Here is a 123,599-nt window from a genome sequence, read left to right on the forward strand (position 1 = left end):
ATGGAACCTCTCCGTCAAAACCAAAACCTCTCCGTCAAAACCAGCCAACAAAACAGAAAAAACCAAGTTCAATAGTCCAACCACTTCCCTAGTGGCAGCAACAGTTCTGGCGGCCGACCCAGTGGACAGCAAAACAGGCGAAGCCCGCTGTGGGTCAGGCAGTGGTGGAAAAATAGTTCAGGCGGCCTACCTCGGGTCCAGTGGCAGCAACAGAGCACGTCAGGTGGCCTGCCACGGATCCGGTGGTGCTGCATCTCCAGCGGGCGGCCACGGGTCCGGTGGCGGTGTTGCAGCTCCGGCGGGCGGCCACGGGTCCGGTGGCGACGGCGTTGCTGCTCCCGCCTCAGCACAACCCACGATTCCCGACGTGGCGGCCGGGCTGCAGGACGTGGCGGCCGGGCTGCAGGACGTGGCGGCCGGGCTGCAGAACCTCCAGCTCTGGCTCAGCGGATCCCTCCGGACCTCTGAGCTCCTCCGGTGGCAGCGCGGGCTCACCAGGCTCGCTGAGCTCCTCTGCTGGCAACGCCGGTCCCTCCGGCTCGTTGAGGTCCGCCAGCAGCGGTGCGGGCTTCTCAGTGGGTGGCTCGCTGAGCTGCTCCGGCTCACAGTGCTCCTCCGGCATTAGCTCGCTGGGCTCACCCGGCTCACTGTGCTCCTTCGGCATGCCGAGCTCCTCCAGCATTAGCTCGCTGAGCTCCACGGCTGGCGGCGCAGGTCCCTCCTTCAGCGGCGGTGCAGGCTCGCCGAGCTCCGGCAGCGCGAGCTCCTCCCGCTCGCTGAGCTCCGGCTCCGGCAGCGCGAGCTCCTCCCGCTCGCTGAGCTCCGGCAGCGCGAGCTCCTCCCGCTCGCTGAGCTCCGGCTCGGGCAGCGCGAGCTCCTCCCGCTTGCTGAGCTCCGGCTCGGGCAGCGCGAGCTCCTCCCGCTCGCTGAGCTCCTCTGCAGGCTCCTCTGCAGGCGGCGAGGGCTCCTCTCGCTCGCCGAGCCCCTCCGGCTGCATTGCAGCTATGGATGGTCGAGCCGGTGGCGTAGATGGTAATACGGCATCCGCAGGCGGTGGAGATGATGGTAAAGTAGGTGATGTGGACAGTGAAGCCGAAAGAGCTGCGCTCATAGCAGACTGATGGGACGCTGGTGGAGTGGGTCCAGCCGGTGTATCGACCTCCGACCCAATCGGCTGAGGAGAAGTCAGGGAACCTGGCGGTGGTGAGGCGCGCTGGCGGTGTGAACGTCGCTTTCCAAACGATGCCGGGGCCGGCATGTCCGACTGAGGTTCCACCAGCCGACCGGGCAGGACAGCAGCTGCGTGGTGTCGAGCTGTCGGTCCTTCGTCTGCTGACTCAACAGATGCCGCGGGGGTAAGTGGAGATGTGGTGAGGTGCAGAGAGCGTGGGAACCGTTTCCCCCGCAATGGAGGGTCCAACAAGTGAGCTGCAAGCGACGGTGGGGAAGCTACTTGCCTATGAAAAAAGAAACAGGCAGCAAGGGCTCCCAGGGAGGTCGCCACATCCGCCTCACCCGGACAGCCCAAACCAAAAAGCTCAAAGCTGGAACTTGCCCTCAGTACGGTTATAATCGAAATTAATCTCTTAATGTCCAAAAAGCTCACAGAAAAGGTGGTTGAAGACAGGAAAGTATCAAAAAATACGACCTGTATGTGTCTCTTATGTGGATCTGCCGCCTGGATAATGCTCCGACAGTAATTCCAGAGCTGGGCGAGCGATCCCTCCTGTGAGACGGTCCTTGAGTCCGCTGGGCCCATAATGGCGGGATTATTCTGTCACGGGCTGCGACGGCAGACCGTGGAGTTGTAGAGAAAGTAGGGCCCAAACGCGAGACTCAAGTGAAGGACAGTGGATTTATTTATGGCGAGTGGACAGAAACGACAACTATATACAATTCAAGCACTGTGACTCCTGTGGCGATTCCTCCAAGAATCCCACACAGTGCACGTGTCCATAGCAGTGAAAAGGTGACAACTCCAAAAACCCGATTCCACTCTGTGATTTCCCCTCGTGACGACGTTCCTGACTCCCGACTCCTGGTGACACAAAAACACACACAGCTCAGCAGGCAGCCTTTAGTAGCGAAGCCGATCACAACACACTAATCTACGGAGGTACTTAACAGGTTCGACTTAGTATAATCCCGCGCCGACTGGGGCTCCGCCACCTTCTTAAATAAGGCGCCCCTCATGAAGCCATCAGCTGCAGCTGGTGAGGGCTAATGGGCGGCAGTCCCCAGTGCGGGAACACTTCCGGGTCGCAGTCCCCTCAGCGACCCCAAAACATCCGGGAGCACCCAGGGAGAAAGGACAAAAAGGGAGAGAAAACCACCATAACATATGGAAAAACATATACAAGAAATACATGAGCTCTGGGTCATCAGACCCAGACCATGACAAATAGGCGCCGTAGAACCAGACGTACATGGTTGATGTGCTCAGTCTGCGACCTGGAAAAAATCAGAATGTCATCCAGATACACGAAGACAAAATGGTTAATAAAGTCCCTGATCACATCATTAATCAGGGCCTGGAAGACTGCAGGGGCGTTAGTAAGACCGAAAGGCATCACTAAGTATTCGAAGTGCCCCAGGTGGGTGTTGAAAGCCGTCTTCCACTCGTCACCCTTGCGGATGCGAACCAGATGATAGGCATTCCGAAGATCCAGTTTGGTGAACAGGACCGCCCCCTGTAGTAGTTCGAATGCTGAGGCCAGCAGGGGGAGTGGATATTTATTCCTAACAGTGATCTTGTTCAGCCCTCGAAAGTCAATGCAGGGACGCAGGCTCTTATCTTTCTTTTTTACAAAAAAGAATCCTGCTGCTAAAGGCGAAGTAGATGGGCGAATAATACCTGCGGCCAGAGACTCCGTTATGTAGCGTTCCATGGTCTCGCGTTCCGGTTTAGACAGACTGTAGAGCCGACTTGTTGGCAGGGGAGCGCCTGGGAGTAAGTCGATTCCACAGTCATAAGGCCGATGTGGAGGCAAAGACAACGCCTTACTTTTGCTGAATACCTGGCCGAGGTCGTGGTATTTGGCGGGCACCAAGGAAGGTCGGGGGGTGAGGAGCTTTTCGCAGAGGCGGTCCCGGGATTGTCCAGGACAGCGGCAAGTAAACATTGTTCATGACACCGCGTGCTCCAGCCAGTTACACACACTTTGGCCCAGTCGATTTGGGGGCTGTGATGTTGGAGCCAAGGAAATCCCAGTACCAGTGGGGTGTGGGGGGCTTTGAATACCAATAAACTGATTTTCTCAGAGTGATTTCCCAAAATAACGAGTGTAACCTCCTGAGTGCGATGTGTGACGGAGGCTAGATGGCCGCCATTTAAGGCTGAGACCTTCAGGACCTCTGGAAGGGGAAGTAGAGAAATTTTGTTCAGAACCAGAGTCAATGAGTACGCAGCAGGAGTGAGTGAGGGAGTGAAACATTAATTTAGCAGGGCAGCTGAGGTGAGGGAACACTTTTGTTGTGCCGCCCGCCAGTATCCCCACAATTACGGACTCTTTTACTCGGTCTGGGCAGGAGTCAACAAAATGTCCTCTTTTTCCACAAAGAAAGCACTCACCAGTCCGTTGTTGGCGCCCCAGTCTAGAGGAGGAAAGCTTGGCTCTGCCGAGCTGCATGGGTTGCTCTTCATCCCCGTGTTGCTCCTCCTCCTCACTTCTCCACATCAGACTAGGAAGGTCCCTAGATGTACCCGTGCCCCCAGCAGGCCGCCGACCATCCCCGGCTCTTTTGCCGAACTCCCGTATGTGGTCGTCTAAGTTAATACACACATTGATTAGAGCAGACAAAGCTTTAGGCAGTTCCTTGGTTGCTAACTCACGCTTAATATTCTCGTTAAGGCTGTTGAGGAAGGCTCCACGCAGTGCTTTCTCCTCCCAGCCCGACTCCTCCGCCAGGATCCAGAAAAGTCAGCAACACTCCTCCTACCTTGCTTCAGAGAAAACATGCGATGACCTGCGGCATCCAAGCTAGCGCCTTTATCAAATACACAGCGAAACTTGCTGAGAAAGACGTCATATGACACAGAGGGCTGGGTATTTAAAACTGCCTGAGCCCATTGAAGCGCCCGCCCAGTCATAAGTTGCACCAAATAAGCGATTTTAGCAGAATCAGAGGTAAAGGCACAAGGTTGCTGTCTAAACACAAGAGAGCATTGCGTCAAAAAACCCGTTTAGAAGGAGGTTGTTCCTCTGGCACCAGTTCTCCAGATTCCTAATCTCCTTCAGGTAGGCCGTCTCGTTGTTATCAGAGATCAGGCCCACCACGACGGTGTCATCAGCAAACTTGATGATGGTGGTGGAGCTGGTAGTGGCCACATAGTCATATGTGTACAAAGAGTACAGCAGGGGGCTCAGAACACACCCCTGGGGGGCTCGAGTGCTGAGAGTGGTGGAGGCTGAGACATGTCCGCCCATCCTTACTGCCTGTGGTCTGCCAGTTAGGAAGTTGGAGATCCACTGACACATAGATGAGCTGAGTCCCAGATGCTCCAGCTTGGTGGTGAGTGTGGAGGGAATTATGGTATTAAATGCAGAGCTGTAGTCTATGAAGAGCATTTTAACATAATTCCCCCTTCTAGTGTCCAAGTGAGTGAGTGATGTGTGGAGGAGATGAGAGATGGCATCGTCTGTGGAACGATTTGGACGGTAAGTGAACTGTAGTGGGTCCAGTGTGTCTGGTAGTGAAGAAATGATGAAGTCTCTGACCAGGCGTTCAAAGCACTTCATCACTACTGAGGTGAGGGCTACAGGGCGATAGTCATTGAGAGAAGCAGGGTGGGGTTTCTTCGGGACAGGAACAATGATGGACTCTTTGAAGCATGTGGGGATCACCGACTGAGATAAAGAGATGTTGAATATCTCAGTGAACACAGGAGCTAGCTGGTATGCGCAGTCTCTTAGGATACGACCTGGGATGCCGTCTGGTCCTGCTGCTTTCCTGGTGTTCACTCTTTTGAAGGCTCTCCTTACTTCATGCTCGTGCTGGCAGTATCTTCCTGTCTGCAGCCGTTAGCGCCGCTAGCACTAGCATTGTTGGAGTCCTTAGCTGCAGCCTCGAAGCGAGCATAGAAAGTGTTCAGCTCGTCTGCCAGAGTCACGGCCGCGTTCGTCATACCGGTTGTTGGTGCTTTATAGTCCGTTATTGTCCTTAGTCCCTGCCACAGGCTCCTAGAGTCACTCTGTTGGAGTTGTGACTCTAGTTTCCTCCCGTAGCGCTGCTTCGCCTCTTTCACCGCCCTCCGCACGTTATATGACGCAACTTTGTACGGGTCCATGTCCCCCGTCGTGAGTCCCGTGTTGTAGGCAGCGGTGCGGGATCTCAGAGCGTCGCGGATGGTTTTATCCACCCACGGCTTCTGGTTGGGAAACGTTGTGATAGTCTTTGTCTCCACGGTATCATCCGCTAGTTTCCCGATGAATCCCACAACCGCTTCCGTAAACACGTTGACACCATCATCGGAGCTGTTTCTGAACATGCCCCAGTCTGCGTCTGAGGAAGATGGCGGCGTGATCAGATTTGCCAAACGGAGGGCGGGATTGTGCCTTGTAGCCGTCCTTGACCGTAGTGTAGCAGTGGTCCAGTGTCCTTTCACCTCTGGTGGGGCAGGTGATGTGTTGATAAAAGTTCGGCGCTGCGCGTTTGAGGTTGGCGCTATTAAAGTCCCCCGTCACAATAAGCGCAGCGTCCCGGTGTTGTGTCTGGTGCTGTGTGAGTGCCTCATGCAGCTCGCATAAGGCGGTGACCGTGTCCGCTTGTGGTGGAATATAAACGGCACTTACAATGACCGATGTAAATTCCCGAGGTAGATAAAAAGGATGACACATGATGGACAGTAGTTCCAGATTTGGTGTGCAGGAGCGTGTGAGAGGAACAACGTTCGCACTGTTGCACCAGTTGTTGTTCACCATTAAACACACGCCGCCTCCCCTTGACTTCCCCGAGTCCCGTGTCCTGTCCACGCGGTGAACCGAGAAGAACTCGGCCGGCTGGATGCCGTGGTCCGGCACCGCTGGGTTCAGCCATGTCTCGGTGAAGCAGAGGAGATTGCAGTCCCGAATGTCTCTCTGGAACTTTACCCTGGCCCTGAGGTCGTCAAGCTTGTTCTCTAGTGACTGGACGTTGGCGAGCAGGATGCTAGGCAGAGGTGTGCGGTGTGCACGAGCTCTCAGCCTGTTCCTGACGCCGGCTCGCTTCCCTCTAGGCTGCCACCGCTTCCCTTTGTTCTCCCTCAAGATCTCACTCGGCCAGCTCGGATCCGGAGTTAAAAACTTCGAATTGTGAGTACATTGTATACCAATAGAAACAATAGTGTCACTGTCATACCTAATGTACCCAATGGTGATGATTTTGCCGATTTAGAAACGCTGAAAACTAACTTAAAAAACAAAGACAAAGAAAAAGTGGTCGGAGCAGTCGTGACGGCAGCTGACCTCACCGGCGCCATCTTATCATCTCTTATCATACCAGTTCGGAGTAATAATCCCACGTCGACTGTCGCCGCGAGTCCAGGTTAAATACCCCTTTCTAGCCTGGAGGAATGATTACCAACCGCTAGTCAGGTAATCAGCTGCAGGTGGGCCGGCAACAGCAAAGACGACAGTCCCAATGACGACAGTCGCCAGGACACGCCTCTCCATCGTTGTATTTTTACTCAGTTGTATATAGCATTCGTATTCTATTTTTATCTTATTGTATATTTTTATTCTATTTTATTCTACTGTATATAGTATTTTATTTTATTCTATTCTGTACAGCTGTGTACTGTATTTATTCTTATTGTATTCTAATTTTTGCGTCATAACTTTTGCACTGTCCACTTCCTGCTGTGACAAAACAAATTTCCCACGTGTGGGACTAATAAAGGTTATCTTATCTTATCTTATCTTATCTTATCTTATCCCACGGCGCGCACTTCTGTAAACAGCCCCGAGGACCAGGGAGGGAGAAGCAAACACACACACAGAAAACATAAACACAAGCAGGGTCGTCCGGAGAGAGCCGTCCGACCGTGACATGTGAAGCAAAATTACGCAACCTTTATTTAATTTTGTCCATATTGTTTACTGATTTCAATCCTATCTATATAAAATGTTAACGTGGAATATTGTGACATTCTGGCTGAACCATCAATCAATCATATGACAAAAGTAAATAAGTAAAGTTTTATTTATGTTGCACTTTTCAAGACAAGGATCACAAAGTGCTTCATATGAAAGTAACAGAGCATTAAGGAAAAGAGTTCACTAAAATCAAGTCAAAAACATGACATTTCTTTGTTTCTTAAAAGAGACCACTGCATCCACTCATTTCTTTTTTTTTTCTTTTTTTTTTTGCATCCACTCATTTCAAACTCAAAGGGAGAGAGTTCCAGAGTCTGGGTTCACTGTGGTAAAAGCTCTGTCTCATTTAGTTTTCAGCCTTGTATGATGTACAGTAAGCAGACCCTGATCACAAGACCTCAGGGACCTGCTGCAGACGTATGGCTGAAAAAGTTCAATGATGGTGCTCGCGTATCATATGTACAAAAGTGTAAAATGAATTGCAATGAACAAATAAATTATTAAATATGAATAACACGAGAGAGAACTAGAGATTTGACATGAGAATCCTAAATGTATGCAGAGTCAAGGCTTACCCCAAGAGTCCAGACAGAGGATTTAATTGTGATTAAATGATACAAAGAGCTTTCCTTTCACTAGACACAAATCTGTCCAGGAAACAGACAAGGAATTCAGTTTTATCTTCATTAACTTGAACCCCAGATCATTCTTTAAAATAATTTTATTCAAAAACATGTGAGCTGACTGATCCAAATCTCTGATAGAGTTGGATGATTTCCATAGAGAGGCACTTTGCATCAGCAGCACCATGCTCCAGTGCTCTGGGAGAGTTTATAGTCCTGAGAGTTGAACACTGGATGACTGACAGCTGTCCTTCATCACAACAGAAGCCACAGAAATCCTCCTCATCAAAAACATGACTTTGATCTGTGTCCTCATCTGGACTCTCCTCTGCTGCTGCTTCACAGGTAAAGTCCAGAGAATCAAACTCCTCTCCTCTATCAACATCTGTCCCTCTGAAATGAAGCCCACAAAACCATGAAGCTGCTTTATGTTTTTGTCTCTGTGTCCTCAGAGTCCAGAGGACAGATCACAGTGACTCAGCCTGGAGCAGTGAGCTCTGCTGTGGGAGCATCTGTGAGCATCAAGTGTAGGACCAGTCAGAATGTTTATGTAGATAGTAGCTACCACCGTTTAGCCTGGTATCAACAGAGAAACGGTGGGCCTCCTAAACTACTTATTAGTAGTGCTTCTTATAAAAAATCAGAATGTCCAGCTCGTTTTACAGGCAGTGGATCAAACTCTGACTTCATTCTGACCATCAGTGGAGTCCAGGCTGAAGATGCAGCAGTTTATTACTGTCAGAGTTATCATGTTATCAACAGTAAAGATGTGTTCACACAGTGAAAAACCGTCGTACAAAAACCTCCCTCAGTCAGAATGAACAGAAACTGAACTGACTGCTGCAGCTGGAAGATACTGCAGAGACTGATACAGTTCACTGAGGACACACACACACACACACACACACACACACACACACACACACACACACACACACACACACACACACACACACACAAAGCTATAGTGAAACAATATTTCCAACATAATTACTGGATTGTCCCATTAGCAGCAGGTTCTCTAACTATTGCAAACAAGAGCTTAATAACATCTAAAACTAGACGGCGTTGTTTGAAATGTGGAAAGAAACTGTCATTTTAATAAGTCACTAACTTTAGGCTGATATTCATGTCTAAAGTTGCTTTAGTAGTTAAGTGATAAGACTGAGTTTGTGTACCTGGCCAAAAAATAAATATATATTTAGTCTAAGAATGAATACGATTACAGACTTTGTTTTACAGACTCTTCACTTCATGGTGACTTGACTATATTATGACTCTTGTTATTTTACAGGAGTGTTTTGTCAGGCTTGTCAGTGATCATTGCTCATCTGCCTTCACACACATATGACCTTGAGTGAAATCCCCTTCTTAATCCAGAGGGTGATGTCAGCCCACCCTTGGCAACTATAACAGCTTCAACTCTCCTGGGAAGCCTTGCCACCAGGTTTAGGAGCAGGGCCAGCTGTACGCTGGGGCAAGAGGGGGCCACACCCCTTTAAGCCAAGCGTTTAGAAGTTGAGAAAGAAAATAATAGATTGCCCACAAATTGAATATCGACAAGACAAGTTTCAGTCTGGTAGAGACGTGTTTCTTTCTCAATCCCACAAGCACCACTGTGAGCCTGTCTGCTGCACAGAGCCGACTCGAGGACCTGTGTCAGTAAGACCCAACACAAAGCCCCGCCCAGTTTTCATCTCTGCACTCAACAGTTTCCTCGTTTCATACAATGATGTAATCACAGCGATTTTAGTAAAGATTATTTACTTTTGTTACATAATAGAAAGAGGAATTTGCTGATCTTGGCCCACGAGGAATCCATAACAAATAACTTGGATATGGATAAATCTGTAAGAGTTTTTGGAAAGGGAAACAGGAGACTGTTGAATTAAGGAGAAAGGAGAGTTGAGCTGTACAGCTGCAAACAGAGTTGAGTTCCTTACAAAACAAATAAGCTTAAAACAAGAAGAAATCTGTTGAGTTCTACAAATTAATTTGAGAATTGTAGGAAAAGACATGAATTGTTTTTTTTAATAACTTGGCCTACCCTTTTTAGTTTTGGTAATATTGGCAGTAGTGAGAAGTGCTATTGTTGGGTTTGAATATTTTTAGAATAGGCCATCCAACTCAGGTAAATGTCATGTTTTTAGTTGTTAGAATCTGATTAGCAATATTTTATTTTACTTTTTGTTGTTTTAATTTTCCGTTTTTAAGGCACGCAAACCCCCTGATGACGTTAAGGTGGCAATTCCTCAGGGGGGGAAACTAAAAGTGCAATCAATTACATGACAAACACAGTTATCCAGAGCAGAAGACTCATCACTCTAGAGAACACGTCTACACTGCTCTAGAGTCTGAGCTGCAGAGACTGATACAGTTCACTGAGGACACACACACACACACACACACACACACACACACACTATTAGATAAACATGTAGGAGTGTAACACAATCTGAACTTGCAAAGTTGAGAAAATCTAAAGTGCTGTACAATAATAATAACTCACTTTTACATATTTTTCTCAATAGAAGGAAATATCTAAGGAATAACGATCAGTCAGTTATTTGTCAATGATGGAATTTGAATCACTAAATTCTTATCAGTTCGCATCTTTAATGTTGAATCAACTTTTCAGGCAGTTTTTAGGATATCCTGATAATAACGAACTCCAGTAGTCCAGAGTCAGTCAGATGATTTCCATAGAGAGGCACTTTGCATCAGCAGCACCATGCTCCAGTGCTCTGGGAGAGTTTATAGTCCTGAGAGTTGAACACTGGATGACTGACAGCTGTCCTTCATCACAACAGAAGCCACAGAAATCCTCCTCATCAAAAACATGACTTTGATCTGCGTCCTCATCTGGACTCTCCTCTGCTGCTGCTTCACAGGTAAAGTCCAGAGAATCAAACTCCTCTCCTCTATCAACATCTGTCCCTCTGAAATGAAGCCCACAAAACCATGAAGCTGCTTTATGTTTTTGTCTCTGTGTCCTCAGAGTCCAGAGGACAGATCACAGTGACTCAGCCTGGAGCAGTGAGCTCTGCTGTGGGAGGAACTGTGACCATCAAGTGTACGACCAGTCAGGATGTTTATGCTTTGTTCAGCATCCACTATTTACACTGGTACCAACAGAAAGATGGAGGAGTTCCTAAACTGCTCATTTATCGTGCTAGCACTCGACAATCAGGGATTCCAGCTCGTTTTACAGGCAGTGGATCAAACTCTGACTTCACTCTGACCATCAGTGGAGTCCAGGCTGAAGATGCAGCAGTTTATTACTGTCAGAGTTATCACCGCATCAACAGTCAGTATGTGTTCACACAGTGAAAAACAGTCGTACAAAAACCTCCCTCAGTCAGACTGAACAGAAACTGAACTGACTGCTGCAGCTGGAAGATACTGCAGAGACTGATACAGTTCACTGAGGACACACACACACACACACACGCACACACACACACACACACACACACACACACAGCATTAACATTGAGTGTATTGCTGTAAATTAAAAGACCACCAAATACTTTGAACACACAGAAAACATCAGTAGATAAATTAAGTATTTATTAATTAGCTGCTGTAGAAATTTAAATAGTAAACTTTTGAATCCAGCATTCGTTTCCTCTCTCCCATCATTGCTTAGACTCCACTTTGTTAATTGCTTCATCAGAACTTTGAAATCTTTATTTTTTGTCAGACTCTGTGCTCCAATAAATTATGTTCAGTTCTTCAGCATGATTTGTCCTTATCAAAGTGAAATGATTTTATTAGTTTGAATCTATCCATCCATCCATCCATTCGCTTCCGCTTCTCCTTTTCAGGGTCGCGGGGGGCGCTGGAGCCTATCCCAGCTGTCATAGGGCGAAAGGCGGGGTACACCCTGGACAGGTCGCCAGTCTGTCGCAGGGCCAACACACAGGGACAGACAACCATTCACACTCACATTCACTCGCACACCTAGTGGCAATTTGGATTATCCAAGTAACCTATCCCCACAAGCTGCATGTCTTTGGATGGTGGGAGGAAGCCGGAGTACCCGGAGAGAACCCACGCAGACACAGGGAGAACATGCAAACTCCACACAGAAAGACCCCGGCCTGATGGTGGAATTGAACTCAGGACCTTCTTGCTGTGCGGCAACAGTGCTAACCACCGTGCCACCGTGCTTGGACAACACGACAACAGGCAGAGGAAACAAGAGGAACCATAGAGAACTTATAGAGCTGATCTTGGAAAAGCAACATGTTTTTGGCACCACAGTGCATTCAGATCATAATTCAGATTGCATAAACTGCCAGACATGACAGGATTCAACAACATATATTAACCTCAAACTTTTCCAGTCAAGTTTTTACATTTTCTCATTTTATTTTCATTATATTTATAGCTTTCAGGCTCTCGGACGCTAAAAGTTTAAATACACTGATATCCTGGAAAGATGAAATGGATATGGATATCGTGAATAATTAAATTAAGTGCTCACTCAGGTTAAAACACCATCACATGAGACACATCACACTTCTACATCTGGCTGGCTCTGTGTATACTAATGTTTGTTATTCAATGTCCTGTCATGTTTGCTGTATGGCAGGCAGCATGAAGGTTCCTGGATTCAGGATTCTTACACGGAAACAAATTTAAAGAGGCAGCTTTATTTGTTGGGAAATAATGCACAAAATAAACATTTACGAAAAACAAACCAAAACTTGAACATGGAAAATAAGAACTAGACTCTGGGGGACTAGAGACAGAAACACTAGGAAATAAGGAGCATGGAACTAGGAATGATGGACAGAAACATGGAGAAACTTACAGCACATGGGACAACACGACAACAGGCAGAGGAAACACACAAGGGAATGACACACAGGAGGAGAGCACAGATGGAAATAATCACACATAAGGAGACCAAGGGGAAGCAAAACTGAATACTGAACACAGGACAAGGACTATCAGAAGAAAACAGGAAGCATGACGAATATGTAGATGCAGAAAAGACACTGTGACTGGGGGAACAAAAACAGAGACAGACACTAGACACTGAGACATGGAGACATGACTGCCTGTGCAACAGAGGGAACAATAAACATGGAGACAAGAGCTTATACACAGGCTTGAGATGGACACTGAGGGAGGGAGAACTAGGATCACTAAGAACTTAAGAAAAAAAGATAACCAAAACCATGAATAAAAGTAATCAAAGAATATAAATTAACAACACAGACAAAACACTGGGTCACAGATCAAGAAATGTGACATGTCCGCTTCTAAACAGGACTTTTCTTTACATACTTAGCATGCTAAAACAAAAACAGAAGGACAAAGTATTGTTTAAAATACTCATTTAAAATTGATTTATTTCCAGACATCCAGTCTGGATCCTGAAAGAAAAGCGTTTGTATCATCATGATTGAGCTAAAACCTCTGAGTGTAAAGAAACACAGCTTTCTTCTTAATCGTACAGTTTGGTTGTCTGAAATCAAAAATGAAAAAAGTGTAATAAATAAATGCAAAATAAGAAGGCATTTTACTATTTTGGTATTATATCCACATTATCACATGCTGATGATCTGACAATAATGATAATAATGAAACTATACATGCATCCCATCCTATTCCAGCTGTCTTAAGGTCAGAGGCAGGGTACACCCTGGACAAGTCAAATAGTGAAACTAATAAAGACTTTAACAAAAAGAATGAATAATTCAAATAATGTCACGATCTGCAGCAGCAGATTGTGTGGAGCGGAGAGTGAGAGGACCCAAAATCAGACACGTGGAAACAGGATGGAATTTAGCAGAAAGCGAGGCGTTCATTGAGACTGCATGAAAAATACAAAGCAAAGGAAAAACAGGACTAAGACACAAATACCTAAACTGGGCAAAAACCAACACTGTGAATGTCGTGCATGAAGCATGAAACATGAAAGCTGTAACTTCAATAACTCTGATATTCTTTATTATTAACTGGGAGAAAAAGTGCCGACTCAGTCTTTTGTTCCAGGACAGACTGTCTCTGTCAGATGTAAAACCAGCAAGCGTCCTCCTGACAGACCGTGGTCTTTTTCTTGTGTTAAGAGGTTTAGTGAAGTGAGTTTCTCTCATTTTGCTGTGAACACTAGAAGAGATTAACTTCTATATAAGTTGATTAAAGCAGACCTGTAGTCTCTCATCTGCCTGCATTCCTGTGTTTGTTCTGTTAGTCTGTTCTTAACATCATGTCCACTTCAAGCTCAATTCTGTCGTCATTATTTGAGTCCAGTTATTGTCTCGCTGCCTTCTGTGAGTTACTCAGCCTCTGTTTTGTGTGCTTTAAATCTCCTTATCTCCACCTCATCCTGACAATTAGAGATCCTCAGCTAAGTCTCCACCTGCTTCACCTCTGCCACCACCAGCTTCTAGACTCTCCTCTGCTTTGGTGCTTCATCACAGTTTCACTGCCAAATAGTTCATTAATCAAACGTCAGTAAATCTTCATTTGAACTTTATTTAGATAAACTCTGTTTAAACATACAGATGACACCCTGCTCTTTAATTTCAATTATAATAATTTTTCAACATTTTCAGATTAAAATGTAGATCATCAAGCAGCTTTGAGACTAGAAATTATGAAGAGCACACAGATAATCTATGGTTGACATGACCTCAACATCTTATAAAAAAATGTGGGTTTAAAAATATGTTTAAATATTTTCACTGCACATTACACTTGATGTGTCTGTTTACATTTTTCTTTTGGTCTGTTTTACAAATATTACAAAATCTTTATTTTTTAATGTGCATTTATTAAACTCACAGAGTCAAAGAACATGTTTTCTCGGTACATTTTTATTCTTTTAAGAGTTTGAAATATCAGCTTTACAACAGACACAAAAGGATGAAACTAGAGGAGATTGTTGCTCTGATTGTTGTCATTATGAGATGGAAACATGACTGTTTGATGCTTTTTAAAAAATCTGCAAACAAAAAGAAACAGAGAGAAAGAGGAAAAACAGCATGAAAGACTCAGTGATTGACATCAGGGCTGGGAACACTGGTCTCTCCTCAGTATCTCTGAGACCAGAGACTGGGAGCCCTGGGTGGCCTCACAGGTTACAGAGCCCACCTTCCCCCACTGGTCTGCAGTGAGCGTCAGGGTGCTGCTCCAGCTGTAGAGGCCGTCATTCTGCAGCACTCCAGGAGTCCTGCTCTCCTCCCCTCTGATGCTGATGCTGCCACTGCTGTCGCTCGTCTTCCAGGACAGACTCCAGTCTGAGGGGAAGCCCTTGTTGGCCACACACATGAGCGTGGCCTTCCCCTGCTCCAGCTCCTTGTTGGAAGGACCCAGCACCTTCAGGGCGGGGCGGGTATCACCTAGGAAACACCAATCAGCTTAGAGGACAGGAACCACAATTTGAATTTCTCCGTTAAGAAGTTTCTGTCAGGTGTTTTTTCTGCTCCACCAGTCATTCACTCACACATTGTTTCACTTCCCTGCAAGAAACCTCTCATGCATATCAGCACAGAGAGAATCATCACACAGTTTGAGCTGAAATATGTTCAAACTACACTGGAAATAAAAGAAGCAGATGTGGAAACATTTACAGCAGAAGTTTGGCTTTAAAATGATTAGAAGTCTAAATCATGGACGACTGAAGAAATGAGTGGACACAAGCACAGAGCAGCTACTCATTCATACAGATTTGAAATGTTATTGAACAGCTCACATGATTTCAAACTAAATCTGAAACATCTGACACGATAAAAACATCAGAAAGCAAACTTTGACTCATCCAAACAGCAGCTGATGTGGTGGAAATTTACAAACTAATCATAAGATGATGAAGTTTACTCTTGTCTACATATATTTTACTGTGACAGAAATGTAGATTAAACAAGAGAAACTCGCAGAGCTCATCTGAATTAGTCCAGTAAAAAGGACAAACATCAAAAACTCAATTATTTTTAATAAAAAAGTATTTTTCTCTCATCTAAGCAGCCTAACAAATAATTATTAAATAAAATGATACAATATTTAATAATAAACACAGTTTAATTAACTTACTTCCAACATCCAGTCTGGTTCCTCCACCGAACGTGTACCACAGTGATACAAACTCATTGAGGCGCCGTACAAAAACCTCTGACTGTAGAGAGACACGGCTCTCTGACTCTGAAACAAACAAACTCATCAATATGAATTCTTTAAATCATAATTTCATGACATATTATTATTATAATTATGAAATAAAAATGAATGAAACACAATAAAACAATTTTCAAAAATGTAATTTGCATTTATTTTAGAGTTTTTATCCAGTTTTGGTCCTCAGTAACCAAAAGGTTATGGCTGTGATATATTGTGTATTTTAGAGTTTGAAAAAATCTAAAATAGTGCTGTCAGCGTTAATCTTGTTAAAATGATGTTAACGCCATAACCACATTAAGATCAAACCTGCACCATTCTTTTGGTCCACTGCAGTGTAGCAGTCAAAAGAAAAGTGAAGTGGCCACAAATGGCCAGGATAGAGCCCAGAGGGTTAATGCATAAAATGTATAAAAATATTATTGATTACAGGGTAATACATTAATGTTAATAGCAACTGTAAGCTTTTTACTTTGAAGTAAGAAGTATAAACAATGCTGTTACTGCCACGGGACCGAGTGGTCTGTACTGAACTGAACTCAGGCGCAGAAACCCAGAGCAGAGACAGCAGATGGTTTAACAATATTTTATTAGGCCCAAGCGCTCCAAATGTAGCAAGGACAAAAAAACCCTAACCCTGCAATTCTGGCTTGGAGGCAGAATAAACAGAGAGAAAAACAGATAAACACCATATACACATTTAAGTTCAGGTTTTAGCAGAAATAACACGTTACAGTTAGCATGTAAGAGATTTGGGAGAAAATTCTTTACAAAAACATAATTTACCAGACACTTTTATTAGTGACATACGTATCTATTGACATATAACAGACAATTTAGCAAAGGCTAACTAACATCTGGGCAATAAAAAACAGAGCAGAATGTAAGTTTGTCTTTGTGACAAACGCTACAATGTTGATGCAGGTGGAATGAGAGACATAAATAAAGTGCAATATGCAGTAAAGGGAACAATGTGCACTGATGTCAGATAGTGAAAAGTAGTGAAGTGAATTTGTTCAATAACAAGCAAAAATCTAATACGTTTGAAACTGACCACTAAAAGCTAACCAGAGGTGTCAAAAGTACACACATTGCAAGTTTAGATACCTCGGGGGTCTGACCGTTGTTGTACGCTAACAAAGTGCCAACATAATCAGTGTAAGCAAACTAGATGATTCCTAGAATTATATAATTATTAACGGCAAATTTATACATGACAGACTCTGTCCCAACCTTTACGATCCACTTGCAAGGTTTCCACAGACGATGATCCATGCAGGAACGCATTTCCGCCTACTGTAGAGATCACGTGTTTCCGGTTACTGTGGAGGTCACATGCTTCCAGTTACTGTGGAGGTCGCAATATGGCGCTCCCCAGTGGCTGCAGCCCTTCTCTGTGCATGGGGCAGCACGCCACTAACACGTTAACGATCTAACTGCGCCATTGCGTTGACGCCGTGCAGCCAACGCACCAGGCGATCTGCGTTAACTCGCTAAGAGAGATTTGTGGTGTTAATGCAGTTGTGGCTTCAATGTCATTTTAACAAAATTAACGCTAACAGCACTACTCTAAACATTAAAATGTACTTTTAACCTACATTCACTAAACTTCAAACTGCATCAAAAAACTATTTTGTGTGTACTCCCACACACAGGTTAAAAACAATAAGGAGCAGTTATTACACACTACATCACAAAACCTGTTCAGGGCATGAAACTCAAGTCTGTCCAGTGTCACAGGTTGTCCTGTTATTCTACAAAACATATACAAATGTGAAGTTAAAACAGAGATGAATGATTCTGAGCTGTGGTCAGGTTTAACTTTTGCATCCTGTGGTCAGCATTGTACATCATTGTGAATCACTGAAAGTGTGTTTCACTGAGTGAGTTTTCTAAAAATCTAAAGTAAGTTTTACAAATTGAACCTTTCCTCTGAATATTTTTTAAATGTCCTTCACTTTTGAGGCCCTGTTTACATGTGCAGGCGTCTTTTGGAAAACAGACTTTACTATTTATTCTGTCCTGCTTACATGTTAACAGCACTTTAGTCCAAGACAATCCAATACAAAAAGCACATGGCCCAAAAATCAAAAGAATGATAATCAATGAAGTTTCAATGAAGCTCCAGAGGACGACCCAGAGGTCGGCAACAGAATAGCCCATGATCAAATAGTTGTGGGGAGGCCTGTGGTGGCGAACTGCATACAAAGTGGTGACGTCGTTGGTGAGGCCATGGCAGAAAAGCCCCCAGTGGCTTGGCTACACACACTCTGCGCAGGTGCATAGCATTGGCTTGGCAGGCGTCAGGCAAGCTGAATGTCACGGCAGCATGAGAGCCACGAATAGTGGAGCTGCTGGCGACGGATGCGTAACTGAGACGAAGCCGAACCAGCAAGCGCGGGGACTGCTGGCGGGGACGAAGCAGAAACGGCAGGCGTGCAGTCCACTGGCAGCTGCAGCCGCAGTGGGCAGAGTAATCCAGCAACTCCCGGGCTTGGATCGTCTCCTTGGCTCGGACCAGATAGCAGATCAGCGCCGAAGCCGACGGGATCTCCAGCAGTTCGGGATTGCCGTGAAGAATCACCTCCATGGTGTTTACTCCCACAAGCTTTGTCCACACATCCGAGGTGCCAGAGATGTATGCTCACAGGTTCCAGAGACGGTGACACCCTCCTCACGAACAGCATCCACTGGGTCCATCTTGTGTCAGATCGTTCTGTCACGGCAGGGTGTGCCTGTGCTTTTTTGATACAGGACCCAAAAGCAGATGATGACAGAGGAGTTGCAGGTTTCAGCAAAAAACGAGCCTTTATTTGGGTTGAGGGCTGAACCAAAAATGAAAACTATGAAAAAACTATGAGAACTGTGACAACGGTGACAATTGTGGTGAGTATAACAGACGACCTGACAATGACATTGGCAGGGCTCGTGGGATGAGCCGTGTGGAATTTAATGAGGACCCAAGATGCAGGCAGCTGAGATGCAGGGGAGTTTTTATAGAGAAGGTGGAGGTACAAACAGAAACGGCAGAGGAGTGGAGGAAACTAAACAAAACCTAAACTGGAAAAAACTAAGAAAACAAACCTGAAGCGCTAACGAACACGGAGAAGTGGGAGCAGGCAGGCACAGAACAAAACCCTAACAAATGGTAAACCTTAACAAAAGATATAACAGAATAAACAAAGAACATAGAATAATATAAATACACACAAAACACAGAGTCGTCAGACTCAGGACCATGACAGACATACAGAAAACACACCGACTTAAATACATACGGCGGACGAAAGCGAAAGCATTTGCCAAGAATGTTTTCATTAATCAAGTGTATGAAAAAAATACACACAGGTCCTTTTCTGTCACCATGGGTACCTACGCCTCCTCCATTGCCCCTGTTACCTCTGGGCCGAATCTTTGATAAATACAATATTTCCACTTTTATGCGAATGACATTCAAATCTATTTTGAACTAGCTGAGGATGTCATGTTACAGCACGATCAGCGGGGCCTATCGCGCGGTGCCCCGCGCTTCACTCGGACTTTCTGACCACGTCATGATCCACCTAATCCCTGCGTACAGACAGAGGCTGAAGCTCTCCAAACCTGTCGTGAGGACTAAAAAACTGTGGAGCAACGAGGCTGTGGAGGAGCTTCGCACGTGTTTGGAGAGAGAGATACTCCCATACAGCTTATGACAAAATTTGATCCGATGTGATTGATGGCCCTAATCATGACCTTTTGACCTCCCCCCCTCCCCCCCCAGAAGTGTATAATTTAATCCCCTAAGCGTGACGAATTGCATCCGGGTTAGGGAGGGGTGGGAAACCCCCAGCATCCGGAGAAGGGGGGTGAACCCCAGAAGCGCGCCACCTGTCCCTAAGCGTGTCGAATTGCATCCTGAGATGGGAGGGGTGGGAAACCCCCGTCATCCGGAGAAGGGAGGGGAAGCCTCCGGAAGCGCGCCACCTGTTGTTGGGAAAAAAAGTTTTTTAGAGGGAGGGACTGCGGCAGGGGAGGGGAATAAAAAGCAGAGAGGAGGCGTCACAATTTCTAAGTCACAGACACAAGATGGATTCTTTCATTCTGCAGCCCAGCAGCGCTCCTGTGTCCAACGAGATCTGCTCTCCTAAAGAAGGCTTTGAATATGACATATTCAAATACAGCATATTTACTATGGAAGGCATCGATCCGGACCTTATGACCCTACCGGAAATACTCCGGAAGTGTCTAGTCATTTTCAGACCTGATGCCTCATGTTCCATAAACATGAGGGGAGGGGTATGGTTCCTGAAGCACAGCGGTGATGCAGCAGTTGATTCTGTGTTGTATAGAGAGACAGAGCGGCAGTTAGTTTTCCACAAACTCATAGTCTGAACTCTGTTTCAATATTATGACAATTTTCTCTGTTTTTTTTTTTTTTACAATAGCGGATGTAATTTTACTTTCTTAAGCTGCACCGGCGTTTGTAATGGGAATAAAGAGTGACTTCCTGTAGAGAACCGTTTCTTTCAATAGTATTTTATTTTCCTATAATACAGACGCAGTAAAAAAAAAAACCTTTAAGATGATCAACCTAGCTTGTGATGAAAAGAAGAACTTTCTATCCGCTTGTAACCTACAGGCTGCCTACCCCGTATGTGTAAAAATGAATAAATATTCCTTAGTGAATACTACTTTTCCTTTTGAGAATCCCTTTTACAAGGGACTGAAAAACAAACCATAATTGCCGTGACAGGCGATCTTGTTTCACACACACACAGACCGCGGGTCAAGAAGGAATGAGACAGCAGATATCAGTTTTTTCTCAATGCTTATAACCTATAACACGTCCTCCAAAAAATTATTATTATTATTATTAAATCATCTATATGAGGTAGCTTTTGCGCAGCCTGCTCCTTGGTAGAGTTTTTTTCTTCATTACTTTTACAATGGGTTTTCTCGATAGACAGAAAATGAAAATGAGGAGTCAACAGCCGATATTATCATTGCTTGTATCCCTGTAAATAATTTCGTACATCTCCTCATAAAATAAACCTTAGTGGAAAAAGCTCATATTCGAATAAGTTTATTCCCCGCTGTGGGAAAGAGTTTTTTTCTCAGAGTCAACCATGAGGCGAGTTTTGTCAACAGCAAGAACAAGGTCAGACAACTGTTGCCCATAAGGTAAAACAAATATCCGCCTCAAAGTCATATTTTACCGTTGCAGACAGCCCTCACAAGAAGGCATTCAAAAAAGGAAATAGGATACCTCATCTCTCCCGACTGCACACACACACACACACACACACACACACACACACAGAGAGACCCGAAGGATGAGAAAAAACCCCTCTCTAACTGTCAATATTGTCAGGAGAAAGATGCGAAAAACAGATGCACCGCTAGACGGGGATAAAATGAGAGAAGAAACGCGAGGGGAGTCAAAAAGAGCCGATATCTGCTCAGCCCCTACTGTGAAAGTTCTACCAATCGCGAGGAAGAATCCGTGAATATTATGTCAGCATTCCGTTCAAACAACGCCGCCGATCAGAGCGCCAGGGCCATCTCGCCAGAACTGTTCGTACCTCACCCCGGTAAGTTTTTTTTCTTTACGACTTTAAATTATATATCAACAGAGATGTCCATAATTTGATTACTTTCTTTTAGATTTCTACATCAATGATTTCACGCAAGTGGACTACGGTACGATTAAATAAGTATATATCATTTTTTAAATAAGTTTAGATAGACTTGATTTGACGAAATTTACTTGCTTATAGAGGCTATTGATATCGCTGAGAATAGCGGCAAAAATCCGGCCGTTTTCCGTGGCGAATTAGACGCCATACTCCCCGCAGAACCTCCGCTGCCGCCGCGTCGAAAAGAAGAACGAGAAGACGGCGCTATTTTCGTCTCCGCAGACCAGGAGAACTGCGGAGAAAAAAGTTTTAAATCCAAAGGTAAACAATATGTTTCATTATCCGTCATTTTGTTGAATAACAGGATGTGACGGAGTAATTCGAGTGTGCTATACCGCCCCTCCCGACCCGGAGCGGATTTTTAAAAGTTTGTTTTATTTCTCGACAGCGGTGATCGAGAATATACAGACCCCGCCGCCGCAGCGAAAAGAAGAAGAAGAAGAAGACGGCGCTATTTTCATCTCCGCAGACCAGGAGAACTGCAGGAAAATAGATTTTAAATCCGAAGGTAAACAATATGATGCATTATCCGTCATTTTGATGAATAACAGGATGTGACGGAGTAATTCGAGTGTGCTATACCGCCCCTCCCGACTTGGAGTGGTATAAAGTGTGCTAGAAAGTTTTTATTTTTTTATTTATTTTAAATCTTTCTCTTTTTTGTTTTATTTCTCGACAGCCGAGATCGTCAATTTACCTATCCAAGCCCCCGCTACAGACAATAGGGCGGAGGAGGAGCGGGGTAAATAAAAGTTTCTTCATTCTCGAAAAATAGGGAGGAGGAGATTGTTTTCTTAAATCTTTTCTCTCTTCTGTTTTATTTCCCGACAGCCGAGATTGCGGATATACCTATCCAAACCCCCGCTACAGACAATCAGGCGGAGGAGCGGGGTAAATAAATGTTTTTTTCATTCTCAAAAAATAGGAAGGAGGAGATTGTTTTCTTAATTCTTTTCTCTCTTCTGTTTTATTTCCCAACAGAGGCCGATACAGAAAATCAGGCAGAGGAGGAGGAGGAACCGTCCAGAGCTCCTCCTCTCAGGAGACTGAGAGGTAATTGACGGGGGATGAATCGATCCTAATAAACTTCTCCGCTCTATAAAAAATGTAAGTTTTAAAAATACATTCTGTCCGTCTTTTCTTACAGCTCGACGACTACTTCATAAGAAGAGAATCCTTGAAGACCTCGCTTTCATGTACGCCTTAACAGTTCGCACATATGCATCGATATACAGACACAGGGACCTGTAAAGGAATGCAAAGTAAAAGCATACGCATGTAAAAGTCTGTGAATTAAGAAATAAAGAAAATCATGTCGGAAGAACGCAGCATTCCTGACGCTTTGTTGGAAGCCGTGGCAGAATTAAACAGAAACGATGAACATTTAGCCCCACCGATAGAAAACAATATAGCCCCACCACCGATCGATCCCCTACAGCCTTTAGAAAACGCTTTGCAAGCCCTCCTTCAAAACATTGAAAACGAACGGCTTGCCGGTCTACTGAACTTTGACCCCCTGCAACCGTTAGAAAATGCTCTTCATCTCTACGACCAGCAGAGGGAGGCGCAGCAGCAGGTGCAGCATCATCATCATCAGCAGCCCAGGGAGGAGGAGCGGCCTGCGGAGCATCAACAAGGAGGATCTCGGGTACAGAATGATGCGGTGGGGCTAAATGTTCATCGTTTCTGTTTAATTCTGCCACGGCTTCCAACAAAGCGTCAGGAATGCTGCGTTCTTCCGACATGATTTTCTTTATTTCTTAATTCACAGACTTTTACATGCGTATGCTTTTACTTTGCATTCCTTTACAGGTCCCTGTGTCTGTATATCGATGCATATGTGCGAACTGTTAAGGCGTACATGAAAGCGAGGTCTTCAAGGATTCTCTTCTTATGAAGTAGTCGTCGAGCTGTAAGAAAAGACGGACAGAATGTATTTTTAAAACTTACATTTTTTATAGAGCGGAGAAGTTTATTAGGATCGATTCATCCCCCGTCAATTACCTCTCAGTCTCCTGAGAGGAGGAGCTCTGGACGGTTCCTCCTCCTCCTCTGCCTGATTTTCTGTATCGGCCTCTGTTGGGAAATAAAACAGAAGAGAGAAAAGAATTAAGAAAACAATCTCCTCCTTCCTATTTTTTGAGAATGAAAAAAACATTTATTTACCCCGCTCCTCCGCCTGATTGTCTGTAGCGGGGGTTTGGATAGGTATATCCGCAATCTCGGCTGTCGGGAAATAAAACAGAAGAGAGAAAAGATTTAAGAAAACAATCTCCTCCTCCCTATTTTTCGAGAATGAAGAAACTTTTATTTACCCCGCTCCTCCTCCGCCCTATTGTCTGTAGCGGGGGCTTGGATAGGTAAATTGACGATCTCGGCTGTCGAGAAATAAAACAAAAAAGAGAAAGATTTAAAATAAATAAAAAAATAAAAACTTTCTAGCACACTTTATACCACTCCAAGTCGGGAGGGGCGGTATAGCACACTCGAATTACTCCGTCACATCCTGTTATTCATCAAAATGACGGATAATGCATCATATTGTTTACCTTCGGATTTAAAATCTATTTTCCTGCAGTTCTCCTGGTCTGCGGAGATGAAAATAGCGCCGTCTTCTTCTTCTTCTTCTTTTCGCTGCGGCGGCGGGGTCTGTATATTCTCGATCACCGCTGTCGAGAAATAAAACAAACTTTTAAAAATCCGCTCCGGGTCGGGAGGGGCGGTATAGCACACTCGAATTACTCCGTCACATCCTGTTATTCAACAAAATGACGGATAATGAAACATATTGTTTACCTTTGGATTTAAAACTTTTTTCTCCGCAGTTCTCCTGGTCTGCGGAGACGAAAATAGCGCCGTCTTCTCGTTCTTCTTTTCGACGCGGCGGCAGCGGAGGTTCTGCGGGGAGTATGGCGTCTAATTCGCCACGGAAAACGGCCGGATTTTTGCCGCTATTCTCAGCGATATCAATAGCCTCTATAAGCAAGTAAATTTCGTCAAATCAAGTCTATCTAAACTTATTTAAAAAATGATATATACTTATTTAATCGTACCGTAGTCCACTTGCGTGAAATCATTGATGTAGAAATCTAAAAGAAAGTAATCAAATTATGGACATCTCTGTTGATATATAATTTAAAGTCGTAAAGAAAAAAAACTTACCGGGGTGAGGTACGAACAGTTCTGGCGAGATGGCCCTGGCGCTCTGATCGGCGGCGTTGTTTGAACGGAATGCTGACATAATATTCACGGATTCTTCCTCGCGATTGGTAGAACTTTCACAGTAGGGGCTGAGCAGATATCGGCTCTTTTTGACTCCCCTCGCGTTTCTTCTCTCATTTTATCCCCGTCTAGCGGTGCATCTGTTTTTCGCATCTTTCTCCTGACAATATTGACAGTTAGAGAGGGGTTTTTTCTCATCCTTCGGGTCTCTCTGTGTGTGTGTGTGTGTGTGTGTGTGTGTGTGTGTGTGTGTGTGTGTGTGTGTGTGTGTGCAGTCGGGAGAGATGAGGTATCCTATTTCCTTTTTTGAATGCCTTCTTGTGAGGGCTGTCTGCAACGGTAAAATATGACTTTGAGGCGGATATTTGTTTTACCTTATGGGCAACAGTTGTCTGACCTTGTTCTTGCTGTTGACAAAACTCGCCTCATGGTTGACTCTGAGAAAAAAACTCTTTCCCACAGCGGGGAATAAACTTATTCGAATATGAGCTTTTTCCACTAAGGTTTATTTTATGAGGAGATGTACGAAATTATTTACAGGGATACAAGCAATGATAATATCGGCTGTTGACTCCTCATTTTCATTTTCTGTCTATCGAGAAAACCCATTGTAAAAGTAATGAAGAAAAAAACTCTACCAAGGAGCAGGCTGCGCAAAAGCTACCTCATATAGATGATTTAATAATAATAATAATAATTTTTTGGAGGACGTGTTATAGGTTATAAGCATTGAGAAAAAACTGATATCTGCTGTCTCATTCCTTCTTGACCCGCGGTCTGTGTGTGTGTGAAACAAGATCGCCTGTCACGGCAATTATGGTTTGTTTTTCAGTCCCTTGTAAAAGGGATTCTCAAAAGGAAAAGTAGTATTCACTAAGGAATATTTATTCATTTTTACACATACGGGGTAGGCAGCCTGTAGGTTACAATTCAATTCAATTCAATTCAATTTTATTTATATAGCGCCAAATCACAACAAAAGTCGCCTCAAGGCGCTTCATAGATACAGAGAAAAACCCAACAATCATATGACCCCCTATGAGCAAGCACTTACAAGCGGATAGAAAGTTCTTCTTTTCATCACAAGCTAGGTTGATCATCTTAAAGGTTTTTTTTTTTACTGCGTCTGTATTATAGGAAAATAAAATACTATTGAAAGAAACGGTTCTCTACAGGAAGTCACTCTTTATTCCCATTACAAACGCCGGTGCAGCTTAAGAAAGTAAAATTACATCCGCTATTGTAAAAAAAAAAAAAAACAGAGAAAATTGTCATAATATTGAAACAGAGTTCAGACTATGAGTTTGTGGAAAACTAACTGCCGCTCTGTCTCTCTATACAACACAGAATCAACTGCTGCATCACCGCTGTGCTTCAGGAACCATACCCCTCCCCTCATGTTTATGGAACATGAGGCATCAGGTCTGAAAATGACTAGACACTTCCGGAGTATTTCCGGTAGGGTCATAAGGTCCGGATCGATGCCTTCCATAGTAAATATGCTGTATTTGAATATGTCATATTCAAAGCCTTCTTTAGGAGAGCAGATCTCGTTGGACACAGGAGCGCTGCTGGGCTGCAGAATGAAAGAATCCATCTTGTGTCTGTGACTTAGAAATTGTGACGCCTCCTCTCTGCTTTTTATTCCCCTCCCCTGCCGCAGTCCCTCCCTCTAAAAAACTTTTTTTCCCAACAACAGGTGGCGCGCTTCCGGAGGCTTCCCCCCCCTTCTCCGGATGCTGGGGGTTTCCCACCCCTCCCTAACCCGGATGCAATTTGTCACGCTTAGGGGATTAAATTATACACTTCCGGGGGGGGGAGGGGGGGAGGTCAAAAGGTCATGATTAGGGCCATCAATCACATCGGATCAAATTTTGTCATAAGCTGTATGGGAGTATCTCTCTTTGGAGTCTACAGACTGGGACACAATGAAGGCTGCTTCTAACAGCTTGGACGAGTTTACGGACACTGTCACCTCCTATATCCACTTCTGTGAGGACAGCATTGTGCCATCACACACCAGGGTGAGTTATAACAATGACAAACCCTGGTTTACTCCTAAACTCAAAAAGCTGTGGCTGGAAAAGAGAAAGGCGTTCAGAAGCGGAGACAGGGACTGCTACAGAGAGGCCAAGTACAGGTTCACTAAAGAAGTGGACATTGCTAAACATCAGCACTCTGAGAAGATGCAGCAGCAGATCTCAGAGAATGACTCGGCCTCTGTGTGGAAAGGTTTTAGGAATATCACAAACTACAAGCCTAAAACCCCCCACTCCACTGACGACTTGCTCTTGGCCAACACCCTTAACAACTTCTACTGCCGTTTTGACGAGCCATCAGGCAGCCTTCACACCTCCAACGGCCCCAACCATAGAGACACTTTGGACACTAATTCCCCCACCTCTCCCCCCTCCATAGAGCCATCACCACCTTCAAACCGTTCACCTACAACACCCCCCTCCTCACCCCACACAAAAGAGGATTTCACACCACCTCCTCCCACCACAACTCTTCATATTCATGAAGCAGATGTGAGGAAGCAGTTTAGGAGTCTGAATGCTCAGAAAGCTCCCGGCCCAGACAGCGTGTCTCCTGCCACCCTCAGACACTGTGCAAACGAGCTGGCCCCAGTGTTTTCTGGCATTTTCAACTCCTCACTGCAGGCATGTCATGTGCCTGCCTGCTTCAAGTCCTCCACCATAATCCCTGTCCCCAAGAAACCTAGGATCACTGGACTAAATGACTACAGACCCGTGGCTCTGACATCTGTGGTCATGAAGTCCTTTGAGCGCCTAGTTCTCTCCCATCTCAGGACCCTCACGGCCCCCCTCCTGGACCCCCTGCAGTTTGCATATAGAGCCAACAGGTCTGTAGACGACGCCATCAACATGGCCCTACACTTCATCCTGCAGCATCTGGACTCCCCAGGAACCTACGCCAGGATCCTGTTTGTGGACTTCAGCTCTGCCTTCAACACCATCCTTCCAGACCATCTCCGAGACAAGCTTTCCCAGATGAATGTGCCTGATCCCATCTGCCGGTGGATCACTGACTTCCTGACAGACAGGAAGCAGCATGTGAGGCTGGGAAAGAATGTCTCGGACTCCCGGACCATCAGCACCGGCTCCCCTCAGGGCTGTGTTCTTTCTCCTCTGCTCTTCTCCCTGTACACCAACTGCTGCACCTCCACCCACCAGTCTGTCAAGCTAATCAAGTTTGCAGATGACACCACCGCTATTGGACTCATCTCGGACGGGGATGAGTCTGCCTACAGGAGGGAGGTTGAACGTCTGGTGTCCTGGTGCAGCCACAACAACCTGGTGCTGAATGCCCAGAAGACAGTGGAGATTATTGTGGACTTCAGGAAGCACACAGCCCCACTCCCCCCCATCATCCTGACTGACACCCCCATCACCTCTGTGGACTCATTCCGCTTCCTGGGTACCACCATCACCCAGGACCTGAAGTGGGAGCCCACCATCACCTCCGTCATCAAGAAAGCCCAGCAGAGGATGTACTTCCTGAGGCAGCTGAAGAAATTCAACCTGCCAACACGGACGATGATGCAGTTCTACACTGCAATCATCGAGTCCATCCTCACCTCCTCCATCACCGTGTGGTACGCTGGAGCCACTATCAGGGACAAACAGAGACTGCAGCGTGTTGTGCGCTCTGCTGAGAAGGTGATTGGCTGCAGACTCCCATCTTTGCAGGACCTGTACACCTCCAGGACATTGCGGCGTGCAGCTCGGATCTCAGCTGACCCTTCTCACCCTGGACACAGTCTGTTTGACCTGCTCCCCTCAGGCAGGAGGCTCCGGTCCATCCGCACCAGAACCTCTCGCCATAAGAACAGTTTCTTCCCCTCTGCTGTTGGACACATGAACAATAAACGTATGACTGTTCCCACCACTAACACATGACCCTACGCTGTGTCACTGCATCATTCCATGTTTGGCACTGATCACCACCTGCACTCATGTATATATCTTTCTACGTAGCACTCTTAATTCTTACTCTCATGTATATATCTTTCCACGTAGCACTTTTAATTCTTATCCCTACTTTTATTTTTTCCATGTCTATTTAAGTGCTATTTATGACACCATGTTTGCACTGAAGCACCGCAGCAATTTCCTAATGTTGTAAACCTGCTCAACATTTGGCAATAAACCCCATTCTGATTCTGATTCTGATTCTGATGTTGTCATTGCAACATTTCTCCGATTGTATGAATGAAGTTAAAATCTGGCTACTGAGCAATTCCCTCATTCTAAATGATAAGAAGACTGAAATTGTAATCTTTGATACTCCCTTCTCTCGGGCTGAACTAATTGGTATTTTTGGGCCCTTTGCTGACTCCCTTTCTGACACTGTGAGGAACCTGGGTGTTGTCTTGGACAGTTCCTTCAAGTTGGACAAACACGTGTCCTCTGTAGTTAAATCGAGTTTCAATCAACTACGTCTAATCTCTAAGGCCAAGCCCTACTTACCACGTAAGGACCTGGAGAAACTTATCCATGCCTTTGTTACATCAAGATTAGATTACTGTAATTCCCTTTACACTGGTCTCCATTCTGCCCTTGTTCACAAACTACAGCTCGTTCAAAATGCGGCTGCGCGTCTTTTAACTGGAACTGGCAGGTTTGAGTCTATTACTCCAGTTCTTTCCGACCTGCACTGGCTCCCTATTAAACTTTGTATTGATTTTAAAATCTTATTGCTCACTTTTAAAATCATAAATAGCACTGCGCCCAGCTATCTTACGGATCTCCTCAGCTTTTATACCCCTGGGAGAGCGCTTAGATCAGCAGGCCAAATGCTCCTGGTGCGACCTAGATCTCGGCTCAAGACCAGAGGTGACCGCGCATTCGCTGCTGTCACACCCTACCTCTGGAATAACCTCCCTCTAGCTATTCGGGCGTCTGATTCAATTCAATCTTTTAAATCTCGATTAAAAACTTATTTTTTTAGCCTTGCTTTCCCCGCCTCCTAGAACCTGCATTTTTGGTGTACTGTAAGTTATTTTTTTCGCTTTATTAATATTTATAATGTTTTAACCTTCAACCTTTCGGGTTGTGCCTACTACGCCTGGTGTATTATTGGTTAGTTATGTCACCCGCCTGTTAGTATATTTTATTTGTATTTTGTATTTTGTATTTTGTATTTTGTGTTTTGTATTTGTATTTATTATTGCTCTAACTCGTTCTGTGAAGCACTTTGGCATACCTGCGTTTTTTAAAATGTGCTATATAAATAAAATTGTATTGTATTGTATTGTATACAGGAGGTGATATGGGGAAGTGGGAACAAATGGGGAAACAGCTGACTGACATTAACATAATGACGGGACAGGAGAAGTGAACCTAATACAACGAACAAAGAACACAAGACTCAAAATTAAAATAACACAAAAATAAAACAGGGAAAACGGCCAAAAAATACAATAAACAACAAAATAGCACTAAAATACACAAAACACTGGGTCTCAGACCCAGTACCATGACAGCGATACCCTAATCCCATGGGGCATGTGGTCGTCTGCACACCCACTGAGCTTGAACTGGCACCCTGCACAGTCCAGACTGGTCAACACTTAGTATTATATTACAATGTAGGGCTCAGGTTTGCTCTTGAAATATTTTCTTGTCTTCTCCTTCAGCTGAGATGTTTTTTTAAGAGGATTGCAGAAAATGTCCTATTTAAAAACATACCTATGTATGATTGTAACCTAAGACACGAGGTTACAATCATACATTCACTCAAAAATATAATTATACAAAATCTGAAATATCTTTCTAACTAATGATAAAATCAGTTGATTCACCACCAGATCAAGATAAAAAGAATTGAATTTTTCATAAAAGGAGGAAGAATGTTCTTTTTGAAATAATTTACAGTGAACATCATCAACAGCATCATCAGATCGATCCCACTCCCTGTTGCAGTCATTTCCATAGAGAGGCACTTTGCATCAGCAGCACCATGCTCCAGTGCTCTGGGAGAGTTTATAGTCCTGAGAGTTGAACACTGGATGACTGACAGCTGTCCTTCATCACAACAGAAGCCACAGAAATCCTCCTCATCAAAAACATGACTTTGATCTGCGTCCTCATCTGGACTCTCCTCTGCTGCTGCTTCACAGGTAAAGTCCAGAGAATCAAACTCCTCTCCTCTATCAACATCTGTCCCTCTGAAATGAAGCCCACAAAACCATGAAGCTGCTTTATGTTTTTGTCTCTGTGTCCTCAGAGTCTAGAGGACAAATCACAGTGACTCAGCCTGGAGCAGTGAGCTCTGCTGTGGGAGGATCTGTGAACATCAAGTGTAGGACCAGTCAGGATGTTTATAACAACAACTACTTACACTGGTACCAACAGAAAGATGGAGGAGTTCCTAAACTGCTCATTAAGTATGCTAGCACTCGAGTATCAGGGATTCCAGCTCGTTTTACAGGCAGTGGATCAAACTCTGACTTCACTCTGACCATCAGTGGAGTCCAGGCTGAAGATGCAGCAGTTTATTACTGTCAGAGTTATCACTGGCTGAACAGTCAGAATGTGTTCACACAGTGAAAAACAGTCGTACAAAAACCTCCCTCAGTCAGACTGAACAGAAACTGAAGTGACTGCTGCAGCTGGAAGATACTGCAGAGACTGATACAGTTCACTGAGGACACACACACACACACACAGTCTAACACTAATGTTAATGTGGGTTTGACTCAAATCATCAGACTTGTGTCCATCCTGACGAGCTCGCACAGAAGAACATGTGAAACACAAAACAGTTGATACTGTGAGTCAGATCTGTGATGAAGAAACTCTCCTGTAAATATTCAAACTGGGAAGTAGTTATTAAATGAGAATATTTTAGTAAACTGCAGTACTGATATATGTATGTATGTAGATTGCTCAGCTACATTCTTGGTCACAGAAATATTTCACATGATTTGATCTGAAGATTTAAAGTTTAGTTCATCAAGTCTTTAACTTCATCTTTGTGACATAAATTATTCTGACATTTACACTTTTTAACCTGCACTGATGTTCTGAAAGAGACATTTTTAGTGTCTCCTATGTTGAGAAAGAAAGTTTAGTTTTTCTTTGGGTTATTTTATCAATTCTGACTTTGAAGAAAACCAGGACGGGTCTCATCACGGGTCACATGCAGGTTACAATAATCTGTCACCATGTTTTCTACTTCTTCTACACCCAACAGCAAAGATCATCACAAAATCCAACATGATGGAAAATAATGCAGCTGCAAAAGACCTTAAAACTATTTATAACAGGGAGCAGCTGTTGGCTGTGATTCTATTTTTAACTTATTGCTTTTTCTTTTTTTTAGTTGTTTTCATTTTTTTACATTTACACTCTGATGTGATACAGCACATGTGATTCTCTCAGTCAAAGTTACTGAAGCAGAGATTTTCAGTGTATGGAAGCATCACTGCTGAAGCTGAAGGATGATTATCAGACAGAAGAGCAGCTGAATGGAAACACATGAAAACCACTATTTGAAGACCTCAGTTTTTATTTGAAGTATTAAAACCATCAACAGTGCCACAAGCATGAAAACATGAAAACTATCAAAGCAATACAGACACAGAGGGAGCAGACTGAGAGAAGCTGCAGACTAAAGCCAGTATCAGAGTCCCAGTGAGTCAGCTCAGGACTGGGAACACTGGTCTGTCATCAGAGTCTCTGAGAGTGGAGTGTGGGAGCCCTGGGTGGCCTCACAGGTCACAGAGCCCACCTTCTCCCACTGGTCTGCAGGGAGCCTCAGGGTGCTGCTCCAGCTGTAGTGGCCGTCATTCTGCAGCGCCCCGGGGCTCCTGCTCTCCTCTCCACTGCTGCTTCTTCCATCCACCTTCCAGGACAGCCTCCAGTCTGAGGGGAAGCCCTTGTTGGCCACACACATGACTGTAGCCTTCCCCTGCTGCAGCTCCTCACTAGAGGGCACCAGCACGGTCAGGGAGGGGGGGACTCGACCCACTGCAGAGAGAGAGAGAGAGATGTTAGAGAAACTGGGAGTTGAAACTGCTCTTCAGCTGTTTCACTTCTCTATCTGAGATTGGTAACCATAGTAACAGACAGGCTTCACTGCTGAACCATGGCAACAGACGAGTTTCAGTACCAAAGATAAAAATATTAAAGCGTTTCTTTGACTTCTGATGTTCTCGTGTGTGTTATGTTTGAATAATTTATTAGTTTTATAATTAGAAAACAAATAAAATATTAAAATGTGAGAATTTTGTCATAAACAATTTATTATGTAAAAAAGAAAGAAGCATAGACCTGTTTTGCTCTATTTTGGAACAATAAAGATAACTGTACTTACTCACACTTTAAAATTCATAAACTCAGCAAACCTGGGACAGCACACGGTTAATGTGTCGTTAATAATGTTAAATCTTTAAGAACTATTAATTTTAAATGGATGTCACATTATTTGCAGCAAAAGGTTGAAGACAAAACTTTTATGGGAATGTAAAATATATAAACGTTTTCTACTTTTCTTCAAGAAAAAAAAACTTTTAAAAGTTTAATTTCCAGTAAAAATAAATACACAAGACGATTTTAGTCTGAATTCAAAATTTACACTGATATTAAATTTTATATTCATGAGAAACATGAAGTATTTATGTAGAAGGAAATGAAATCCACCTTAATGATACCAGTTTGAGCTTCATAAATGAGTGAAATGTACTTACAGTTAACATCCAGTCTGGTTCCTCCACCAAAAGTCCACCACAGTGATACAAACTCATTGAGGCGCCGTACAAAAACCTCTGACTGTAGAGAGACACGGCTCTCTGACTCTGAAACAAACAAACTCAACAAAATCATTCACTGTTTGTATCATTTTGTCAGCTCGTGTGAAAACTGAAAATATTACAGTGCATCACATTTAAATAATGAATAATTTATTTGGAATGTAAAACTTTTGACTTTGATTTCTTGGGACTTTTTCTGATATCAAAATCTGAGAATAACACAGTGGATCCAATTTACAGAAATGTAAATGTTAATTAAAATACATCAGTGTAAATTAAGACTTTGCTGATTTTCTACATTTTTAGAGACTATATTCATAAATATGGAAAAATCAGATATATTTGTGTTTGATGCTCTGATAAACTGGCTGATCCACTCCATACAAAGATGCATATATATTGACAAAGGACACAAACATACAACGGTACTGAGCCAGCACTGAACAGCAAGACTAAGGCTACGTTCACACTGCAGGCGAAAGTGCATCAAATCCAACTTTTTTGACCCTAAGTGACTCATATCTGATCATGGTATGACAGAAAGCACAAATCCAATATTTTCCAAATCCGACCTAGTTCACTTTCGTATGTGGTACTGAATCCGATACATATCTGACGTTTTAGAAAGCGACTGCTGTGTGAATGGTCATTGGTCACATGGAAGGCAATACAATTGGAAGCTGGAGGATCACTATATAAATATCAGATAAGCTTCATACAAGCTGGTCACTTAACGATAGCTGTTGAAAGCATAAAGTTGTGGTATACTAGCAGTCAGAACTTCCACTGCTTTTCTAGTGCGCCAGCTATCTTAACCACAGTTTCTCATGAATGAACATCATGTTTCCATGTGTAATTTGACATTTTTGGGAAGTTTTTTCCTTTTATCATTATTGTTATCTTTTGCATATGGAAGTTTAGGCTTTGAGGATGATTGGAGATGAACAAAAGGGTGGAGAGGAGAATAGTGAAGTGAGGATGCACATAGTGAAACCTCTTTGAGTGTACAATGGTGTTGATGTGATATACAGAATGTCAGAAAAGAAATGTCTGTTATTGATGTGATTAGCAGAGTAATCCAAAGAGCGGAAATGTGCTGGAAATTTCTTTTATTTTATGAATTTGTCACATGTTTTAGTAATATCACTTTTGGGTCACTTCAAGGTTCACATGTGGGGAAGCATTCAGCTTTTACTCTATTGCACAAAGTCAGGCATCGTGAGAAAGTTGGTGACACCCAGAGGGGGGGAATTCAACAGGTGGTGAAGTCTTTTGTTAATCAGGTCTTTGAGGATGTGGAGAAGAGGCAAGGAGCAGTCTCTATGTGACACTGGAAGAGGAGACAAGATTGTAAACTCTCTCGGACGGGACAAGGGTGTGAACAACAACTGTTTGACTGTATTTAAAGAGGGCTGTGCCATTCATCTTCAGGCTACGTCCACACTAGCCCAGATAGATTTGAAAACGGCGTTTTCATCTGAAAACACTCCGCGTCCGCACTAGGGTTTTCAGTCGTTTTCACAGAGTTGCAAGTCCAAGCATGTGTGAAACGCAGGAAGATTCGACCTGCTTCATTTCTGTCTGTCATGGTCCTGGGCCATGTTGGCCCAGTATTCTTAGTTTTTGTGTGTTTTGTATTTTGTTCCCTATTTATGCCTTGGTTCCTAGGTTATTTAGTTAAGATGTTCCTTATTTGGTTACCTCCTGTGTGCCCCTGTGTATCTGTGAGCCCTCGTCTCTCCTTGTGTTTTATTCCATGTTTTCCCCAGCCCGTTATGTCTGTGTTCTCCCCGTGCTCTCTCTCCTCCTGTCTGAACCTCCGTGTACTTCCTGTTTTACTTTGACAGTCTCTCGTCAGTATGCGTCATGTTGTGTTCACTCCTGCCCTGTCTCGTTATGATTATCTCTGTCAGCTGTGTTCCCCGTGTGTTCCCCGTGTGTTCCCACTTCCCTCGTTAACCCTCTGTGTATTTATGTCTGCGTCTCCCTCAGTTCGGTGTCGCCTTCTCCCTCATGCTGTGTGTGATTCTCCCTGTGTTTCTTGGTGAGCTTTATATTTAGTTTTTCCCAGTTTAGTTTTGTATTACCCGTGAGATGGCGGCGCGCACAGACGCAGCGGCTCACTGCTCCTCACGTTCGGTGTTTTGTTTTTTACTTTCTCTACGTGTATCTGTGTGGATGTGTGTGCTTTTTATCATTATACATCGAGTGGAGTCCACCTACAGTCGTCAGGACCTTTTGAGTTTGGGATTACGCTGTGCAAGGAGCATTACATCGGACTACCACCACTTTCACAGCATTCCGGAGGACATAATAAGAGCTCCAGGGTCTCCGTGGTTGGTTCTTCCCAGCGGCAAGACAAAGAGGAAACGTAAACAAAGGAGGCAAAAGCGTGGCTGCAGGGCGGGTCCACTAGCTCGGCTAAAGAAACAGCCATTTAAGCCACCGCTTCCGAGTATTTTCCTCTCCAACGTCAGGTCCATAACCAACAAAATCGACGAACTGAGATTACAAATTGCAGTCAATAAGTGTGCACGGGACAGCAGCATAATATTACTCACAGAGACTTGGCTGCAGCCATCAATTCCGGACTCGGCTATTGAGCTAGCAGGCCGCACGGTTCACCGTCACGACAGGAACGGCCACTCCGGTAAGATCAAAGGAGGGGGTTTATGCATCTACACCAATGACAGCTGGTGCAAAAACACAAAGACTGTAGACAGCCACTGTTCCCCGGATTTGGAATACTTGACTGTGAAGTGCAGACCCGTCTACATACCTCGCGAGTTTACTGTTGTCATGGTAACGGCCGTGTATGTACCACCCGATGCTAATGCTAACTCTGCCATGGAGGAGCTGCACAAGACAATAAGCAACCAGCAGAACTCCCATCCAAACGCAGTGCACATTATAGCTGGGGACTTCAACCATGCTGATTTAAGGTCAGTATTCCCCAGATTTGAACAGCATATTAAATGTGCAACGAGGGGGAAAAACACATTGGATAAAGCCTACAGCAACATCCAAAAAGGCTACAGAGCAACCCCTCTACCACATCTAGGTTTGTCAGACCACATGTCCATGCTGTTGATCCCTGCATACACTCCCATTAGGAGAAGAGCCCCCCCAGTCACAAAAACTGTGAAAACCTGGCCAGAAGGTGCATCACATCAGCTGCAGGACTGTTTTGAAAACACGGACTGGAGCGTGTTCGAACATCAGGACCTTGAAGAGCACACAACATCAGTGCTCTCATATATTAACTTCTGTGTCAACAGTGTCACTGTGGACAAACGTCTCCGGGTGTATTCCAACCAGAAACCCTGGATGACTAAAGAGGTCCAGGTCCTGCTGAAGCAACGTGACGCCGCTTTTAGATCCGGTGATGGTATGCAGTACAGTGCAGCTAGATCTCAGTTGAAAAGAGGCATCAGAGAGGCCAAGGCAGCGTACAAGAGAAGGATCGAAGACCACTTCACCACCAACAACTCACGACAGGTATGGCAGGGAGTTCAGCACTTAACCAACTACAAACCTGGTAATACCACGTTGACTGAGGGTAACGCGGAGCTTGCAGAGGAGCTGAACCACTTCTTCGCACGCTTTGAGGTGAAGGGACCAGAGGCAGCAGCAGCAAAAACATCGGACAGCAGCAGCCCAAGCCTCATAGTGCAGGAATATGAGGTGAGGCGCACACTGAGGGCAGTGAACCCCAGGAAGGCCACCGGACCAGATGGGGTAACCGCAAAGGTCCTAAAAGAGTGTGCAGACCAGCTGGCTGGGGTCTTCACTATGATCTTCAACACTTCACTGTCCCAGTCCTGCATCCCGCCGTGCCTAAAGTCAGCCACAATTGTCCCACTGCCAAAGCGTACTAACATTAGCAGCCTCAACGACTACCGACCAGTTGCTCTAACACCTGTTATAATGAAGTGCTTTGAGAAACTGGTCCGACGTCACATCATGTCCTGCCTGTCACCCACACTCGACCCGCTCCAGTTTGCATACAGAGCTAACAGATCAACTGAAGATGCCATTGCTACAACGCTCCACACCACCATCTCTCACCTGGAAGTGCAGGGCCGTTACGCCAGGCTGCTCTTTGTTGACTTTAGCTCTGCTTTCAATACGATACTCCCGGACAGACTAATAGATAAACTGCTGGAAATTGGACTTCCTTCCACCACCTGCCGCTGGATCAGAGACTTCCTCTCAGACCGTGTACAGAGAGTTAGAGTGGGGCCTCATCTTTCCTCAGCCCTCAGCCTCAACACCGGCTCTCCACAAGGCTGTGTACTGAGTCCCCTACTGTACACTCTGTACACACATGACTGTGTTAGTTCCCACCCAGACAACACAGTCATCAAGTTTGCAGATGATACCACTGTGGTGGGGCTCATCTCAGGGGGAGATGAGACTGCATACAGAGCTGAAGTTCAGAGGCTGTCAGATTGGTGTGCAGACAACAACCTGGACCTCAATACCACCAAAACAAAAGAACTGGTAGTTGACTTCAGAAGGAGGAAGTCCGAGCTGCAGCCTGTCAGCATCAACGGGGAGTGCGTGGAAAGGGTCTCCAGTTTCAAGTTTCTGGGTGTGCACATAGACACAGACCTCCAATGGAGCTCTAACACCTCTGCGGTCTTAAAGAAGGCCCAACAGCGTCTCCACTTTCTGAGAATCCTCAGAAAAATGGACCTGAAGAAGGAGCTGCTGACCGTCTTCTACCGCTGCTCCATTGAAAGTGTGCTGACATATTGCATCGGTGTGTGGTTCTCCAGCTGCACCACAGCACACAGAAAGGCACTCCAGAGGGTCATCAACATGGCCCAAAAAATCATTGGACATCCTCTTCCCTCCCTGAAGGACCTGTACAGCACTCGCTGTCTCAAGAGGGCACGCAGCATCCTACGGGACTGCACACACCCAGGACACCGGGTGTTTAAGCTGCTGCCGTCTGGCAGGAGGTTCAGGCTGCTGAGGTCCCGAACAAATAGACTCAAGGACAGCTTTTACAACAGGGCAATAGCCCTGATCAATGTAAATAGCTGACCTGACTGGCTACCTCCCTGGACTTTTTAGGGGGAGTTTACAATGTTTAAAACGATAACAATAATATTTATATTTATAACAAGGTGCAATAATAATTAATGTGCAATAATAACAGTGTGCAATACACATACACTTATTCTTCTTTTTTATACTAAGTTAATATACTGTGTTGTGTTGTTTGTTACGTTGTGATGTGTCATATCGTGTCGTGTTGTGTTATATGTAGTGCCGACGTAGGACAGTTTTTCCAATTTCATTGTACTACTGTACTATGTATGACTGTGCAATGACAATAAAGAGTTATCTTATCTTATCTTATCTCTTATCTGCCTTTCCAGCAATAAAGCTGTGCTCTCTGAGTTTATTCCCCGTGTCCCCGTGAGTGTGCGTTTGGGTCCTCTCCTGCCTGCTACACAGCTGAATCATGACAGAAGAACGCGACCACGACATGGACCCAGCAGCTCACAACCCCTCCGCTGAGCTCCGTGAGGATCTAATCTATACAGTGGAGTATCACTGTCAGGAGTGGGTAGCGCTGCCAGGGGAAGAATACCGGGAGACCGTAGCCATCCGTCTACAGAGGATGGTGTCCGGACTCCCATGGCTATTCGACGTGCTACACCCCCACATCCAGGATTTCCTCATCTCCACCGTACGCATCCGCTCGGAGCTGCCTCTCCAGTATGAAGAGTCGGAGGACGTTCAGCCCGGGCCGCTGGAGGATTCACGGCCCGGCTCGTCTCCTCCCCCTTCCCGGAGAAAACGGCGTTCACGTCGCTGGCGTTCCCGAGCAGCGGAGCAACTTTCATCCGTTGGCGAGAGCGACTGTCTTTTTCTCATTCCGCTCGAGCATTCAGATCCCAGACATCATGATAGCATACCCATCGAGAGTAAAGCTGTGTTTCCCTCTGTGGATTACAATCTGCCCTCAGCTCAGCCATTAGCTTCGCCAGCCCAGTCAGTTAACTCTCCTACTGTTCAGTTTGCAGTCCAGTCTCCAGTCCTCTAGTCCCCTGTGATTCAGTCTCCTGTTCTCCAGTCCTCTGTAGCTCCGTCGCCCTCAGTTCAGTGTGCCACTCTGTCGCCCATAGCCCAGTCTCTTCCCGTCCGGTCAGCCCAGTCTCCTCTCTCACCACCACTAGCTCAGTTTCCTGTGTCCCAGCTCCCTGTAGCACAGCCGTTTGCTCCATCATCAGCAGCTACGTTTGCAACAGAACCATTAGCTCGGTTTCCTGTGCAGTCACCTCTAGTTCATTCTCCTGTGCAGTCACCTACTCCACTCTCACCACAACCATTGCTACAGCCATCAGTGCAGCCCCCTGTGCCAGTGCAGACTTCAGTGCAGCCCCCTGTGCAGACTTCAGTGCAGACTTCAGTGCAGCCCCCTGTAGTGGTTCAGCGCCGCAGTACAGTTGAGCTTGCTGCACCCGTGGGAGAGAGTGACTGTGAGCCACACACTCAGCCCAAGTTGACTGATCCCGGACCCCATGACTGTTCCACCACTGTGAGTAACTCTGTTTTGCCTGCCATTGTGTTGCCTGACTTGGGTAACTCCGCCACTGTGTGTTTGGACTCTGAAGACGTTATTCCGAGTGACACCTCGGTGCCAAGTTATTCACCGACCGTCCTACCGATCTTTGTGTTCCAGAGCAATCAGATTCTTGTAACGCTCGCAGCATTTCCTCTGAGTTAGCCAGTATGAACGTTTCACCCGTAGAGTTAGCGGAACCAAAGACTGTTATTCTACACCAGACTCACCGACATACTGCTACCAGCATTGCAGCACCGCAGGACCGTTTTACTCAGCCTGTACGTTCTGAGGTTTCTCAGTCTGAGCTCAGCCACACACCACCATCATCAGCTCAGGATGTAACAGTGCATGCTGAGGAGCACAAACCCACTGACACTGTGTGTTCCATAGCTGATGCTCCCTCTAGTGACTGTTTCATGTTCCAGCCTGTTTTGTCTTTAGACATTTCTGATGTTTCCCAGTCGATTCCTAAACCAGCCATTGCTCTCTCAGCTTCTCAAATAGTTACTGAGAATGAGACCTGTGTTGCTGAGCAAGCAAATGTAACATCCACTCCTAGTGTTCTGCCTGAGCCAGGCGACACAGAGACCATTATCCATTCCTCTGCTATGAACAGTTTAATTATTACACCAGCTCCTGTATCTGTGACTCCCAATGTTGCTTCGTGACTTTCTCAGGCTGTGGTTTTTTTTCGGTGCCACAACTCGAAAAAGCTAACTCAGACGCTGCCTGTGTAAACTCCCCTTCGCCTTTGCCTGCTAAGCATAAGACTGTTCGCCCTGCACAGCCCCAGCCGTTGCATCTCGAGCCGACTGCGTGCCCTGTGCAGCCACAGTTAGGGTCCCTCAGCCAGAAGTCTCCGCACCTGCTGGCTCTGCATCCGTCTCCGCTGTGGGTTCAGGACAACCTCTTCAGCCTCCTGTCTCCGCTGGAGGGTCCGAGGGGCCCGTCCAGCCTCCTGCATCATCAGCTGGAGGGCCCGAGGGGCCTGTCCAGCCGCCTGCTGCAGCGCCTCCAGCTTCCACGCCGCCGCCAGCTGCGGCCTCCGTGTCTCCATCCTCGCCGTCCAGCTCCGGCCTCTGCATCAGCTGCACCCACGCCCGGTCCGGCTTCGGCTTCAGCTTCGTCTGGTCCTGCCTCCGCATCGCCTTCGTCTGGTCCTGTGCCCACCAGGCCTCAACCTGTACGCCCGGCGCTTGGGAGCAGCCGCCGTCTTCCACGCGGCTTTTCACGTGGCCGGCCCCCGGAACAGCTGAACTGTGAACTTCTGTGCTGTCCCCCCCAGGTTGGACATTTGCCTCCCTGTTTTGAACTCTTTTTGTGTATTTGTGGACTCTGTTTTGGTCTCATGCTCCTTGTCTTTTGTTTGGTTTCGTTCCCTCCATCCTGGTCCCCCGCCTCCCACCCTGGGTGGGTTGTTTTCTGTTTGTCTTGTGTTTTGGTTCACGGGTTTGGGCTGTCGGGAGCCAGCCCTTGAGGGGGGGGTGATGTCATGGTCCTGAGCCATGTTGGCCCAGTATTCTTAGTTTTTGTGTGTTTTGTATTTTGTTCCCTATTTATGCCTTGGTTCCTAGGTTATTTAGTTAAGATGTTCCTTATTTGGTTACCTCCTGTGTGCCCCTGTGTATCTGTGAGCCCTCGTCTCTCCTTGTGTTTTATTCCATGTTTTCCCCAGCCCGTTATGTCTGTGTTCTCCCCGTGCTCTCTCTCCTGCTGTCTGAACCTCCGTGTACTTCCTGTTTTACTTTGACAGTCTCTTGTCAGTATGCGTCATGTTGTGTTCACTCCTGCCCTGTCTCGTTATGGTTATCTGTGTCAGCTGTGTTCCCCGTGTGCTCCCACTTCCCTCGTTAACCCTCTGTGTATTTATGTCTGCGTCTCCCTCAGTTCGGTGTCGCGTTCTCCCTCATGCTGTGTGTGATTCTCCCTGTGTTTCTTGGTGAGCTTTATATTTAGTTTTTCCCAGTTTAGTTTTGTATTACCTGTGATCTGCCTTTCCAGCAATAAAGCTGTGCTCTCTGAGTTTATTCCCCGTGTCCCCATGAGTGTGCGTTTGGGTCCTCTCCTGCCTGCTACACAGCCGAATCATGACACTGTCTGCCACATTACTTTCCAGCTCTTTAAACGTCGCGGCAAAATGTTGAGGAAAAGCACCGAGTTTTTTAAATGGACTAACAATGAGGTGGAGTTGTTGCTGCGAGTAACACAAAAGTACAAAGTTGCAAAAGCGAGTAAGAGTTAAAGAATTTGAAGAAAAGCTATCTGGAGCATGTACAGACTGATATTAGTCTTAATAGAGCAAACAAAACAACTGCTGTATAATGCCCTCCGCTATCTTAGTTTAATTGGTCAAATGACTGCATCACATGACTAACATGCGTCATCGTTTTAGAAAGTCTGTTTTCGCTGTCCACACTGCGACACGAAAGCACCATTTTCAAATGTATGCGTTTACGAGAGCGCAGCATTTTCCTTGAGTGAAAACGCTGTCTCAGTGTAGACGGGACGCCAAAACAGAGAGAAAACGATGTGTTTTCCAATGAAAGCGCATTAGTGTGGACGTAGCCTTAGAGACTGCGTTTCAGTGCCCCACTGAATGTCCTCTCTCTCACCTGCTTGGGAATTAAAAGGTGTTGGCTACTGCTCATCGTGTCTGTGGACTGTTAATGAAATGTCCATGACATCATTCTGCAGTGACAAAGTGAGGTAAGTAACTCACAACAAAGGAGCAAAAACTGAACAAGTGTTTGTTTACATTGTTGAGTCAACATTGATTATAAAACCTTCGGTGCTCTTTGGCACTGATTCTCCTGTTTGTTCTAAAGTCTTATAATTATGATTATGTCGCCTCATTCAGTGTCAATGATGGTGATGATACAGGAGGATAAAGGTGAGCTCTAACACATCTGTTCAAATTCATACAGCGTTCACATCCCCTCACTGTAGGGGTCGAGTTATATTTTTCCCTAACACCAGAAAAAGTCGCCAGATTTGTCGCTAGTCGCTTTTTAGAAAAAAAGTCGCTAAGGGAGTCTGAAAACTAGCTAAAAATAGCTACAAAGTCGCTAAGTTGGCAACACTGGACTGACGTTTAGTCCGTTTACAGCATCCTGCCATGCGATTGCATTTGCCCCTAACCATTGGGAACCCTCACATTAACTTTTATCGAGTGGAAAAAAGTCCTCCGTTAGTTTTCGTCCTCCAGCTTTACTGTTTATGTTATGCTAACATAGCTTTGTCGTGCTAGCGATCACGTAGCACATCATTATATACCAGGTAGTCCAACTTCAGTAACCCTACAAACGTCACTGCTGTTTACTTTCCTGTCTTCGTTTATGTTGGAAGTGATAGCAGAGCTGTACATTTTAATTTGTTTCATAAATCTCTCAGTCAGAACATGGTGTAATATATTTAGATGGAAGTCTAAATATAAGTTCTGTTTTCATGGATGCCCGGATGTTAAACTTAATTGTTATACCTGGTAGAGCAGCCACACTGATCATTTTATTAAAGATGAAAGAATTTATAAAGTATTTTAACTCTCAGTAATACTGCAGTGATCATTTGACTTAAGGACCTGCAGCGGAGTTTGGGCCCAGACATGGCAAACAACGTCAGACTTAAAGAACGGATACACAACATGAGGCGAGAGAAGGAGAAAAAAGCTCCACCCAGACTGAGCTCCTGATGGGTGAACAGTTTGAGGACAGAAAAAAACCACCTCAGCACAAAAGCACATGAATCTTAATACACCATAGAAGCACATGACAAGAAACAGGCATGAGTAAGGGGTGAGAGTAAGTCGGTGTAGACAGCACATCCGGTCCTGCAGCATGCGCTGGGACTAGACCCGCCGTCCGACCACAGCCTTGGAGATAAGCGTTCAAAGGTGTTTGGAATCTAGGGTGGGGGACACAGGATGGGAACGAAGAGTCTACAGAGTCTGTCATCGGAAACAGAGTTTCCTGTTGGTCAGCTCCAGCCTTGAGACCACAGCTGGCGCCGATATGGTGGCCACATGAAATGATGGTGGTTTCCTTTAGTGCGAACAACTGCATGTCAATTTTACAGTCGAACTAAATGTCCATCAATCTCTCGTTGGAGATTTTGCACTCAAAGACCATTTGTTAACTGTCTATAAATTCTACAGGGTTCATGTGAGTCACATGCTAAATATGCAGTGAAAAACTTTTTTTAAATAAGTCCTGCTGGAGTCAGTTCATTTCCATAGAGAGTCACTTTGCATCAGCAGCACCATGCTCCAGTGCTCTGGGAGAGTTTATAGTCCTGAGAGTTGAACACTGAATGACTGACAGCTGTCCTTCATCACAACAGAAGCCACAGAAATCCTCCTCATCAAAAACATGACTTTGATCTGCGTCCTCATCTGGACTCTCCTCTGCTGCTGCTTCACAGGTAAAGTCCAGAGAATCAAACTCCTCTCCTCTATCAACATCTGTCCCTCTGAAATGAAGCCCACAAAACCATGAAGCTGCTTTATGTTTTTGTCTCTGTGTCCTCAGAGTCTAAACCTCAGGTCCCAGTGACTCAGCCTGGAGCAGTGAGCTCTGCTGTGGGAGGATCTGTGAGCATCAAGTGTAGGACCAGTCAGAATGTTTATGTTTATAGCAACAACCATCTTTTATCCTGGTATCAACAGAAAGATGGAGGAGTTCCAAAAATGCTCATTTATCGTGCTACCACTCGAGCATCAGGGATTCCAGATCGTTTTACAGGCAGTGGATCAAACAAAGACTTCACTCTGACCATCAGTGGAGTCCAGGCTGAAGATGCAGCAGTTTATTACTGTAAAGGAGAATTTAATGTCAGCTCTTGGGAGCTCTTCACACAGTGAAAAACAGTCGTACAAAAACCTCCCTCAGTCAGACTGAACAGAAACTGCAGTAACTTCCAGCTGCAGCAGAGACTGACACAGTTCAATGAACACAAACACAATTTCATGAAGGGACTGAATTTTCCATCACATCACTCAGAAACCTAAAGTTCACTATTAAATGATCATTATGGTGGAAACTTCTTTCTACCCACTCAAAACTCAGGGAATCTCGAACTAACACAGTTGTTGCTGTGAATCTTTGAGTAGTTAGAAGATGCTTGATCATGAACTTTGACCTCAGCTTCATAATGGATCACAGACACACTGTCTTTAAATAAAAGAAACAAATCTCAACAATCAGTCGCCCTGAAGCTCAACGATTTCTGAAGATTATATCGAATCAGTGTAAAGTCAAATATATCCAGTTTTACATTCAGCTCTGATGACACCAGAGTTTTTCAGTTTTTTCTCGTCTTCATGTTCAGACAACAAACATTTGAAAGTGAGGCCTTTAGCCTGCATGTTAGCAGCTTTCAGCCAATCAGAGCAGAGTTCAGGATGAATAAAGTCACTTAGTGCATTAGTGTGAACTCATCTGCCTTCTGCAAAGAGGACCTTCTGTTCATTTAGATCAGCCACAGAAGAGCTCAGGCACACATTTAATAAACAGCTTCACTATCATTAGCTCACACACTGATGCTAAATCAGTAGCATTTCAAGCCAAACACCCATCAACAAGGATTCCTGTCACTCTGTTGACGTCAGAATGAGTCTCATGTCATGTTTTCTTTAGGCTTCCAAGTTCACACAATTCTACCTTTGAGTTTAAACTTTCTTCAGAATTCAGAAAAATGCATGAAACCAAATATTTACTTTGTTTTTGTTGTTTTTAATAATTACTTTGCTTCAAGGAAAATTACCTTCAGTCAAACTACAAATGAAAACCACAAACACTTACAGTCACCAACAACTTTACAGATACAGTTTGGCTTGTTTGGTTTCATAATGTCTCACTGAACATCCAGAAATATCAATTTGTCCTCATTTCTGTCCTTCAGCAGAACAAATATCATTCCCAAAATCCTCCAGTGGATGGAAACTGGTGGTTCACGTCTTTTCCACGTCCATGCAGGATGTTTCACATGTTCATAGTGTCAGTCTGTCCTTCTTTCACACTGTCAGGCTGCACACTGTGAGTCAGGCCTGTGGTAAAGAAATTAACAGAAAATGTTAAAACTGGGAAGTTTAGTAAATGTTACTAACCTGTAGTACCTGCATGTGTTTGTAGATTACTCAGCTGCAGTCATCCATTCTCTATTTCCTGTTTGCGTTGCACTTTAACAAGTTTCACTACCCCTGCATGGTGAATCAACGAGTGTTTGCAGACAAGTCAGCGACTGCAGTGATCTGCTAGAAACCAAACCGCCGTCAGTGCAACCGATTTGAGCCAGCAGTAAGAGTTTGTTGGCTCTGACTACAACCAGTAGGAGCCACAAACTCCAGCAACACCAACTGGTCAACGGAAACTTATTTTCCCCTCGTGACTGGAGGTTGAGATCCTCGGCCTGTGTGACTGAAGGCTGAGGATCCACAAAAGGTTACAAAATACAGAAGATTCATTTGTTTCTTTAATACTTGTAAATTCTGATTCTTGTATAAGAGATTTCTTTAATATTGTAATTATGTTAATTATTAAATGTCTGTTCACAGTAAAAGAAATGATCTTGATATTTAGAAAACAGATTGTTCTTCCTGTAACCTCGGCCTGTTGGTAGTTTAATTCTGCAGTGGGTCACATTCATAAGTTATTTAGTCCCAACTATCAGTTGAATTATTGATCTCAGTATTACTACACATGATTATTGGAGGTACAAGTGATGAATGCAGAAATTAACTTTTTTATTAATAAAAAAACAAGGATCAATGAAAGGAATGATAAATGGAAAGATGTGAAAAGTTATAAATGCAATCAGAAAAATGAATTTGCTGAAGAAAAAAGTGTCTGTCCTCAGTTCCAGCAGGTCACCAACGGAGGAAGAAAAAGGACCATCTCTTATAAGATTGAAACAATCTGGAGTGATCAGTTCAGTAATTCTTCAAGGTTATTTGATATGATCATAGATTTTAATGCATCGTGTTATCCAGTCTTCTTAATTGTCACAGCCTGGGTCTGGGGAGTCTTGATAAAGTAATATGTTCTGTTGGTAGTGTTGGTTGTGCTCTTTCTCCTTTCTTTCTCCTTGTGTGTTTATGTTTGTTTGCACTCCCGGATGTTTTGGCTCGCCGGAGGGATCGTGACCCCAGAAGTGTTCCTGCGCTGGAGGCAGCCACACCTGCCGCTCGTTACCGGCAGCCGGCTGCAGCAGATTACGCTCGTTGGGAGTGCGATATTTAAGAGTGTGGATCCAGTCGGTGTGGGATTCTTAACGTCAAAACCTGTTGAATACAACTGTAGACAAGCTAGTGCGAATGACCTCGCTACTGTGGATCCCGGCTGAGCTGTGTTGTCTGTGCGCCACCAGGAATCGGGAGTCCCAGATTGGAATTGGGGTTTTTTGGAGTTGTCACCTTTCACCATTTATGGACACTTGCACTGTGTGGCGATTCAGCGAGAATCACACGAGAGCCACAGTGCTGAACATTGTTGTGGTTTTTTCCCTCACTCTTCACCTGCACCCGAGTCCTGCATTTGGGTCCTCCTGTTCCACAACTCCACATCTGCCATCGCAGTCCGTGACATTGATGGGATGTTAAAAACACATCAGAATCAGAATCAGAAAGGGGTTTATTGCCAAATGTTGAGCAGGTTTACAACATCAGGAAATTGCTGCGGTGCTTCAGTGCAAACATGGTGTCATAAATAGCACTTAAATAGACATGAAAAAATAAAAGTAGGAATAAGAATTAAAAGTGCTACGTAGAAAGATATGTGCATGAGCTATACATGAGATATATACATGAGAATAAGAATTAAGAGTGCTACGTAGAAAGATATATACATGAGTGCAGGTGGTGATCAGTGCCAAACATGGAATGATACAGTGAACACAGCGTAGGGTCATGTGTTAGTGGTGGGGACAGTCATATGGTTATTGTTCATGTGTCCAACAGCAGAGGGGAAGAAACTGTTCTTGTGGCGAGAGGTTCTGGTGCGGATGGACCGGAGCCTCCTGCCTGAGGGGAGCAGGTCAAACAGACTGTGTCCAGGGTGAGAAGGGTCAGCTGAGATCCGAGCTGCACGCCGCAGTGTCCTGGAGGTGTACAGGTCCTGCAGAGATGGGAGTCTGCAGCCAATCACCTTCTCAGCAGAGCGCACAACACGCTGCAGTCTCTGTTTGTCCCTGATAGTGGCTCCAGCGTACCACACGGTGATGGAGGAGGTGAGGATGGACTCGATGATTGCAGTGTAGAACTGCATCATCGTCCGTGTTGGCAGGTTGAATTTCTTCAGCTGCCTCAGGAAGTACATCCTCTGCTGGGCTTTCTTGATGACGGAGGTGATGGTGGGCTCCCACTTCAGGTCCTGGGTGATGGTGGTACCCAGGAAGCGGAAAGAGTCCACAGAGGTTAAACGTTAAAAAAAAAAAGTAACTTACTGAACTGTAAAAATTTAAAAAAAGGAATATATTTTCTAATATAAGGCCCAACAGAGACTGTACTTCCTGAGAATTCTCAGGAGGAATAACATCACACAGAAACTGCTGGTGTCCTTCTACAGAGCCACCATTGAGAGTGTTCTAACTTACTGCATATGTATTTGGTACACTAGCTGCACAGGGGCTCAGAGGAAAGCACTCCAAGGGATCATTAACACCGCCCAAAAGATCACTGGCTGCCCTCTCCCCACACTGGAAGTTCTACACAACGCCCACTGTTTTAAAAAGGCCCAAAACATCATAAAAGACACCTCACATCCTGGCCACTCCCTGTTCGAATTGTTGCCCTCAGGCAGACGGTACAGGGCAATCAGAGCAAGGACTAATAGACTCAAACACAGCTGTTATCCAACTGCAATAACACATCTGAATACTACAAAAAAATGTCCATCACGCCACTCTTGTGTTAATCTATGCACGGCCTGAAGCATGTGTGTGGGAATGTATGTGAATGTTTTACTGTTACATCTTATTAGTATTTTAAGTATTCTATCTATTTTATTTATTGAATTTTATTGTTTTATTTATATTTTGATATTGCTAGGGATGATGCAATGATCGGGGACCATTCTTCATTTCGTTGTTCTCGTGACAATGACAATAAAGTTTCTGATTCTGATTCTGATTCTGAGGTGATGGGGGTGTCAGTCAGGATGATGGGGGGGGAGTGGGGCTGTGTGCTTCCTGAAGTCCACAATAATCTCCACTGTCTTCTGGGCATTCAGCACCAGGTTGTTGTGGCTGCACCAGGACACCAGACGTTCAACCTCCCTCCTGTAGGCAGACTCATCCCCGTCCGAGATGAGTCCAATAACGGTGGTGTCATCTGCAAACTTGATTAGCTTGACAGACTGGTGGGTGGAGGTGCAGCAGTTGGTGTACAGGGAGAAGAGCAGAGGAGAAAGAACACAGCCCTGAGGGGAGCCGGTGCTGATGGTCCGGGAGTCCCAGACATTCTTTCCCAGCCTCACATGCTGCTTCCTGTCTGTCAGGAAGTCAGTGATCCACCGGCAGATGGGATCAGGCACATTCATCTGGGAAAGCTTGCCTCGGAGATGGTCTGGAAGGATGGTGTTGAAGGCAGAGCTGAAGTCCACAAACAGGATCCTGGCGTAGGTTCCTGGGGAGTCCAGATGCTGCAGGATGAAGTGTAGGGCCATGTTGATGGCGTCGTCTACAGACCTGTTGGCTCTATATGCAAACTGCAGGGGTCCAGGAGGGGGGCCGTGAGGGTCCTGAGATGGGAGAGAACTAGGCGCTCAAATGACTTCATGACCACAGATGTCAGAGCCACGGGTCTGTAGTCATTTAGTCCAGTGATCCTAGGTTTCTTGGGGACAGGGATTATGGTGGAGGACTTGAAGCAGGCACCATGTATTCATATTACTTGTTGGGGAAACAATAAGTGTGCGTCTGAGCTGGTTGGAGGGTAGAAAACTAGATTAGAGGCAGATTAGAAACTAGAAAGGATTGGGGTTGTGAAATTAATTTTTTAATCACCTCTGTAAATCCTTCCCCTCACATTCGTCTGGAATAATCAGGGCCCATCTTATCTGAATGAACCCATAACATCATATCACCCTATTAGAGCACTTCGCTCTCGCTCTGCAGGCCTACTTGTTGTTCCTAGAGTATTTAAAAGTAGAATGGGAGGCAGAGCCTTCAGTGTTCAGGCCCCTCTTCTGTGGAACCAGCTTCCAGTTTGGATTCAGGAGACAGACACTATCTCTACTTTTAGGCTTCAAACTTTCCTTTTTGCTAAAGCATATAGTTAGGGCTGGACCAGGCTGCTGGGGGATTCCCACCTTTACTCCCCTTTGACTCACTATGTGTTTAAACACCTCTCTGTATTTAATCAATAGTTATTATTAATCTCTGTCTCTCTTCCACAGTCTGTTTTTTCATGTATTTATATCTATTTTTATAAATTACAAACTAAGTAATGTTTTATAAATGCTGAATTTAGCACTTACTAATGTCTTACTAATGCTTTTTACTGTGTCAATATTAAGTGTTACAAATACATTGATGTTAGAACTGTGTCTTATGTTCTGTTGTTCATTATGTTTCTGAATAATTTCAGCTTTTCTCAGGAGAAGAAATCAAAACTATTTCTCTCCACTAGATGTCATGAATTCTTTCATTATTCAGTCGAGGGAGGCTTTGTAAGCTCAGGACAGCTGCAGCTGACTGACTCTGTGTGTTTGCATATGTGTCCTGCCTCTCTGCTCACAGCTGTTAAGAGGCCAGTGTTGATCAGTGGCTGTCCAGGCCTTTCAGAGCCACTCACACACCAGCAGCACAATGATGATGTCACTGACTCTACTGCTGGCCACCCTGGGGCTCCTTGTTCAGGGTGAGACTCTCTGTGAAAACTTTGCTTCAGCATGCAGCCAGGTTCACCACAATGATGTTCTGCTCTGATGGAGAAACTCTGAAACCAGCAGCACTGACCTTCTTCCATCTGTTCTCCATGTTAGAGAAATGATCCTCTAATGTTTGGATGTTCATCATCTCAATAACTTTTCTCCACTTTTTCATGTTTCCAGCTTCATCAGCAGAAATCATCCTGACTCAGACTCCTACAGCTCAGTCTGTTGTTCCAGGACAGACTGTCTCTGTCAGATGTAAAGCCAGTTCAAGTGTTGGCTCATGCCGCCACTGGTACCTTCAAAAGGACGGAGAATCTCCCAAACTCTTAATTTATTATGCTACCAGCCGTCAGTCTGGAGTTTCTGATCGTTTCAGTGGAAGTGGATCTGGGACTGACTTCACTCTGACTATCAGCAGAGTTCAGGCTGAAGATGCAGGAGTTTATTACTGTCAGCAGTGTAGCAGCCGCCCGTTCACACAGTGATACAACGCCGTACAAAAACCTCACACAGCTGGAGAGGAACTGAGAAAAAAGATCATCTGAACTGACAGCTGCTCAGAAACACACATTATTTCATGTTGATAAAATACTTTTATATTTTGTTATAATATTTTTTTTATAAATGTTAATATCATCAGTTATAACATTTTCATTATTTTTTATTATTTTGATTTAAAGTTCTTTGTGTACAAAATTTTTATTTTATTGCTACAATTAATTATCTGTAAAACTGTCATGGTCCTGCGGCCATGACTCAGTGACTTTGTGTTTGTGTTCTTTATTGTTATTACTTTCATTATTATTCGTGGCTGTTTTGGGATGGTTTGTGTTTGGGATTTTAGATACTGGGTTCTGGGTTTGTGCTCCCTCTGGTGGTCGCTGGTGTTAGTGTTCCCCTGTCTCATCAGGTTAATCAGGTCCAGCTGTTTCTCCCACCTGTGTGTGATTTCCCAGTGTCTCTCTGTGTATTTATAGTGTGTGTTTACCTCTTTTCCTCGTCGCGTCGTCTGTGTTCATACCCAGTGAATTCCCCTGCGTGCTCTCCCTGCTGTTCTCCCTTCATGTTCAGGTTTACCACTCCTTTGTGTAGTTTCTCCCAGTTTAGTTCGTCCTTAGTTCTGTTTGCCATCTCCACTTTATGTTCAGTATTGTCAATAAATCGCCTTCACATCTAAGGAAGTGCTGCATTTGAGTCCTCCACTCTTCACACGGCCGCTGCCCCGAGCCGTGACAAAAACAGAGAATATCCAACGAGTGAAAGCAATCATTTAAATATTTGATCTTTGAATTATGAAAGTTAGAAACAATTTTCTCAAAGTCAAAAGACTAATGACTAATTCATCCTGCTTTAAATTCCACACAAGCACAAATATTTATGATTATCATGTAATCATCTTTAAAGCAAAAACTTCAGGCAACATGTCTCTGAAGTGTTTTAGGTACATGCTCTATATTATATATTACTACATTTGAATTTAATTTATCAGTACATACTGACAGTTATAAGTATTTCCATTAACACAGCTGATTTGAGAGTATTTATGTTCTATTTTAAATTATTGTTAGCATTACTGTCAGCAATGAAAATGGGATCATAGTAATTCACTGTAAGACAACAAGAGATACAGACTGTTTTCTCTCTGCTCCTGTTTTTGGTAAAGTTCTCCATGCAAATGATACCATGTACTTTAATTATGTCACTGAATCTCTTTATTAATATAGTTTTAATGTGATGATCAGAATCAAATGCAGGACAAAGAACTGCTTCAGGATGAGAAATTATGAAGAGCAGCTGGTTCATCGACCGCTGACGTGACCCAAACAGCTCGACTCACATTAGATGTGGACATAAGAACACATTCAACCTTTTTACTACACCTGATGTTTAACAATCTGCCCTGTTGGAACTTTTCACGGTTTTCTTCCTCCTTTTGCTTCCGTGTGTCCTTTTGGGAGGAGCTACATCCCCTTTATTAAAAGCTTTATTAAAAGACCAGCAGCAGCCTTGTGGCATCTCATCTCATCCTCTCATTCTTTGAGCCATAAATTTAGGGACTGCAACAGGATCAACAGATGTTCACATTTTAAAGCATCTTTCATACTTTTTTAACTTTTGTGATCATTTTGGCTGTGTTATAACTTGTGACATGGATTTTTGCAGGAAATCTTCTTTTTGCCTCTCCGTGAATCCCTACCTTATCATGGTGGAGGGTTTGTGTGTCCCTGGGATCCCAGTGGCTATGTTGTCTGGGTGCTTTTGCCCCCTGGTAGGGTCTCCCATGGCAAATTGGTCCTGGGTGAGGGACCAGACAAAGAGCGATTCAGAAGAACCTTATGAAGAGAACATTGAGGGAACAGTTTACCCTGCCCGGGATAGGGTTATCGGGGCCCCGCCCTGGAGCCAGCCCCAGGGAGGGTGCCCGAGGGCGAGCGTCTGGTGGCCGGGCCTTAGTCCATGGGGCCCGGCCGGGCACAGCCCGAAGAGGAGACATGGGCCCATCCTCCCGCAGGCCCACCACCTTCAGGAGGTGCCATAGGGGACGGGTGCATTGTGTGCCGAGCGGAGGCCCTGGCGGACTGACCCCCGGCTGCCAAGACTGGCAATAGGGACATGGAATGTCACCTCTCTGGTGGGGAAGGAGCCTGAGTTAGTGCGTGAGGTTGAGAGGTACTGGCTAGATATAGTCAGGCTCACCTCTACGCATGGCTTGAGCTCTGGAACCAGTCTCCTGGAGAGGGGCTGGACTCTGTCTCAGTCTGGAGTTGCCCCTGGTGAGAGGCGGCGGGCTGGGGTCAAGGTCAAGGTCAAGGTCAAATTTATTTATATAGCACATTTCAAACAGCCGATGCTGCACAAAGTGCTTAACAATATAAAAATGGTATTAAAAAGCAACAATGTAATACAATAATAACAGTAAAAAACAATAAAAGGACAGTAAAAGAATTAAAACAATAACTAAACTAATTCAAATAAGACCAAAATGCTTGGGTCATAGTGTGTTAAAAGCCAGGGCATAGAAATGTGTCTTTAGTAAAGATTTAAATTGCTCAAGTGCAGATCTAATATTTAAGGGGAGACTATTCCAAAGTCTGGGACCTGCCACAGAGAAGGATCTATCACCACGGGATTTGAGGTTAGTCCGTGGGATGGACAATATTAGTTTTGAGCTAGACCTCGTGGTTTTTCCTGGAGCATAGGCAGAGAGGAGCTCAGACAGGTAAGGAGGGGCTCGGGCATTAAGTGACTTCAAAACAAAAAGTAGAAGTTCAAATTGGATCCTGTAGGAGACAGGAAGCCAGTGTAAAGAAGCTAAAACTGGGGTTATATGCTCTCTCCGTTTGGTACCAGTTAGCAGGCGAGCAGCAGCATTTTGAACCATCTGAAGACGATGGATGGTGGCCTGATCTAGACCATAATACAATGAATTGCAGTAGTCCAATCTGCAAGTAAGAAAAAGGTGTATAACACGCTCAAAGACGTTAGCCGGAAGGTATGGCTTTACCTTGGCTAGCTGTCTTAACGGAAAAAACAGGACTGAACTACTGCACTCACCTGCTTATTCAATTTAAAAGAACCATCAATGTAGACACCGAGGTTTTTTACATGTGTTTTACAATACGAGGAGAGGGTACCCAGAGTGCTGTCGATATGATTAAAGTTGCCAAAAATGACAACCTCAGTTTTATTTTCATTTAGCTTTAAAAAAATTTAATGACAACCACTGTTTGTCATCGTCAAGGCAGCGTAATAAGAGCTGCGGATGGTCTGACCCTGCTTTTAAAGGTAGATAAATCTGCAAATCATCAGCAAAACAATGAAATGAAATGCTGTACCGCGAGAAGATGGAGCCCAATGGCAACAAATAGAGTGCGAACAGGGCAGGACCCAAAATAGAGCCTTGAGGTACACCGTATTTAAGAGGGGCTATTTTGGAGTTGTGGGGGCCCATATTGACATAAAAAAAACCTTTCTGACAAATAGGACCGAAACCACTGTAGGGCAGATCCTTTTAGGCCAGCGTGAAATTCTAGCCGTGATAACAGGATGTCATGGTCGACCGTGTCAAAAGCTGCTGACAAGTCCAACAATAAAAGGGCAGCAGGGCTGCCAGAGTCCAGAGTTAAAAGAATATCGTTAAAAATCCTTAAAAGTGCCGTCTCAGTGCTATGTAGTGATTTAAAACCAGATTGAAATTTTTCAGAGATCATATTAAAATCAAGGTGTGCCTGCAACTGTAGGTAGACCACTTTCTCCAAGACTTTAGATAGGAAAGGAAGCTTTGAGATAGGCCTGTAGTTGGACAGAACAGTTGGGTCCAGGTTTTGTTTTTTAAGAAGAGGCTGAACTACAGCTTGTTTAAAGCATGATGGGACGCAGCCTGTAGCAAGGGACGTATTAATTAATCTCAGGATGAAAGGCCCAACAATATTAAAAGTGCTTTTAAGCAAGCTCGGGGGAGACAATCAGAGGGGCAGTGTGATGATCTTAGGTTACTAACTACCGCGGTCAAGTCCTTAAGGGAGACGGGATCAAACTGCTCTAAGACAGCTGAGCACACAGGAGAAGGACTCTGATCTGAGGCAGCAGACAACGAGACAAGGGCCCTGATCGATAGGATCTTGTCATTAAAAAATGCTAAAAAATCATCGCACATACTTGGTGAAGAAGTGACTCCAGAATTATCACATAAACTAAGAAAGCGATTAAGAACGTTAAAAAGTACCTGAGGCCTGTGACTGTTTACTGACACTAAGTTTGAGACAAACTGTGTCTTTGCAGTTTTTACAGCTTCTTGGTAAGCAGAAAGACGAGTCCTTAAAATCTGTAGGGAAACATACAATCTGTCCTTTTTCCATCTCCTTTCAGCGCGTCTGTAGTCACGTCTGAGGGAGCGCGTATGTTCATTCAACCACAGCTCTGATAAATGCTTAGCGCGCAGTCCTGAGCGGAGCAATAGAGTCCAAGATATCAGTGCAGGTAGAATGAAGAATGTCCGAAAGGTCCTCAACACTTTTACAGTTGGAGTTCATTATTCCAGAGTCCATAAAGGCAGCAGAAAAAGCGTCGCTGTTAGTACATTAAGCGATCGCTTTTTGTGCGCTGGGACGTACGGCTTATCCATCGAGCAGCGCAGTGTTAGAGTGAACAACACAGGAAGATGATCGGAGATGCGCAACTCGGATATTTCCGTGATGCACACATCCAACCCGTGGGAGAGCACCAAGTCCAGTGTGTGACCTTTTTCATGCGTGGGACCAGTAACCCACTGGGTCAAGTTAAAAGAGTCAATAATATTTAAAAAGTCCTTGACCAAAAGTTTAGAGTCACAGCAGACATGGATGTTAAAATCACCAAGGATTAAAAAACTGTCAAATTTAAGAATGATTCCAGCCATAAAACCTTAAAACTCTTTGATAAAATCCTTGTTAAACTTGGGAGGGCGATATATGAGGGCACACAGCAAAGGTGCAGCAGAATTCAGGTGTAACTCAAACAGCTGGAGTTCAAAACTAGAGCAACTTTAATACATTTTCAGTGACCCTTCACTCTAAGAGGACAACTGGTTCCAAGTCAATGCAGCAAATTGACTCACAACAAAAGAGTCAGATGATTTCCATAGAGAGGCACTTTGCATCAGCAGCACCATGCTCCAGTGCTCTGGGAGAGTTTATAGTCCTGAGAGTTGAACACTGGATGACTGACAGCTGTCCTTCATCACAACAGAAGCCACAGAAATCCTCCTCATCAAAAACATGACTTTGATCTGCGTCCTCATCTGGACTCTCCTCTGCTGCTGCTTCACAGGTAAAGTCCAGAGAATCAAACTCCTCTCCTCTATCAACATCTGTCCCTCTGAAATGAAGCCCACAAAACCATGAAGCTGCTTTATGTTTTTGTCTCTGTGTCCTCAGAGTCCAGAGGACAGATCACAGTGACTCAGCCTGGAGCAGTGAGCTCTGCTGTGGGAGAAACTGTGAGCATCAAGTGTCGGACCAGTCAGGATGTTTTTCTCTCTAGCTATTTAGCCTGGTACCAACAGAAAGATGGAGGAGTTCCTAAACTGCTCATTTATCGTGCTAGCACTCGAGTATCAGGGATTCCAGCTCGCTTTACAGGCAGTGGATCAAACTCTGACTTCACTCTGACCATCAGTGGAGTCCAGGCTGAAGATGCAGCAGTTTATTACTGTCAGAGTTATCACAGCATCAATAGTCAGCGTGTGTTCACACAGAGAAAAACAGTCGTACAAAAACCTCAGAAACTGAAGTGACTGCTGCAGCTGGAAGATACTGCAGAGACTGATACAGTTCACTGAGGACACACACACACACACACACACACACACACACACACACACACTAATGTTAATGTGGGTTTGACTCAAAACATCAGACTTGTGTCCATCCTGACGAGCTCGCACAGAAGAACATGTGAAACACAAAACAGTTGATACTGTGAGTCAGATCTGTGATGAAGAAACTCTCCTGTAAATATTCAAACTGGGAAGTAGTTATTAAATGAGAATATTTTAGTAAACTGCAGTACTGATATATGTATGTATGTAGATTGCTCAGCTACATTCTTGGTCACAGAAATATTTCACATGATTTGATCTGAAGATTTAAAGTTTAGTTCATCAAGTCTTTAACTTCATCTTTGTGACATAAATTATTCTGACATTTACACTTTTTAACCTGCACTGATGTTCTGAAAGAGACATTTTTAGTGTCTCCTATGTTGAGAAAGAAAGTTTCGTTTTTCTTTGGGTTATTTTATCAATTCTGACTTTGAAGAAAACCAGGACGGGTCTCATCATGGGTCACATGCAGGTTACAATAATCTGTCACCATGTTTTCTACTTCTTCTACACCCAACAGCAAAGATCATCACAAAATCCAACATGATGGAAAATAATGCAGCTGCAAAAGACCTTAAAACTATTTATAACAGGGAGCAGCTGTTGGCTGTTATTCTATTTTTAACTTATTGCTTTTTCTTTTCTTTTTTTTAGTTGTTTTCATTTTTTTACATTTACACTCTGATGTGATACAGCACATGTGATTCTCTCAGTCAAAGTTACTGAAGCAGAGATTTTCAGTGTATGGAAGCATCACTGCTGAAGCTGAAGGATGATTATCAGACAGAAGAGCAGCTGAATGGAAACACATGAAAACCACTATTTGAAGACCTCAGTTTTTATTTGAAGTATTAAAACCATCAACAGTGCCACAAGCATGAAAACATGAAAACTATCAAAGCAATACAGACACAGAGGGAGCAGACTGAGAGAAGCTGCAGACTAAAGCCAGTATCAGAGTCCCAGTGAGTCAGCTCAGGACTGGGAACACTGGTCTGTCATCAGAGTCTCTGAGAGTGGAGTGTGGGAGCCCTGGGTGGCCTCACAGGTCACAGAGCCCACCTTCTCCCACTGGTCTGCAGGGAGCCTCAGGGTGCTGCTCCAGCTGTAGTGGCCGTCATTCTGCAGCGCCCCGGGGCTCCTGCTCTCCTCCCAGCTGATGCTGCCACTGCCATCCACCTTCCAGGACAGCCTCCAGTCTGAGGGGAAGCCCTTGTTGGCCACACACATGACTGTAGCCTTCCCCTGCTGCAGCTCCTCACTAGAGGGCGCCAGCACGGTCAGGGAGGGGGGGACTCGACCCACTGCAGAGAGAGAGAGAGAGATGTTAGAGAAACTGGGAGTTGAAACTGCTCTCCAGCTGTTTCACTTCTCTATCTGAGATTGGTAACCATAGAAACAGACAGGCTTCACTGCTGAACCATGGCAACAGACGAGTTTCAGTACCAAAGACAAAAATATTAAAGCGTTTCTTTGACTTCTGATGTTCTCATGTGCGTTATGTTTGTATTATTTATTAGTTTTATAATTAGAAAACAAACAGAAATTAACATGTCAGATTTTTCTCATAAACTTGTCATAAACAATTGTATGTAAAACAGAAAAAAGCATAGACCTTTTTTTGCTCTATTAGGGAACAATAAAGATAACTGTACTTACTCACACATTAAAATTCATAAAATCATCAACCCTCAGACAGCAAACTGTTAATGTGTCGTTAATAATGTTAAATCTTTAAGAACTATTAATTTTAGTTTGCAGCAAAAGGTTGAAGACAAAACTTTTATGAGAATGTAAAATATATAAACGTTTTCTACTTTTCTTCAAGAAAAAAAAAAAACTTTTGAAAGTTTAATTTCCAGTGAAAATAAATACACAAGACGATTTTAGTCTGAATTCAAAATTTACACTGATATTAGATTTTATATTTATGAGAAACATGAAGTATTTATGTAGAAGGAAATGAAATGAACCTTAATGATACAAGTTTGAGCTTCATAAATGAGTGAAATGTACTTACAGTTAACATCCAGTCTGGTTCCTCCACCGAACGTGTACCACAGTGATACAAACTCATTGAGGCGCCGTACAAAAACCTCTGACTGTAGAGAGACACGGCTCTCTGACTCTGAGACAAACAAACTCAACAAAATCATTCACTGTTTGCATAATGTTATAAATATAAAAACTGAAATAGAAACAGTGCAACATGCTTTTATAAGTTGCATTTTTAAAATTAGATTCACAGTTCAGATAATTTTATTAATTCCAAAGTTTGTTTGCAGCTTTCCCACACTACCTGCTCACATGGTCAAACTCACACAGCCTACAGTCTTTAAACAATAATCACGAGCACTGTTGCACGTCAAGGCAGAGATAAACAAGCAATGAGGTCAAGGAAAAAGTAAATAAATGCATCAAAATGAACAAAAATGTTCAAAATAAATAAACAGAATATGAAGGGTAAATGTCTGAAAATGAAGAATCACAGAAACATTCATCTAAACGACTCCTGTCAGCGTTCAGGAATCTAACAGCTGAGGGAATGAAGGATTTGAAGTTTCTGTTTGTTCTACACTGAGGTTCAAGGTAACGGTGACCTGAGAACAACTTCCTGAACTCAGATGACAAAACACGTTCAGGATGGATAATAATGTTTTTGTCCTTCATTTTCAGAGTGTCTCTCACCTGATTGTGATCCAGGACAAGCGGCAGTGTTTAAGACCAGCATCAGCATCTCTTCTTTGCTGGTCCGTCTGCTCAAAACATGTTAGTAACAGGCTGCCTTTACGTCTCGTGCTGTGTTTACCTTTCCTTGTTCTCCTTGTGCTCTCAGGAGCTTCTCAGATCCACCAGTCACATTATCAGCAGTTTGCATACCGACCTGTACGCAGGTCATGCTCACGCTGCTTCATGTTCACAGACTCACATTTCATCACCTGTCTGCTCTCCTGCCTTCAACTGTTCTTCATCACTGGATTGTATTGTATCTTTATTTGTTTCAGACATATAAAACAAAAAACAATATATACACACTACATATATTTTCATTTACAGATACGAATATATATGTAGATATACACACACACACACGTATGTGTTCAGATAAACAAAAAATATATAATGAAATAAAACAAAATCGTCTGACATAATGTAACAATGTTTGGTCTGAAAAGGAGTAGGAAGAAGTATGAACATACTTATTAATTCCTACCCCTGCTCAACATCTTATTGATCCCACATAATTCACCTAATTCCCATCATCACATACTCCACACGATACACGAGGAGAACCTATATAAACTTGGCTACCGTGATTGATATAATTTGGATATAATTTGATATTTTTATACATACAATGGGTGATCATCTTTATCGGTATCATATTCTTCCAAAATCAGTTTTCGAAGTATTTTCATGAACTTACTAATTCCTGAGCATTGCTGTAGATCTATAGTAAAACTATTCCACAGTTTTACCCCATAAATAGTGACACAAAAGGTTTTAACCTTTGACCGTGCTTTAAGAATCCTTAGATTCAATTTCCCCCTCAATTCATAGTCTCCTTCTCTGTCATAGAACATCCTCTGTATATTTCCTGGTAACATATTGTATCTGGCCTTGTACATAATTTTTGCAGTTTTATATTTTATAAGATCCATAAACTTCAGTATTTTTAATTTCAAAAACATGATGTTAGTATGGTCTCTAAATCCTGCTTTATTAATCATCCTGATTGCTTTTTTTTGAATTTTACATATTGGTTGAAGTGCAGTTTTATATGTGTTTCCCCAAATTTCCACACAGTATTCCAAATATGGCAATATAAGTGAACAATAAAGTACCCGGAGTGATTTGGAAGGCAAAAAATATTTAACTTTACTTAGTACGGAGATGCTTCTTGACAGTTTGGCTTGTATATGCTTTATGTGAGGTTTCCAGCAGATTTTGTTATCTATTATCACACCCAGAAATTTTGTATCCGAAACTTGCTCTATTTCAACATTGTTTACTAATAATTTTGCTCCTGCATCTTTTTTACAATTTCCGAATAACATAAATGTAGTTTTTTCCAAATTTAATGATAGCTTATTTCTATCAAACCATGTTTTCAGTTTAATCATTTCTTGTGTGACAATTTCCAAAAGCTGCTGTAAGTTCTCTCCAGTACAAAAAATATTTGTATCATCTGCAAATAGAATAAACTGTAGTATATCTGATGTTCTGCATATATCATTGATATAGAGGATAAACAGCTTTGGTCCCAATACTGACCCCTGCGGAACTCCACAAACAATGTCCATACACTCTGATTGATATTCCCCAATTTTCACAAATTGCTGCCTGTCTCTCAAATAACTCTTTACCCATTCTAACACCACTCCTCTAATGCCGTAGTACTCCAGTTTATCAAGTAATATGTCATGATTAATTGTGTCAAAAGCTTTTTTTAGGTCAATGAATACACTAACTATACATTGTCTTTTATCTATATTGTTGGTGATATTTTCGATCAGTTCCATTAATGCCAATGATGTTGATCTATTTGATCTAAAACCATACTGACTATCCATTATTATTTTGTGTTTATCTATAAATTTGTCAAGTCTATTACTAAAGACTTTTTCCAGTATTTTTGAAAATTGAGAAAGTAGAGAGACAGGCCTATAATTTGTGAATTGGTGTCTGTCACCATTTTTAAACAGTGGTGTTACTTTAGCTGTTTTCATTTGTTTTGGGAATGTACCAGTTTGTAAGGACAAATTGCAAATGTGTGTTAAGGGTTTGGAAATGCCCTCTATCACTCTCTTAACGATTTCCATATCAATGTCGTCAGAGTCTGTAGAGTTTTTTGTTTGTGATTTCCCAACAATATCAATGATTTCCATTTCTTCCACCACCGTTAAGAACATTGAATGAGGATTGCGGTCAATGAGTCTAGTTTCTTTCTCTACAGAATCTGTTATATCAGGAATTGTTTCAGCCAAGTCTGGCCCAACACTTACAAAGAATTTGTTGAAATCATTTACCACCTCGCTCATATTAGTAATGTTTCTATCATTATTTGTGAAATACGAAGGATAGTCTGCCTCCCCTGAGCCCTTTTTGATGATGGTATTTAATGTTTTCCAGATCCCTTTAATATTATTTTTATTCATAATCAGTAATTTTTCATAGTATTCCTTTTTACATGACCTTAAAATACTCGTTAATTTATTTTTATATTTCTTGTATTTATTTTCAGCTTCTGTACTTCTGTTCATTATAAATTCTCTGTATAAGGCATTTTTCTTCTTACATGCATTTTGCAATCCTTTTGTAATCCATGGGCACTCTGCATATTTTTGTTTTTTACTATATTTCTTTACTGGGCAATGACTATTATATAACAGTTTAAATTTTCCTAAAAAAATCTCATAAGCTTTATCAATATTTTTTTCCTTATACAGCATCTCCCATTCTTGCTTGAGTAAATCACTTTTGAATGCGTTTATTGACTCTTCTGTTCTCACTCGTTTGTATTTTATTGTGTTTTGCTGTTTAACCTTCCTGTAATTGCTGTTATACACTATAAAAACAGGTAGATGATCACTGATGTCATTAATTAGGAGACCACTTATGGTTCTATTTTCTATTTCATTAGTAAATATATTGTCTATTAGGGTTGCCGACTGTGCTGTAATCCTGCTGGGCTTAGTGATCACTGGAAAAAGTCCCAAGCTATACATTGTATTAATAAATTCCTCTGTCGCTCTCTGCTTGTTTGGATTTAGTAGATCTATGTTAAAATCCCCACAAATGAACATGACTTTTTGATTTGTCCTAATGAATGTTTTATCTACCCACTCCTTAAAAATTTCAATATTAGAACCTGGTGTTCTATATATACAGCTTATAATGACATTTTTCTCTTTTCCCATACTAATTTCTATTGTTACACACTCTAATATATTATCTACCGCCATCGTCATTTTTTCTACCACCTTGTATTTTAAATTTTTATCCACAAACAAGGCCACACCACCGCCATTCTTATTCTTTCTATTTGTAAGATTTAATTCATATCCATCTATTACACAGTGCAACATTAATCATGTTGAGCTCAGTACACTCATCCATCCAGCTCACTCAGCCAACATCCCTCCCACTGGAGCGACCCCCACTCCACCTGCCAAAACCTTCACTTTTGTGATCCCCACACTAAGAAATCGTCTCCAGTGCCATTGTTTATTATTGTGTTGCATAATAAAGCTTCTGAGTGAACTTTATCCTGACTTCCTGTGATTGAATCTGCATTTCTCTCCACATCCATGTGCCGGCCTTTATTAACTTTTTTTATTAGCATCAAAAAAGTTCAACCTTCTTCTTCTTTTTCTCTAAATAAATAAATAGGTTTGTTTTAAATGCCAGAGGCCCACCGGAATGTTTGCCTGTCGGCTCTCCACTGCTGTATTCAGAATCAGAATCAGAATACTTTATTAATGCCAAAGGAAATTATTGACAGATGGCAAAAATTCCACATGGCAACTCTGCTTATTTGTGTTTTTTTTATTCAATCATTTACATCAGTGTATTGACACCAATAAACTATACCAATTTGAATAAACTTTGGCACAGTGGAAAATAAGCCCCCCTTGTACACTGTTATGCAACCAAGGAAAAGTTGTGAATCGTTATTGTTGAAACGACAACACACATTCAGCTCGCTTCTGCACTACTATAAACTTCGGCTTTGAGAGTTTTGAGAACGCTCTCGAAAACGCATACATTTCAAAACGGAGCTGTCCCGTCGCAGTGTGGACACTCTAAAACGTCGACTTTCTAAAACGATGACGCATTTTAGTCATGTGATGCAGTCATGTGACCAATTAAACAAAGATAGCAGAGGGCATTATACAGCACTTGTTTTGATTGCTCTCAATTTTGACAGCACTAAAAAAAGATTAATATCAGTTTGTACATGCTCCAGATAGCTTTTCTTCAAATTCTTTAATTCTCACTCGCTTTTGCGCAGGACTGGAACGTTTTCAATATGGATGCACAACTCTGTGAAAACGACTGAAAACGCTAGTGTGGACGCGGAGCATTTTCAGAAGAAAAGGCCGTTTTCAAATCTATCCGGGCTAGTATGGACGTAGCCTTAGGATCAGGTTGTGCAGGCTTTGTGCAGGTGATCATGTCTGAAACATCAAATTCTTCTCTGTCCCTGTCATCTGCGTGTGACTGGTTCCTGACATGGAGCTCATGTCCCTGATGTAAAAATGAGGAGAAAACTTGTCACTCTATGAAATGCCTCTGACTGTGAAAAGGTGCGGCTGTAAGGAAAACTGGAGAGGACCCCGCCTGGGAGCAGTGTCATGACCAAACATGGCGAGACTCTCCCATGCCCCTGACAATCTGCTCCTATATAAAGGAATAATACAATGTTTGTGTAAAAATCCATCATTCTACCCTTATCTGACTTCTACAGCACTCCAAACTTCTTAAAATGTATTTATTTCAAAAACCAAGAAAACAAAATATAGAAAGAAAAAAATACAAAACTATTTCCTTCAAAGTAAATACTTCCAGTAGAATGAGCTGCCTTGGTGGAGATTTATGTTCTTGGAGGGCCTCTCGTCAATGACAGATATTAAATTAAAAAAAAAAGAAAACTCATTAAATTAGTTAAACTCGGACAACATGCTGATTAAGTGCTTTTATTTCTGCTATGCAAAAGTAAACCTTTGACAAAGGGAGCACAAAATGTAAAATATATTATCTCTGAAATTGAAAAACTTCAAACAATATTTGCTTTAGAGACAAAAGTTCTACTGAAACATTTTCAGGGAGACAAAAGAAGAAGTGAAGAAGATATTACTCTGTCTGAAGACAAAATGTAACACATCCAAGAGTCAGAATATATAATTAGTAAAGTTCAACAAAATGTAGCAGCAGCATCAGGGTTTTAAAATGAATCAATAAAAGTACAGAATTTAGTTCTTTGAGTGACTCAAATCTACTAACAGTTCACTTCCAGCCTGTTGCTCCACCAAAAGTCCACCACAGTGATACAAACTCACTGATCAGCTCTCTGACTCTGAAATCGATAAAATGTCAAACTTGTCTTCAATCAAATCTAAGGAAGACAGTGAATCATGAATTTAAAAATAATTGCGTGACCCTCAATGATCTAATGATCATAAATTAAATGATCTCATTTAATAATAGTGACAGGACTGATTTTATCCATTTTCCTGAAAATAGTTTTCTTCAGTTTTCTCTGTCATTTTGTAAAACTATAAAGTGGAGAATGTTTAACTTCTTTAAGGCGCTTTAAAGTGGTATGAAAACCATAATGTTGTAGAAAAATGAAGTGGGTTTAAATAACAGACATTCAGAAAGGAACAATTTCAACACAAGTGCGTCTAATTGGAGACTGTTGGTCAATATTATCATGAAGTGATTGAGCCACTGATAGAAATCATCAGACTGATCCAAGTCTCTGCTGGAGTCAGTCAGATGATTTCCATAGAGGCACTTTGCATCAGCAGCACCATGCTCCAGTGCTCTGGGAGAGTTTATAGTCCTGAGAGTTGAACACTGGATGACTGACAGCTGTCCTTCATCACAACAGAAGCCACAGAAATCCTCCTCATCAAAAACATGACTTTGATCTGCGTCCTCATCTGGACTCTCCTCTGCTGCTGCTTCACAGGTAAAGTCCAGAGAATCAAACTCCTCTCCTCTATCAACATCTGTCCCTCTGAAATGAAGCCCACAAAACCATGAAGCTGCTTTATGTTTTTGTCTCTGTGTCCTCAGAGTCCAGAGGACAGATCACAGTGACTCAGCCTGGAGCAGTGAGCTCTGCTGTGGGAGCAACTGTGAGCATCAAGTGTACGACCAGTCAGAATGTTTATTATAGCAGCCCATATCACTTTTTAGCCTGGTACCAACAGAAAGATGGAGGAGTTCATAAACTGCTCATTTACTGGTCTAGCACTCGACAATCAGGGATTCCAGCTCGTTTTACAGGCAGTGGATCAAACTCTGACTTCACTCTGACCATCAGTGGAGTCCAGGCTGAAGATGCAGCAGTTTATTACTGTAAGAGTTTTCATGTTATCAACAGTCAGTGGGTGTTCACACAGTGAAAAACAGTCGTACAAAAACCTCCCTCAGTCAGACTGAACAGAAACTGAAGTGACTGCTGCAGCTGGAAGATACTGCAGAGACTGATACAGTTCACTGAGGACACACACACACACACACACACACACACACACACACACAGTAATGTTTATGTGGGTTTGACTCAAAACATCAGACTTGTGTCCATCCTGACGAGCTCGCACAGAAGAACATGTGAAACACAAAACAGTTGATACTGTGAGTCAGATCTGTGATGAAGAAACTCTCCTGTAAATATTCAAACTGGGAAGTAGTTATTAAATGAGAATATTTTAGTAAACTGCAGTACTGATATATGTATGTATGTAGATTGCTCAGCTACATTCTTGGTCACAGAAATATTTCACATGATTTGATCTGAAGATTTAAAGTTTAGTTCATCAAGTCTTTAACTTCATCTTTGTGACATAAATTATTCTGACATTTACACTTTTTAACCTGCACTGATGTTCTGAAAGAGACATTTTTAGTGTCTCCTATGTTGAGAAAGAAAGTTTAGTTTTTCTTTGGGTTATTTTATCAATTCTGACTTTGAAGAAAACCAGGACGGGTCTCATCACGGGTCACATGCAGGTTACAATAATCTGTCACCATGTTTTCTACTTCTTCTACACCCAACAGCAAAGATCATCACAAAATCCCACATGATGGAAAATAATGCAGCTGCAAAAGACCTTAAAACTATTTATAACAGGGAGCAGCTGTTGGCTGTGATTCTATTTTACTTATAGCTTTTGTTTTCTTTTTTTTAGTTGTTTTCATTTTTTTACATTTACACTCTGATGTGATACAGCACATGTGATTCTCTCAGTCAAAGTTACTGAAGCAGAGATTTTCAGTGTATGGAAGCATCACTGCTGAAGCTGAAGGATGATTATCAGACAGAAGAGCAGCTGAATGGAAACACATGAAAACCACTATTTGAAGACCTCAGTTTTTATTTGAAGTATTAAAACCATCAACAGTGCCACAAGCATGAAAACATGAAAACTATCAAAGCAATACAGACACAGAGGGAGCAGACTGAGAGAAGCTGCAGACTAAAGCCAGTATCAGAGTCCCAGTGAGTCAGCTCAGGACTGGGAACACTGGTCTGTCATCAGAGTCTCTGAGAGTGGAGTGTGGGAGCCCTGGGTGGCCTCACAGGTCACAGAGCCCACCTTCTCCCACTGGTCTGCAGGGAGCCTCAGGGTGCTGCTCCAGCTGTAGTGGCCGTCATTCTGCAGCGCCCCGGGGCTCCTGCTCTCCTCCCAGCTGATGCTGCCACTGCCATCCACCTTCCAGGACAGCCTCCAGTCTGAGGGGAAGCCCTTGTTGGCCACACACATGACTGTAGCCTTCCCCTGCTGCAGCTCCTCACTAGAGGGCGCCAGCACGGTCAGGGAGGGGGGGACTCGACCCACTGCAGAGAGAGAGAGAGAGATGTTAGAGAAACTGGGAGTTGAAACTGCTCTTCAGCTGTTTCACTTCTCTATCTGAGATTGGTAACCATGGTAACAGACAGGCTTCACTGCTGAACCATGGCAACAGACGAGTTTCAGTACCAAAGATAAAAATATTAAAGCGTTTCTTTGACTTCTGATGTTCTCATGTGCGTTATGTTTGTATTATTTATTAGTTTTATAATTAGAAAACAAACAGAAATTAACATGTCAGATTTTTCTCATAAACTTGTCATAAACAATTGTATGTAAAACAGAAAAAAGCATAGACCTTTTTTTGCTCTATTAGGGAACAATAAAGATAACTGTACTTACTCACACATTAAAATTCATAAAATCATCAACCCTCAGACAGCAAACTGTTAATGTGTCGTTAATAATGTTAAATCTTTAAGAACTATTAATTTTAGTTTGCAGCAAAAGGTTGAAGACAAAACTTTTATGAGAATGTAAAATATATAAACGTTTTCTACTTTTCTTCAAGAAAAAAAAAAAACTTTTGAAAGTTTAATTTCCAGTGAAAATAAATACACAAGACGATTTTAGTCTGAATTCAAAATTTACACTGATATTAGATTTTATATTTATGAGAAACATGAAGTATTTATGTAGAAGGAAATGAAATGAACCTTAATGATACAAGTTTGAGCTTCATAAATGAGTGAAATGTACTTACAGTTAACCTCCAGTCTGGTTCCTCCACCGAACGTGTACCACAGTGATACAAACTCATTGAGGCGCCGTACAAAAACCTCTGACTGTAGAGAGACACGGCTCTCTGACTCTGAGACAAACAAACTCAACAAAATCATTCACTGTTTGCATAATGTTATAAAAATAAAAAAGAAACAGTGCAACATGCTTTTATAAATTGCATTTTTAAAATTAGATTCACAGTTCAGATAATTTTATTAATTCCAAAGTTTGTTTGCAGCTTTCCCACACTACCTGCTCACATGGTCAAACTCACACAGCCTACAGTCTTTAAACAATAATCACGAGCACTGTTGCACGTCAAGGCAGAGATAAACAAGCAATGAGGTCAAGGAAAAAGTAAATAAATGCATCAAAATGAACAAAAATGTTCAAAATAAATAAACAGAATATGAAGGGTAAATGTCTGAAAATGAAGAATCACAGAAACATTCATCTAAACGACTCCTGTCAGCGTTCAGGAATCTAACAGCTGAGGGAATGAAGGATTTGAAGTTTCTGTTTGTTCTACACTGAGGTTCAAGGTAACGGTGACCTGAGAACAACTTCCTGAACTCAGATGACAAAACACGTTCAGGATGGATAATAATGTTTTTGTCCTTCATTTTCAGAGTGTCTCTCTGCCTGACCTCCGTGGTTTTGGAGCAGGTATTTATAAATAAAACACTGAACCAGCAGTTCAAGAAATGACTTTCTATAAATGGGCATTAAAAGTGTCATGGTCAGGGGGAGCTGGCTGTGTTTTTCCATGATGTCTCTGTGCTTCCACCTCTGGGCGGAGCCCTCGTCAGCACACCTGCCATGCTCACCTGATTGTGATCCAGGACAAGCGGCAGTGTTTAAGACCAGCATCAGCATCTCTTCTTTGCTGGTCTGTCTGCTCAAAACATGTTAGTAACAGGCTGCCTTTACGTCTCGTGCTGTGTTTACCTTTCCTTGTTCTCCTTGTGCTCTCAGGAGCTTCTCAGATCCACCAGTCACATTATCAGCAGTTTGCATACCGACCTGTACGCAGGTGATGCTCACGCTGCTTCATGTTCACAGACTCACATTTCATCACCTGTCTGCTCCTGCCTTCAACTCTTCTTCATCACTGGATTAATCATGTTGAGCTCAGTACACTCATCCATCCAGCTCACTCAGCCAACATCACTCCCACTGGAGCGACCCCCACTCCACCTGCCAAAACCTTCACTTTTGTGATCCCCACACTAAGAAATCGTCTCCAGTGCCATTGTTTATTATTGTGTTGCATAATAAAGCTTCTGAGTGAACTTTATCCTGACTTCCTGTGATTGAATCTGCATTTCTCTCCACATCCATGTGCCGGCCTTTATTAATTTTTATTGACATCAAAAAAGTTCAACCTTCTTCTTTTTCTCTAAATAAATAAATAGATTTGTTTTAAATGCCAGAGGCCCACCGGAATGTTTGCCTGTCGGCTCTCCACTGCTGTATTCAGAATCAGAATCAGAATACTTTATTAATGCCAAAGGAAATTATTGCCAGATGGCAAAAATTCCACATGGCAACTCTGCTTATTTGTTTTTTCTATTCAATCATTTACATCAATGTATTGACACCAATAAACTATACCAACAACTACACCTACATGACCTTCTTTGAAAGGACTGCTGCTACCTACCTGAATGAGTTTGTTTTAGAATTTAGATTTTATGTTATTTATCCCTATCTATATTGTTGCAGTTTATTACTGCCTTTTTTATTATTTATTGCTGCTCTTTTTTAAACGTATTCTTTTTAAACTGTATTGTTTATTGCACTGTAGAGGCTGGTGAGAAACAGTATTTTGTTTCAGCCCGGGTAACACCATACGAAATGACAATAAACTTCTTGAGTCTTGAGTCGTAGAGCTAAACCTTGCCAAGCTAAGTATTTGATGGAGCCTACAGTCTTCAATAATCCATAACTTGCTTCCTCCTTTTATCTGGCAACAGCTGAAGAAAGCTGTGAAGCTACAGTTGTCATATGCCGTGGGAGTGTCTGGTCGGGTGTGGTCCAGGTTCCTGTTGCCCGTCCCCTGGGGTGGAGTTGGCCAGCTCATCACCTGCTTCCAATTTCCGGGCCTCCATCTGGAGGGTTTTTAAGCCAGCGCTGCCTGCCACTCCTCGCCAGTTCGTCCTGCTACCACTAGTGGTAAACTAGCCTCCACTGTGTTTGGACTCTGTTTGTCTGGACCGTGGGTAAATGTGTTCTCCGTCTCCTGTGTTCTCCAGATACATCACCCGTCGTGCTCTGTTTCCACTCCGTTCTCCAGTCTGCCTAGAACCCTAGGACTACACACTCACCTTCTCCTCAGCCTGCCCTCCAGCCCGTACTTCAACGGTGGATCCCTCTCCCCTGGACACCCTGGAACCTGGACCAGCTTCCCCACATTCTCAGCCATCCCTGGGATGCTCCCACGGCAACCCCTCCTCTGCCTAATAGTCGGTGTTTTCAAGTAAGCACAAGACTCTCCACTAGTACCACTCACCTCAGCCCTTTAATTGTTTACCAGATCAGTAAAACCTCTTTCCTGTGTTTGCAGAAGTTCCCGCCCGTGTTCTCTTTGTGTTCCACGTCCGTTTCCCCGTCCTCTGGTCTCCTTCAGTTCCTGCGAATAGTTTCTGTTAGACCCAGCCTTGTTTAAGTACCTTTTTCCTTCAAATAAATTGTACATAGTTCGAGCAATTGAGTCTGCTCTCGAGTCCACTGCATCCTTGTTTGTGACAACAGTATTCTCTTTTTGAGCAAAGATGTTAATGGCATGGATATGTAACTGACTTTTTGCATGTCCTGAGAACCTGAAGATAGCCTTTTCCCTAAATTTCTAAAGCCTACACGGACAAAGGCTGGGTCACACTTGTTGACTGATTTGAATAAACTTTGGCACAGTGGAAAATAAGCCCCCCTTGTACAATGTTATGCAACCAAGGAAAAGTTGTGAATCGTTATTGTTGAAACGACAACACACATTCAGCTCGCTTCTGCACTACTATAAACTTCGGCTTTGAGAGTTTTGAGAACGCTCTCGAAAACGCATACATTTCAAAACGGAGCTGTCCCGTCGCAGTGTGGACACTCTAAAACGTCGACTTTCTAAAACGATGACGCATTTTAGTCATGCGATGCAGTCATGTGACCAATTAAACAAAGATAGCAGAGGGCATTATACAGCACTTGTTTTGATTGCTCTCAATTTTGACAGCACTAAAAAAAGATTAATATCAGTTTGTACATGCTCCAGATAGCTTTTCTTCAAATTCTTTAATTCTCACTCGCTTTTGCGCAGGACTGGAACGTTTTCAATGTGGACGCACAACTCTGTGAAAACGACTGAAAACGCTAGTGTGGACGCGGAGCATTTTCAGAAGAAAAGGCTGTTTTCAAATCTGTCCGGGCTAGTGTGGACGTAGCCTTAGGATCAGGTTGTGCAGGCTTTGTGCAGGTGATCATGTCTGAAACATCAAATTCTTCTCTGTCCCTGTCATCTGCGTGTGACTGGTTCCTGACATGGAGCTCATGTCCCTGATGTAAAAATGAGGAGAAAACTTGTCACTCTATGAAATGCCTCTGACTGTGAAAAGGTGCGGCTGTAAGGAAAACTGGAGAGGACCCCGCCTGGGAGCAGTGTCATGACCAAACATGGCGAGACTCTCCCATGCCCCTGACAATCTGCTCCTATATAAAGGAATAATACAATGTTTGTGTAAAAATCCATCATTCTACCCTTATCTGACTTCTACAGCACTCCAAACTTCTTAAAATGTATTTATTTTAAAAACCAAGAAAACAAAATATAGAAAGAAAAAAATACAAAACTATTTCCTTCAAAGTAAATACTGCCAGTAGAATGAGCTGCCTTGGTGGAGATTTATGTTCTTGGAGGGCCTCTCGTCAATGACAGATATTAAATTTAAAAAAAAAAAAAGAAAACTCATTAAATTAGTTAAACTCAGACAACATGCTGATTAAGTGCTTTTATTTCTGCTATGCAAAAGTAAACCTTTGACAAAGGGAGCACAAAATGTAAAATATATTATCTCTGAAATTGAAAAACTTCAAACAATATTTGCTTTAGAGACAAAAGTTCTACTGAAACATTTTCAGGGAGACAAAAGAAGAAGTGAAGAAGATATTACTCTGTCTGAAGACAAAATGTAACACATCCAAGAGTCAGAATATATAATTAGTAAAGTTCAACAAAATGTAGCAGCAGCATCAGGGTTTTAAAATGAATCAATAAAAGTACAGAATTTAGTTCTTTGAGTGACTCAAATCTACTAACAGTTCACTTCCAGCCTGTTCCTCCACCAAAAGTCCACCACAGTGATACAAACTCACTGAGCCGCTGCACAAAAACCTCTGACTGTAGAGACACGGCTCTCTGACTCTAACAGACTAAATTAAAACCAAAAGCTCTCAAGAGTTAACCAGACATATATATATCTCAATAATCCTCAAGTCAACTCTGATGTTTTATATTATTTGTTAATATTGATTTTAACATTTATTCTGAAGCTAACTTTGTGTCTCCATGAAAATTGATCTAAAAACTATTTTAATGATTTTTGTTTTCTGGCACACTGAACAGAAAAGTCAAGATAACCACAAGAAAGAAATCTGATAAAATAAAAGAGGTTTAAGTTCGACTTACTTCCAACATCCAGTCTGGTTCCTCCACCAAAAGTCCACCACAGTGATACAAACTCATTGAGGCGCCGTACAAAAACCTCTGACTGTAGAGAGACGCGGCTCTCTGACTCTGAAACAAACAAACAAACTCAACAATATGAATTGTTTTCATCATAGCTTTAAAACATTAATAGTATAATTTTAAAATTAAAATAAAATCAACACAATAAAATAAAGTTCCAAAAATATAATTTGAGAATTTACATTTTATAGTTGTTAAGATACATCACTACAAAAGCTCCCTGTCACAGCTGCGGGTTTTATTGGAAGGACCCAAACGCAGACTCAGATTCAGGGAGTGAGTTTTATTTAACGTAAGTGAAGCACATAACAGGAACGGGTATGGCATGAACAAAACTTTGGGAAAACTACAAACCAAACCTGAAACGTGAGGAGACTGAGACAACACAGGGGATGGCCAGCAGGAAACGAGATGCGGATGAAACACCAGTGAGACGCAGATGCTCCAACAAAGAGCAAAGAGGCAAACACACACTAATACACACACAAGGAAACAAGGAAATGACAGACAGGAGGAAGAGTTGATTCTAATTAGACGAGACTGGGAGGATGTAACCTGAAAACATTACCATAGAACCAAAAATACTAAGCAAAACACAATCGAGGAACAGAGAACATTAAACTCTGAACAATCACAAATAACCCAAAATAAACAAAACCACAGAATATTAATTAACCTAAAACATAAACATGGAGTCCACAGACTCCGGACCACGACACTTCCACCTTCTTCCTCAAAACTCTAAACATTAAATTGAATTTTCAATCTACATTCACAAAACCTCAAACTGCACAAATACATCAAAACAGTTTTACGTGTTCTCACAAACACTCAGTGTCTTTGAAGTACCACCCTTATGACTGACATTAAAGTACAGCAGTATAGGCCTATTTACAGTGGCTTGCAAAAGTATTCGAACTTTTCCACATTTTGTCACATTTCAGCCACAAACATGAATCAATTTTATTGGAATTCCAGGTGAAAGACCAACACAAAGTGGTGCACACGTGAGAAGTGGAACAAAATCATACATGATTCCAAACATGTTTTACGAATAAATAACTGCAAAGTGAGTTGTGCGTAATTATTCAGCCCCCTGAGTCAATACTTTGTAGAACCACCTTTTGCTGCAGTTCCAGCTGCCAGTCTTTTAGGGTCTGTCTCTACCAGCTTTGCACATCTACAGACTGAAATCTTTGCCCATTCTTCTTTGCAAAACAGCTCCAGCTCAGTCAGATCAGATGGACAGCGTTTGTGAACAGCAGTTTTCAGATCTTGCCACAGATTCTCGATTGGATTTAGATCTGGACTTTGACTGGGCCATTCTAACACATGGACATGTTTTGTTTTAAACCATTGTTGGCCTGGCTTTATGTTTAGGGTGGTTGTCCTGCTGGAAGGTGAACCTCCGCCCCAGTCTCAAGTCTTTTGCAGACTCCAAGAGGTTTTCTTCCAAGAGTGCTCTGTATTTGGCTCCATCCATCTTCCCATCAACTCTGACCAGCTTCCCTGTCCCTGCTGAAGAGAAGCCTCCCCAGAGCATGATGCTGCCACCACCATATTTGACAGTGGGGATGGTGTGTTCAGAGTGATGTGCAGTGTTAGTTTTCCACACATAGCGTTTTGCATTTTGGCCAAAAAGTTCCATTTTGGTCTCATCTGACCAGAGCAGCTTCTTCCACATGTTTGCTGTGTCCCCACATGGCTTGTGGCAAACTGCAAACGGGACTTCTTATGGTTTTCTGTTAACAATGGCTTTCTTCTTGCCACTCTTCCATAAAGGCCAACTTTGTGCAGTGCACCACTAATAGTTGTCCTATGGACAGATTCCCCCACCTGAGCTGTAGATCTCTGCAGCTCGTCCAGAGTCACCATGGGCCTCTTGGCTGCATTTCTGATCAGCGCTCTCCTTGTTCGGCCTGTGAGTTTAGGTGGACGGCCTTGTCTTGGTAGGTTTACAGTTGTGCCATACTCCTTCCATTTCTGAATGATGGCTTGAACAGTGCTCCGTGGGATGTTGGAGGCTTGGGAAATCTTTTTGTAGCCTAAGCCTGCTTTAGATTTCTCAATAACTTCATCTCTGACCTGTCTGGTGTGTTCTTTGGACTTCATGGTGTTGTTGTTGCTCCCAATATTCTCTTAGACAACCTCTGAGGCTGTCACAGAGCAGCTGTATTTGTACTGACATTAGATTACACACAGGTGCATCTATTTAGTCATTAGCACTCATCAGGCAACGTCTATGTGCAACTGACTGCACTCAGACCAAAGGGGGCTGAATAATTACGCACACCCCACTTTGCAGTTATTTATTTGTAAAAAATGTTTGGAATCATGTATGATTTTCGTTCCACTTCTCACGTGTGCACCACTTTGTGTTGGTCTTTCACCTGGAAGTCCAATAAAATTGATTCATGTTTGTGGCTGTAATGTGACAAAATGTGGAAAAGCCACTGTAGCACCACACAGTTTACACGAGACAATTTTATTTCTTATATGAATGTTATTTATTTTAGCTGTCACAAACAGGATGTGACAAATGATAATAACAACAACTGTACTGCATTAAAACATTCACAGCAGGTGGGATATCCAATCTTTAAGTGATTCAATTCAATTCAATTCAATTTTATTTATATAGCGCCAAATCACAACATAAGTCGCCTCAAGGCGCTTCATAGATACAGAGAAAAACCCAACAATCATATGACCCCCTATGAGCAAGCACTTTGGCAACAGTGGGAAGGAAAAACTCCCTTTTAACAGGAAGAAACCTCCGGCAGAACCAGGCTCAGGGAGGGGCGGGGCCATCTGCTGCGACCGGTTGGGGTGAGAGAAGGAAGACAGGATAAAGACATGCTGTGGAAGAGAGACAGAGGTTAATAACAGATATGATTCAATGCAGAGAGGTCTGTTAATACATAGTGAGCGAGAAAGGTGACTGGAAAGGAAAAACTCAATGCATCATGGGAATCCCCCGGCAGCCCATGTCTATTGCAGCATAACTAAGGGAGGATTCAGGGTCACCTGGTCCAGCCCTAACTATATGCTTTAGCAAAAAGGAAAGTTTTAAGCCTAATCTTGAAAGTAGAGATCGTGTCTGTCTCCTGAATCCAAACTGGAAGCTGGTTCCACAGAAGAGGGGCCTGAAAACTGAAGGCTCTCCCTCCCATTCTACTTTTAAATACTCTAGGAACAACAAGTAGGCCTGCAGAGCGAGAGCGAAGTGCTCTAATAGGGTGATATGGTACTACAAGGTCATTAAGATAAGATGGGGCCTGATTATTTAAGACTTTGTATGTGAGGGGCAGGATTTTGAATTCAATATAAGTTGTTTGTTGCTGGTTTTTAGTTTGTTTTTTGTCTGTTTGGGAGCTGACACAGTCTCTATGGAGATGGGTTTTTGGGGGGGTAGCAGGAGGAGAGAAGCTGCAGAGAGGCGTGTAAAACTGCAACTCTGCTTCCTGGTCCCAACTCTGGATAGTCATATTTTGGGGGGTTTAATAAATTTGTCCATATTTCTAGAAATGAGAGCTGCTCCATCCAAAGTGGGATGGATGCCGTCTCTCCTAACAAGACCAGGTTTCCTCCAGAAGGTTTGCCAATTATCTATGAAGCCCACATCGTTTCTGGGACACCACTCAGACAGCCAGCAATTTAAGGAGAACATGCGGCTAAACATGTCACTCCTGGTCTGATTGGGGAGGGGACCAGAGAAAACTACAGAGTCCAACATTGTTTTGGCAAAGCTGCACACCAATTCAATATTGATTTTAGTGACCTCCGATTGGCGTAACCAGGTGTCATTACTGCCGACGTGAATTATGATCTTACTGAATTTACATTTACCCTTAGCCAGCAGTTTTAAATTTCCTTCAATGTCGCCTGCTCTGGCCCCTGGAAGACAATTGACTATGGTTGCCGGTGTCTCTAGCTTCACATGTCTGAGAACAGAATCACCAATTACCAGAGTTTGACCCCCGGCGGGTGTGTCGCCGAGTGGGGAAAAACGGTTAGACACATGAACGGGTTGGTGGTATACCTGGGGCTTCTGTTTAGGACTATGCTTCCTCCTCACCGTGACCCAGCCGCCCTCTTTCCCCAGCTGCTTGGGGTCTGCCAGGGAACAGCTAGCGGGGCCTACGCTATCTTCGGCTGCACCAGCTACAGGGGCCTGGCTAGCTATGGGTGAATGAAGGGTGCGAAACCGAGTCTCCAATTCAGTAATCCTGGCCTCCAGCGCTGCAAATATGCTACATTTGTTACAGATATCATTACTGCTAAAGGAGGCCGAGGAGTAACTAAACATCTGACACAATGAGCAAGAAAGTGCAGGAGGGACAGGTGAAGTAGCCATGGTGCTAACGAGTCGGCTACGAGCTAAGCTAGGCTAGCGAGACAGTACAGAGACAGTGAGTGAATACTTTGGCTATAAATTAGGTAGTGAGTACACAGAAAGTGTGCTTCGGATGAAGCACGTGAAGATTATACTATGAAAAAGAATGTATTTAAAAGTTATTAATTAAATTGCTAAGCAAATAAGCTACTCAGAAACACCACTGTGTTTGAGCAGGAACAGGAAGTGATACTCTACCGCAGAGCGAGCGAACACCAAGTGATGACATATGAACCCTGCTTCTGGATCCAAACTATTCTGGGCTTGGGTGAGCCTGAGTGCTGAAGATATCTACCTATTCGGAACCATGATAACAGGGTTCTGGCTGATCGGAGCTGGCTTGGCCCTGACTTATCGAAGAATTAAGAAAGCGGAACCGGCTGTTCAAACCCCCACAAGGCTGCCCGCTGGGATTGAAACGATGGGACGAGGCGTGAGTTTCTCAAAATGGGCTCATTGAGTGCAGCATGGATAAGATCTTGGAGAAGCTTACGGCTGCCGTGAATACTCAGAATAAGACCTCTGTGCACAAACTGGATCACATCTTGGAGCAGCTCACTGCGGTCGTGAGTTCTCAGAATCGGCTCTTTGAGCACAAGAATGACGACATCACGGAACGTAAGGTTGATAACATCATGGAGAAGCTCACGGCTCTCCAACGGGAGATTGAGAGACCAGTGTTGGACTGTTAGAGCAGCTTTGAAATTCATATGAGCTGTTCGCACTAAAGTAAAAACCACCATCACTTCATGCGGATACCCCTTCTGTGCCAGCTGTGGTCTCAAGGCTGGAGCTGAACAACAACTCCCTGATAACGACTGTGTTTAGTCTGTTCTTCCCATTCCATGCAAGGCCACCTGGGTTGGCTGGAAGACTGTTTACTTAGCCTGGCAGGGCGAAGGACACTGTCTCAGCTGAACTCTGGACACACACACATACAGACACAGACATATATACACATGCAGATGTACACTCATCCCCCCTCCAAACGCCTTTGACGCTTATTCCCCTCCGATGCTGACGGTGGATCAAGGAGACCAGCGCACACAGGCCCGGATGTACTGTCTACACTAGCTGTCTCTCACCCTTTACCCTCCCCTGTTTCTTGTGTTTCTTTGGTGTATTAAGAGTTTTTTCATGTGCAGAGGTGTTTTTTTCTGTTCTCAAACTGATCTCCCTGTTGGAGCTCAGTCTGGGGGGAGTTATTTTTTTCTCCTTATCTTTCCTCATGTGGTGCATTTTCCATGTTATACCTCTCTGACCTGTCTTCCCCATGTGATGTTTTTGGGTAATGTATGTATGGTTGGAGGGTAAGATGGCGCTGCCATTGCGTGCAATACGTCAGCAGCCTTAACATGAAATTTCCCCTTGTGGGACTAATAAAGGTATCTTATCTTATCTTATCTTATCTTATCTTATCTTACGTTTTAACTGTCATGGTCCGGGTGAGTGCGGGGTTTTTCCACTCTACTGGGCTCCACCTTCAGGCGGAGACTCCCATCAGCCTTCAAACCTGACTGCAAGTCACCAGCATTTAAGACCAGCACTCACAACAGACCTCTGCCAGATCCTCAGCTAACCCACGTTAGTGCTAGGCCGCAAAGCTCTTGAGACTTTCCCTAACATCTGCATTTCTACTCAGTGTTTTCTCCCTGTCTTAGTACCTGCCTGGCTGTCATGCTTTACAAACAGGAGAGATGCATCTCTGTCTGGACACTGGGTTTCTGCTATCAGGTTGAACTCCCTTCATTGTGGCCCTTCATCTGCCTCCCTGCCAGGGCCGTTGCTCCAAGTATATTCCGGACTCTCTCCCCACCACTCCTCACCCGGACCCCCTGGACACCCTCCTTGTGCGATGCCTGCCCCTGCAATGCATAAGCCATAACCATCATAGTTTAATCAAATGGCTGTGATTCACTAGACTGCCACTGACTGGCTGTCTCTTCTCATTATAGTGACTGTGTAACTCCACCCAGGCCGCCGCCCCTTTTTCCCTCCCCAGGATCTGTACTTAAACTCTTGCATCTAGTCATAGCACACTGTCTGAGTTTCACGTTTCATAGTTCACAGTTTGTAGCCTTTATAGTTCCTGCATTGTAATTAAACTAGGCACTGTAAATAAAGCACTGTATTCACATCAGTTTTGCCTACTGTTTTGTGATGACCCTCCTCCGAGATCCCCCCCTATCAAAGGGAAATACACCGCTCTGAAGGTGCTGCTGCTGCAGCACTACTCCCCCTCCGATGCAGAGCGGGCTGAGAAACTCCTCTCTCTCTCTCTGGCCTGGGTGATGGTACCGCTCTCGAACTCATGGAGAGCACGCTGTCCTTGCTAGGAACGGATGACGGCGGATTCCTCTTCACTCACGTCTTCCTTGAGTTGGCCTTGACAACTCCCCACTGCTGGGTGCGAAGGATTACCAGTCACTTGCAGAAGAAGTGGATCACATTCTCCTGGCTACCAGGAGCTTTGGCATCGAGACAATAATTCCCGACTCTCCCACGCCCCCACCGATTCTCCCGGGGGCCTCCAACTCATCGATAGTGGCTGGGATCGCGGTGTCATGGAAAAGGGTTGTGTTTTTACCATCAGCGTGACAGTGCTGTGCCGCAGAAATGAGCCCGCCATTTCCCTGGGCTGCCTGTAGCGGCTGTGACCGCTGGCGACAAGGAAAGGCTGCACTTCATGGAGGACTCATACTCGGGGAGACGTTTTCTGGTTGACTCCGGCTCCCAGAAGAGCCTCGGGAACGCTCGTGTCATCTTTGCATACCTCCACAATGGTATATTATTTAATCTTAAAAAAATATGGAGATTTCTCGCGTACCACCAGAGAGAGGCCAAGTACCACTTGTGGTATGTGTACCACAGTTTGAGAAAGACTGCTTTACATCATGCACAGAACCAGTTAAAATGATAATACTGCTGAGCATTACACACTACATCACAAAACAGAAAATAACATGTTCAGGACATGAAAGTCGAGTCTTTCCAGTCTCACAGGTTGTCCTGTTATTCTACAAAACATTTTAACAAGTGATATGTGCGCTGTGGTCATGTTTAACTTTTCCACCCTGTGGTCAGCATCGTGCATCAATGTGAATCACTGCAAGGTTTTTTGTACTGAGTGAGTTTTTCAAAACTCTAAAATAACTTTTACAAATTGTTCCTTTTTTTTTAATTTGTTTGAAATGTCTTTCACTTTTGAGGCCATGTTTGCATGCACAGGTGTAGTTTGAAAAACATTGACTTTTCTATTTATTCTGGCCTATTTTTTACATGTGAACAGCACTTTAATTTGTTGACAGGTCATTTTCTAACTTCTTTCAGGTTGAAGATTCTCAGAAACTATGTTCATAAAAGGGCCACAGGTTATACTCAAATCCAGGCTGCTGCCCCCTCCCATGACCCACTGAGCTAAACTGGCACCCTGCACAGTCCTGATTGGCCAACACTTGGATTGGGGTGAGGAAATCTCCTTTCCAAGAAAATCGTTCTTTTGAAACAAATTACAGTGAACATTGTGAAAAACTGATTAACTGATAAACAGCATCAACTATTTCAGCCAAGTAGCTGTTGTATTCAGTCAGATGATTTCCATAGAGAGGCACTTTGCATCAGCAGCACCATGCTCCAGTGCTCTGGGAGAGTTTATAGTCCTGAGAGTTGAACACTGGATGACTGACAGCTGTCCTTCATCACAACAGAAGCCACAGAAATCCTCCTCATCAAAAACATGACTTTGATCTGCGTCCTCATCTGGACTCTCCTCTGCTGCTGCTTCACAGGTAAAGTCCAGAGAATCAAACTCCTCTCCTCTATCAACATCTGTCCCTCTGAAATGAAGCCCACAAAACCATGAAGCTGCTTTATGTTTTTGTCTCTGTGTCCTCAGAGTCCAGAGGACAGATCACAGTGACTCAGCCTGGAGCAGTGAGCTCTGCTGTGGGAGAAACTGTGAGCATCAAGTGTCGGACCAGTCAGGATGTTTTTCTCTCTAGCTATTTAGCCTGGTACCAACAGAAAGATGGAGGAGTTCCTAAACTGCTCATTTATGGTGCTACCACTCGAGTATCAGGGATTCCAGCTCGTTTTACAGGCAGTGGATCAAACTCTGACTTCACTCTGACCATCAGTGGAGTCCAGGCTGAAGATGCAGCAGTTTATTACTGTATGTGTTGGCACTATCCTAACAGTCTGTGGGTGAGCACGCAGTGAAAAACAGTTGTACAAAAACCTCCCTCAGTCAGACTGAACAGAAACTGAAGTGACTGCTGCAGCTGGAAGATACTGCAGAGACTGATACAGTTCACTGAGGACACACACACACACACACACACACACACACACACACACACACACACACACACACACACACACACACACACACTGTAGATCTCTTAAACAAATACCATCATTTTTTGCACAGCAAGGAAAAGTTGGAGAAAGTCTCGGGAAACAATCTCTCATCTTGCAAAAATTATTTCTCTGAAATGAAGCTCCCAAAACCATGATGTGTACGATTATGATAAAGAAAGCTGAGCAGTGTATTGAAAAAAGCTTGGCTTTGACCTTTGAGCTCAGCTTGAAAATAGATCTGTGAAGGCTCTCACTCATCCAGGTGCTCGTACTCTAAGGAGCCAGCAAACCTACAAAATGTCTTTGGGGCAAGACTTCATTCCCTCTCACCTACTCGAGGATGACAGTGTGGAAATAAGTGTGCAGTCAGTTATTAATACTCGTCTTCTACCTGGGTGTTGTTGGGTCTGTGTTTCCACAAGCCCCGCTGGTTTAGAGACTTATTCATCATGAAGAAAACGAGACAGTCAGCGATCGATCGATTTATTTGCAATGGAGGCCTCGTCGGTGTCTACCACAAAATGACCCCAACGACGGCCTCCGCTTGCTATTGGGAAAACAGTTCACACAATACAATAGTACCTCCCCTCGTAAACCCCCCTTGGTTACAAAGACAAGGCACTGTATGTATGTGTGTGTGTGTGTGTGTGTGTGTGTGTGTGTGTGTGTGTGTGTGTGTGTGTGTGTAAGCTGGTGCCAGGAGTCCAGCGGTCCACCTAAACAAAAGGCTCTTATACTTAAACAGATACAGAGTAGGTGTCCTCCCATACTATATAAAGAAGGTACGACCTCACTCATGACCTTAGGATGTGTGTGCATGCCAGAACACTCTGGAATAGTCTTTGCAGACTACCAAGGATCAGACCTCTATCATTATACAATTGATACCTCTAAGCATATATGATTATATGATAGAGCCCCTTTTTTATGGCCTCTATCAACCCTCATCGCCTCACTTCAGGCATTCTTCCTGTGGGGGGAATACTTAGGACTCCTCTATTGTCCTTTTTATCTCTGCAGAAAACCTTTCTCGGAAAGGGTATTGGATCCAGTTGTTTTACTGCTGTTATGATCCCACCTGTTGAATCACTTTAGCAGTCTTGTAGAAGTGGTCATGATGCAAATGACAACAACAATGACACAAAGGAAGACCCTCTTCAGATTGTCAAAGTATGCTTAGCACAGTGACACAGCATTAGGTGATGTTCATAGGAAATTGCCGTCGGTCATTCCCCATCACCACCCTAGCTTCTGGTTTCTGTGCTGCTCACAGAATCATGATGCCATCATTGAACTCCCTCTGTGCTGTCGATTGGAGCTTGGCACGCTCCCCTCACCCTCAGATGCCCGTCTGTAGTATTTTTTCTCTCTTACTTTCTTTGCTAAATGTACCTGTATATTGTTTATATGATCTAAATATATTAACAATGAACAATTTCTTTTTGTTCTCAGATCAAATAAAACAATTCCATCTCAAATACTTTTTTTCCACATAATGAAAGTATTTGTGTAGAAATTAAAACCCTTTGCAAGTAAATTATTCTTTTATCATATATCCTGCGTAATTTAAAATACGAAAATATTAAAACCATACTAAATATAGAAGAATGTATTAAAACTATCACAGTAAAGCTCCTGTTAAGTAAAGGTGGTATGAATAATTTGTTTTACAGAGACGAGTAAAACTTTGATTTTCAAGTCCTTTCACTCTAATTACCACTGGAGCAAAGCTAAGTTAGAAAAAATTAAATGTAATGCAGGGCTGTAGAGTGCAACCAATTTGGTCGCAAGTGCGATTAAAAATAATCTCAGGTCGCAGCGGTACGACCAACTATTCGAGTAAAATAAATAAATAAAAAAACACTCTGCAACTCTGAAACTCTCCCTGTGGTCAACAACCGACACACATTATGCTCCTATCGTGGTCTAAACCAATCAGAGATAATCAGGGGTGGGACCTCTCTGATTGGTCGTAGTTCAGATATTCATGTAGTCCGTCTGTACGTTTGAAAGTACAGGCAGATAGAGAGAGGTGAGTAGCTTGAATAAAGCGACATTGATTCATTAAATCCTAAATCGAGTTTTAAACATAAATCTATTTTCCCAGAAACGCCGGAATCTCAGGTTAAAGATCACAAAAGTATTTTATCAACCACCAAACAGTAAATGAGAGCAGGTAAACGGATTCCACACAAAGACACACAGCGTAAACACACAGCGCGGACCTGACGCATCAGAATCAGCTTTCTCTGCTTTCTCACACGACGGCACGTAGACGGACACGCCATCGGGCTGAAAGCCGACAGCTCACTGATTCTGATGCGTCGGGTCCGCGCTGTTTACGTCTTTTTTGTGCTGATTCTGAGCTGCAAGTTTTGTCTCTCTCCAAGCAAAATTGACTGAACCAGCAGCAAAAGAAGCAACAAACTATTCACATCTGATAAACATCGTCATGAATTCCCTCTTACTTTACTGTTTTGTTTCCACCAAGATAAAAATCACACTTCATGCACAGCTCTCTCTCTCTCTGTATTCAAGAACAGTTTCCCGTCTCAAATCTCTGTTTTCTGCATTATTCCTTCGCTTATTACCCACCAGTCTACCGTTGTTTGCAGCGCTGTCAGCCTCTGTGTTTTTTTCTTTTTTTCTTTTACTTCAATGACCTCGGACAAGAAAGCCTATTTTCTGCTGTTCAATACTGAAGAAATGTAAACTTTTTAAAATTATGCAAAATTGCAAAATAGTTTTAAGATTATCTGCTATAAAAAGCCAGGCCAGGAATATCTCCTTCATGTTTCTGTTTTTTATTCTCAGTTACTTTGACACATGGACATTGTTAGGATTGATATTTTTTATATTGTCATTTGTGCTAAAATATATAGATATATAACCATTGCCTTTATGTGTCCTAATATGGCTATCATTATGAAGAAAAAGCCAGACAGTCAAAGGGGCTTTCTTTTGTTTACATTTACATCATGTACACTTATATAAGTTGGTTGGACTTTTGAGCCATGGGTGGACATGACTCAAAAAGGGGGGAGAAGATCATAAACAACTTGATCCAATTTCCTTTAAAAAACTTTTTCTGCAGTGACAACAGGAAAGGAGAGGAGTTGTAAATGCAGATGATTCACCAGGTGACTCGATCACCCCACAGGGTGTCTACAGTGAGAAGATTTGGGGGTTTGAAAGGGGTCATAAAGAGGAGTGTTGACCAGGCTACAGCTTTGAAGATAGCTGGAAGCCACATGGACAAACCAAAAACCAACGGATGTGTTTGAATGCCTATGTCTGCATACATTTGGATTGTAGTGCATATTCTTTTGAGAACGTTGATTCTTGTTTTTGACTGTTGACATTCATTTGTTTCCTTGCAGGATGTAGTTTACTGTGTGTGAGATGAATGAGAAGTAGGATAATTGCTAAGCACGTTTCGTACATGTATTAACTGTGAACTTTTGCAGCAGTAGGAAGTGAATGATGTGAGGAGCTGTGTGTGAATGAAGCCTATACTGAACTGTCAAACACAAGGGTGCATAAGTGGAAATTTAAGTACAAAGTTGACAAAAAGGGGGGACTGTTGGAGTCAAATTGTTAAATGTTGTCATTGTGTTACTTAAATATGTAAGACTTAGTTCAAGCAGCATGGTCAAAGACATTCCTTTGTCTCTGACCACCTCTCCAGCCTGTTTGTTGGTGGGGGAGGCTGTACACAGCAAATTCAAAAGTGTTAAATGTTTTGGTGTTAATAGTCTTCTTGCAAAAGTAGAGTTAATTTTACTCTAAGCAGAGTCACATTCTTTTAATGTAACTCTGAGGTGTAAAATGATAGTAGTTAAAATCAAGTGTTAAAAATGAGTGTTTCTCTGTCAAATCTGGAGGTGTTACAATGGAAACATTAACTCTTGACCTCTTAACTCTGAACTCCTACAGGAGCTATGACACCAACAGAGTAAATTCACAGACTCCGCCCCCAGCACGGCTCCAATCGAAGCTGAAGTGAAGCCGTTTCGGAACATTTTGCTCTACATATTTGAGTTGTTTGCCATGCTTGGTAAGTCATTTTTTCAAAGATTGTTTCAATTATTATCATGAGCTTTTACTTCTGTGGCTCTTTGGAGTTGAGACGAAGCTGTGTGAAAGGCATTAGCCATGTTGCTCGGTGATAGCATAACATTCTGTTTTAGCTAGCTGAAAGGTATAAATACCACAGCCTTGAAAAAAAGCTTGCATGTGAATTTTCAGTCAAACTTTTGGTCAAATACACCTAAAACAATGTCTAGAATGTGAAATGTTGGTATAATGGTGCTACATGAAGCCTGAAAACAATCGCCCATAAAAAAAAAACAAAAAACGAGCAAACAGCAGTAGCAGACGTCCTGACTGGATTCTACGTTAGCATTAGTGTCAACTAATTTTTATTCAATCTCCACACAGGATATGCTTGTGAAGATGGAATATGGGGGAGAGCAGAAGTGTGTTGAAGTTCCACAAAGGGATGAATGAAGGACATGCATATTGTATTGAAGAAATAAGTGATGAGAATGCTGTTATTTGCATTTACCATGTCAGACCTTTTGATAAACACAATTCTAATGAAAGTGAGAACATGTATACTGTTACATCTTTCAGAAAATGTTTTGAAATTGTGGTGCACAGTTCAGAATAAATGTTTTTCAAAAACCATTGCATCTTTTTAGTAAATGTTTATTTCCAAAAGAAATTTCTAGAAGTTCAGAACAGTAAAATTCCCGCTTTTTAGAATGAAGTAGAAGATAACTCTTACGTAGTTAAACTAAAATACTCTTTGAGAGTTAATATATAAACTCTTAACACTAAGTGTTAAATTATCAACTCCAGACAGATTTGGTGTTTAACACTAAATAAGAGTTAACGTACCAACTCTCCAAAAAGAGTTAAATTAACACACTCTGGTGTGGACCCATATAGACACTTTAATAGTGTTGAAATCAAATCCGACAGTGTTAATTTGGACATGCTGGATTTGCTGTGTAGTGTTTCATTATAGGGACATCCTATGTGAGGGTTCTGTTTTCTTGGTTAGTAAGCTTCCTGCTTTTATGACCCTTTTGATAAGCAGGAGGTCACACAAACACACCACCAAACAAACATACACACTCACATACACACAAACACACATACTCGCACACACACACACACACACACACACACACACACACACACACACACACACACAGACACACATGCGCAGTGTTTCAACCCTTTGTGACCATAGGGGGGTTTTACAACGAGTGGTGTTTGTGTTCTCAGAATAAAAAGCTGCAAGGAAGGCTGTTTACTTGATGCTCGCTAGCAGACAGGTGAGGAGCGTTTAGCTCCAAGAGCCTGGTTCCAACCAGCCTCCCTTGCTAGCAAGTAAAATTGCTGTTCATCTTGCTTCCTTGTCGTTAACGGGAATAAGTTTCTAAACCAGCGGGGCCTGTGGAAGCGCAGAGCAGCGATCACGGCGAAGCTGCTCCTCCGGCACGGTGGCGGGATTCCTCCAGATCGCTCGCTAACACTGTGGAGCATCAGCAGTGAGTCACGGATGTTAAAAAGCGTCTGTCGCTCATACACCAACAGGGAGTGGGTTTTCCAAGCTAGCAGGGACACCACTAAGAACATAATACACAAACATTGCAGAACCGAGAGAAAGACGGCGTGCCATAACACCCGGTGCCATCTCTGCATTCTTATGGCCAAAGAGTGCCAAAGCACTTTAAGCACAAGAACAAGATTGTTAGTTAATCATTTACAAATCAATATTGTCTGTATGGACAGCAATTTCCCCCCAAAAAAGGGCACATGTAAAACCGCGGTGTTAAGCGATGCGGTTGAAAAAGTGGCGCACCAGTGCAACCAAGGCAAAAAGTTATTCTAGAGCCCTGTAATGTTAAAGATAATTAGAACATGAAGCCACTGCTTAGCTTAACTGGAAACAATTCTGGGATTTGTTTTTTGAACTTTAGCATCACAGTTGAACAAATGAAACACCAGGAGAATAACAAAGTGAAAGATGAAACATCGACCAAATCATTTTAACAATGTTCAAGTTTGAAAATAGTTTCAGGATTCATTTTTAAGGTTAGGGTAAGAGGCTGGGGAAAGCATTATGTCAACTAGATGTCCTCACTAAGGTATAAAAAGCATTTATTTGTGTGTGTGTGTGTGTGTGTGTGTGTGTGTGTGTGTGTGTGTGTGTGTGTCCTCAGTGAACTGTATCAGTCTCTGCAGTATCTTCCAGCTGCAGCAGTCACTTCAGTTTCTGTTCAGTCTGACTGAGGGAGGTTTTTGTACGACTGTTTTTCACTGTGTGAACACACGCTGACTGTTAGGATAGTGCTGACTCTGACAGTAATAAACTGCTGCATCTTCAGCCTGGACTCCACTGATGGTCAGAGTGAAGTCAGAGTTTGATCCACTGCCTGTAAAACGAGCTGGAATCCCTGATACTCGAGTGCTAGCATGCTTAATGAGCAGTTTAGGAACTCCTCCATCTTTCTGTTGGTACCAGAACATATAGTTGTTGTTATAAACATTCTGACTGGTCGTACACTTGATGCTCACAGATCCTCCCACAGCAGAGTTCACTGCTCCAGGCTGAGTCACTGTATATTGTCCTCTGGACTCTGAGGACACAGAGACAAAAACATAAAGCAGCTTCATGGTTTTGTGGGCTTCATTTCAGAGGGACAGATGTTGATAGAGGAGAGGAGTTTGATTCTCTGGACTTTACCTGTGAAGCAGCAGCAGAGGAGAGTCCAGATGAGGACGCAGATCAAAGTCATGTTTTTGATGAGGAGGATTTCTGTGGCTTCTGTTGTGATGAAGGACAGCTGTCAGTCATCCAGTGTTCAACTCTCAGGACTATAAACTCTCCCAGAGCACTGGAGCATGGTGCTGCTGATGCAAAGTGCCTCTATGGAAATCATCTGACTGACTCCAGCACGACTCGTTTAAAAAGAGTTTTTCACAGCATATTTGGAATGTGACTCAACTGAACACTGTAGATTCATATACAGGTAACAAATAAAGAAAAACTCGACCCCTACAATGAAGTGATGTCAAAGCTGTGTAAATTTGAGCAGATGTGTTAGAGCTCACGTTTATCCTCCAGTATCATCACCATCATTGACACCGACTGTGGGGACATAATCAAAATCGTAATTATAAAACTTTTAAATAAATTTAAAAAATGGAGAATCCGTACCAAGGAGCACTGAAGCTTTTATATTCGGTGTTAACTCAACAATGTAAACAAACACTTTTTCAGTTTTCGCTCCTTTGTTGTGACATATCTCACTTTGTCACTGCAGAATAATGTCATGGAAATATAATCAACAAAGTCTGCAGACACGATGAGCCAACACCTTTTTAATTCCCAAGCAGTTGAGGGAGAGACGACATTCAGTGGGGCACTGATGCGTGTCTCTAAAGATGAATAGCAGCCCTCTTTAAATACAGTCAAACAGAAGGCATTTCCACAGCTGTTGTTCACACCCTTGACCCCTCCAAGAGAGGGAGAGAGTTTACAACTTTATCTCCTCTTCCAGTGTCACATAGAGACTGCTCCTTGCCTCTTCCCCACATCCTCAAAGACCTGATTAACAAAAGACTTCACCACCTGTTGAATTCTCCCCCTCTGGGTGTCACCAACTTTCTCATGATGCCTGACTTTGTGCAATAGAGTTAAAGCTGAATCTTCCCCACATGTGAACCTCGAAGTGACCCAAAAGTGATATTACTAAAACATGTGACAAATTCATAAAATAAAAGATATTTCCAGCACATTCCCACTCTTTGGATTACTCTGCTAATCACATCAATTCAGATTACAATTACTTTGTTGAAATAAATGGATTACACGTCTTCTCCTGTTTCATATGTTAGGCTGTGCACTCTCTATGGTAATTCCACGCTGGTTGAAACCCAAAGAAAACATTAAGAGGCTCTAATGTCTGTGTCTCAATCTTGCGGCCCATGTCATCTCTACTTGCTGCCAGCATTATGACGTGAAGAAATATTTAAAAATATTTAAAAATTATTATTCAAAAAATAATTTAATATGAAGGCAACAGGCAGAGTGTTACAGGTGTTAACCATTCCTCGCCGTCAGTCCCCTGACCGTGGTCGGGAGACACGAGGGGAGATGCTTCCTCCAGGGCCGAAGTTTGTCCTCCTTCGGGGTTAACTCCCTTCACTTTTGTGGAGTAGTGAGGCAGACAGAAATCAGCCGAGGCACCGGAGAGTACTGAAGAGATGAGGCTTTAATAACAGTACTGCACACTTTGGAAACACACTGCATAGCCTGTAGCCCGTTAGAACGCTGCTCCCGGTCGCCCTCTACCCATGACACACTCTCACTCTCTTTTTCCTCTTTCGCTCCCCGCGTTTCCTTCACGCGCATGCTCACACACACATTACATACACTCCTTACTGCACCCAGTCACACACAAGACAGCAATTCCTGCAACACTACCCCCACTCTGGATGGCAATTAAACAATAATTCCACTCCAGCATTGTAATGCATAAAACTGGTACACAATCCCCTTTACCACTTGGAGCCCACAGGAGATAAAAGTGTTAGCCATTACCGCATATAAGGTGAGGTATAGTATCAACGAGTGCACTTCAGTGACAAAGAGGTTGGCTCAAGTAAGGTGTACATACATGTGCAAAATAAAGCATTTCAAGTGCTGTTAAGTAGAAAAGAAATTACACAATTGTAACTGTTACATGGCGACCGGGAATAACCAACTTATCCTAGCATCTAGGAAGGCACAAATACAAATGGATAAGTGCATGTAGATAACCCCGTAGGTCCTTCAGATACTTTTTTAAAAAAAATGTAAACACTGGAACAATGAAAAAAAAAAAAATAGCTACAATGGTTTAAAAGAGTTAACAGTATAGGAGGCTGAAACGATTTAAACTTGAACCGAATCTTCAGTCCTACTTGGAACTGTCCATGGTAGGTAAACCAAGTTAAGTGATCCACACTCCATACCGGTCTGGAGCTCTGCGCCGACGAGTTGGTCGCTGAAACTGCTGGCCCGGGTGGTCTGGCTCACCCACCACACCCCCACCATTCTCATGGTCTACATGGGAGGGGGACGATGGGACAACCACAACCAGAGCGGGATCAGCTGCAACTGAGACAGAAGGCTGAGAGGAGCTGGGGCCACTGCCAGTTGCAGTAGAGAACAGACTGTGCAGACCCAGATCACGGTCTGCTGGGTCATCTTCTAAAGCTGGTGGTGGGACCTCTGTAGGGGACCATTGATGAGCCTGATCAAGGACCCAGGTATTGTCCAGTGGCTCGCGGCAGCGATAATGCTTTAGCTGGTCATGGTGGACAACTTTCACTTTAGACCTTGGGTTCTTCTGGATCCGATAAACTAGGTCATCCAATTGTCCCAGGACAAAGAATGGTCCTTCATACGATGGGAGGAACTTTCTGACCTTGTTCTTGACGTGACGTGTTCCTTTGATGAGATACCACACAGGATCTCCAGTCTTATACTGTGTGTGGCAACAGTTCTTGTCATATTGCCTTTTTGCGCGCTTGACTGACTCACCCAGGGCTTCCCTGGCGATGAGGTGGGCCAGCTCCAGCCGCTCACGCATTTGCTGCACATACTCTGGAACTGAGGGTGGGTTGCCTGGATCAGGAGGTAGACCTGCGACAAGGTCCACTGGCTCACTCAGTTCTCGGCCAAACATCATGAAGTTCGGGGTGAAACCTGTAGCACTGTGTTTGGTCGCCCTGTAGGCCATAACAGCGTACGGGATCATCAGGTCCCAGTCCCAATGACAACGCTCTGCTGTGGAGGCCAGGATCTTCTGGAGAGTGGCATTGAAACGTTCAACCTGGCCATCTGACTGGGGTCGGAATGGCGTTGTATGAGTCTTATCTATGCCAAACAAACTGCACACCCCTTGGAACACATCAGATTCAAAATTGCGTCCCTGATCACTGTGTAGTGCTTGAGGTATCCCGTAGCGGCACACCCACTCAGACGCAACGACCTCGGCAACGGTTGCAGCCCGTTCATCTGGGATAGGAAAGGCTTCAGTCCACTTTGTAAAGTAGTCTTGTATCACAAGCACATATCGGTTTCTGCGCTCTGTCTCATTCAGTGGTCCCATAATGTCCAGCGCAACGCGCTCCATTGGGGCTCCTACCCGGACAGTTCCCATCGGAGCTTGCGGTGTCTTCTGGGGTCGGGCCCTGGATGCACAGCTGGTACAAGTACGGCACCAAAGAGCGACGTCTTCCCTCATGTGATACCAATAGAATCGGGTTCGTAGTCTGGCCACAGTCCTCTCGACACCAAAATGTCCACCCACTGGCCCTTCGTGCATCTGGCCCATCACTTCTGGTTGTAGCTTACGTGGCAGTACGATTTGGGGATAGAACTGGGTCTCGTCAAGGCAGTAGAAGCGACGGACCAGAACTCCATCTCTGAAGTAGAGCCGTTTCCATTGAGCCCAGTATGTCTTAGTTGCTGGGCTGCATGGTGAAACAATAGTCCATGGGGGGCGCTCACTGCTGGCCTCCATCCAGGCGCGTATGGGTGCAATGTCTGCATCAGCGTCCTGGGCTTGGCTCAGCTCCCCCATGGTCCAACCATGAAACAGAGAAGCAGTATCAAGGGTTTTAGCCACATATACTTTCTCAGTCAGCTTTACAGTGTGTGTATTAGTGGACATGTTCTGGTGTGATATGTCTGTTCTAGTGTGAATTGTCTCTTCTGAGATGTCTGTGTTGATAGAAGTGTTTTGACATAAAATGTCTGACTTTGTAATTCAATTCAATTCAATTCAATTTTATTTATATAGCGCCAAATCACAACAAAAGTCGCCTCAAGGCGCTTCATAGATACAGAGAAAAACCCAACAATCATATGACCCCCTATGAGCAAGCACTTTGGCGACAGTGGGAAGGAAAAACTCCCTTTTAACAGGAAGAAACCTCCGGCAGAACCAGGCTCAGGGAGGGGCGGCCATCTGCTGCGACCGGTTGGGGTGAGAGAAGGAAGACAGGATAAAGACATGCTGTGGAAGAGAGACAGAGGTTAATAACAGATATGATTCAATGCAGAGAGGTCTATTAATACATAGTGAGTGAGAAAGGTGACTGGAAAGGAAAAACTCAATGCATCATGGGAATCCCCCGGCAGCCTACATCTATTGCAGCATAACAAAGGGAGGATTCAGGGTCACCTGGTCCAGCCCTAACTATATGCTTTAGAAAAAAGGAAAGTTTTAAGCCTAATCTTAAAAGTAGAGATAGTGTCTGTCTCCCGAATCCAAACTGGAAGCTGGTTCCACAGAAGAGGGGCCTGAAAACTGAAGGCTCTGCCTCCCATTCTACTTTTAAATACTCTAGGAACAACAAGTAGGCCTGCAGAGCGAGAGCGGAGCGCTCTAATAGGGTGATATGGTACTACAAGGTCATTAAGATAAGATGGGGCCTGATTATTTAAGACCTTGTATGTGAGGAGCAGGATTTTGAATTCAATTCTGGATTTAACAGGAAGCCAATGAAGGGAAGCCAAAACAGGAGAAATATGCTCTCTCTTTCTAGTCCCTGTCAGGACTCTTGCTGCAGCATTTTGGATTAGCTGAAGGCTTTTCAGTGAGTTTTTTGGACATCCTGATAATAATGAATTACAGTAGTCCAGCCTGGAAGTAATAAATGCATGAACTAGTTTTTCAGCGTCACTCTGAGACAGGATATTTCTAATTTTAGAGATGTTGCGCAAATGGAAGAAAGCAGTCTTACATATTTGTTTAATATGTGCGTTGAAGGACATGTCCTGGTCAAAAATGACTCCAAGGTTCCTCACCGCGTTACTGGAGGCCAAGGTAATGCCATCCAGAGTAAGAATCTGATTAGATACCATATTTCTAAGATTTTCAGGGCCGAGTACAATAACCTCAGTTTTATCTGAATTAAGAAGCAGAAAGTTAGCGGCCATCCAGGTCTTTATGTCTTTAAGACATTCCTGCAGTTTAACTAATTGGTGTGTGTTATCTGGCTTCATGGACAGATAGAGCTGGGTGTCATCTGCATAGCAGTGAAAATGTATGCTATGTCTTCTAATGATACTGCCTAAGGGAAGCATGTATAATGTAAACAGAATTGGTCCTAGCACTGAACCCTGTGGAACTCCATAATTAACCTCAGTGTGTGAAGAGGACTCTCCATTTACATGCACGAATTGGAGTCTATTAGATAGATATGATACAAACCACTGCAGCGCAGTACTTGTAATACCTACAGCATGTTCTAATCGCTCTAATAGGATATTATGATCAACAGTATCGAACGCTGCACTGAGGTCTAGCAGGACAAGCACAGAGATGAGTCCACTGTCAGAGGCCATAAGAAGATCATTTGTAACCTTCACTAAGGCCGTTTCTGTGCTGTGCTGAGCTCTGAAACCTGACTGAAACTCTTCAAATAAACCATTCCTCTGCAGATGATCTGTTAGCTGTTTGACAACTACTCTTTCAAGGATTTTTGATATGAAAGGAAGGTTGGAGATTGGCCTATAATTAGCTAAGACTGCTGGGTCTAGAGATGGCTTTTTGAGTAAAGGTTTAACTACAGCCAGCTTGAAGGCCTGTGGTACATAGCCGATTATTAGAGATAGGTTGATCATATTTAAGATCGAAGAATTAATTAATGGCAGGACTTCTTTGAGCAGTTTTGTAGGAATGGGGTCTAAAAGACACGTTGATGGTTTGGAGGAAGTAATTATTGAAGTTAACTCAGAAAGATCAATTGGAGAAAAAGAGTCTAACTTAATATCAATGGTACTAAGAGTAGCTGTAGATAATATTACATCTGTGGGATGATTATTGGTAATTTTTTCTCTAATGATAAAAATTTTATTTGTGAAGAAGTTCATGAAGTCATTACTAGTTAACGTTAAAGGGATGGTTGGCTCAAAAGAGCTCTGACTTTTTGTCAGCCTGGCTACAGTGCTGAAGAGAAACCTAGGGTTGTTCTTATTCTCTTCAATCAGTGATGAATAGTAAGATGTTCTGGCTTTGCGGAGGGCTTTCTTATAAAGCAGCAAACTATTTCTCCAGGCTAAATGATGATCCTCTAGATTTGTGACACGCCATTTCCTCTCCAGATTACGAGTCATCTGCTTTAGGGTACGTGTTTCAGAATTATACCACGGAGTCAGGTACTTCTGATTTGAGGCCTTAGTTTTCACAGGAGCTACAGTATCCAGAGTCGTACGTAGTGAGGAGGTGAAATTATTAACAAGATAATCGACCTCTGTTGGGGTAGCGTTCAGATAGCTGCTTTGCTCTGTGTTGGTACAGGGCATTGGAGATGATAACAGTGGGTGGATTATATTCTTAAACTTAGTTACAGTGCTTTCAGAAAGACATCTACTTTGATAAAGTCTACTCTTCACCGCTGTGTAATCAATTATTGTAAAAGTAAATGTTATCAGGAAATGATCAGACAGGAGAGGGTTTTCAGGAAACACTGTTAAATGTTCAGGTTCGATGCCATATGTTAAAACAAGATCTAGAGTGTGATTAAAGTGGTGGGTGGGTTCTTTTACATTTTGAGAGAAACCAATTGAGTCTAATAACAGATTAAATGCCATGTTGAGGCTGTCATTTTTAGCATCTACATGGATGTTAAAATCACCCACAATAATTATTTTATCTGAGCTCAGAACTAAATTAGATATAAAGTCTGAGAAATCAGACAGAAACTCTGTGTAAGGCCCAGGTGGACGATAGATGATAACAAGTAAGACTGGTTTCTGAGTTTCACAGCTGGGGTGGACAATGTTAAGCATCAGGCTTTCAAATGAATTAAAAGTCTGTCTTGGTCTTTCATTAATTAATAGGCTGGTGTGAAAAATTGCTGCCACACCGCCCCCTCGGCCTGTGCTTCGAGATTTCTGGTAGTTAGAATGACTCGGGGGTGTTGATTCATTTAAACTAACATAATCGTCCTGCTGCAACCAGGTTTCTGTAAGGCAGAGTAAATCAATTTGTTGATCAATTATTAAGTCATGTACTAACAGAGACTTGGAGGAGAGAGACCTAATATTTAATAATCCACATTTCACTGTTTTACTCTTTGGTTCAGATGTGGATACTGTATTGTTCTTTCTTTGTGATTGTTTATGTTTAAGTTGTTTGTTGCTGGTTTTTAGTTTGTTTTTTGTCTTTTTGGAAGCTGACACAGTCTCTATGGAGATGGGTTTTTGGGGGGGTAGCAGGAGGAGAGAAGCTGCAGAGAAGCGTGTAAGACTGCAACTCTGCTTCCTGGTCCCAACTCTGGATAGTCATATTTTGGGGGGTTTAATAAATTTGTCCATATTTCTAGAAATGAGAGCTGCTCCATCCAAAGTGGGATGGATGCCGTCTCTCCTAACAAGACCAGGTTTCCTCCAGAAGGTTTGCCAATTATCTATGAAGCCCACATCGTTTCTGGGACACCACTCAGACAGCCAGCAATTTAAGGAGAACATGCGGCTAAACATGTCACTCCTGGTCTGATTGGGGAGGGGACCAGAGAAAACTACAGAGTCCGACATTGTTTTGGCAAAGCTGCACACCGATTCAATATTGATTTTAGTGACCTCCGATTGGCGTAACCGGGTGTCATTACTGCCGACGTGAATTATGATTTTACTGAATTTACGTTTACCCTTAGCCAGCAGTTTTAAATTTCCTTCAATGTCGCCTGCTCTGGCCCCTGGAAGACAATTGACTATGGTTGCCGGTGTCTCTAGCTTCACATGTCTGAGAACAGAATCGCCAATTACCAGAGTTTGACCCCCGGCGGGTGTGTCGCCGAGTGGGGAAAAACGGTTAGACACATGAACGGGTTGGTGGTGTACCTGGGGCTTCTGTTTAGGACTATGCTTCCTCCTCACCGTGACCCAGCCGCCCTGATTCCCCAGCTGCTTGGGACCTGCCGGGGAACAGCTAGCGGGGCCTACGCTATTTTCGGCTGCACCAGCTACAGGGGCCTGGCTAGCTGCGGGTGAATGAAGGGTGCGAAGCCGAGTCTCCAATTCAGTAATCCTGGCCTCCAGCGCTGCAAATATGCTACATTTGTTACAGATATCATTACTGCTAAAGGAGGCCGAGGAGTAACTAAACATCTGACACAATGAGCAAGAAAGTGCAGGAGGGACAGGTGAAGTAGCCATGGTGCTAATGAGTCGGCTACGAGCTAAGCTAGGCTAGCGAGACAGTACAGAGACAGTGAGTGAATACTTTGGCTATAAATTAGGTAGTGAGTACACAGAAAGTGTGCTTCGGAGGAAGCACGTGAAGATTATACTATGAAAGAAGAATGTATTTAAAAGTTGTTAATTAAATCGCTAAGCAAATAAGCTACTCAGAAACACCACTGTGTTTGAGCAGGAACAGGAAGTGATACTCTACCACAGAGCGAGCGAACACCAAGTGACAGCGCCACCAAGAGAATTTACAAAACATATGACGCCTTTTGTATGGCCTGCTTTAACAACGTGCTAACCTTATTTACAAGAGCAGTTTGGTCTAAAGTCTTTGTTTCTGGTGTGGTGGTGTTATGACTTACCCCCACTAGACACACCGCTGTAGTAGCCGGTTGTCCCTCCACCCTCACCGGACTCAGCAACAGGGAGCTGGTGTCAGAGTCCAACTCGCATTGAACTGCCTGATGACTGGTCCCCCCGAGATGCTTGGGGGGGTCCTGCACTCTGCATGGACAAGACTGGCGACAGGGTCTTCTGGAGAGGCTATCAGCATTGGTGTGCACTCGACCTGGACGGTGGATGATCTCAAAGTTGTACTCGGCAAGCTTCTCGAGCCATCGAGCTAATTGTCCCTCTGGCTCTTTCATTTTTGTTAGCCACCGTAGACTGCTGTGGTCTGTGCGCACTTTGAAAGGCCGTCCAAGGAGATACTGGCGAAAGTGGGACGTGAAATCCACGACGGCTAGTAGTTCACGTCGTGTGGTGCAGTAGTTTTGTTCAGTTCTTGATAGCTTACGACTGCCATATGCCAGCACACGTTCCACGCCCTGTTGCATCTGTGACAGCACCGCGCCGATGCCAGTGTCGCTGGCATCAGTGTCTAGTGTCATTTCTCCATGGTCAAGTGGATAGCCAAGAACAGGGGCAGAGGTGAGTCGACACTTCAGCTTGTCGAAAGCTGCTTGGTGCTCAGCATGCCACTGAAAATGTGCATTCTTCTTGGTCAGGTTGTGCAGGGGTTCGGCTATAGAGGCAAAATCTTTCACAAACCGGCGGTAATATGAGGCCAGGCCGATGAAGCATCGCCCTAAAGAATGCAGCCTCATGGGCAGTGTAGTCCGTGCTGCAGGGAGAATGGACTGCTGTACCTGTTATGTGTCTGTGAGCGCGAAGAGGGAGAAAAAGTAGGAGCTGTCATCGAGCAGAAACGGGAGCTGGAAGCATGTAAATATAATAATAACCACAGCAGCCAAACAGAGAGCCTGACGAGCCCAGCTGTAAGTAAGCTATTAAGACTCGACTGGACACTGTGTTCGTGTTTTCCTCCGAAACAATAAGTTCTGCTGGAGCAGCCTTTCAACGTCTCTCTCTGTCTCTTACAAACTTGACCCAGGCAACAAAGTAAAGCTAGTTTTCAGCTACGAGCCCGACACGAACCCGACGGATTAGCCAGAGGTCCCTTTACTACGGTTCGGAGCCGCGGACCTGTTTTATATATGCGTTTGCAGATCACTGCAAAAAGTGCAGCCTTACCTAATGTCCACCTACTGTTACTCATTTATATTAAGATGTAAAAATCGAGTTGTTATTGGTACGGCGAGTAGCCTTCAGTAACAGTAATAAATCAAACAGCAATAGTGCATTCATGTAGTTGTAAAAAGCATGATCATATATTAAGTAATCCAAAGTATTCAGAATACGTTACAAAATACATTTTGGGGCATGTAATCTGTAATCTGTAGTGGAATAAATTTTAAAAGTAACCTTCCCAACACTGCAGACACTACATCACCAAACAGAAAGTGACCTGTTCAGGGCACGAAACCGAAGTCTTTCCAGCCTCACAGGTTGTCCTGTTATAAAAATATCAAATTAAAACAGAGATGAATGATTCTGCGCTGTGGTCATGTTTAACTTTTGCATCCTGTGGTCAGCATCATGCATCAATGTGAATCACTGCAAGTTTTTTTGTACTGAGTTTTACAAAACTCTAAAATAGGTTTTGCAAATTGTACCTTTCCTCTGATTTTTTAATGTCTTTCATTTTTGACGCCATGTTCAAATGTGCAGGTTCTTTTTTGGGGGAAAACTTTTCTATTCTGTCCTGTTGCTTACATGTAAGCGGTTCTTTGATTTGCTGACAGGTAGGTTTCTAAAACCTCTTTCAGGGTGAAGATTCTCTGAAACTCTGTTCATGTGTTTGAGTAGAAAGTACAACATTTCTTTTCTTCTTCTTTTTTAAGTGAACAAGAGGAAATCAGATTTTGTCTTACAAGGATGGATGTCTGTGCCTTTATCTTCAGACATTGTTTGCATGTTTTGTTGGCATTTGGCAACACTTGGGGTTATATCACAAAGTACTGCTCTGGTTTGATCATGAAACATTTTCTTGCCTCTCTCAGTCAATGAACATGTTTTTGTAAAAGATTGCAGAAAATACCCAAATTTAAAAATCCCACACATCCATCAATGTCTGGATGTGTCCTAAAACACAAGAAAGAAAACATTTTCATAAACTGACTGATTAATTGATAAACAGCATCGACTATTTGATCCAACTACTTGTTGTTTTCAGTCAGTTCATTTCCATAGAGAGGCACTTTGCATCAGCAGCACCATGCTCCAGTGCTCTGGGAGAGTTTATAGTCCTGAGAGTTGAACACTGGATGACTGACAGCTGTCCTTCATCACAACAGAAGCCACAGAAATCCTCCTCATCAAAAACATGACTTTGATCTGCGTCCTCATCTGGACTCTCCTCTGCTGCTGCTTCACAGGTAAAGTCCAGAGAATCAAACTCCTCTCCTCTATCAACATCTGTCCCTCTGAAATGAAGCCCACAAAACCATGAAGCTGCTTTATGTTTTTGTCTCTGTGTCCTCAGAGTCCAGAGGACAGATCACAGTGACTCAGCCTGGAGCAGTGAGCTCTACTGTGGGAGGATCTGTGAGCATCAAGTGTAGGATCAGTCAGAATGTTCATGGCAACAACCATTTAGCCTGGTACCAACAGAAAGATGGAGGAGTTCCTAAACTGCTCATTAAGTATGCTAGCACTCGACAATCAGGGATTCCAGCTCGTTTTACAGGCAGTGGATCAAACTCTGACTTCACTCTGACCATCAGTGGAGTCCAGGCTGAAGATGCAGCAGTTTATTACTGTCAGAGTTGGCACTATCCTAACAGTCAGTGGGTGAGCACACAGTGAAAAACAGTCGTACAAAAACCTCCCTCAGTCAGACTGAACAGAAACTGAAGTGACTGCTGCAGCTGGAAGATACTGCAGAGACTGATACAGTTCACTGAGGACACACACACACACACACACACACACACACACACACACACACACACACACACACACACACACACAGAGTGATAGAGTGAAAATGTTATTGTTGCTAAACAAAAAAGAATTTGGAAATTTGTATCTCATTCAATCAAATTTTGATCTTTGACCTCTGATTCATAGCAGCTCAAATACATGTGAACCAATTCCTGAATATTGCTCATTATGAAAACATTTCTTAAAGAAAGAGAAAAACACAATAAATCACCAAAATCAGTGAGTCACAATTGTCTCCATAACTTATATAAATACTTCCAATAGAAACTTTAAGTCCAATTTTCTCAGGTTTGTAGATTTTTTTCTTTTTTGCTGTTCAATACTAGTCTGATAACTTTGTCTTTGACATTATGTTACAAATACCTATCTATATTACACCTGGCAAAATAGCACAATTAATATACAATGTGAAAACTACCACAGTACATACCAAAGTTCACTATCAGTCCATTTATTACATGAAGAGTGTAGTAATGCAAATATTTATTGTGATGCTTTCAGCAATAAGGGAGAAACAAGTTAAACGTGACAGACAGTTTATGTTATGATTACAGTTGATTTTACAGTTGATGATTACAGATGATTACAGTTTATAATATTTACACATCACCTTGTTTTCATTTCAGTTTGACAGAAATATTAATATAAAATTTAAAATTTATGCAAACCTGGTTTAGTAAGTTTCCACTGGGAATATTCATATTACTATATGAATACAACATCTTTGTGATGTTAACATTCACCCTTATGCATATTTAATTTTTACAATCAGTGTAAACGTAATTTCAAATTCCAGTCTGTTTCCTGCACCAGTTATGTTGGTTACAGTGCTCCAGTACAAACAGTAACAAAAGCAGACAACACAAAAAGTAAGAAATAGCACAATATATAGAATCTATACATATATATAAGTCACCTACTATATATATAAGTAAGTCATGATCACTGTTTACTCACTATTGTTTTGAACCAATAGTTCCATTATTTAACTGTAACACTGCAGCATATATTAAGAGGTACTTATTAATCCACAAAGTAACTAAACATTATGCCGGTAACACAAGTTTGATTGCTTGCAAGCTTCTGCACAGACAGCATGCTAATGCTAAACTAATCAAGAATCCAGGGTGATGTTAAGCTAAGTGAATGGATAGGATAGGGATTTATATTGGCGTGAGGGACTGTAGCCTATAAGTTCTTATTGTTAAATGATAGTTATGAGATGGTGTGTTTCAGGTGATTTTACAGAAAAACACCAAAATAATGTACTGCATTACTTTAAAAAAGTACTCTGCATAATAGAATACTTTAAGATACCTCAACACTGATCATTTGACTCATTCTTATATTGTGCTTTTCTACTCCACCTGAGAACTCAAATTGCTTTATATAACAAGCTACAACATGCTGAAACATTCATTAAACAGCATGCAATGACTTTGCATGAATAACGGCGGTGTCGCTCAATATTCTCAGTAATAAAATCATAATCTCTAAGTTCTTATCAATTCCCCTTCGCACTTACTCTTTAACATAAACTTTGCTTTACTTCATGTATTCAAAGTGACTTAATTCTACCGACTCATATTGACTACAGATAGCACACTGGTTTCCAATAAGAATCCTGGAAATCATTATTTAGAGTTTAATATTGACATCACCACAAAAGTAAGACAAACACTCGATTCTTATTTAATGTAGATTTTTTTTATTCTTTAAAACTTTAAACAAACTTTAAACTTTAAACAAAGCAATGAAAAATGAGAGAAGAAATTGAAAAAAAATCTACAGAATGCAGTGTGAAAGTAAGACCAGCATAAAAGTCACATATAGTTCAGGACTGGGGACACTGGTCTCTCATCAGTGGCTCTGAGACCAGAGTCTGGGAGCCCTGGGTGGCCTCACAGGTCACAGAGCCCACCTTCATCCAGTGGTCTGCAGGGAGCCTCAGGGTGCTGCTCCAGCTGTAGAGGCCGTCGTTCTCCTGCACCACGGGGCTCCTGCTCTCCTCCCAGCTGATGCTGCCACTGCCATCCACCTTCCAGGACAGACTCCAGTCTGAGGGGAAGCCCTTGTTGGCCACACACATGAGCGTGGCCTTCCCCTGTTTCAGCTCCTCACTGGAGGGACCCAGCACCTTCAGGGCTGGGTGGGTATCACCTAGGAAACACCAATCAGGTTAGAGGACAGGAACCACAATTTGAATTTCTCCGTTAAGAAGTTTCTGTCAGGTGTTTTTTCTGCTCCACCAGTCATTCACTCACACATTGTTTCACTTCCCTTTCAGAAACCTCTCATGCATATCAGCACAGAGAGAATCATCACACAGTTTGAGCTGAAATATGTTCAAACTACACTGGAAATAAAAGAAGCAGATGTGGAAACATTTACAAAACTATTTTAGCTTCAAAGTCATCAGTTATCTATAACACATCACTTGTTGGAGATAAGAAACTTAATAGCACTACTTGAATGATGTGGATTAATTTCTTTTACTGCTTACATGATTTTAATGACATTTGAAATGATATCTGCTACAACAGAAACACCAGACGTGCTGCACACTGTCAAATGCCCATCTTTAACTTCTGGAAATAAAAGAAGCAGATATGGCAACAATTATACAAGATGTTAAGCTTCAAAAACCTCCGTTCTGTATAATACACAAGTTTTCTACTTACCTCATGTGAGTTTCAGTCATTTATTGTAGTGCTTTTATGATTTCTAAGCAAATTCTACATTTTTACTGACTAAGTAAAAGACCAGAAATCTTTATCTTCACTCTGTTTAACTTGAGGACAGTTACATTTAATTCATCTTAGAAACAGTGACTGTGATTTCAAACTAGAAAATAATCACAGGCTGATGACAGTTTATATTATTTACACAATGCATCGTCTTTATGTCAGAAATGTCGACATAAAATCTAATTAAAGCTGATGGAGTCAGCCTCCAGTGTATAATGGTTATAATATTACCTCTACATGAATACTTCATTGTTATAAAGCTAACATTTACACCTCGATGTAGTTTCTTTAAAAACATTATAATCTTACTTCCAACATCCAGTCTGGTTCCTCCACCAAAAGTCCACCACAGTGATACAAACTCACTGAGCCGCTGCACAAAAACCTCTGACTGTAGAGACACGGCTCTCTGACTCTAACAGACTAAATTAAAACCAAAAGCTCTCAAGAGTTAACCAGACATATATATATCTCAATAATCCTCAAGTCAACTCTGATGTTTTATATTATTTGTTAATATTGATTTTAACATTTATTCTGAAGCTAACTTTGTGTCTTCATGAAAATTGATCTAAAAACTGTTTTAATGATTTTTGTTTTCTGGCACACTGAACAGAAAAGTCAAGATAACCACAAGAAAGAAATCTGATAAAATAAAAGAGGTTTAAGTTCGACTTACTTCCAAATTCCAGTCTGGTTCCTCCACCAAAAGTCCACCACAGTGATACAAACTCATTGAGGCGCCGTACAAAAACCTCTGACTGTAGAGAGACACGGCTCTCTGACTCTGAAACAAACAAACTCAACAATATGAATTGTTTTCATCATAGCTTTATAACATATTAATAGTATAATTTTAAAATTAAAATAAAGTAAACACAATAAAATAAAGTTCCAAAAATATAATTTGAGAATTTACATTTTATAGTTGTTAAGATACATCACTACAAAAGCTCCCTGTCACAGCTGCGGGTTTTATTGGAAGGACCCAAACGCAGACTCAGATTCAGGGAGTGAGTTTTATTTAACGTAAGTGAAGCACATAACAGGAACGGGTATGGCGTGAACAAAACTTTGGGAAAACTACAAACCAAACCTGAAACGTGAGGAGACTGAGACAACACAGGGGATGGCCAGCAGGAAACGAGATGCGGATGAAACACCAGTGAGACGCAGATGCTCCAACAAAGAGCAAAGAGGCAAACACACACTAATATACACACACAAGGAAACAAGGAAATGGCAGACAGGAGGAAGAGTTGATTCTAATTAGACGAGACTGGGAGGATGTAACCTGAAAACATTACCATAGAACCAAAAATACTAAGCAAAACACAATCGAGGAACAGAGAACATTAAACTCTGAACAATCACAAATAACCCAAAATAAACAAAACCACAGAATATTAATTAACCTAAAACATAAACATGGAGTCCACAGACTCCGGACCACGACACTTCCACCTTCTTCCTCAAAACTCTAAACATTAAATTGAATTTTCAATCTACATTCACAAAACCTCAAACTGCACAAATACATCAAAACAGTTTTACGTGTTCTCACAAACACTCAGTGTCTTTAGATCAGTGGTTCTCAAACTTTTCACAGTGAGGACCACCTCATAACATATGTCTCTTGAAGTACCACCCTTATGACCGACATTAAAGTACAGCAGTATAGGCCTATTTACAGTGGCTTGCAAAAGTATTCGAACTTTTCCACATTTTGTCACATTTCAGCCACAAACATGAATCAATTTTATTGGAATTCCAGGTGAAAGACCAACACAAAGTGGTGCACACGTGAGAAGTGGAACAAAATCATACATGATTCCAAACATGTTTTACGAATAAATAACTGCAAAGTGAGTTGTGCGTAATTATTCAGCCCCCTGAGTCAATACTTTGTAGAAACACCTTTTGCTGCAATTCCAGCTGCCAGTCTTTTAGGGTCTGTCTCTACCAGCTTTGCACATCTACAGACTGAAATCTTTGCCCATTCTTCTTTGCAAAACAGCTCCAGCTCAGTCAGATCAGATGGACAGTGTTTGTGAACAGCAGTTTTCAGATCTTGCCACAGATTCTCGATTGGATTTAGATCTGGACTTTGACTGGGCCAGTCTAACAAATGTATATGTTTTGTTTTAAACCATCCCATTGTTGGCCTGGCTTTATGTTTAGGGTGGTTGTCCTGCTGGAAGGTGAACCTCCGCCCCAGTCTCAAGTCTTTTGCAGACTCCAAGAGGTTTTCTTCCAAGAGTGCTCTGTATTTGGCTCCATCCATCTTCCCATCAACTCTGACCAGCTTCCCTGTCCCTGCTGAAGAGAAGCCTCCCCAGAGCCTGATGCTGCCACCACCATATTTGACAGTGGGGATGGTGTGTTCAGAGTGATGTGCAGTGTTAGTTTTCCGCCACACAAAGTGTTTTGCATTTTGGCCAAAAAGTTCCATTTTGGTCTCATCTGACCAGAGCAGCTTCTTCCACATGTTTGCTGTGTCCCCACATGGCTTGTGGCAAACTGCAAACGGGACTTCTTATGGTTTTCTGTTAACAATGGCTTTCTTCTTGCCACTCTTCCATAAAGGCCAACTTTGTGCAGTGCACGACTAATAGTTGTCCTATGGACAGATTCCCCCACCTGAGCTGTAGATCTCTGCAGCTCGTCCAGAGTCACCATGGGCCTCTTGGCTGCATTTCTGATCAGCATGCTCCTTGTTCGGCCTGTGAGTTTAGGTGGACGGCCTTGTCTTGGTAGGTTTACAGTTGTGCCATACTCCTTCCATTTCTGAATGATGGCTTGAACAGTGCTCCGTGGGATGTTGGAGGCTTGGGAAATCTTTTTGTAGCCTAAGCCTGCTTTAAATGTCTCAGTAACTTCATCCCTGACCTGTCTGGTGTGTTCTTTGGACTTCATGGTGGTGTTGTTGCTCCCAATATTCTCTTAGACAACCTCTGAGGCCATCACAGAGCAGCTGTATTTGTACTGACATTAGATGCACACAGGTGCACTCTATTTAGTCATTAGCACTCATCAGGCAACGTCTATGTGCAACTGACTGCACTCAGACCAAAGGGGGCTGAATAATTACGCACACCCCACTTTGCAGTTATTTATTTGTAAAAAATGTTTGGAATCATGTATGATTTTCGTTGCACTTCTCACGTGTGCACCACTTTGTGTTGGTCTTTCACCTGGAAGTCCAATGAAATTGATTCATGTTTGTGGCTGTAATGTGACAAAATGTGGAAAAGCCACTGTAGCACCACACAGTTTACACGAGACAATTTTATTTCTTATATGAATGTTATTTATTTTAGCTGTCACAAACAGGATGTGACAAATGATAATAATAACAACTGTACTGCATTAAAACATTCACAGCAGGTGGGATATCCAATTTTTAAGTGATGATGTATGAACCCTGCTTCTGGATCCAAACTATTCTGCATTTTTTAAGGCTGTTGTGTTTTTAACATGTTTGTTCTCTAAAACGTAAAAGAGGAATTATGGATTTGATCAATCTGGTCCCTGAATGCAATTGACACCCTTTTCTCAACGAGAAGTTTGGGCTCGGGTGAGCCTGAGTGCTGAAGATATCTACCTATTCGGAACCATGATAACAGGGTTCTGGCTGATCGGAGCTGGCTTGGCCCTGACTTATCGAAGAATTAAGGAACCGGCTGTTCAAACCCCCACAAGGCTGCCCGCTGGGATTGAAACGATGGGACGAGGCCTGAGTTTCTCAAAATGGGCTCATTGAGTGCAGCACAAATAAGATCTTGGAGAAGCTGACGGCTGCCGTGAATACTCAGAATAAGACCTCTGAGCGCAAACTGGATCACATCTTGGAGCAGCTCACTGCGGTCGTGAGTTCTCAGAATCTGCTCTTTGAGCACAAGAATGACAACATCACGGAGCGTAAGGTTGATAACATCATGGAGAAGCTCGCAGCTCTCCAACAGGAGATTGAGAGACCAGTGTCGGACTGTTAGAGCAGCTTTGAAATTCATATGAGCTGTTCGCACTAAAGTAAAAATCACCATCACTTCATGCGGATACCCCTTCGGCGCCAGCTGCGGTCTCAAGCCTGGAGCTGAACAACAACACCCTGATAACGACTGTGTTTAGACTGTTCTTCCCATTCCACGCAAGGCCACCTGGGTTGGCTGGAAGACTGTTTACTTAGCCTGGCAGGGCGAAGGACACTGTCTCAGCTGAACTCTGGACACGCACACACATACAGACAAAGACATATATATACATGCAGATGTACATTCATCCCCCGTCCAAACTCCTTTGACGCTTATTCCCCTCTGATGCTGACGGTGGATCAAGGAGACCAGCGCTTATGCTGCAGGCCCAGATGTACTGTCTACACTGGCTGTCTCTCCCCCTTTACCCTCCCCTGTTTCTTGTGTTTCTTTGGTGTATTAAGAGTTTTTTCATGTGCAGAGGTGTTTTTTTCTGTTCTCAAACTGATCTCCCTGTTGGAGCTCCGTCTGGGGGGAGTTATTTTTTTCTCCTTATCTTTCCTCATGTGGTGCATTTTCCATGTTATACCTCTCTGACCTGTCTTCCCCATGTGATGTTTTTGGGTAATGTATGTATGGTCGGAGGGTAAGATGGCGCTGCCATTGCGTGCAATAGGTCGGCAGCCTTAACATGAAATTTCCCCTTGTAGGACTAATAAAGGTATCTTATCTTATCTTACGTTTTAACTGTCATGGTCCGGGTGAGTGCGGGGTTTTTCCACTCTGCTGGGCTCCACCTTCAGACGGAGACTCCCATCAGCCTTCAAACCTGACTGCAATCAAGTCACCAGCATTTAAGACCAGCACTCACAACAGACCTCTGCCAGATCTTCAGCTAACCCACGTTAGTTCTAGGCCGCCAAGCTCTTGAGACTTTCCCTAACATCTGCATTTCTACTCAGTGTTTTCTCCCTGTCTTAGTACCTGCCTGGCTGTCATGCTTTACAAACAGGAGAGATGCATCTCTGTCTGGACACTGGGTTTCTGCTATCAGGTTGCACACCCTTCATCGTGGCCCTTCATCTGCCTCCCTGCCAAGGCCGTTGCTCCAAGTATATTCCGTCTCACCCGGACCCCCTAGACACCCTCCTTGCGCAACGCCTGCCCCTGCAATGCATAAGCCATAACCATCATAGTTTAATCAAATGGCTGTGATTCACTAGACTGCCACTGACTGGCTGTCTCTTCTCATTATAGTGACTGTGTAACTCCACCCAGGCCGCTGCCCCTTTCCCCCTCCCCAGGATCTGTACTTAAACTCTTGCATCAAGTCATAGCACACTGTCTGAGTTTCATGTTTCATAGTTCACAGTTCGTAGCCTTTATAGTTCCTGCATTGTAATTAAACTAGGCACTGTAAATAAAGCACTGTATTCACATCAGTTTTGCCTACTGTTTTGTGATGACCCTCCTCCGAGATCCCCCCCTATCAAAGGGAAATACACCGCTCTGAAGGCGCTGCTGCTGCATCACTACTCCCCCTCCGATGCAGAGCGGGCTGAGAAACTCCTCTCTCTCTCTGGCCTGGGTGATGGTACCGCTCTCGAGCTCATGGAGAGCACGCTGTCCTTGCTAGGATTGGATGACGGCGGATTCCTCTTCACTCACGTCTTCCTTGAGCTGGCCTTGACAACTCCCCGCTGCTGGGTGCGAAGGATTACCAGTCACTTGCAGAAGAAGTGGATCGCATTCTCCTGGCTACCAGGAGCTTTGGCATCCAGACGATAATTCCCGACTCACCGACAGCATCTCCCGCGCCCCCACCGATTCTCCCGGGGGCCTCCAACTCATTGATAGTGGCTGGGATCGCGGTGTCATGGAAAAGGGTTGTGTTTTTACCATCAGCGTGACAGTGCTGTGCCGCAGAAATGAGCCCGCCATTTCCCTGGGCCGCCTGTAGCGGCTGTGACCGCAGGCGATAAGGAAAGGCTGCACTTCATGGAGGACTCATACTCGGGGAGACGTTTTCTGGTTGACTCCGCCTCCCAGAAGAGCCTCGGGAACGCTCGTGTCATCTTTGCATACCTCCACAATGGTATGTTATTTAATCTTAAAAAAAAAATGGAGATTTCTCGCGTACCACCAGAGAGAGGCCAAGTACCACTTGTGGTATGTGAACCACAGTTTGAGAAAGACTGCTTTAGATCATGCACAGAACCAGTTAAAATGATAATACTGCTGAGCATTACACACTACATCACAAAACAGATAATAACATGTTCAGGACATGAAAGTCGAGTCTTTCCAGTCTCACAGGTTGTCCTGTTATTCTACAAAACATTTTAACAAGTGATATGTGCGCTGTGGTCATGTTTAACTTTTCCACCCTGTGGTCAACATCATGCATCAATGTGAATCACTGCAAGGTTTTTTGTACTGAGTGAGTTTTTCAAAACTCTAAAATAACTTTTACAAATTGTTCCTTTTTTTTAAGTTTGTTTGAAATGTCTTTCACCTTTGAGGCCATGTTTACATGCACAGGTGTAGTCTGAAAAACATTGACTTTTCTATTTATTCTGGCCTATTTTTTACATGTGAACAGCACTTTAATTTGTTGACAGGTCATTTTCTAACTTCTTTCAGGGTGAAGATTCTCAGAAACTATGTTCATGTGTTTGTGAGTAGATAAGTACAGCATTTCTTTTCTTTTTTTTTATGTGAACAAACTCAGATTGTGTCGTACAAGGACAAATGTGTGTGCTTTTATCTTCAGACAACACTGTCTATAGTTAGCATGTTTTTTTTTGGAATTTTCGGCATTTTTCCCATCATTGGATAGTAAAACAGTGAAGACAGACAGGAAAGTGGGAAAGACACACAGTAAAGGGCCACAGGTTAGACTCAGATCCAGGCTGCTGCCCCCTCCCATGTGGCATGTGGTCACCTGCTCACCCACTGAGCTAAACTGGCACCCTGCACAGTCCTGATTGGCCAACACTTGGATTGGGGTGAGGAAATCTCCTTTCCAAAAAAATCGTTCTTTTGAAATAAATTGCAGTGGACATTGTGAAAAACTGATTAACTGATAAACAGCATCAACTATTTGAGCCAAATAGCTGTTGTATTCAGTCAGATGATTTCCATAGAGAGGCACTTTGCATCAGCAGCACCATGCTCCAGTGCTCTGGGAGAGTTTATAGTCCTGAGAGTTGAACACTGGATGACTGACAGCTGTCCTTCATCACAACAGAAGCCACAGAAATCCTCCTCATCAAAAACATGACTTTGATCTGCGTCCTCATCTGGACTCTCCTCTGCTGCTGCTTCACAGGTAAAGTCCAGAGAATCAAACTCCTCTCCTCTATCAACATCTGTCCCTCTGAAATGAAGCCCACAAAACCATGAAGCTGCTTTATGTTTTTGTCTCTGTGTCCTCAGAGTCCAGAGGACAGATCACAGTGACTCAGCCTGGAGCAGTGAGCTCTGCTGTGGGAGGATCTGTGAGCATCAAGTGTACGACCAGTCAGAATGTTGGTGTTTGGAACAACAACCATCTTTTAGCCTGGTACCAACAGAAAGATGGAGGAGTTCCTAAACTGCTCATTTACTTTGCTTTGTCAGGATGTGATCACACAGTGAAAAACAGTCGTACAAAAAACCTCCCTCAGTCACACTGAATAGAAACTAAACTGAGTGCTGCAGCTGGAAGATACTGCAGAGACTGATACAGTTCACTGAGGACACACACACACACACACACACACACACACACACACACACACACACACACACACACACAGATTTTCTCTCAGCGACATTCAGCAGAAATTTGTGCTTAATTAACTAAAGAACAAAGGTGGCCCAGTAACAGAAACCAAGGTCAATCTTAGTCATGACCTTTGACCTTAGCAGTGGAGCAAAGCCACAACATCTATAACAAGCAACAAAAATCTGAAAATGTTTATTATCAGCGAGGGTGAAAATAAAAACAATACACCTGCGAATTTAAGATTTTACTGTAAACATATCATCAAACATGAACATGAGTGAAAAAGCTTTTATTGAAACTTTGTACTTCAGATTCTTTCTAATCACTCCTTGCATTCGTTGACTCTCCTGTCTGTGAGTTCTCCTCAGAACAAACAGCTTATTAGAGACACTAAAGACTTTTTCTTCTTTAGACTTGCTTTGTAGTCTGGTGAGACTGTTTCCATGGTAACCAGGTCCCAGCATTGCTTCATGAACCAGTCTGTCTGGTTCAGGTGAGCAACACCACCAACAACCTACCACACACATTTAAATAAACATAAAAATAACCTGTACAACTTTAAAACTTCTTTTTAAGCTTTTGCCAAAATGCAGATCTCCTTAATGGTTCTTTCAGCCTGTGTTTTATTTTACCAGTACAAAATAAAGACATCATGTTGGAGTGCAGAGTTGGTCTAAAGTCTTTAAAATTTAAATTAAAAATATATTCATCGAGTGCATGTAGGTTTAGTTAAAGGAACTTTACAAAACAAGTTTCTCCGACAGTGGAGTGCTCATCTTAACTAGCTAAGTTTCATGACCGAGCTAAGGACGTTAGTTACGGATTAGGTTACAAACACATGTAACTTACCGAAAAAGAACGGCGGGGCCTCGGGTCCTTCTGTTGGGTAGTTCATTTTACTGAAGAACACCTCAGGCTGTCAGGTTAAAACAGTTGGTTGCCGTTTTGTAATGTAAACGCTGGCTCTCCTCTCAGAGCTTACGCTCTATCTGCTATTCCCGAATAGAGATACGCAAGTTTCTCCGTGACTGTAGCTGCCAGTCAAAGCTGCTATGATGATGTTACACCCCAGTTTAACATCACTGTGGTAGGAATTTGAATCAAACTTATGGGAAAGGAGACCCTTGGACATAAATCAGCATGATGGGAACTATTGATAATAAAAGAAAGAATCTTTGGAAAAAATTTATCTGAGGAGATTTAATTTTTTTTAGTGTGACCCCAGTCCCATGGAGGTTTATGACCTATACTGCAGCCAGACACCAGAAGGGCGATAGAGACATTTTGGCTTCATTTTTGTGGAGCTGTTGCGTCGTCCATGTTTTCTACAGTCATTGCTTCGTACATAGCAATCAAGTTGAACTGGAGTGAAACTAGAAAAAACACATAAAAAAGTCTTATTGGATAATCATTTAATCAGCAGGTAAGTATAGTTAGGCACTAACATAGGAGACTACAAAATAAGTATCCTGTAGATATAGGGCTTTGGAGTTGATGTAACGCTGCAATGCATTGTGGGAGCACGGCACCATTTTAGCAGGCCATGAATCAAAACAAACACACTGTGTTGGAAGGACGATTATTAGAACCATGTTTAAAATCAGTTGAAAAGACAAAGGACTGTACTTGGAAAAAATAGCGTGCGTGGGTAATGTGGACCTGTATGAAATATGGCAGTGGAGTACAAACCCTGAAGACCTACCACCATTGTTGTGCCCTGATACCTTCTCGTACCTTGTCTGTGGAGTCGGTGCATACACGGCGAATCATTTTTGGAATTATAAATCCCTGAAGGCGCACACCCAATTCACAAATGGTTGGGGACAAGATTTGGCCGTTTTTAAGCCGCCACGTTGTGAGTATGTTGTCGTTCAGACAAAGATAAGTCAGCTTGAGATTATACATTCATAAATGAACTGCAGAATCTCCTTAACATACTGTGTGTCACTTAAAGTCTAACATTATGCTGACCCCGTTTTTATATCGAGTCTGGATTTGTTTCATCCATTTCATAGGCTGGTTTACCTGCAATAATGCCAAATAATAAGGTACTCCATAAACAGAACGTACTTCACACATTAGGATGTTTGTTCTATTTTTCTATGACCTCAGTGCATTGAAAATAAAACTAAAAGCCTATTAAGAGCAATATGAATTTGTTTAGAACTTACCGGAATAAAAATGTTGGGAGCACACCAACAGAAATCTGGGGATGGTAGAGAACTCAACATCATCTCGTCTCACCGCCGCCATCCAGGCCTGACGTCTTCGTTTGGTAATAGCCGCTACATGAGCTCCCTCATTTTGCTTCCAGGAGGGGAAACGATAAAAAGAGAGCCAATTTTCCAGATCGTTCGAACTAACATTACAACCGACAAGTATGAACCGTGGCTGACATTATCTGTGTGCTTTCGCCCTTTGTTTGGCCTGCTAAAATGGCACCTCGACCTAAAATCCTGGTCACGCCCCTCCTGTGACATCACGCTTCAAAGCCCTGTACAATCTGATATTAATACAACAAAAAAAAAGCAGTTAGTGGGTGAGCGTACATTTGTATCATTAGCTCAGAGGCTACGACCTATAACTACTACACTTCAAAGAAGGTACAAAATAATGTCACAAAAACACCATCATGCCTAATATTAGAAAGAACTGACAGAACTTACAAGCATTGCTTTCTGAAGGACTCCTCTGAAAGAGTGTTCTGGATTCAACACAAATGACTTCAAAGGTGTAGCCTTGCTTTTGCCACTGTTCTCTGCACTTCCTGCTTCCTGTTGTCATGTAATGAATATATTCTTAGTGCTTATTTTCTCATTATATTGTTTTATGTATGTTAGTAATAAAAGCTTGTAAAGCAAGGCCACTTTTGACTCATAAACTAAGGGCTCAGCCAGACTGTTAACAGGAAGTTAGTGTAGAGCTATACAAGCATATAAATAAAAACAGGAACCCAGACAAAAAGAGGAACTAGTGTAAAGTGTAAAGGACCAAAATAACACCTACATGAGACACATTTTTAAATTCTAATTTAGAGTTTCTGCAACTGGCTTTTGGGGCTGTGCAGGGCTCTCTCTTCCGGAAGATGATTGAATAAAGAAATATAAATGTTTTGACCACTCTGAGTCGGATTTTCTCTGTTCTATCATGGGGATCAAAGAATCAGGTTTTAATACTGTCTATGCACATGTCAAAATAAAGGCTTCCCTGTCTATCCAGATGTCAAAATGAAAGCGTCACAATTTTCTGATGTATAACAATCAAAATACAATCTTCATGGCTACTTATTTGTCCCATTAGCATATAAATATATTCAAGACAGAAAAACGGTTTAATTTTGTATCAGCGGTTTAGGAATCACAGCCATATTTAGACATTTTCCCTCATTTTCAGAGGTACACATGTAATTGAACAAAGATATTTGTGAATATTTATTTTCAATACTTGGACCTAAATCCTTTGTAGACAATGACTGCCTAAAGGCTAGAATCAACGGAGAACCAATGAAGAAAAGGGAGTTTTTCTTCCCTTGGGATGTTCTAATAGGGCTTTACTGAAGCCAGATTCAGTTTCTGCTTGCTTGTGTGTCTGTCTGCATTCACTTTAGTATTTAATAACAGGAATGCATGCTCTGGTGAGGTGAAATAAGGTGACTCAACCATTCAAGGATATCCTATTTCTTTGCCTGAGAAAGTCTTGGGTTGTCAGTTTTCTTTGGGCCATTATCCATTTGCACGCTGAAGTGCTGTCGAATGAGTTTTGTGGAACTTGGTTAAATGTGAGCAGAGAGTATAGTGTTACGTGCCCCAGGAATGTTGCCACAAAAACAAAGATGAAATCCCTTGAAATACAGGTAAAGTTCAAGAGCAATGAAGACACAGTGCACTTGGTTTGCCTTCCAGATTGCATCTGAGTAGGGCGGAAGTCCACCCCACCAAAGCAACTGTGGCGCACCTTGAAATCAATAGTTCCACCTGTGGTGTCGCCCAGTTTTTCTGTCCTTCTGTACAGTCCATGTCACAATATAATATACTACAGAAATTAGTCATGTTTCCAAAATCATTTTGAGTCCTCATAGTCACGGAAAATAACAAAAAAAAAATAAATTAATAAATTAAATTAAATGATTAACACAAAAATGGACACACATTTTGGGTATAGCTGTGTATACTTTGTATACACATATACAGTGTATATCTTTGCCAGAATCTTTTTCCATGGCCCTGTGAACTCCTCCAACACCGGAGTTTTTGCTTCAGCCACTACTCGAGCTGCATTCTGCTTGGCCTGTTGGTACCTATCAGCTGCCTCTGGAGTCCCATGGGCTAAGCAAGCCAGACAGGACTCCTTGTTCAGCCTGGTGGCTCCCTTGACCTCTCGTACTGGCAATTACTGAATTAGTGAAAACCTCCTGAGTAGTTTTTTTCAGTGCAGGTACATTTATAAAGGTTTTACGGACTTTATTCATGGTTATATTACAAGAAAGATTAGTAATATTATTCACTTTCTTAATACGGGAGCTATATTAAAAATACGTTTACACATATTTGCAATAAATAGTCAAATAATCTGATTGTTTTGTCAACCATGTAACAACATAATAAACGCCTGAACTGAGTTAGTATAAATGCCAGAGGTTTTAAAACATTTTCCCTTAATACTGTAAAAATGATTGATCTACTGATAAAGACACAAATTATTTCAAGTCCCAGTTGGATTCACAACATTTCCATAGAGAGTGTCTGTACATTAGTAACACCAGAGTCCTGGTCACCACGACTCAGTCTGGAGCAGTGAGCTCTGCTCTGGGGGACACTGTCACCATCAAATGGACCAGTCATAAGGTCTAATTATCAGACTGTTTAGCCTAGCCTCAACAGAGGGATTGAATATCCTCCTAAACTTTCCATTTGTTACACTAGCACTAAAACATCAGGGATTCCAGCTCGTTTTACATCAAACTCTGACTTCACTCTGACTGTCAGTGGAGTCCGGGCTGAAGAGGAAGCAATGGTAAATGGTACATGGACTGCTTCTTATATAACACTTTTCTACTCTGCTTGAGCAATCAAATTCAGCATTTTACTCTCACCAGTCAGAGAGTCTAAAATATTTGAAACTGTAGCCTTTTGTGTTTGTCACTGATCAATATCTGAGTAATATTATTCATAATTAGGCACTAACACACATGGTGTCTTGATGCACGCTCAATCATCCAGGTAAGTAAAACCCACAAGGTTGATTCTGTTCATCTGGACGCAGCGTTTTCAGGGGGAGAAACGTTTCGTCACTCATCCAGGTGACTTCTTCAGTCTCAGCTGACTGCAGGTTTCTCCAACCTTAGAAACAGCACATTTGCATAATGACTGAAACCAGCCCACTGAAGGAACAATGGGCTGGGAGGTCAGTTCCTTGATCATTAATATGCAAATTGTCATGACCATTAATCAACAGCCACTGATCAACGGCCATGAGTAACACACATGGTCTGGTGCAAAGATTCAGTATAAGTTCTGACGATGTGCTGCTTATGTTTTTATGCTGTAATCTTTATAGTGTAGTACAGAGCACGATGAAGAAATGATGACTTTTCTTTGTGCAAATATTTACCAACTGTATTACCAGATTTTAAGTACGTCACAGAATAGCCCGCCCAATCCTCACAACCAAAGCTTGCTCAGCATAAGATGCACAATGTAAAACTTTAAAAAAATGCTTTTAAAAATAATCAACAAAACACAAATTGCTGAGTTTATGAATAACTCAATGGATTAATTAAAAAGAGAAAGAGGAAAAAAGATGTAATTACAGCAGACAGAAATACCAAATCACTGATTCTTGAACACAGAGTAAACCTTTTATAATGGACAAGGGCATTTCCATGATTTCCATAGAAAGGCACTTTGCATCAGCAGCACCATGCTCCAGTGCTCTGGGAGAGTTTATAGTCCTGAGAGTTGAACACTGGATGACTGACAGCTGTCCTTCATCACAACAGAAGCCACAGAAATCCTCCTCATCAAAACATGACTTTGATCTGCGTCCTCATCTGGACTCTCCTCTGCTGCTGCTTCACAGGTAAAGTCCAGAGAATCAAACTCCTCTCCTCTATCAACATCTGTCCCTCTGAAATGAAGCCCACAAAACCATGAAGCTGCTTTATGTTTTTGTCTCTGTATCCTCAGAGTCCAGAGGACAGATCACAGTGACTCAGCCTGGAGCAGTGAGCTCTGCTGTGGGAGGAACTGTGAGCATCAAGTGTACGACCAGTCAGAATGTTGGTGTTTGGAACAACAACCATCTTTTAGCCTGGTACCAACAGAAAGATGGAGGAGTTCCTAAACTGCTCGTTTACTTTGCTAGCACTCGATATTCAGGGATTCCAGCTCGTTTTACAGGCAGTGGATCACACAAAGACTTCACTCTGACCATCAGTGGAGTCCAGGCTGAAGATGCAGCAGTTTATTACTGTCAGAGTTTTCACTATCCTTTCAGTCAGCGTGTGTTCACACAGTGAAAAACAGTCGTACAAAAACCTCCCTCAGTCAGACTGAACAGAAACTGAAGTGACTGCTGCAGCTGGAAGATACTGCAGAGACTGATACAGTTCACTGAGGACACACACACACACACACACACACACACACACACACACAAAATAAAGTGATTCATCACAAATTTGTGTCCTACTGCTATCGCATGCATGTTGTGTTCAACTTTCAAATATATATTTAACTAAAGAACAAACGTGGGCCATTAACAGATACCAGGATAAGTCTTGTTCATGACCTTTGACCTTAGAAGTGGAACAAATCCACTGAATCTATATCAAGATAAAATAATCTGAATCCAAAAATCTGAAAGTGTTCCTGATCAGTGAGGCTCAAAATAAAAACAACACACCTGTGAATTTAAGTGTAAACATATTGTTCTGTCCTCACTAGATGTGGGCGTGATTTAGCTTATCCAGTTTGACAGACAGTGAACAGAATGAGAAGAAGAGAATGCTTTGAACTGAGATTCTTCTTTACTTCGATCTGCATCTCCAGTTTACAGGCCATGTTACTGAGGCTTCTTATACATGGTATCCCTTATCCATTTTCATTTCTCTCCTTTCTCTTTTCTTTTGTAAAACTAAATAAACACAAAACAGATAATTACCTTCTCATTCACTGAACATACATAATGTACTAATTGAAACTTAGTTTTCATGGCAACCAGCAAAAAACATAAATCTTAAGGTTGCCTAAATTAAACATAAACATCACCTTCAGTTAACTAGCATTATTGATCATAGCAAGTTAGCAAACACATGCTAATATACAGTCGCTAGCACACAAGTAGCTTTACAAATGAGCAGTGTTGGGACTAACGCGTTATTAAGTAACGCGTTACAGTAACTACGTTATTATTGTGGTAACGAGCACGGTAACTAGTTATTATGCCAAAACCGGGAACGCGTTACTCGTTACTGGGATTTAGATAGGGTCGTTACTCGTTACTTCGTGTGGTGGCTATCGCGGAGCTTCCACAGATTCAGTAACATTAGCAAGTGGTGGAAACCAGCAGGTGGATGAGGGAAGGGGAGGCAAGAGGAGAGACCCGAAGCGGCCGCTGGTCCAAGTGTGAACTGAACTTCAGGTAAGAAGTTATAACCTGCAGTCCTTCTGGGTCAGATATGAACCAAGTTTAGGTGGAGTTTATTTTCGTTATGCTGACTTTTTCGTACTGCGTGCTAGCTAGCATGACGGAGTTTCTATACAGCTGGGTGGTGCTATGTTACTGATGTTGAACTTTATTTTGTTCATAAGGTTAATTATTAGAGTTGCCAAGTGTCCCGTAAAAAATGGAATCGTCTCGTATTCAGAGAAAATATTACGCATTTCGTATTGAGGTGAAAAGGAACACAGTTTGTCCCGGACTTCAGCTACAATGAAAAAGACACAAAGCTGGAGTTATTCTGTGTTTACGCTGCACAGCTGCCTCTTGTCCTCTCATTCTCTCCCCTCCCTCTCCTGTTTCTACTTCAATCATGAAACTGATCAATGATCAGCTGATCGGCTTTTCTCTCTTGTTTATTTATCGCCCACTTTGCGCCAGAAAGAGGAAACCAGCGGATGTCGCGGTAAACAACAGCAGCACGTTTAAGCTTGATCAGCTGTTGTTAGAATTTATTTAATATTAATTTCTAGTATCAGCTGATGTTTGCTGGAGCCACAGCTGTAAACCTGCTGGCCATGATATCGGTTTGAATATGTGGTGAGAGGGAAACATGAAGATGAAACCAGGAGATGTCCTTACTGAATCATCAGAGCTGTGATGGAGAAACAGGTTTACCTTTTAGTTAACATGAATGAGTTGAAGGGAAGTTATGAACTGTTTCTGAGAGACAAATAACACCAGGATCCTTTTTTAGGTAGCTGACAGCTGGTAACTGTGCAGGGGCGGGTCTAGCAAAGTGTTGCCAGGGGTCCATGTACGGCAGGGGTGTCAAACTCAAACACACAGTGGGCCAAAATTCAAAACTGGAACAAGTCGCGGGCTAACGTTAATATTTATTGAAAAAAAAAAATCTTCCTCCAGATATAAGAATGAATCTTTTCTTATGGACTCAAACAAGTTTTGCTGAAAAACTGAATATGGAACAAGCAAAGCTTAATACTAAACTATATATATATATTAGCTGTATAATACCAGTAGGCCAGCTCTAATAGTAATTTGGTATGGCTTCGCGGGCCAAATGTAATTAGGCTGCGGGCCAAATTTGGCCCGCGGGCCAGAGTTTGACACCTATGATGTAGGGCATTAACAGGGAAAGGGGGGCACAAGGAAATACTTTCTTATTCTCATTTAAAATGTCTCACTTTTAAAAAAAATAATTATCTGAGTCTTGCAACAAACAATTGATAGATTGATACATATATACCATCAGAACAGTGAACATCACTGTCACAACAGTGTTTATTTTCATTCAAAGGCTTTATGATTTAACCTATAATGGTGGGCCGGTCTCTAGTCAAAATGCCCGGGACGATTTTTTTGTCCCAGTCCAGCCCTGTATGCAGCTCATCTGCAGTCTGGTGTTACCTACATGTACATCTTCCTATTCAGAAGGCAGAATTTCCGAGTTCTGAGTACAATCGAAAGCATCACGACTGCAGTTTTTGTGTTGGATGTAAAAAGCAGGCTAGGATAGAATCAGGCGTGGGATTTCTCTCGTGGAAACGTGCACATTATTTTTTCCTTTCTATTGATAGGTGGCACAGTGCACTTGTGGCAAGTAAGCAAGCTAGAAGACTGGCAATCTTGCTGGGTATCCAGTTATGGAAGGAACACATTAACAAGAGAATTCTGAGTAAAACCAAAGTTACTTTCCCTAGTAACTAGTTACTCTGAAAGTAACGAGTAACTTGAAGTAACTGAGTTACTTTTGATAGAAGTAACTAGTAATGTAACTAAGTTACTAATTTAAAGTAACTTACCCAACACTGCAAATGAGTAATGACCACACAGATGAAATAGTAATTCAGTATATGCACATTATGCATCACAAATCAGATAGTTAAGGTTATAGTATGTAATGAAAACTTACAGGCATGCGTGGGCAAAGGTTTCATCTCCACTGAGCACTTGTAGCAAACAAGCTGGGCATAACAACTTCCCAAGTACCAACTGTGGCCACAAGAGGGTGCCAAATCATACAAACAAAAGCATATTACCACATTAAAGTTATACCAACACACATATCATCAAACATGAACATGAGTGAAAAAACTGTTATTGAACTGAAGGTGTTTTTTTCATTTTTTGAGTATTTGTTCATGTCACCATTCATTTAATCTTCTCCGTGTTCGTCAATGAAATTAAAACTTTGTTCTTCAGATTCTTTCTAAGCACTCCTTGCATTCGTTGACTCTCCTGTCTGTGAGTTCTCCTCAGAACAAACAGCTCATTAGAGACACTAAAGACTCTTTCTTCTTTAGACTTGCTTTGTAGTCTGGTGAGGCTGTTTCCGTGGTAACCAGGTCCCAGCATTGCTTCATGAACCAGTCTGTCTGGTACAGGTGAGCAACACCACCAACAACCTACCACACACATTTAAATAAACATAAATATAACCTGAACAATTTTAAAATTCATTTTGCCAAAATGCAGATCTCCTTGATGGTTCTTTCAGCCTGTGTTTTATTTTACCAGTGTAAAATAAAGACATCATGTTGGAGTGCAGAGTTGGTCTGAATTCTTCTAAATGAAACATATATTCATCAAGTGCAGGTTTGTAGATTTGAATAAAATTAAATGTCTGATTCAACCAAAATTCACTTTGCAAAACATCTTTATTACCTAAAACATGAATGTTGTCATTATGAGAAAGAAAATAACAGTTTTAGTCTTTATTTGTTCTTCAAAAAGAAAGATGGAGAGACAGTTACAGAGTTGAGAATGAGAGCATTAAACCAGTATCAGGTTGAGTCAGGTCAGGACTGGGAACACTGGTCTCTCCTCAGTGGCTCTGAGACCAGAGCCTGGCAGCCCTGGGTGGCCTCACAGGTCACAGAGCCCACCTTCATCCAGCGGTCTGCAGGGAGCCTCAGGGTGCTGCTCCAGCTGTAGAGGCCGTCGTTCTGCAGCACCACGGGGCTCCTGCTCTCCTCCCAGCTGATGCTGCCACTGCCATCCACCTTCCAGGACAGACTCCAGTCTGAGGGGAAGCCCTTGTTGGCCAGACATGTGATTGTTGCAGTCCCCTGCTGTAGCTCCTCACTGGAGGGGGGCAACACTGTCAGGACGGGACGGGCATCACCTAGGAGACACCAATCAGCTTAGAGCACAGGGAGCACACAGCTGTCAATCAAACCACAGACAGTGGGACACCTTTACTGTAAGAGCTGATTTTCTCCGTTAAGAAGTTTCTGTCAGGTGTTTTTTCTGCTCCACCAGTCATTCACTCACACATTGTTTCACTTCCCTTTAAGAAACCTCTCATGCATATCAGCACAGAGAGAATCATCACACAGTTTGAGCTGAAATATGTTCAAACTACACTGGAAATAAAAGAAGCAGATGTGGAAACATTTACAAAACAAGTTTAAAATCATCAATATTGTACATGACTGACATTAATATTAACTGGAAACAAATACATAGAATAAATTAATTAATTCAGCGAAACGAAATGCTCTTCATGTATATCTAAAACAATTTTTAAAATTCACACAAACTCAAAGTAATTTCAAACAATACTTGAAAGTTTTTCTTCTTTATATTATTGTTAGATTTTTTTTCGGTTTTAATTTGACTGAAATGTAGACATAATATTTTGACAGAGCAGATCTGAATTATCCTCCACGACACAAGAGGATGATAAAAAATTCCAGCATCAAACTTATTGTAAAGCTACGTGCTTTTCTCTTAAAATCAGAAGAGAAATTGTTAAATGCACTTTAATAAAAAGACAGTATTTGATAGTAAACCAGAATAAACTTACGTCCAACATCCAGTCTGGTTCCTCCACCAAAAGTCCACCACAGTGATACAAACTCATTGAGGCGCCGTACAAAAACCTCTGACTGTAGAGAGACACGGCTCTCTGACTCTGAGACAAACAAACTCAACTAAATCATTCACTGTTTGCACAGCAGCCATGACTCAGCTGATGTGACTTCTTCAAATACCATCATACAATGTTAGTTTAAATACAGTTCAATCCATGAGCTTTTGGACGATCACATTTTTTTGTCCTGTCCCGTTCGGCACTGAAGCAATCAGAATTATTGTCTGAAGGCCAAGAAAAATTCTCAACAGATTTATTTTCTCAAGTGAATCAGTGCCATACTGGTCCACTTGATTGATCTTCATTATTTTTTATTTTTTATTTTTTTTAAATGATTAGAATTGGAACAGATATAACCGGGGGATCGTAAAGAGAAAGACAGATAAGAGAAGTTTAAGAAAAGTAGAGGGAAAGAAAAACAGAGGGGAAGAGGGACAGTGAGAAAAGACAATGAAAACCCATGAGATCACCTGCTGGAAGAAAAAGAAGAAAACAAGCAAAAAGAGAACAACACAGTAGGGAGACCACAGCAACAACCTAGATAAGCATAAGTAAGAGTAAATAATAAAGACTGAATGCTACTGAGCAGCACAAAAGACCGACAGCAGACGATATGCTTAGAGGCAGCATCCAAGGAAGACGGTGAGTGTCTGTGCACACCTGTGTGCGTGAGTGCGCTTGTTTCCAAAAGGTTTCTCCATGTAACTATCTAATAGTTATTGTGGGGAGCCATAGCACTGCCCCCCAGGACATGGAGCAAGCACGGAGGACATCCAGGACCCAGACATCTAGATTCCCCCCAGAGCACAAGAGCCCAAGCAGGACCACT

General features: G+C 42.9%; 2 protein-coding genes, 1 long non-coding RNA gene, 5 pseudogenes and 1 gene segment (V, D, J or C); 1 reads left to right on the plus strand and 8 right to left on the minus strand.

Moving 5' to 3' along the window:
- Positions 1-68: 68 nt before the first annotated feature.
- LOC147303247 (uncharacterized) lies at positions 69-1,759 on the minus strand (annotated as a pseudogene).
- Positions 1,760-1,836: 77 nt separating this feature from the next.
- On the minus strand, positions 1,837-2,381 carry LOC147303248 (uncharacterized). The gene is made up of 2 exons (XR_015127024.1): positions 2,126-2,381; positions 1,837-2,038 (listed from the first exon to the last, which is right to left on the minus strand). It is a non-coding gene; the product is annotated as an uncharacterized LOC147303248 (long non-coding RNA).
- Positions 2,382-21,311: 18,930 nt separating this feature from the next.
- On the plus strand, positions 21,312-22,755 carry LOC147303249 (uncharacterized). The gene is made up of 8 exons (XM_086279209.1): positions 21,312-21,399; positions 21,473-21,508; positions 21,586-21,765; positions 21,893-22,012; positions 22,184-22,246; positions 22,336-22,395; positions 22,486-22,557; positions 22,652-22,755. Exons 1-8 carry the CDS (start codon positions 21,321-21,323, stop codon positions 22,753-22,755), a joined length of 714 nt encoding a protein of 237 aa, XP_086135335.1. The 5' UTR covers positions 21,312-21,320.
- A 555-nt stretch (positions 22,756-23,310) lies between these two features.
- LOC147303250 (uncharacterized) lies at positions 23,311-24,754 on the minus strand. The gene is made up of 8 exons (XM_086279210.1): positions 24,667-24,754; positions 24,558-24,593; positions 24,301-24,480; positions 24,054-24,173; positions 23,820-23,882; positions 23,671-23,730; positions 23,509-23,580; positions 23,311-23,414 (listed from the first exon to the last, which is right to left on the minus strand). Exons 1-8 carry the CDS (start codon positions 24,743-24,745, stop codon positions 23,311-23,313), a joined length of 714 nt encoding a protein of 237 aa, XP_086135336.1. The 5' UTR covers positions 24,746-24,754.
- Positions 24,755-32,244: 7,490 nt separating this feature from the next.
- Positions 32,245-36,306, minus strand: LOC147303251 (Ig kappa-b4 chain C region pseudogene; annotated as a pseudogene).
- Positions 36,307-58,289: 21,983 nt separating this feature from the next.
- On the minus strand, positions 58,290-60,229 carry LOC147303252 (Ig kappa-b4 chain C region pseudogene; annotated as a pseudogene).
- Positions 60,230-67,408: 7,179 nt separating this feature from the next.
- Positions 67,409-71,051, minus strand: LOC147303253 (Ig kappa-b4 chain C region-like). The segment is given in 4 exon segments: positions 67,409-67,890; positions 68,607-68,688; positions 69,575-69,674; positions 70,954-71,051. Coding segments are annotated over 4 exon segments (609 nt in total).
- A 31,430-nt stretch (positions 71,052-102,481) lies between these two features.
- Positions 102,482-104,209, minus strand: LOC147303254 (Ig kappa-b4 chain C region pseudogene; annotated as a pseudogene).
- Positions 104,210-121,539: 17,330 nt separating this feature from the next.
- LOC147303255 (Ig kappa-b4 chain C region pseudogene) overlaps positions 121,540-123,599 on the minus strand; it is a 2,208-nt pseudogene continuing 148 nt past the window's right edge.

This window comes from Aulonocara sp. 'chitande type north' Nkhata Bay, linkage group LG22 (genome assembly GCF_057382095.1).
Source record: "Aulonocara sp. 'chitande type north' Nkhata Bay isolate Kocher_YH1m ecotype deep benthic linkage group LG22, A_spYH_male_GT1.1, whole genome shotgun sequence".
NCBI lineage: Eukaryota > Metazoa > Chordata > Actinopteri > Cichliformes > Cichlidae > Aulonocara > Aulonocara sp. 'chitande type north' Nkhata Bay.

Bases quoted from the DNA above. Each gene is read 5' to 3' on its own strand.
- LOC147303250 (XM_086279210.1), bottom strand. From the start codon at position 24,745: ATGTCAGCATTCCGTTCAAACAACGCCGCCGATCAGAGCGCCAGGGCC. The intron at 23,883-24,053 runs GTAAACAATATG...ATTTCTCGACAG, and splicing joins AATAGATTTTAAATCCGAAG to CCGAGATCGTCAATTTACCT. The intron at 23,581-23,670 runs GTAAATAAATGT...ATTTCCCAACAG, and splicing joins CAATCAGGCGGAGGAGCGGG to AGGCCGATACAGAAAATCAG.
- LOC147303249 (XM_086279209.1), top strand. From the start codon at position 21,321: ATGTCAGCATTCCGTTCAAACAACGCCGCCGATCAGAGCGCCAGGGCC. The intron at 21,400-21,472 runs GTAAGTTTTTTT...ACTTTCTTTTAG, and splicing joins ACTGTTCGTACCTCACCCCG to ATTTCTACATCAATGATTTC. The intron at 21,509-21,585 runs GTACGATTAAAT...ACTTGCTTATAG, and splicing joins TTTCACGCAAGTGGACTACG to AGGCTATTGATATCGCTGAG.